Source organism: Stegostoma tigrinum, chromosome 5 (assembly GCF_030684315.1).
Source record: "Stegostoma tigrinum isolate sSteTig4 chromosome 5, sSteTig4.hap1, whole genome shotgun sequence".
Taxonomy (NCBI): domain Eukaryota; kingdom Metazoa; phylum Chordata; class Chondrichthyes; order Orectolobiformes; family Stegostomatidae; genus Stegostoma; species Stegostoma tigrinum.
In genome coordinates, this window is record NC_081358.1 from 46,532,428 (window position 1) to 46,634,472 (window position 102,045).

The window sequence follows — 102,045 nt, forward strand, 5'->3', positions numbered from 1 at the left end:
ATAATTTTCTCTGATATTGCCTGGGTAATTTAGGATTAAATTTGCCCCCACTGATGTTCTTTTATTAATTTTTTTTAAAAAAAAGATAAAAATATCTGGAGAAAAATAAACTGTAGTTTCGAACTGCCAATAAGAAAGAGTGCAAATTAGGAAGAATGGTCTGAATATATAATGGAAAAAAAATCTAACTAGCTATTATCATAAATACATGATTTGAAGAATAATCATTGAGCACAATTTGAATGGTGTTGAATAAATGTGACTAACAGATAAGCAAACCCTTTATTATCAAATTGATAACATCTGTTTGACTGTGGACTGTAGGTGCTCAAAATACAATGTTAACTGTTTTCTTTCTCATCATTATGATCAATTCTTTCTATCTTTATTTTTGCAAAAATTCCACAGTATGCCATTGTAATTAGCTGAACGCTAATAATTTGGTCTTTTCAGAAGTCTGTAGTGGGTCCGAAAATCAACAACATGGATTCCACAGTCACTAGTTTCACAAATCCCAGGAACTCCTTGCTCACCAGGCATTCCTGGTTGTCCTGAAGGCCCAGTATATCCTATTGGCCCACGCGGACCTGGTTCTCCTCCTTCAGCATCACCTGGGTAACCCGGATAGCCTGAAAGACAATGAGAGAGATTGAGAGAGATTTACTTTCATTTCAGTGAGAAAACTAATAAGTTTCAAAGACATGTGAATGCACAAGTAATGAAATTATTCAAATCATTTTTATTTCTGAATACAGAACGTAGGTGTGCAGCATGAAAAAGTGTGCGGTGATCTCACATCAATGACCAAAGTTCACACCCCTCAGCACAAGACACTCAGGCTGTAGCACAAACCTTGTTCTTTATCTACTGCTCAGTCACAGATTCAAGTAACACCCTTTGTATGTTAGAGTTAACCCCTCCTAATTTATTCTTCTCTTTCATCAAACTAAATCGAAGAGAACGACTCCAATTAACTAGAAATTGGGTTTTTCTTCCATTCTTTAAATTGGATTTTAGCAGGCACTGGGGATTATTTCAGTAGTCCCAACACCAACTCCTTCCAGGTATTCTCAGATTTGTGTGGCTAGAGCTGCAGTTTGGATTTTATGAATCAGGTTGAAGTGTTTGGAAAACATAAAAATCTGGACACATGCCTGAAATAGGTTTGCAGGGGAAGAGAAACAACTTCTCATTGACAGAAATATGTCCAATATGTTTTCTAACTTGTCTCAAAGGGACATCAGTTCCCACTTTGTAAAAGTAAATTATTAAAAGGTCACCAAACTTTCTTAGTACATTGTACTGAGAAGGGTCATCACATTATATGAGTGGGTTTCTCATGTAAACAGTAGACACGTTTAATGGCTATTCTCCTTGATATAACAATGTCTTGCATGAAGTCAACAGTAATCATTTCAATCGGATTCTGATTGAGACATGGAGGTAATTTTAGGGGCATTTAAAACAAAAGGAGACAGCCTTCCCATCACGTTGATACCCAGCCTGACTTGTTTCCCTGTATTTAGGAGGTAACTAAGATGTTAGCCAACCTACCCACCTATCCAAACACTGAGTCCTTAATAACTAATTGGTGGTTACTTAAGTACGTCATTCTTTCTCTACACGATACTATGTACAGCCAAGAAATTTTCAATGGACAGGTAAGGGTGAGGGACTTACTCCTTTTGGAATCTCTTGTCTCCATCAGGGACAAACCCCAAAGACATTTTTTCCTCTTTTGTGTCCCTTCCCTCTACTCATGTGAGTTTCTAAAGCCCAACATCATCCTCTTCCTTCATCAAAATCACTAAAATATCTTATTCCAAAATGCCTGGAATTACCTTGAGTCCAGGAGAGATCTTCATTTCTTTTTGGAACGCTACAGTGTCTGCTACTATGTTCTGACACTGCTGGGGTGACAGAGCTGCTAACCTTGCGCAGGTAATGTTTCATGTCCCTGAGGGGTAGATGTTCCACTGTCATCTTATTTATGCCACGCCTAACGTATTATTGTAACAGGGCATCTCATTTTAAAGTCAGTGAAATGTCCGCTGCCTTTTTGGTTAGCATGGGGCACTGGTGAACAAGAAATATGTGCCCTTATAAAATTCAGCCTGTAGACTCCAGCATTTGCTGTTGTCACAATACTTGGCCAAACTAATGGAAAACAGAAATTGCTCAAAGTTCAACAGCTCTAGCAGCATCCGTGAGAGAAATCAGAGTTAACATTTCAGGTCTCGTGATCCTTCCTCAGAACCGGTTCTGAGGAAGGGTCACTGGACCCAAAACATTAACCCTGATTTCTCTCTGCAAATGCTGCCAAACCTGCTGAGCATTTCCAGCAATTGCTATTTTGATTCTGATTTCCAGCATCTGCAGTTCTTTCGGTTTTTAATGTTTCATACTCCCAAACACACGTTACACATCCTTAAAGCACAATGAAGTAAAAAAGAATGAACCTCTTGGTCCTTGTAATCCTTCTGCTCCAGGAAGTCCAACTCCTGGAGCTCCTTTTACACCTTTTTCACCTTTATCTCCTAAAGTACAAAAGAATTGAAGTTAAAGCCAACAATAATTACTACTGAATAGAAAGGGCCCCAAGTGTAGCATCAGTATACAAAAACCTAAAGATTACCTGGGTCTCCAGGAGCACCCCTTAATCCAGCTAATCCTTGTCTACCCCTTGGTCCAGGTTTACCGGGATTTCCAGCATTACCAAATTCACCCTGTAGAAAAATGATTATTTATATTTTGAAGGAGATCTTAAGTCATTCCTTTTAAATGTAACTATTTCTTAAGACTAGCTTTTGAAAAAATCCTGCATGTGTTACAGTCACATATTGAATTTAATTAGTAGATACTGCCAAAAAGATGCAATATTTCAATAAAAGAAAGTTAGGCCTGTATCAGTCCAAAGCATCAACCGTGAAGTCAATTAAGCCAGAAAATAAATGGCACTTCAATTCCTATTCTGCAGAACATGTGTTCTAAGACTGAGGACTAGATTACTAGGTGAGAACAAAAATCAAGAGAAAGCTGTTTTCATTCACTTTCTGAAAACTTCTCATAACGGCAATAACTGAGGCTTAGAGATTACTGACCTTGCACTTGTTGTATGCATTTATACTGAAAGCATCTTCTACATTAGAATAATTAGAACTAGTTGATAGAGGTGATAATCAATCAAGCTTTCAGGCCCTCTGCAATTATAGAAACATTGTTTACTGAGTTCTAAGTCCATTAGCCATTCTTCAAGCTCAGCCAAACAATCATAAGGCAGCTAACTGGTCAGGCTGATACAATTGTCAGATGGCCTGTTATCTTTTAATGATTTATTGTTTCTTGAAGAATGTTTTCAGTGCCTATTGATTTACATAGGATTAAAAGGTCTGAAGGGTATAGAAGCTTTTGACATTAATACTCAGAATGATTAACACTTTTAGGAGGTTAAAAACCAAGCTGTTCTTCAAAGGAACTTTTCAAAGTTTCAGCTTGTTATTTCAGGATTATTTCAGACTTGCCAAACTCGTGAGTATTGGCTCTGTATGGAATAGATCCTGGTAGCGGGGTTGTGGAGAATGCAAGGAGGTACGGAAAGGACATTGGGGTATGGGAGGGCATTTTAGAGCTACAATGGTGGCATGGCAAGGGCACAGCCGGCATGGGAATGCATATGGAGGATCAGTACTAGGTCTATACTGGTGTGGCGTAGTGTGATGGTTTGGGGACCTGACACTTATCATTATAATTGGGTATAACATCCCAGGACGTGGAGGCAGCTGTCTGGCCTATCAATCTTTCCATCCACTTACCTCCATCTCCAGACCATCCCACCTTTTCAGAATGGCAAGGTAATTGGCAGGACTATCCTTAACGGAGACAAGTTTGCAGAGTTGAGACCTTTCTCAACTCCTCCTCTGAACTCAAATCATCTTGCAATGAAGGCCAGTTGACCATTTTGCTTCATAACTATATGCTGCATTTGCCTGTCTACTTTCTGGACACCCAGATCCATTTGTACATCCACACTTCCTAATATGTCACTATTTAAATAGTACATATTCTTCCTTTCTATTTTTTCAAACAAAAGTATATCACTTCATATTTTGCCACATTGTACTACATCTGCCATATGTTTGCCAACTCAGTCAACTCGCTTAAATCACCTTGAAGCGTCCTTTTATTCTGCTCGAAACACACAATCCAGGTTTGTGTTGTCAGCAAACTTAGAAATATCCTATTTGGTTCCATCATCCAGGTCATTTATAAATGATGTGAACTGCTGGGGCCCATTCTCTGATCTTTGTGGTACTCCCTAGTCACTGCCTGCCACTTGAGAAAAAAATCAGTTTATTCCCTGTTTGCCAACCAATTTTTGATCCATGTAATATATTACCCTCACTCCCATATGCTTTAAGTTAACTCTCTAACCTCTTATGAGGGACATTATTAAAGACCTTCTGAAAATCTAAATGCACTACATCTACTGGTTCTCCTTAATCTATTCTACATACTAGATCATCAAAAAATGATTTATCAAGTATGTTTTGTCTGTAATAAATCAATGCTGGATTTGTCAAATCCCATTAATACTTCCCAAAAATTCTGTAATCTTGTCTTTTATAACAGTTTATAGTATTTTCCCCATCATTGATGTTAGACTGACTGGTTTGTAATTTGCTATTCTTTTCTCTCCCTCCCTCTTCAAATAGTGGGGTTACATTTGCCACCCTCCAATTTATAGGAACTACTCCAGTCTGTAGAATTTTGGAAGATGCCCACAAATGCATCCAGTATTTCCAGGACTACTCTATTTAGTACTCTGGGATTATCAGACCCCATGAATTGTCAGCCCTTAACTCTGTTACTTTATCCAGCACTATTTTCTTAGTAATTCTGATTTCTATTCAATTCTATCCTCTTGTGGGACCCTTGGTTTCCTAACAGTTCTGTGAGGTTGTTTGTGCCGTCTTATCTGAAGACAAAACCAAAGCATATGTTTTATCGTTCTTCCAATTCTTTGCTCCTCATCATCATTTCCCTGGTTCCTGACTGTAAGGGATCTACATTTGTCTTTACTAATCTTTTTCTCTTCACAGGTTTATAGTAGCTTTTATGGTGAGTTTGTATTTTCTTCAAAATTTTTCCTCATACTCTATTCTTCCCTGTTGAAAGCTTTTTGTTCTCTTTTACTAAATTCTAAAATGGTCCCAAACCTTAAACTTGTTGCTTTTTGTGGCAATTTTATATGTCTCCTAATTGGATCTAATATTTTCTCTAATTTCTTTTGTAAACCATGATGGATGTACCTTTCCTCTTATTTTTGTGCCAGATAGATATGAACAATTGTTGTAATCCATGTAAACATTCATTAAATGTGAACTATTGCCTATCTAGCATCAAACTCTTTAGTAAGTTTCCCAATCAATGCCTCATACCCTCAACAGTTTGCTTTATTTAAATTCAGAGCCCTAGTTTTAGACTCAAATACTTCACAGTCCAATTTAATGACTAATTCTATAATATTATGGTCGCTCTTTCCCAAAGGACCCCATTCCAGCATGGTTGATAATTAATTCTTTCTCATTGCAAAGTTCCTAGTTTATACTAAGCTGTTCTCCAGTTTTCTCCACAACATGTTGATCTAAAAATAAAATCATGTGTGCACTCCAAGAAATTCTCTTCCACAACATTGCTAGCTTGTTTTGTCTAATCCAAATGTAAACTGAAGTCACCCATGATTACAATCATACCCTTTACTGCATGCATTACTGACTTCTTGTTTAAAGTCTTCTCTTACAAACCGCTAAGAACATTTTCTGCCCCTTGATGTTTCTTACCTCCACCCATACCGATTCCAAGACTTTCCAAGCCAACATCCTTTTTCAGTACTTCATCGATCACTTCTTAACTAACAATGCAAACCCATCTCCTTTCCCGTTTGGTTCGTGTATCCTAACTTATGAAAACTCTGCATGTTCAGTTCATATACTCGATCAAAATCTCTCAAAATTCAAATAAAAAGACTTTCTACATCATTACCCTAAATGGGTAACCACCTATGAATATGATACTGCAGGCATGTTTCTGATATCAAAATTATATTATATCCATTTATATCTATTTGTGTCACTAATTCATCATCTTATTGCACTTGCCCTGAGCATTAAGACATTAAGCCTTGTTTCACCTGACCTTTATGTTGCACTGTGGGTCATTTTGCTTATCGTCTTTGTTTTGTCTGCCTCTTTTTGTTTTCTTTTGTTTCTATCCTTGTTTCTCCCTCCTCTGTCTCCTTACACAGGTTCCCAACTCATGCTATTGTAGTTTAAACCATCCCAAAAGCACTAGCAAATACATTGATATCTGGAAGACATTCATGGTTATCTTAATAAAAAAGACTGAGTCAATTTTCCAGGTCCATTAAAGATAGAAATCTACACAGATACTTTCAGAGAAATGGTCTCTTTTATGCTTAAGCCACATGCTTCTACTCAGAAGGAAATGGCTTTTATAAACTATATGCATAAAAAGGAAAGAAAACTTGAAAAATATATCACCACCTTCTCAAGGGTAACTAAGGGATTAGCAATCAATGTCTGTCTTGCCACAATGTCACATCCAGAGATAACCAATTCTATATTTGTCAAAGTGATTTGAGCCTCCTGAGCAACAAATAGGGCAAAAGCCGTGGGACTCCAATGAATTTGTACACAATTAACACCCAACCATTAAGTTTTTAACTTTGCTTCCAGCATTATTGTTTGGCGAATTCTCATCGACATTACATAATGCAATAATGACCAAACTTGAGAGAGGTTACACACACAGAAAACATACTGAACAAAGTCACATTTCATTTAGTGTTCTATTGAGTAGCAAGTAACTTACTTGTTCTCCTCTTTTCCCTGGTAATCCAGGAGGACCAGGGGGCCCTATCAGTGTTATATTGTTGGTTGGACATGCCCTTGTACATGCCCTTCGGATTGCAGATGCGTAGATTGCTAATTGTTCATTCACAACACTTTTGCACAACTCATAAACTTGTTCCAAGGGCATTCCTGGACCCTAGCAGAAACACAAGTTATTGCAAATAGCTTTTAGGATGGATGTCTACAAACAGACATGTCTGTAAAAGAACAGAGATAATGGGAGCTGCAGATGCTGGAGAATTCCAAGATAATAAAATGTGAGGCTGGATGAACACAGCAGGCCAAGCAGCATCTCAGGAGCACAAAAGCTGATGTTTCGGGCCTAGACCCTTCATCAGAGAGGCAGGGTAACTTCTTCAGGTTAGGCATCCCTGGAAGAGGCTTCGCAGTGAGGTTAAAATAGTATCAGAGATAATGGGAACTGCAGATGCTGGAGAATTCCAAGATAATAAAATGTGAGGCTGGATGAACACAGCAGGCCAAGCAGCATCTCAGGAGCACAAAAGCTGATGTTTCGGGCCTAGACCCGCTCCTCAGAAATATTTGTAATGCTTTTGATTTCAAAATCATATTTGTTATAGGCAACACAATACCAGAAAAGATTACTAATAAGCATGTTGGACCGGACAATAAATATTCAAGTAAGTCTGAACTAGATTGATAGCAATATTTTATCCTGTTTCAATTTTTAAAAAAAATCAAACTTTACCAAATTACCCCCCCCCCCCCCGAAATAAATCTTGGCTTACATGACTCTTAAATATTTGGCATAAACACTGGAGAATTAAAAAGAACTTGTTGAAGAAAAATATTAGTGTAGGGAGATATACTTTCAACTTTAATTATTTAGCCTCATCTGACCCTTTTTGCGTTGATTTTTTTTAAAAAACTGTTTGCATCATCCTCCTTCGAATATTAATATATCACATATAACTGTTAGATGTCAATGGGGTTGTGTTTTGTTTCAGAATAAGATGAAAAATAAGGTGCTTCTCTCTGTGTATCATAAGCAGATTGTCTGTTAATTTTCACAATGATATTGGAAGTGTTTCTCTGCTAACATTTTAGCCTCAACTGTCCATTACAAAAATGTGGGTTTGGTTCATTGAAACCAGTGGGCTTAAGTTCAAAGGATCTTTCTTCTTTGGTAGTTGCTGCAGATAAAGAATGACTTTCTGATGTGATGTGTTCTGAGATGGCTGATAACTCCAGTGTAGACTCTGTAAATTCTCCCACGTGTGACAGGTGGTTGAAGGAGTGAGCATATAGGTTGTCTGAATGTTGCATGCTCCTGTTGATGTCTCAACTTAGGCTCTGCAAATTCCTGATGTAGTCGGTCAATGTGTTGGACACCTTCCCAAAAGACATACAAATAACTGATTTTCACATCAAACACCTCCTCCCCCTGCACACCACACCCCAACCAACACACCCACAAAGTCACAGCTCCTTTACACATAGGAGTGGGAGTATGCTGTTGAACACCATCTGTTCAAAAGCAGACTCATAACTTTGTTAGCTTCCCTCAGTGGCTGATAGCCAGGACGTGGGGAGGGCTGCCATCTTTCTGGCTTTCAGTACCGTGCAGAAACCAACCTTTAAGATTGGTTCTTTTGCACAGAGTGAAATCAAGGGGTAGAATTTAACAATCAAAGCTGGAGTGTAAATGGTAAACCTGACATGGCCATTGCTGAGAGTCCATTAAATCCCAATGAGACAATCCACTGGCAGCCCATTGGGGTTCCCAGTCTGCCATGTCGGAATATCCAGCTGAAGAGAGCTGCTGGACAATTAGAAGCCTGCAGCTTTCTCCAGTACCAGCAGTGCCATTTGAAGTGGTGGCCATTGCAAGGTCCTGCAGTAAACCCCAGAAGAAGGTTTGTAACTAATGCACTGGATCACAGTTCAAGTGCAAGTGAACCACTTGGGACGTTCAGAATCTTTAACAAGGGGTGAAAGGATCTTGGTGTCAAGGGTGAGAGATAAGGTTCTCCATTCTCCAGATATGGCCAGGATGTGACCAGATTTTCCCCTCAGTCTTATAACAGCTATGAAAAGCTATCCAGGATGTTTTAAAAGTATAGGATTCCATTAATTAATTCCCAATACCAACAGAGTCCACTTAACTGAAAGCTGATTACAGTTGCAAGCAGCATTTCTGCACTGAGATTGCATGATGGTACATAATGCTTGTATTCCCCCCACAAGGAAAAACCCAGTAATATTTAGAAATGAATGTACTGGGCGTACTGGAATACTATTCTGAGGTATACAAGTCAGACAAGTATGCAGCATTAGCAAGTTTTACTGTTTTTCCCTTCTACAGTCACAGCCATGTACGTGTACTGTGCCTGTTGCATGTTTTATTGCCCACTAACTTGAGCCTGAGAGCAAACAAATCACAAGTTGAGAGAGAGAGAAAGGAGTTAGCCCAAGAGCTGACTGAAGGTAAGAGACAGTGGCACTTACAGCCTCAATGTCACCAAGATGAAAGCTCCCTCTTTTTTGGATCAAAAGAAAAACTTGCAAAATAAGTAACGTGACTGGAATGAAATCAGAAATATGCTTCTGCCTCCCCCTTTGAAGGGGTTGAATCAGTTTTGGTAAATAAAGGATTAAATTTTCAGTCCTATCATGTAGAAATTGAGAAATACAGATGTGCAAAGACATGCTATGAGCTAACAGGAGATATTCTAATCAACAAGATAGCGCAGGCCTTGGGTGAAATACAGACAATACCTGTGAAAACTGTGGGAAAACAGTAGGTAACCTAAAACACCTAGAAAAGAAACGTGGGAATTTTAATATGTTGTAATGCTTTGCATAAAGCCAGGTGTCTATAACCCACTAGAATTAGTCTTACACCAGACTATGATAAGAGTGGTTCTCTTTGCGTATGCATAAAAATAAATGATTGTGGACCTGATTCCCATTACCAAAGCGTTCAGTTGTCTGATAACAAATTCCCTAATTTTAGACTTAAGGCCAACAATCCATTATTTACCTTTGAGCTTGGATGTTAGCTTCTTGTGATTCACGCATGAATACCTCTAAATATCCAAATATCTTTGTGCTAGACCTTTCTGCAGTTCTTTCCCATTTAAATAATATTCAGCTTCTCTCTTCCTGCAAATGTACATAACCCCAAATTTTCCCATATTATGTTTCATCTGCCAAGTTTCTGTACACTCATTTAATCTGTCTGTATCTCTCTGTAGGTTCTTTGTGTCATTCTTGTTACTTGTCTTCCACTATTTTCTGTCATCTGCAAACTTCAGATGAGTACATTCTCTTCTGCCATCCAATTAGTATATATACAGATATAAATATATATGTTTTAAATAATTGTAGCCCCAGACCTAATCCTTGTTGTTCTCCAATAGTTACAGGTTGAAATTCTGAACATGCTCTCTTTATCCCAACTCTCTTCCTTCTACTAGTTAGCCAATCCTCTTTCCACGCTAACATACAACCCTTGGCATGGATTACCACCTTGCTGTGGCAGAGTAGCTTGAGAATTCTGTTCATCACAAGTGTAATACTGTCAGGAGTTCTTCACTCATAGCAGTGGTCACCCTTGATAGTAAGGTTGGGGGTGAGGGGACGAACCAGATGAAGCACAATCCAAAACAAGACCTCCATGGTGATTCAGATGCAATATAATCATGTGATATCAATAGTTGCAATGGCTGCAGCATCGAGATGGGCTAGAGGACTGGAGTACAATGATGCAGAAGTTATGCCGCAGTTATACAAAATCTTGGTTAGACCTAGTTGGAGTACTATGAACAGATCTGGGCACTACACCTATTGACTTTGGAGGGAGTGCAATGTAGGTTTACTAGAGTGATACCTAGACTTCAGGAGTTATGAGGAGTGATTACACAAATTAGGAATGTTTTCTCTAGAATTTAGAGGGTCACGGGGTGATCTGAGCAAGGACTTCAAGATATTAACAGGAAAAGACAGGGCAGATAAAGATAAACTATTTCCACTGCTCAGTGATTCCAGAACTAGGAGACATAGTCTGAGAATGAGGGCCAGGACATTCAGGAGAGATGTTGGGAAGTACTTCTATACACAAAGGGCGATAGATGTTTGGAACTTTCTTTCACAAATAGCAGTGGATGCAGGATCAGTTGTTAGTTTTAAGTCCAAGATAGATAATTCTTGTTAAACAAAGGTATTAAGGTATATGGGCCAGTCAGGTGTATGGAGTATGGAGATCAGCCATGTTCTCACGAAATCGTGGAACATGCTGAAGGGGCTGAATGCCTACTCTAGTTCTTGGATTCCCAGTCATTGAGGTTTTCATGCCATTGGAACTGGATCTACTTTCTGTCAATGACCATGCAATAGAGTTCCCACATTAAAATATGTTCCTCACAAGTTGTCTGCCTGGTAGAATTTTTTTTGTTTCCTCCTCCCAGAACAGTTAATAAATTTGTCAGGCATGATTTGTCCTTCATGATTGTATTATGCATTTCTAAATGGTCTGCTGTTATGCTCTTAATAATAAACTCTGACATCTTCTCAACAACTACTGAAATAACAGGCCTGTTGTTAGCACCCTCCCTTTTAAATAAGGGCATTATATGGGCAATTTTCCAATTCTCTGGGACATTTCTAGAATTTAAGGATTCTTGGTGGATTATCACTAGTGCATCCACTATTTCCATAGCTACAACCTTTAAAATCCTAAGATGCAACCCATTAGATCCAGGGGGCTTATTGGTCTTAAACACCACTAGTTTTCCTAACACTTTTTTTCTACTTGTAGCCATTGTGCACTAGCTTCGAAATTACATTATCATTTCATAACATCAAACATCTCAAAGTGCTTTATAGCCAATGAAATACTTTTCGAAATACAGTCAATATAATGTCAAAAATGAAGCAATTTTACATATGTTAAATGTGATTAAAGAGGTTTTAACACAATTCGAAATCGAAGATAGAGCTTAAAGCAGTTTGAGCTGTTTTGTTCTGGAAAATGCAAAGATTGCACAGTTTCAGTTTTCTTTCTAAACTTAATTTAAGATGAAACTGAACTTACAAGTGCTCCCACAGGTCCTGGTTCCCCTCTATGCCCTGCTTCACCTCGTTTCCCCACGGGCCCTGGAAAGCCTCGTGGTCCAGGAATTCCAGGGATGCCACGTCTGCCTTCAACTCCAACATGTCCTGGAGGGCCAGGTCGTCCAAACTAAATTAAAAACAAAAATTCAACAAAACAGTTACAATAATTTAACTACTTAAAGCATGCCCACTGGGCATGTGTTCAAGTAGGATGGCTATGCTTATTATTCACTGCTGTAATTAATAAAGGAAGTGCACAGATTTGCAGTTGAAACCTACCCTGAACACATTATTGCGCATCTTTTTGTAATGTGATGTTACCTTTCTCTTCACAGCTATTTCCTAAATCGGGCTGAGTGCCTTTGATCTCAACTAAAATTCTGAGCTGCCCTTACTGTTTGATCATCCCTGTCTGTATGCAGCAATATTTCCAAAAAAAGTCTTAATTTTTATCTTTTCTCCCATTAATGAGGTTTCTTGATTTTGCTCCCAAAGTATATCTGATGGTATTGTTTCAGCTGGGTCCTAAAGAAGGTTTCTATCACATTAGAAACCTTGTATCGCTCCATGAATACCTCTCAGAGAAGTCTTGCTCTGAGTTCAACAAGCCCTATTTTAGCGTTATTGGGATCAGGTTTGCTTCTGTCCTCTGAAACTCCAGCGAGGTCCAAAAGGCTACCTTAGGCTGAAACAATCAGAGCAGTATACAATACCCTAGTAACAATTGACCAAATGAATTTGACAATATATATTATTTTCCTCCATTTGTTGGCTCCACACATGGCTTAAACATGAACAATGGCAAGTCAAATAGGACCCTTTTCAACTTCTCCTATGATGATCTCATCCTTCAAAGGAAATATGAATAGGATAGAATATATATAGTGTGTCCATATTGAATCTAAGTTGCTAATAGTCTGCTCATATAATCATCCCTCTTGAGTCCTCTATGTTAGATCTTAACTGCATCTTCTGAGCATATTTATTGTGAACTCCTACATAGCCCAGGCAAAACCGCTGCTCAACTTCAACCTACAAAAGAAACATACCGCAGGTGATGGAAATTTTAAACAAATTATAAAAATGCCAGATACATTCAGCAAGTCTGGGAGCATCTGTAGACAGAGAAACAAAAATGCTTCTTGCAGTTTCCATTTTTGTTCCAACCCAGTTCTTCTGTAGCACTGCAGCACCATTCATTCTATTTTAAAGTTCACTCGTGGGATATGGGCATCACTGGCCAGCATTTATTGCACATCCCTGGTTGCCCTTGAAAAGATGGTGGTAAGCTGCTTTCTTTAACCACTGCAGTCCTTGTTCTGTAGGTAGATCCACAATGCCCTTAGGAAGGGAATTCCAGGATTTTGGCCCCACGACAGTGAAGGCATGGCAATATATTTCCAAGTCAGAATGGTAAGTCGTTCGGAGGAGAACACCACAGGCAGTGGTGTTCCCATATCTGCTGCCCTTGTCCTTTTAGATGGAAGCAGTTGTGGGTTTGGAAGGCGCCATCTAAGAATCTGGTGAATTTCCACAGTACAACTTGTAGATGGTACACATTGCTGCTACTGACCATTGGTGGGGGTGAGAGTGGATTCTTGTGAAAATGGTTTCTATCATGCGGACTGCTTTGTCTCGGCTGGTGTCAAGCTTTCTGAGTGTTCCTGGAGCTGCATTCATCCAGGCAAGTAGGGAGTATTCCATCACACTCCTGACTTGTGCCTTATAGATGGTGGGCAGGCTTTGGGAAGCACTCTTGTAACCACTGTATTCAGTGTATTCAATTCCAGTTGAGTTTCTGGTCAATGGTTGTTGATAGTTGGGGACTCAGCATTGGTAGTGCCATTGAATGTCAAGGGGCAGTGATTAGATTGCCTGGTGTTTGTATGGCATGAATGTTACTTGTTACTTGTCAGCCCAAGTCTGGATATTGTTCAGATCTTGTTGCGCATGAACATGGACTTTTTCAGTGTCTGAGGAATCGCAAAGGGTGCTGAGCATTGTGCAATCATTGGTGAACATCCCCACTTCTGACCTAATGATGAAGGAAAGGTCATTGATGAAGCAGCTGAAGATGGTTGGGTGAAGGCACTACCCTCAGGAACTCCTGCAGAGAAGTCCTAGAGCTGAGATGTCCAATCTCCAACAACCTTGACCATCTTCCTACTTACTAGGTATGATTCTAATCACTGGAGTGTTTGCCCCCCCGATACCCATTGATGCCAGTTTTGCTAGGGCTCCTTGATGCCACACTCAGTCAAATGCAGCCTTGATATCAAGGGCTGTTACTCTCACCTCACCTCTGGCATTCAGCTCTTTTATCCATGTCCATAAATGACCATTTGGCTTCAAGTAACTGTTCTTTTGGAATTTAAATTTTCAAATTGTGGTCTGTAAGCTACCATGTTAGTTCTGCTGACATATGACATTCCCTTTTCCTGCTGACATCCCACTTCAAGGACTAATACGGCACAAGAACCTATCCTGGGAACTCAGATGAAGGGGCCACGTATAGTCAGACAGGGTCAGCATGGTAACCATTGGAAAGTGCCAACAAAAATAGGACAGTCAAAATATAAGTGATGGCAGATAAAGTTTAATATAAACAAATAGAAAAGTAGTGCATTGAAGTAAAGAAAGGTGCAAGATATATACATTCTACAAATGGTGCTGAAGTAGTAAAGGGTATTGTTAAAAGTGACCCAAATCCTCAGGCCTGATGCTCAGAAACCAATCAACAGAACAGTGCGTAACACAACTAGAATAAAGGAGTCTATATACGTAGGACATAGAAGCAGGAGAAAGTCATTTGATCCTTTGAGCCTGCTATGCCACTCAATGTGATCATGGCTGCTAATCCATCTCATACCCAGTTTCCACTATCTCCACATATCCTTTGTACCTTTAGAATCAAGAACTATATTTAACATCATCTTCAAAACATTCAATGTTGTGGCTTCAACGGCTTTCTGCAGCAGAGAATACCACAGGCTCATCACACTCTGGATGAAAAATGGTCTCATCTCAGTTTTAAATGGCCTACCCTGTATCCTTAGATTGTGACCCTTGGTTTTAGATTCTCCAATCATCAAGAACATCCTTTACCATGTGTAGATTTCTATGACATCCCATGTCATTCTTCCAAATTCCAGGGAATATAGTTCTAACTGGTTCAAACACTCTTCATCCTGCTATTCGAAGAATCAGTCTGGTAAATTTTTATTGCACTCCTTCCCTAACCAGAACATCCTTCCTCAGGTAAAGAGGCCAAAGCTGCACACAGTATGCCAGGTCTGACCTCACCATTCCTGCTCTTGTATTCAGAGCCTCTCGCTATGAAGGTCAACAGATTATTTCCCTTCTTCACCAAGTGCTGCACTTACATGCATACTTTCCTCATCTGAGAGAATACCCCTGCTCCTCACCTTTTCACAATCTATCACCATTCAGATAAAAATGTGCCTTCCTAGTTTTGCCACCAAAGTGGATAGCCTCACATTTGGCCATACTATACTTCATCCACCATGCATCACTCAACCTGTCCAAATCGCACTGAAGCACTTCTGCATTCTCTTTACAGTTCATCCTCCCACCCAACTGTGTGCGCCCTGGCTTAGACCACACTTTGAGCTTTTGGTCAGTATTCATAATCAAGACAAAGGAGAGCACTGAAGCATTGGGGATAGTGCAGAAGAGCCAAAAGACTGATCCCTAAAGTTAGAAGTCAGTGCAGAGAGAAAAGAGTAAAATGTTTAAGCTTCTTGATCTTGAAAGGATCATCTTATAGGAGGTATGCATGATAAACAATATAGAAAAGATAAATTTAGAAAAAATAATTTAAACTAAATTATGAGAGTAAAACAACAAGCCACAGATTCATGGTCATAAATGTTAAATTTAGGACTGATATCATGCCACACTTCATATAAAATAATGAATATTTGGAACAGAATTACTAAGTGGATCCGAAAATCCTTGAAGCAGTCAAGAATCATTGCAATGGCATCATTATAAACGTATGGGCCAAATTTCACCTGTAAATATTTTGTGACGGAAATTAGCAGAGATACAATCAGCATCCCTTCCTAACCTACAGAATAATTGTTTCTCTGTTAGAATTCTTCCAGCTATGATCAGTTTACGATTTAGACCAGCGAGTGAACTCGAGACCATTCAAGTCTGATTAGTTCAATTTTGTCCTGTGCTCTCTATTTACCGATGTGTCACGTTTCCAAAATGCTTAATTCATTATCTGCCCCTGAAAAGATGTCTCATACTTTATCAAATCGATGTTAACTTATTTAAAGCAAATATAATACATATCTCCACACTGCATCATGTAATTGAGATTTAATGGCATCACCGAGACAACAACAAACAGCAGTTCATCAAAGAAAGACCCCAGAGTAAAGTTTTTTTTTTGAAGGAAATTACCCATGGATTTTGTATGACAGAAAGTTATACAAAGATTTATGATATAGCTTTTCCTGGACTCATATTAATGAATGCATATCTCTGCTTGAAAAAGACAAAAAATTCAAACCTGTCCTTTGTCACCCACATCACCTTTCTCGCCCTGTATAGAGAAAGAAGAGGTCAACTATGTTTAAATCCCCAAAATTGTGTCAATTTTGGTTTTGTCAATTGAATGGTCACTGATTATAAAGTACCTTGGGTCCTGGTTTGCCTCGAACTCCAGTTTTTCCAGTTTCACCCTATTAAAAGTTTGAATTGTAAAATTAACATTTCCATATTCAAACAAAAAAAAACCTGAATATTCATGTATACAAAATTGCTGGAATAGAACATCTATTAAAGAGGCATCCAATGATGCAACACACAGCTAACACTGGCGGAATTCAGCTTCGTATCATTGATTCTGTGCATTTCCAGTTCTGGCCATGCTGGAGTGTTAGGCTTACAATAGGTCCGAGTTGTTTATCATCCGAGGGGAATTTTTGCTGGAACATTCACCGGATCTCATTGATTCATGAACACTGCCTACTGTCTATTCACACAGTGGCCTGACCTGAAGTTTGACAGGGACGGGGCTTGCCACCAATAATGGCCAAATGGTATTGTGCAGCATGTGGATTTTAAAAAGCCACAAATATTTGTGTCAACTCAATGTTACTTGGCATTCAACAGTGTATTTTGTGGATCTTCTCATGAGTTTTTAAACAAACAAGAAGAGATGCCTAATGGTTAAGATTGTAGACATTACTGCTGTAGTTCATTGACAAACACTTATTGTTGACAGTCCTGAATCTGATACGTAAAGCACCAACATATTCTTTTACATGGGTTAATGCCTTATAGAAATGTGAACTCAATAGTGTTACTCAATAAACTGAATTTTCACCCCGAGGTGGATGTGGGCATGTTGGGAAAATGGCGACAAGCCGATTTTTTAGCACGCTCCGACCTCACTGAAATGGTACTGACATCAGAGTCCTGACCCAAGAATGAATATTCAGCCCAGTGTGTGAAGCAACTGTCTGCTAATATTATCAGCAACAATCTCTACCATCACTCATACTAAAACTATTTAGACAAGGCTTTACAGGATATTTGTTAAGCTTTTCTGCAATTCTTATGTCTCCCATTCTGGATTTTTACCTTCTGGCCATCAGGCCCTGGTTCACCTTGTGGGCCCTGTGAAGAAAACATGTAATAAATGAGATCCTCCTTGCTTAAGGGATTCTTTTATAACTAATTGCAGCTTCAATGACAGATCTGCTTACCAGGAAGCCTTTTACTCCCTTTGCTCCCAGCTTTCCGGGTATTCCAGATTGCCCAGCATCACCTTTCATCCCCTGTAAGAAAATAGACTCCATAACTGGACATATAATAGGTCATGATAAAGAGCAAGTGCATTCTGTAATCAGTTTGTATTTTCCATTCAGAAATTACACAATTCCCAAGTAGCAGAGAAGTACATTTCTAAAAAGTTGCAATTTAAAACAAATTTATCTTCACACAAACTTAACGTTATGCCTCAAACCGTCCCTTCTCCTCCTTTTCCTCCTTCCCCATACCCACTCTTGAATCACTGGTGTCCACCGGTAATGAATAATAGGGCTCCAGGCCCAAATTTCTAATTCAAATGACATTCAGACAGATGTTTTTGAGGCCAACCATCAAAACTGCACAGAATACAGACAGATATTTAAGATTCACAGAATTTACTATTGTCCTTTTTTTTTTAAACACAAGTCTGCTTATTATTTATTCTCCCCACCTCTCAATATACATTCACTAACAATCTCTCCTGGTCCACCCACATTGAAGTGAATGTCAAGAAAGGACAACAATGCCGCTACTTCCTCAGGATGCCAAGGAAATTCAGCATGTCTATAAAGACACTTACCAATTTTATAGATGCACCATAGAAAGCATTCTATCCAGTCATATCATGGCTCAGTGTGCAACTGCTCTGCCCAGGACTGTAAGGAACTACAGCAAGTTGCGAACACAGCCCAGTCCATCATGCAAGCCAACTTTCCATCCATTAACTTCTCGCTGCCTCAGGAAGGCAGCTAACACAATCAAAGACTGTTCCAATCCCAGTTATAATCTCTTCCAATCTCTTCAATCAGTCAGAAGATACAAAAGCTTAAACACATGTACCAACAGATTCAAGACCAACTTTTACCCTGCTTTTATCAGACTTCTGAATGGGCCTCTCAAATTTTAATTTAGATGTTGATCTCACTCTACCTGCCTTCTCTGCCACCATAACATTGTGTTCTTCACTCTGTTCTATTACCCTAATGGACATAGTAAGGTATGCATGCAAGATGAAACTTGTCATTGTACCTAAGCACTTGACAACAATAAATCAAACCAAATCCCCTCTGGAATTCACGAACAGGTTATTGCTGATTAAGCATTACTTATAACATTGTCATTGATACTTCCCGTCTCTGATGATAGACAATAGACTGGGGTGCTAAATATTCAGGCAGAATTTGACCTGCTTTTTACAGACAGATAAATTTCTACATTGGATGGACATTCATGTTGTAGTTATGCTGAAATGGCTTGCCCTGAGCACAGCCAGCTCTGGATCACAAGTCTTCAGGGCAATTGCTGAATGCTGTCAGGCCCCATATGTCTTTGCTGTATCCAGTGTCTTCAGCTGTTTCTTAATATCAAGTGGAATGAACCAAATAGTTGAAGGCATCTGAGATGCTGTGGACAACAGGAGGAAGTCACTCAACACTTTGGGATGTAGACATTTGCTAATGCTTCAGCTTTGTCTTTTGCACTGAATTTCTGGACCCACCCCACCCACCCCAGCGATTTGAGGAATCAACAGTTAGTTTTCTTAAATTGTCTGGCAGCATTCACGGTGACTGTAACAGGACCGTTGAAGTTAGATCTGATCTTTGTTAGTCATGGTAATAAAATGTGAGGCTGGATGAACACAGCAGGCCAAGCAGCATCTCAGGAGCACAAAAGCTGACGTTTCGGGCCTAGACCCAGGGTCTATCTTGGAATCTCCAGCATCTGCAGTTCCCATTATCTTTGTTAGTCATGGGATCACTTGGCTTTGTCTACCACATGCTGCTTCTGCTATTTGGTGTGTCAGTAGACTTGTGTTGTAGCTTCACCAGATTGACACTTCCTTTTTAGGCATGCCTGGTGATGTATATGTCCTGCCCTCCAGCACTCTTCAGTGTTACAGGGTTGGTGCCAGCATTCGCTTTAATTTTCTTGCTGCCTGTGCAGGCCTCCAAAGCCCATGCGCGGCATCAGAAGTCCATGCTGCAGCCAGCTTGCTAATGCCAATTGCTATGTGTGGAAGATAAGCGCAGCTCATGCACGGCTCAGAGGATAATTGGTTGGTCCCCTAGGCTGATACTAATGGTATGTTTGTTATCTTCAAATTTAGTGGGAGTTTCCCCTGCTCAAGGGAGTTGTGGGCAATTAAAATCAATGCACCAATTATCACAAAAACCACTTCATTTAAGACCCTAGGATAAAATCCCTTAGGCCCAAGGCATTTGTCAGCCCACAGCTTCACCTCCCTAGTAATTATAATTTTCCTGAGCTCTTCCCTTCCCTTTGCTTCCCTGATTTATAGTTGCTTCTGGCATGTCACTTCGATTCTTTTTTAGCGGAGACAATGCAAAGTAAAAATTCAGCTCACCAACCATCTCTTTAGTTTCCATTAATAATTCACCAGAGTCACTTTGTGTGGGACCAAGTTTCCTTTAGTTAACTCTTTATAAAATGTTTATATAAATACAGTATCAGTTTTTTAGATTTTTGACAAGGTATCTTTTGTACTCTAACTTTTTCTTCCTAATTAATTTTTTAATAGATATTTTATATATTCTCATTGAGTTGTAGACAAAGAGGCGATTCAGCTAATCGTGGCTATGCTGATCAACAAAGATCTGACTACACTAATCGCATTTTCCAGCTCTGGCCAAAGCCTTGAAGGTGATGGCAACACAAGTGAAATTCTAAATACTGCTTAAATGGTGTGTGCGTTTTTGACTCTGGGTGAAAAGAATTCTCAACTCCTCACCTCACCTTCTACCTCTTATTTTAAATTTGTACCCCCAATTTATAGATCCACCTACTCACTATGAAAGTGCTTTCCTGTCCACTCTATCAATGCCCCTGAATCTTGTACAACTTGTCAGGACCCCCATCCCCTCAACATTTGCTACTCCAAGGAAAACAACTCAGCCATCCAATTTTTCCTTTCAGCTTAGACCATCCAACCCCCACAGCATCCTGGTAAATCTTCTCTGTACCATGTCTCGAGCAATCACATCCTTCCTATAATGGGGATACTGGAACTGCATGCAGTATTTCAGCATTTTACACATTTGAAACACAGTTTCAGCATGATCTCCCAGCGCTTGTGTTCTATCCAATTGTCTGTTATGCTACCTATTTTTGGACAATTACTTGCTTTTTCTTTAAGTTTGATACTAGTGTTAACATTTCTAGTTGTGATTACAGGTGTACGATTTGCATGTTATGGAAGGTTTTTTTTACAAAGAAGAGTGTCAGAGCTTGGATTTGAAAACTAGTTGCATATGGTCTATTTCGTGATGGAGTTTGATAATTAACTAGGTCAGCCTTTTTAGAACCCCGATTTTAAACTATTTCTTTTCAGAGAGGAAATGCTGAAGACGTCCTTGAGGGCTAATAGAAGTTTGTTTATATTATGGGTTTTTCTGGCAAGTGAAGAAAAAAACATGAGGCCATTAGCTTAGCAGAAGCTACGATGAGTGAGTTTTTAAAATCTAGTTATAAAAGCTTCTAAATTCTGTTTGAAGAAAACCTGACTGGGATCAGATGCAAAAATAATTTATAAGAAAAAAAAGAGAAGTTTGTTGAGAGCAGTTAAGGGAATAAGTTACTTCAGTGTAAGGGTTTCAGTTTGAGAAAATTTCCAAATGCAGAGCGTTTGGTTAGAAATTTGCAGCTGGTTATTCAAAGCTGAGCAAGTCTAAGATCTCTGTTATGAGAGTCAAGGGAAAAAAAACTTCACAATTCATTGGATTGGAATAAAAAAAAAGCAGTTAAGCTTAAGCATAGATTTAATAGGGAAGGAAGATTTCCTTGGACTTTGATTAACTGTGCAATGATTGTTGCCAGGTATTAGAAATAATTTGAACTTTTTTATATGTAGATAATTTTTTTTGTTATTTGTCCACTTTCTGCGCTTTCGTTTTATTGTTAAAACCAAACTGGCAGCTGGGTGTGCTTATGTTTCAGTGAAAGACCAATAATTTTTTTTGAAAGATCTATTGAGCCACCATTAATTCTGGGATTTTACCTATCCAGTAGGAACATTAGTTGGGATAACATAGTTAACCATGGATGTTGGATCCATCCCTTGAAATTTTTCCTACCCATTGGAACGTATCTATTCTGAGTATTCTGATTCCCTGAAATATCCACTTAAGTTCCTGCTGTTACATTTCTATTGAAATATCATTTAACCTATTTACTAATTCATTTTGGTCAGCTTTGCCTTCATACCCTCACAATTGCTCTTAGGTAAGTTTAACAAATTTGCCTTAGACCCACTTACCTGTCTGTCTAACTGAATGTAAAATTCAATTACAATTCTGATTGAGGCGCATAGAATCATAGATTTATACAAAAAATACAACACTGAGGGACGCCATTCTGACAATCGTGTCCATGCTGGTTTTCTGTAAAATAATCAATTCAGTCCAATTCCCTCTGCTCTAGTCTATAACCAGGGTCAGTTTAGTTTCTATATTCAAGTCATTGTTAGGCTTGAACTTACAAACTTCTGAGTTGGAAGCCAGAGTGCTACCATCTACACAAAACAGATTCTTAATTGGCAGTCCTTTCACACATTATCATTCATATTTCAAAACAATTTATACCAACATTGATTGTAAAGAAATCCAACTCCCAAACTATGTATTTTTAATCATTCACAAAGCATGGAATGGTAAAACCAACATTTATTGCCAATCCTTAACTGTCCTTGAAGAGCTGATGACTGCTGCATAGGTCACTGGGCCAGTTACAAGGTAACCATGTTTTTATGCAATTACACAAAGAATTGCAGATGCTGGAAATCTTAAACAGAAACAAAAATCGCTGAGGAAACTCAACAGGTCTGGCAGCATACGTGGAGAGAAAGCAGAGTTAATGTTTTGGGTCCTGAGATCCTTTTTCCGAACTCAAAGATGCTGCCAGACCTTTCACATTTTTGTGGAGTCTGGAGTCACGTTGAGACCAGGTGAAGGCAGCAAATTCCTTCCCTAAAGAACATTAATGAGCTGAATGGATTAGTACAAACTTTGGTAGTTTCTTGATTACATTGACAGATACAAGCTTTTTAAACTCAATATTTAACTACATTTAAGTTCCCCAGCTGTCCTGACGGACCTTCTACACACCTACACCAGATCATTCATCTTAGCTGCTGGTTTATAAGCCCAGTCACACAGCCATTACACCGCCATTTCTCACAGACACACTTGTATTGGATTGAATACGCAGCACATAAAAAGGCCAATTGGCTCAACCAGTCTATGACAGGGTTCATGGCTCTTATGTCTCTTCCTGTCTTCCCCAAGGGATAGTTTGCAGCAGTAAATAACTTGAGAAGGGCTGTAAACATTGTTATACATTTTTTTAAAAAAGTACCTATTAATGAGATAATATACATTTGGGTGCCCCTACGTTGAGCAGAGTTGGGAATGAATGCAGTTTAGAAAATTCAACAAGTAAAATGCTATGAAGTTTCTGTTGTTTTAGAACAATATTTTAAATTGCAAAATAAACAAAACACTTACTGGAAAACCACGTGGGCCTTGTGGTCCTCTTGGACCCAGATCCCCTCTATTGCCCTACATTAAAAACAATAAAAAATGTTCCTCTGTTAATTACCATACCATAAACAGGTAACTGTCATCATGATCCAAATATAATAAGTTTTAACGTATTTAATATACATTGAATTGGATGTGCAAAAGTACCTTTTTTCCTATTTGTCCTATTTCACCTAATATTCCTGGTATTCCCAGAGGACCCTGAAATCAATAAAGATAATTATTTGGAGCATTTTAGTTTTTGGATGTATATATTTTGAAAAGCTCATTTTTAAAATATTGAAGTCAACTTCATCTTACATGACCACCTGGTATGCCATCACTACCAGGTCTTCCTGCCATTCCAACTTCACCCTGAAAGCAAACATATAAAAGCATTGGCTTTATATCCATGACGCGGAAACATTACTCCCTAAGTGCTAAAAATTACAGCATTTACCTTTCTACCTGGAGTTCCAACATGTCCTACTGATCCTGGGTATCCCTAGAAGAGTAGAGTATAAAATAAAATATAAGAACCTCTTCTGGAATACCATGTGCAGTCCTGGTTGCCCTGTTATATATAAAAAAAGAGATTATTAAACTGTAGAGGGTTCAGAAAAGATTTACCAGAATGTGCCTGGGAGTGAAGGGTTTAAGTTATAAAAATAGACTGGAAAGGCTGGGACCTTTTTCATTGGAGCGTAGCAGGTTCAGCGATGTCCTTATTTGGGTTTACAAAATCATAAGTGACATAGATAAGGTGAATAGCAAGGGTCTTTTCCTCGGGGTGAGGGAGTTCAAAGCTAAGGGGCATATTTTGAGAGGAGAAAGGTTCAAAAAGGACAGGAGTGGCAGCTTTTTTTTTACCTAGAGAGAGTGATTCGTGTGTAGAATGAACTTCCAGAGAAAGTGGTAGATGCAGGTACAGTTACAACATTTAAAATACATTGGATAAATTCGTGAATAGGAACGGTTTGGAGGGATTTGGGCCAACACAGGGCAGGTAGGGCTAATTTAGTTTGGGAACATGGTCAGTGTGGACTAGTTGGACTGAAGGATTTGTATCCATGTTGTATGACTATAAGATATTGTTCTTAATGCCAGTAAATTTAATGAAAAGTCACCTTCCAGTCATTAAAAAACGCACTGCGGTCACACACCATGTACGTTTCAAACTTACCGTTATGCATGTATCATATACATTGAACAGGGCAATGTTTGTTATTTGTACAGGAAACAGAAACCCTCTAAAGGGCACTTGTTACTAACATTTACATATGTGGAATACATTAACAGGGATTTGTCTTTCCACAAACCAACAATTTAAATATCAGAATCCATTGGTATTGTAGTATAATATAAACCATTTTAATGTTGTTGTCTGCTTTAAACTGAACAAGTTAAACAGTATACCTACCTCAAATGACAGTACTATGTACTGATTATAGCAGAGGATTGGTGGGAGTTCATAAGAAATAGGTGCTGCCTATGTAGGGCCAGAACCGTTTACAATTTACCAAACTCTCTAAAATAACATGCCTTTAGCAGAGTTTCAAATCAACAATGTAAATTGTGTGTGATTTGTATATTTTTAGGATTATTTTTTGAGTTTGGGACTGAAACTAATGCAATGTGAGTTTTGATCTGTATGTGTTGAGGAGATGTTAACTCATCAGTATTTCTTTTATTTAAACCAATATGAGAGTGTGATAATGGGAACCTATTTGCATTGAAAACACTTTACCATTCGATAGAGTGAACATTGAAAGGCATTTAGAAGAAACATTGAAGTCATCTGATGTTTCAGTTCTGATGGTGTTTGGATAAATGGGATTGTACTTTTCCATGTGCTTATAAATCTTTCATGTTTTATATATGAATAATTTGGTTATTCTATTTTGTTTTCATTTCTTTTGCATAAGTGTCTGCTTTATCATTAAAACCAAATTTGCAGCATTGCGGGCTTGTGTTTCAGTGAAAGAACATCCTGTTAAATAAAAATAAACAAAATTTATTTTAAATCTTAGAATTCTCCTATTTATTTACATTTTTTTTCCAAAATGTAACTTCAACCTTTTATGGTACATACAGTATGCTGACATACAAGGCTTCACGAGAAAATTATGTTTAAACTGCATATTTTAATTTTAAGTAAAGCAGAATGCCCTGGATTTGGAGGGGGGGGTGGGGGGGGTGAAATTACAAAAAAAATCAGCTTCAAAACAGGGCTATGTAATTTGATTGCCATGGACAAACAGCTCAGGCAGGAGTCAAAAGAAATCAGGTGCCAGTTTTTATACCTTAACACAAAAGGTGGCAGATGGTCTTATTAGACATAAGCTCTAAGATCCAGAGAAACCTCAACAGGGAGACTAAAAACACTGCAAGGTAAACATAAAAACTGTGATAGCAAGAACTGTAGATGCTGGAGTCAGAGATAACAAACTATGGAGCTGGAGGAACACAGCAGGCCAGGCAGAATCAGAGGAACAGAAAAGCTGATGGTCCTGACCGAAAACGCCAGCTTTCCTATTCCTCTGATGCTGCCTGGCCTGCTATGTTCCTCCAGCTCCACACTAAATATAACAACTGTTATGTGTTAACAACTGAGCAGGATGCTAATGGGGAATTTTTCTATTGTTCAAAGAGCTGGGGCTTGTGGTTGGAAGTCAGTTTATACACTGAGATGATTAAGTGAAGTACACTGGAAGGCTTGCCTTCAAGTAGCAGACAGCAGAGAGCATTTTGACAATCTGGGAGGACTGTGGGACTTTGTTTACTGACAGCATGGTGTAACATACAAATGAGGTCTGATTTGCTTAGCTAAGTAGTTTTCTGTAGTTTGGTATGTTAGTTGTCTATTAAGTAATATTGAGTCTATGTTCATTTTAGTTTGTTTGTTACAATTAAAGTCTTAACATGTGGCAACTTGTGTGATTTTTTTATATGAGGTGCTAAAAAAATCATAACTCTTTTCACAAGTTAAAGGTTTCAGTGGGGATCATAACAAAATATATGTACATGCAGGTGAAAAGTTTACATATATCTAACCCCTAGTATTGTTTCTGATATTGGTTCAAATAATCCATGCAATGGAACTAATATTTATTCTAGTATCTTGTCCTCAATTTATGCTTTTAGCAAAATGTAAATGCTGTTTAGAAGGAGTACACAGACTGAGCAAATTATTCATGCCATCATGGAATCATGCAGCACAAGACCTTCTGTCCATCATGCAGTCTTAGCTCTTTTCCACAGTCAACTAATTAGTTCCACAACAAAAACAGAAATTGTTGGAAAAGTTCAGCAGGTCTGGCAGCATCTTTGGAGAGAAATCAGAGTTAATGTTTTGGGTCCAGTGACCATTCCTCTGACTGTCAGTGTTCAGACTTCTGAGCAAGGGTCACTGGACCCGAAACGTAAACTCTGATTTCTCTCCAAAGATGCTGCCAGACCTGCTGAGCAGTTTCTAATTTTGTTTCCGATTCCTGGCACCCGCAGTTCTTTTGTTTTTTTAATTAGTTCCACATACCTGCTGTTCCTTCATATCCCCACAAATGTTCTCTAGTAAACTGTGAGAAGTTATTTTAGCCTAATTTTCTCTTTGGTTTATGGTTTTCTATTTCTAAAAGCATATCATATTGCCCTATCATTCTAAGTCTTTCACTGAATTTGCTTTCCTCCTCTGCTCATTATGATTGAGGTATTTAAAACAAGTTTGGTCAATAACTACCTAATAGATTTTGCCAATGAAATAAATTAAAAAGAAAACACAATTTACAATCATAACACTTACGTTTTTTTTGTATACTGTTTTAATTGGTTAGTGTTAGGTGTGTGGCTCTTACTGTGTTTATTTGGAGGGCAGCACCTACTGCACACAGAAATCCACATGGTGAAAGCAGTGACTTTATGTAGATGCCAACCATTGGCAATGGTAAGGGCGCTGATGAGGTAGAACAGGGGAGGGACTGATGGAGAACAAAACAGAAGTTAAAGGGACCCCAATAATTAAGTTACTCTGACTAAAGGGATTGATTCCAATGTATACTGGTGGGTAATAATGGGAGGGATGTGGATGGCAAAAATGGGATAAAGATGGCATGTGAAATTTGGATGAGATTATGGAATTAGTCAAGTGTGGCAATATATCAGGGACAATTATTTAACATCAAAGTAATTTAATACTAACTGTTATTTTCTATGCTAAAAGTAAGGATTCATTTGATTTGAATGAAAATGCTTCGCAAAAGAGGTCAAGTGAATTAGAATACATCAGTTGATTCTATTGATGAACATGATGATGTGTCTATAACTTTCGTTATAACTGTTTCTAAACACGTGAACTCCAGTGGGCTTGCTACTGCACATACACAGACTTTAGGAGGAGCAGTTATAATGTTACTCATCAACTTGAATCCTAAAAAAGGACTCCATTGGGATTGGTAGTTAGGAAACTGTCTCCTTCGACATCAAATGCTGAAAGAATAACCGGTAGATTTCAGTCAAATACAGATATCCTCTGGTTAAAGCATGTTTAACAACACACTTTGGCATAATTTTGGTAAATTAGGTAAGTTCCTCGAAAAAACATGACCGCCATTTTTCTTTTTGCACAGTTTCTATGCTTGACTCTTCACTGTGCAGCTCCCTTATTTCCTCCCCCATTCTTCTTGCTTGTCCCTTCCTTCCCTCAACTTCCTGGTTTGCCACTTCCCTTCCACCAATTCTCCCACTTGCTGCTTCTCTCTTGCTCCACCATTCTCTCTCACAAACCCTCGTTGCTTCTTGCTCGCCACTTCTGTCCTGAGTCCTCACCTTGACTGAGGGCTCAGGACTGAAACACTGAGAGGGAGGGTGCAAAAGGGATAAGGTGGGAAGAGGGTGGAGGGTCAGTAAGAGGCAAGCAAGAGGGTCAGGGAAGTGGTGAGCCAGTGCGTCAGGTGAAGCAGTGGGTGGGAGGATCGGGAGAGGCAGCAAGCAAGCAGTGCCATACAAGAAGATCAGTAGAATGAAGTGGAAGGTGAGACGTGAGTTGTTAAGAGTTAGTAAGATGACCTTTGGGCCACTTAGGTTTATGGTAGCAAGGAAATCATAATGAACCCATAAGGAACAGAAGCTCGATTTGCTCATTCGGCCTCTTGAGTCTATTCTGCCTTTCCTGTAAGATTAGGGTTGACCTGATTATTGTCTTTAACACCATTTCCTTTCCTGACAGCCTTAAATATAATCAATGACACAGCTTCCACTGCCCTCTGCCGAGAAAATTTCAAATAACTAACAATTTCAAAAATCAAATCCGTTCTCATCTTCATCGCAAATCATTTTTTAAACTACGTCTCCTGAATCGAGATTCCCCCAAAAGAAGAAACATCCTCCCAACATTATTCGAATGAGCCCACTGCTCGTTCTTCTAAAACCAAAGGAATATAGATCTAAGCTGCTCAACCGTTCCTCATCAGTCAGCCCTTATATTTCAGGAATCAACTGAGTGAAACTTTGCTGAGCTGCTTACAGAGCAAGTGCATACATATTTTCTTACAGGAAAATTATTTTCATTTTGTATTGTTTTGTATAGCTCACCCCGTCATCAGAACACATTACAAGAACTGAATGAGATGTAGCTACGGGTAACAAGGCGTAGAGCTGGATGAACACAGAAGGCCAAGGAGCATCAGAGGGGAGGGAGGAGAATAACTTCTAAAAGGTACGCATCCTTAGAAGAGGCTTCGCAGTGGGGTTACAATTGTTTCAGAAATAGTAGGAACTGCAGATGCTGGAGAATCTGAGATAACACGATGTAGAGCTGGATGAACACAGGAGGCCAAGCAGCATCAGAGGAGCAGGAAAGCTGACGTTTCGAGCCTAGACCCTTCTTCAGAAATGGGGGAGGGGAGCAGTTTCTTAAACGAATAGGGAGAGAGGGGGAAGCAGATAGAAGACGGATAGAGAAGATAGGTGGAGAGGAGACAGACAAGTTAAAGAGGCAGGGATGGGGCCAGTAAAGGTGAGTGTAGGTAGGGAGGTAGGGAGGAGATTGGTCAGTCCAGGGAGGATGCACAGGTCAAGGGGGCGGAATGAGGTTAGTAGGTAGGAGAGGGAGTGGGGCTTGAGATGGAAGGAGGGGATAGATGGGAGGAAGGACAGGTTAGGGAAGCAGGGACAAGTTGGTGATAATGGGAACTGCAGATGCTGGAGAATCCAAGATAATAAAATGTGAGGCTGGATGAACACAGCAGGCCCAGCAGCATCTCAGGAGCACAAAAGCTGACGTTTTGGGCCTAGACCCTTCATCAGAGAGGGGGATGGGGTGACGGTTCTGGAATAAATAGGGAGAGAGGGGGAGGCGGACCGAAGATCTCTCCGTGACTCCCTTGTTCGCTCCACACTGCCCTCCAACCCCACCACACCCGGCACCTTCCCCTGCAACCGCAGGAAATGCTACACTTGCCCCCACACCTCCTCCCTCACCCCTATCCCAGGCCCCAAGATGACTTTCCATATTAAGCAGAGGTTCACCTGCACATCTGCCAATGTGGTATACTGCATCCACTGTACCCGGTGTGGCTTCCTCTACATTGGGGAAACCAAGCGGAGGCTTGGGGACCGCTTTGCAGAACACCTCCGCTCGGTTCACAATAAACAACTGCACCTCCCAGTCACGAACTATTTCCACTGCCCCTCCCATTCTTTAGATGACATGTCCATCATGGGCCTCCTGCAGTGCCACAACGATGCCACCCGAAGGTTGCAGGAACAGCAACTCATATTCCGCTTGGGAACCCTGCAGCCCAATGGTATCAACGTGGACTTCACCAGCTTCAAAATCTCCCCTTCCCCCACCGCATCCCAAAACCAGCCCAGTTCGTCCCCTCCCCCCACTGCACCACACAACCAGCCCAGCTCTTCCCCTCCACCCACTGCATCCCAAAACCAGTCCAACCTGTCTCTGCCTCCCTAACCTGTTCTTACTCTCACCCATCCCTTCCTCCCACCCCAAGCCGCATCTCCATCTCCTACCTACTAACCTCATTCCACCTCCTTGACCTGTCCGTCTTCCCTGGACTGACCTATCCCCTCCCTACCTCCCCACCTATACTCTCCTCTCTACCTATCTTCTTTTCTCTCCATCTTCGGTCTGCCACCCCCTCTCTCCCTATTTATTCCAGAACCCTCACCCCATCCCCCTCTCTGATGAAGGGTCTAGGCCCGAAATGTCAGCTTTTATGCTCCTGAGATGCTGCTGGGCCTGCTGTGTTCATCCAGCCTCACATTTTATTATCAGGGACAAGTTGGTCTGGGTTTGGAATACGGTTGGGGGAAGGGAGATTTTGAAGCTTGTGAAGTCCACATTGATACCATTGGGCTGCAAGGTTCCCAAGCAGAATATGAGTTGCTGTTCCAGCAACCTTCAGGTAGCATCGTTGCGGCATTGCAAGAGGCCCAGGATGGACATGTCGTCTGAGGAATGGGAGGGGGAGTTGAAATGGCTCGTGACTGGGAGGTACAGTTGTTTAGCGCAATCCAAATGTAGGTGTTTTGCAAAGCGGTCCCCAAGGCTCCGCTTGGTTTCCCGATGTTGAGGAAGCCACATTGGGTACAGCGGATGCAGTATACTACATTAGCAGATGTGCAGGTGAACATCTGCTTGATGTGGAAAGTCTTGGGGCCTGGGATGGGGGTGAGGGGTGAGGTGTCATGGCAGGTGTATCATTTCCTGCGGTTGCAGGGAGAAGTGCCGGGTGTGGTAGGGCTGGAGGGCAGTGTGGAATGGACAAGGGAGTCACGAAGTGAGTGGTCCCTCTGGAAAGCTGATAAGGGTGGTGAGGACAAAATATCTTTGCTGGTGGGGTTGGATTGCAGATGGTGGAAGTGTTGCATGATGATGCGTTGGATCCAGAGGTTGGTGGGGTGGTACGTGAGGACAAGGGGGATTCTGTTTTGGTTTTTATTGCGGGGAGGGGGTGTGAGGGATGAGTTGCGGGAAATGCGGGAGACACGGTCGAGGGAGGGAAGTTGCGGTCCTTGAAAAATGAGGACATCTGAGATATACGGGAATGGAATGCCTCATCCTGGCTACAGAGGTGAAGGAATTGGGAATGGGGGATGGCATTTTTGCAGGAAGGTAAATTGGAGGTATTCTAGGTAGCTGTGGGAGTCGGTTGGCTTGAAATGGATATGGTTTCTAGGTGGTTGCCAGAGATGGAGACAGAGGTGTCCAGGAAGGAGAGAGAGGTATTAAAGATGGTCCAGGTGAACTTAAGGTTGGGGTGCTAAGGGTTGGTGAAGTGGATGAACTGTTCGAGTTCCTCTTAGGAGCACGAGGCGGCGGCAATACAGTCATCAATGTAACAGAGGAAGAAGTGGGGTTTAGGGCCTGTGTAGGTACGGAAGAGGGATTGTTCCATGTAACCTACAAAGAGGCAGGCATAGCTTCACCCCATGCATGTACCCACGGCCACCCACTTTGTCTGTAGGAAGTGGGAGGAATTGAAAGAGAAGTCATTGAGGGCGATGACGCGTTCAGTTAAGCGGATGAGGGTGTCAGTGGACGGGGACTGGTCAGGCCTGTGGGACAGGAAGCAGAGGGCCTTTAGGGAATGCAGGTCTATAAGGACTGGACGTCCATGGTAAAGATGAGGTGTTGGGGACCAGGGAATTGGAAGTTCTGGAGGAGTTGGAGGGCGTGGGTAGTGTCATAGATGTAGGTAGAGTGTTCCCGGGACCAAAGGGGAGAAAATGGAGTCAATTTAGGTGGAGATAAGTTCGGTGGGGCAGGAGCAGGCAGAGACAATGGGTTGACCAGGACAGTCAGATTTGTGGATTTTGGGAAGGAGATAGGAGCAGGCAGTGCGGGGTTGGGGAACAATCAGGTTGAAGACTGTGAGTAGGAGGTCACCTGAGGTGATGAGGTTGTGGAAGGTTTGGGAGATGATGGTTTGGTGCTCAGGGGTGGGGTCATGATCCAGAGAGTGGTAGGAGGTGGTGTCAGAGAGTTGGCACCTGGCCTTGGCGATGTAGAAGTCAGTGCGCCATACTACAACTGCGCCTCCCTTGTCTGCAGTTTTTATGGTGAGGCTGGGATTGGAGTGGAGGGAGCAGAGGGCTGCACATTCTGTGGAGGAGAGGTTGGAGTGGGTGAGAGGGGTGGAGAGGTTGAGGTGATTGATGTGTTGATGGCAGTTGGAGATAAAGAGGTCTAGGAAGGGTAGGAGGCCTTGGGATGATGTCCAGGAGGAGAGGGTGCGTTGGAGGCAGGAGAGGGTGTCAGTGGAGGGAGGGTTATGCTGATGATTAGAGAAGTAAGCACAGAGGCAGAGGAAAAGCTGCTCAATGTCCAAACATGACTGGTATTTGTTGACGTTTGGATGGAGGGGGACAAAGGTGAGACCTTTATTGAGGACCGACCATTCGTCTTCAGTAAGGGGGAGGTCTGGGGGGGATGGTGAAGACCCGGCAGGGCTGGGTTTTGCTGGCTGTGGAGGCGATGGGTGGAGCGACGTTGGTGGTGGGTGGAGTTGCGTCAGCGTCGGGCGCAGCAGTGTCAGTAGGTGCATCCTCGGAAATGGAGGCGGTGACATCAGCAGCGGTGTCGATGGCGTTTGCCATCCCAGAAGTGGTGCACCTGGAGGATATGATGTCATCTGTGGGTGCTCCAATGGTGATCACATGGCCAATGGTGCTGGGTACATTGTGGGGAAGGTCTTGGGTAGGGTTGGGGATTTGGGAGGTGGAGGAAGCCCATTTTGGGTGGTAGGCGCCAGAAAGTTTACTGTACTTAACAGTTTTTAGTGTTCAATAAAGCTGAGTGGAATTGAGAGTTCAGGTTGTGGGTCCTACGAAGAATGAAAAGCAGGAGAGGTCCTTTGCAGGTCTGGGAGAGGGAGGGTCTGAGCTGGGATAGGCTTGATTGTAATGCCAGGAGATGTCAGCACATTGCTGCGAGTGCATGTTTGGGAGTCATGCTTCTGAATGATCTCAATGTTCCAAACGTAGCCATTGTCACGGCTGGGGAAAAATTGGGAAGGCCTGAATGTGGACTGTAATCCATTGGGGATGATCTGGCTTTGTAGGCAGGTACTAAGAAAGATGATGCGGCTGTGGTAGCTGGTTTGCTTCAGGACATAGTCGAGCAGTTTCAAGGCTGAAGAGATTACAAGAGAGTTGCAGTGGGACAGAGCACCACTGCAGTTTTTCTGGAGAGAGGAGGATAACTTCTTCAGGGTAGGCATCATTAGAAGAGGCTTCGCAGTGGGGTTACAATTGTTTCAGAAATAGTAGGAACTGCAGATGCTGGAGAATCTGAGATAACAAGGTGCACAGCTAGATGAACACAGGAGGCCAAGCAGTAGAGGAGCAGGAAGGCTGATGTTTCGGGCCTAGACCCTTCTTCAGAAATGGGGTAAAGAAAGGGGGTTCTGAAAATAAATAGGGACAGAGGGGGATCAGAAATGTCGGAGGGGAAGGGGGTTCTTGTTTCTAGGCCCAAAACATCAGCCTTCCTGTTCCTCTGATGCTGCTTGGCCTGCTGTGTTCATCCAGCTCTACACCTTGTTATCTCAGATTCTCCAGCATCTGCAGTTCCTACTATGTCTGCAGCTGGGGGTGTTTGTTCCTTGAATATTATTGAGCCTCACAAATGAAAAACTGCATTTTCACCTCAGGAATAAACAGATCTCGACTAGCTCTTCTATAGCTATAAACAGTCATAAGGTCAAACTCTTAACAAAGTTTGTAATTATATGCTATTTTTACACATGGACAGTTTTAAGTGACCTTTTCCAGAGTGAGAAGTTCGGATTCTGATAAAGGCTTTGGTAAAAGAATAATAATGTTTAAAGAGGTACAATTGCAGCAAAGAAACTGATTGACCACTAATGACATGTGGGTGTCTGATAATGTTGAAACAATTCACATACTTGAGTAAATTTACACGCAAATATAAAGTGCGGAACTGCAAGAGTTTACCATATCTCCTGGTTCCCCAATATCTCCTGAGAATCCAGGATCACCAGGGAATCCCTGTTATATTCAGAGATACAAAATCATGTTAATAATTCAGAGAACTAGGAAATAGAGAAAAGTCAAGGACTATAAGAGTCATTTGGAACATTGAACTCACTCCATGTCAGGCACAAATTCTCAGTCTATCCAGCAAAAACTATTCTAACTCTTATGCTGTCCAATTGCATAGCATTTTAGCTCGCACAGAATCCTGCTATTTAATATCATAATTCACATACTGTCTAGTAATAAACTACATTAACTTTCATTTTTCCATCTATTTGTTTACCATATTTACCATAATTAACATTTACCATATCTAACCACATAGCATCCCTGATTTTCCATTGTTCCTAGTTACTTAGCAATCTAATTCTAACATATCCAATGATATACTAATTTATTCCCATAGTGTTCCGACAGTCATGCTATCCAAATACCCTAAATGCCCACATATGCAGCAACATGTTAAACATTCCTAATGACATTGGTTCTACTATCTTACCTAGCAAAAAGTACATTTTGCTTTCTAGCATCTATTGCAAAGATATTTGATTTATATAGTTTCCATTTTTTATATATTCATATTTTTGTGATCATGTTCTACCCACATGGCTTACTTTATTTCTAGATCTCATTTCTGTATAAAGTTTACCTTCTGTTTCAGTTCAAAAACAAAAGACAAGAATTTCTTGGAAATCACCTTTAATCCCTTGATACCGGGGGGCCCTGGGGGTCCTGGGTTTCCTGGAGAACCCTTTTGCAAACAATAAATACAATTAAATTAGAAATTAATTCCAGTATCTGTTGAACAATGTAACAAATTGTGATTTGAATGGATACAACGGAGCTGTTAACTTCAAACTCCTGGATCAAGTATTTATTTATGTGAAACTGATTGTCTTTTGGAAAGTACTCACCACCTCTCCAGGGGACCCAGCACTGCCTTCTTCACCAGGTTCTCCAGTATCTCCCTTAAAACACATTGTTAACATTAGTATCCTGTTTATTAAATATTGGTGCTCTCAATCTATAACCATAAATTGATGTTAATAAGAACTGATCAAAATTGACAATTATGAACATTGAAGCACTTACCATTTCACCTTTGGGTCCTGGTTCCCCTTGTGGCCCTGAATATCCAGCATCACCCTACAATGTGCAGTCAGTGAAAGAATCATCTCATTATGTGATACCACCTTTATGCTGTCAATGCAGAGGCGAGAACATATTTTCACAAAACAAACTTGTCCGAAGATCAGAGCATTGGAGGTCATTTTCAAACAATTGCCAAATCTTAAAAGGCAGAGTTGGACCAGTTCTCCATATCATACGTCACAGAAGGAAAATGTCAAGTGGTTTCACAATGAGCATCTCACCCACAAATTGTACTGTCCAAATTTAAAGTATTCTCAAAAAACTTACAGTACTTATTGATTTATTTTTGAAATAAATGAACATACCTGCTCCTAGATAATAAGGTAAGAGTAAAATTACTGTTTTCCTATCAAACCTAATCTCTCATTAGAGAAGAGATATGACTGGTGGTGGTTTAACCTAAGGTTCACAATGAGTCAGGTGAGGGGAGAGATTGAGGAGGACGGTTCTTCATAGTTACATCAGCCAGTGCCAAAATTGAATCCACACTGTTGACATCACTTTATATCAAACGAGCCATGCAGCCAACTAAGCAAAACACTTGAATGTAGGGGGTATATTTAAGAAGAACATGGATGAAATAAAACTTGGCTGTGTGGCTGATAACGAGGAAGAAAGCTCTGGATGCCAGAAGATATCAATTAACTTGTCACGCCAGTGTAGAAGCGACAAATGAGCACTGAGAAGTATTGGGAAATACAAAAATCTCAAGAGTGTTTGTCTACAGCCAGGGTGGCACAGTGGTCAGCACTGCTGCCTCACAATGCTGTGGGCCTACATTCAATTCCAACAGAATGTACAAACGCCACACATTCGCCCATGTCTGCGTGGGTTCCCTTTGGGTGCTCTGGTGTCCTGCCACAGTCCAGAGATGTGCAGGTTAGATTGATTGGCCACAGGAAGTGCAATGTCACAGAAATGGGGTGGGTCCAGTTGGGATGCTCGTTGGAGGGTTTGTGTGGACTAGATGGGCAAAATGGCCTGTTTCCCCACTGTATGGATTCTATGAAATCTGGAAGATAGCAAGACAGGTCGTTAAGAAGATATACGTGATACACTCCATTATTAGACAAGGTACAGAATATAAAAGTGGAAATGTTTAAGCTAGAATTGTACATAACACTAATAGAAAAGGTCAGGTCAGACATGTTCTGTGGCAAAAGAAAATGTTAGCAGTTTAAGTCGATATCTTTCACCAAAAATTTGAAAACAAAAAGCATTATAGGTATTAAGCAAGTGAAAGGAGAAGGGTGGGGTGAAATAACAAAAGGAAATAAACATTTAATAGGGTGGAAGACAAGAAAGATCAAATGGCAAAAGAGTTGGTCAAGGGAATTTCAGTTTTCATTCCACAATTACAACATCTATTTGTTTAAACTATCAGTTTTTGCCATTGCTAGAGTGCTGTGTCCTGCCCAAACAAATCAGAGATAGTTCCTGAGAAGACTTACAAGTATGTGGTCAGGAAAACAGGTTTCATGATGAGTAAAGGTTGGAGAGGTTGTGGTTATTTTCTTGGAACAGAGAAAGCCGAGGGGAGATCCAACTGAGGTGTATAAATTTACGTGTGGTTTCAATAGACCAGAGGTCAATAACCAAAGGACATAGATTTAAAGTAATTGCCAGAACAATTACAGGGGAGTTGAAAAATTGTTCACCTAGAGGGTGTTGTGCATCCAAAATTCACAACCTGAAATGCAGGTAATGGAGAAATCATCATTACATACTTGGACATGTATTTGAAAGGCGGTAACTGCAGAGTTGCAAGCAGACAGCTGGATGTGGAACAAGGAAGGACAGTTCGTTTGCAGCTGACACAGGCACAATGGGCTGAATGGCCTTCTTCAATCTGTAAATATTTCTATGCTTCTGAAGTGAACAAAATAATTGATAAAGCTGTTCACCTAAAAGGCTGGAGAGTGTTTTTAAAAAAAATTGTAAAGTACTTGGCGCATTTTACTCTATTAAAGTGAGAGATTTTAAGTGAAATAAAGGACAAAAGGAAGCTTCTGTGGTAGGGCGGAAGACAGGAATGATCAAATAACAAGAGAATTGGTGGTGAGAATCTCATATCAAACTATGGGGGAAGGACGTTTGTGGGGCATTTAGCACAGGAGGCGGCGGTTGTGGCTGCTGGCGGCTAAGTATCCCTGATCACAGGGGGCCCGGTATTCTGTTAAGTTACTTGTAGGGGTTGGGGGATTTCTCTGGTTGGGTACTGTGAGGAGAGGAGTACAGGGTGTGGGATTGGAAGGAAAGGCAGGGATGAATTTCACTGAAAACAATATTGGCTACTTTGAATCTAGTGAGAACTCACTGTCCAATACTGCGCCAAAGGCCATTCAGTTATGCTTAGCCAAAGCCTTTAATAAGTTGGCGTGCATATCCTATAGTCTTTCTTGTGAAAGATATTTTCTCAGTACCTTTTTCCCTTTTGCACCAAGCACACCTTTCTCTCCTGGGGGTCCAGGAACACCCTATAATGCAAAAACAGTTTAACTTTAAAAGTTTACACAATAAGGAAAACTTCCTTCAAAATTTTTATCATTTTTTTAATAAAGGGATTCGTGGTACCATAGCTCCTGAGTAACCTGGATCTCCATGAGAACCCTCTTCACCTTCTTCACCCTAAAAGACGTAAAATCATAGAATCCAAGTGTAAACAAAGGTCATATCTCAGAACCACATTTTCACCAAAGATGTTGTTTATCCTTTTAACCTGTAAAGACACAACTTAATCATAAGTGACCAAGGTCATTTTCTGGGTTATGCTTAATTCCGCTCTCACTATTGAAATTTCTCCTTTTACTTTTGAAGTTTACAATTTCTTTGATTTAATATTAGAAACTGTAATCTTCACTATCAATATTAACTTATTGATAGGCAAAACTAATTAACTGATCAATCCACCATGCATATTAAGAATTATCCTAATAAAAGCAAAATGGTTGCAAATGATAAGTATGCTTCATGTCCTGCGTGTGTCAGATTGTATGCACTGACTAAAATGCATTTTTGCATCACTCAAAGTTCCTCTAACAAATGTCTCTATTCAGTCTTTGTCTGCAGCAGGTAGAAAATTGCTATTGAACAATTCATGCATAACACTTGATATTGTTATTGTACACTATTTAATAATCATAGTCCATTATTACTTTCAGATTTTATTTGCCGAATCTGTGAGACCGTTCTAATAAAGTCTAATCCAATCACAGTTTGATATCCACATGTGAACATCTTTAGAGCAACAGACAGTGGGACCAGGTTGGTCTTTCAATAACAGTGAAAAATCCATTTGCGGTCATTTCCTCTGAGGTCCAGGGTCTCCAAAACACCATGTCACAGACTTGCAAGATCAACTTAACAGTAGTCAAGTCTGGATTATTTTTGTTTTAATGGCTTCAACAGCACAGTAGATCACTTATTCACTGGGCTACACATATACCCTCTTCAAGAAAAAACTGGATGTTAGGAGAATTTTGCTTTTATTAGGATAATATTCAACATTCACTAAAAGTATAAATTCATCCAGATTACCCATTAATGACAAAGAATGCAAAAAAAAATAATCTCAAGATATAAAGCATAAATTCATACATGTAGGATATGAAATGAATTTATCACATATTACAATTAATGTTTACCCTTGGTCCTGGATCACCTCGTCTTCCCTGGGCCCCTTTAAAACCTCGATAACCCTATAACACACACAAACCATTGAATTTTAACATTTATTGGAAACACGTACAGCTGTTACAACATGTACAGAAGTTTGTACAACTGGTAGGAAAAAATTTGAAAGGATTATTCCTGACCAGTACGACTACCACGAACACTGCACCCCTCCAACCACGCAGCAAACACCCCAGTTACCATCCCTGCACAGACTTTCAGAATTATGTCCCACCATGTGGGCTTCTTAGAAGAGGAACTTACTTTCAACATTCATTATATTCTGAATGTTTTCAAAATTACTTTTAATTATCCTTGTCTGAAAGGAGAATCCAGATGGTGTTTTCATAGAAACTATCACACAGGAATTAATGAGACCATCAATGTGGCAGAGCTTAATATCACTGGAAATACACAGATTAATAAAAGACATCCTAGGGATATGAAGTATGGGATGGAGGTAAAACAACAAAATTATACCAAATTACAGGACAATCCAGAAAGTATGGGACAGCTGATTACCCTCATTATTTGTTCAACACTTGTTCTCTCAGCAATTACCACGATTCATCCTTCAGTTTCAAGCAAATTGACGTGACAATTCAAGGTTTACTGTGTGAGACATGATAGAACAGTGATCCATACTATCACATTGGGCCACATCTGAATACCAGTCCCTCAGTTTTGATGACACCTATGCTAATCTAGTAATCTAACAGCATAAAGAGTATATTTTGAAGCACAAAATAATGCAGATTTAATTCAACCCTTGGTAAGTGGAACTATTTACTATCCCAGTTGAAAGGGCACCAAGCTCTTCAAGTAAGTGGACATTGGTGATACATTTAGATAGGCCAGTTCTGTTTTTAAGAAAAATACTTATGTGGATGTGCAGTCCAAGCACAAAAACTAGTGTAGGCCTTCCCAAAGTGACCTTACATACCTTTCTACCCAGAGATCCAGGAAGTCCAGATCTGCCTTTGTCACCTGGATAGCCCTGTAAAAATGATATTTACAGCACCTTTAAATACATGCAAACCTCTGATTTTTAAAAAAAGCATAAAGTTACTCCCTGGAAATTTTCTTGAAAAAGATGAAAGAATCTTACATTTGGACCATGGAATCCAAAGAATCCAGGTCCTGTAGGTCGGCAGGGACATCCTGTTGAAGAGCCAGCAATACTTTGTCTGTCACACTAGATGGATAGTTTAGAATTAATCAAAAGTTTAAAATCAATACAATGTAGTCAGTTTGAGTTTGCAAATATTCAGAAACAATTGAACCAGTTCTCTTTGAAACAGAAAAGCATAAGATTTAATTGCAGAGAGATATGAAGCACCAATTCGAGACAGAAATTAGAAAACACTTCATGTAAAATGTGATACAAATGTGGAAATCTCTTCCACAAGAAAGCAGTTTATAGTCTCATTTGCCTGCATTTGGCTCAAATCCCTCCAAACCTTTCCTATTCATGTACTTGTCCAAATGTCTTTTAAATGTTATAACTGTACCTACATCTACCACTTCCTCTGGCAATTTATTCCACATAAAAATCACTGTGTGTGAGAAAAAAACTGCCCTTCAGGTACCTTTAAATATTTCTCCTCACATCTTTAAAATATGCCCCCTAGCTATTGAACTTTCCCACCCTTGGGAAAAGGCATATGCTATTCACCTTGTCTATACCCCTCATGCCTTTATAAACCTCTAAGGTTACCTCTCAACCTCCGACATTCCAGTGTAAAAGCCTAAGCAGCCTCTCCTTCTAATTCAAAACCTCCAATGCTGGCAACATCCTGGAAAATCATTTCTGAACATTCTCCAACTTAACAAAATACTTCTTTTTCGTGCTTTGCTGGCTTTATCTTCTTTCTGGCTTCGCACCATTCTTTGCAGAATTGTATATATTTTTTTCAATGTGACATTACCATGAACTTTAGTTCACCACAGAGGGTGTATTCTTCTCTGAGAGGATTTCTTTCTGACTAGAATGTAATGCAGATGAATGTTATGGAATGTTTACTGGATGTCTGCCATTGCAACTCAATGAACCTACCTTAACTTCATTTCCATTTCTGTTGGTACACCCTTGTTATAACAAATTTGAAACATTAGAGCGAGACTTCAGCTTCTCTCCTTCACAGGGAATGGGAAGTTCAAATTTTGTTTTTTTCATTTCCACCAAGTCGCTACATGACGATGAAGTCAATGACTCAGTTGATACAAGATCAATTAACAATTTAAATCCAAGAACTATAGATTTACAGAAATTACTTGAGGTCTGATAGCATCAGTGGAGAGAAAACAGGGTTAACGTTTTGAGTCCAATGACCCTTTTTCATAACTAGAAACAGCTTGGGAAAGGTGGCAACAATGCCAATAATGAGGTTTGGGTGAAGGGGACATTGGGAGGAGGGAATGGAGTAAGTGGAAAGGTGGAGACAGAAATCAGAGAGTGGGGGGGGGGGGGGAAGCAAAACAGTATATAGGCATTCAGGGATTAGTGACAATAAGCCAGAGAAGAAGAGAAACTAGATAGGTGATAATGGGGACTTTGAGTAATTAAAAAATGGGTTGGCTGTGCTGGAAGCAGCCAGTTTCGTGACAGCAGCTGGGGGAGCAAGCTGTGGGTAATGAACATGGGAACAGGTGCTCATGTTCTAAAATTGTTAAACCCAATGTTGAGTCCCAAAAAGAGTAAGATACCCAAGCAGAAGATGAGGTGTTGTTCCGAGGGAGGGTCACCAGACCCGAAACTTTAACTCTGATTTTTCTTCACAGATGCCACAAGACCTGCTGAGCTTTTTCAGCAACTTCTGTTTTTGTTGTAGTTGTTGCTCTGGCTTGCATTGAGTCTCATTAGTGCAATGCAGCAGGCCTGACACACAAATGTTAGCATGGGAACATGGTGGTGTATTTAAGTGGCAGGTAACTGGATTCTCAGGGTCATTTTTATTGACCAAGCATAGAGATATGTAATGTTTATCTGTAATTGGGTTTTTATGGCTGAAATGTTTATCCTTTTAAGTATGTCTTATTTCTAACTTTACTATAAACCTCTGTAAGATAATGCAACTTTTCTTCTTTATTCCTCTTTCTGCATCTAAGATTTGTACCTAGGTATTTTGTACCTAAGGTGCTATGGGAGATAACCTTGTAAACTTTTCACTGTAATCCTGTATTTGAATACACATGACAATGAAGGATATTCTATTTTATATCCTGTAAAATCCAGTCAGTGTTTCATCTCAGCAAATACAGTAGACTAGATTGAAAAAAGTGCAGGGAAATTGCTGCTTCACTGGAAATGCGCCTGGAGCCCTGGATAGTGAAAATTGAAGAGGTAAATGGGCAAATGTTGCACCCTCTGCAATTGCATGGATAAGTGTCAAGGGTTTGTGGGAGGTTTTGGGAATGGACAAGGAGTAGACCAGGTGTCCAAAGGGAATGGTCCTTGTGGAATGCTAACAAGGGAGGGGAGGAGAAGGGAACACGTGTCTGGTGGCAGCATCCCACTGGAGGGGGTGGAAATGGTGGCTTATGATCCTTTGAATGTGGATGTTGGTGGGTAGTGGGTGGTAGGTGAGGACCCAAGGGTCCCTATCATTTTTCTGGAGGGAAGGGATGGGGAGAGGATCTTCAGAATAAATAACACCTCTTCGGAGTTGCTATTATTTCTGAAAAAGGATCACTGGACTTGAAATGTTAATAATATTAACAGGGCTTTCCCTGCACAGATGCTGTCGGAGCTGCTGGGTTTCTCCAGTAATCAGTGTATTTTTTTGTTTCAAATCTCCAGCATCCACAGTTCTTTGTTTTATTTTGGCAATAGATTTTTGCTAGCCACTGTTGTTAAGGGTGGACGAATGGAGTTAGGGAATGCATTAGTTATCATTTTAGTAAATAGTTCAGGATGGATTTTATTAGCAATAATTTCATGTTTTGACTCAAGGGATTAAATGGCTGACTGTTAGATCTACACTGCTAGCACCGGTGCACTGGGCTTGATGGAATGGCCTAGTTGAGCATGTCCATCATGCTGAATTCCTGATCTCATCTGCAAAGAAAAGGGAAAGGCAAACACCAAGCTAGTAAAATAAAGAAAGCCAAGCAGCATCTCAGGAGCACAAAAGCTGACGTTTCGGGCCTAAACCCTTCATCAGAGAGGACCCTCTCTGATGAAGGGTCTAGGCCCGAAACGTCAGCTTTTGTGCTCCTGAGATGCTGCTTGGCCTGCTGTGTTCATCCAGCCTCACAATTTATTATCTTGGCATTCTCCAGCATCTGCAGTTCCCATTATCTCAAAATAAAGAAAGCAGTGTTTTATTTCACTTATCTCCTATATCCGCATCTCTTGAAAGCCGAACAACAGCTGAGTTAACAGTGGTTTGAAAATAAATTTGGCACCTGCTCTCTTGAATGAGAAATACAGATGCAAAGAGTGTAACCATCAGTGAAACAAATTAGGCATAGGACAAACTATATATAAACTGAAATGAAAGTGGCCATTTTTCATCATCGAAAGCAAAGCAATAAAGTATCCATACTTACAATACCAGGCAATTCACAGCAGGTTACCTCACTCGCCTTACTTGGGCTTCTATAGACTGTGAATTGTTGTATGTCCACCTGAGATATAGAAGATGTATGCCAGGTGAATTTAAAGAGACATGTAATAAGAATTCCGTCACTGCAATCTGAACCATCATCTGCTTGATTATTTAGGGCAAGAAAAATTAAAGCCTAAATAGAATCCTTACAGTGCAGAAAGTAGCCAATTGACCGATCAAGTCTACACTAACCCTCCCAACAGCATCCCATCCAGATGCAGCCCCTACCCTATCCCCATAACCCCTCATTTACCACGGTTAATACAGCTAGCCTGCACACTAGATGAATACTACGATGCAACTTAGCGTGGCCAATACAGAAGGGAGATTGCAATACACGTGCCAATTACAACTAAAATCTAAACCTAAAATCTAAACCTAAAATCTAACCTGCACATCCTTGGATTGCGGGAGGAAACTGGGGCACGTAGAGGAAATTCATGCAGATATAGGGGAATATGCAAATGCCACACTACAGTCACCCAAGGCTGGAATCAAACCTAGGTTCCTGGCATTTGTGAAGCAAAAGTGCTAATCACTGAGCCCCTGCACCATCCTAAAAGTACTGTTGAGCCTGACTTTAATTCCTTCAAAACCCTTTTATTTGTGCAGAGTTTGAAAGTGGGCCAGAAGTATCAAATTATAATGATGTATTGCTGAGTTTCTGCACTTTAACAATGCGTAGTTAACAATGTATGTGTGGTCATTGATTAAATAAGCAGTTTTATCTTTTTGGTCCAAATGCATAATACTAATTTAGATTTTGCGGTCAGTGGCAAAGCATTTGTGAATTATAGAATGCTGACCACAATGGTCTTGTAATCTCTTTCCCTGTTCCTAATGTAAGTCTAAGCTGGTGCTAAATCAAGAGAATGTCTTGAGATGCAGCAGTAGTGATGTCAACAAAAAGAAATAGCCACATCAAAATATGCATAAATAACATACAAGGGAGTTAAAAGCATCATTAAACTTCATTTCTAATTAAAACTTTCAGATGTTAAACAAACAATTGTGTCTAGATTATGATATGAGTGAAATCAAAAATAAACACACTTCAAAAATATTATTTTGAAAATGGGCCATTGTTTTATCACAATGGAAAGCATGGGCATTTCATAAATATAGAATTATTCATCCCAGGCAAGAGAGACGGTGTTCAAGAGTATTCATGAAGTGCGTACACCATTAAGAACCTTCTTTAAATAACGTGTAACTTTTTCCAAGTGCTTTTGCAGAGAGACTAATAGGGTCTGAGTGGAAGTCCCCTTAACAATTCAACACCATATCTTCTAGTGGAGTATAGAATCACTGACAGCAACTTTGAAATGTGCATATTATTGTGAGCATGCGCAGATTCCTAGAATTGGTGTCCATTTCAGAGTCATAATACTGGGAAAACTGATGATTTCAGAATCATTACTACTGCAAAGTCCATGCCAAGATTCAACATTATTTGATGCTACAATGAAATAAAAAGCAAAAGGCAACTAATCCTCTTGCAAAAATTAAGCTAATTCGTGATATTAAATTTTATGATAATCTATATATTTTGCAACTTGATGTGGTATTCGCAGCACTGAACTTTATAAATGGTGCCTTGCTTCTGCCTTATTGCCCAATGTATTAAAAGCATTGATATTACCAATCTATATAAATACCTTCACTTGCTTCAAGCCACCTCTCATTATTAAAATGACGAGCTATGAAATTGGGTAAGTGCAATTTACTACAAATTGCTCTCAGTCAAAGAATGTGGAAAATCATAATAATTTAGAAAATAATAATATAGAATGTCTTAGAATATTTAGAATTGCCAAATTATATTTGATTTATAATCATAAAACACTGGAAAATATCAATGCTTTTAAAATTTCACAATTTTATAGGCCTATCAGGTTGTATCAAAAATCCAATCTTGGCTATAGTTAACAGAAAGTCATACTGCACGGAAACAGACTATTCGATCCAACTTCTCCATGCAAACAAAGTTTCACCAACTATCAGAGATAATGGGAACTGCAGATGCTGCTGAATCCAAGGCAACAAGGTGTAGAGCTGGATGAACACAGCAGGCCAAGCAGCAGAGGAGCAGGAAAGCTGACATTTTGGGCCTAGACCCCTGTCCCACTTGCCTGCATTTGGCCCATAGGCCTTGAAACCTTTCCTATTGATGTACCTGTCCAAATGTTTTTTAAATGTTGTAATTGTATGTGCATCCACCACTTCCTCTGGCAGTTCATTCCACATACAAATCATCCTCTGAAAATGTTGCCCCTCAGGTCCCTTTCAAATCATTCTCCTTTCAGATTAAAGTTATAGTTTTGGACTCACCTAACGTGTGGAGACCTAGGCTAGTCACCTTATCTATGCCCCTCATGATTTTAGAAAACTCCACAAGGTCACCCCTCAATCACCTATGCTGCAGTGAAAAAGTATAGTTGTGTGGCTAAGAGGTGAAGTGAACAAATGGATATGAAAGATACTTACTGGAAGTGTAGTATTGCTCCTTGCTCCTGTAGCTAAAATAGTAGCTCCACCTGTGCCAATGAATCCGTGTTGTTGAATGGGAGCTGTGCCAACCTGCTGACAATCAATAAATAGAGTCAGCTGGGTTTTTGTGGCACTAAGTGAGAGCTTGTGCCAGTCCTGGTTAAATAGCTGTCCCACATTCTCAAAAGTGATGACCTCCTCTCCTACTGCTGCCGCATTGTAGAGCTCAACAGCATTGGTCTCACCATACAGTCGGAGTCGGAACTGCTCATTGTCATATCTGTCAGTTATCTCCCACAGATTCCATACCACGTTAGGGGTATTTTCTCTCATTCTAAAGGTTGTGACCACTGAAAATTCTTTGGGGAACCCATACGGATGAACAAATCTGAAACATGTGCAAAACAGAAATCAATCTTCTTCATGCAATTGCAAGCAATATATTTCAAACACAAAATGATGAGAACTTTCTGACTTTTTATTGAAGGAACACTGCTGACCAGTGTCATTCACAATGCTCTATTAATAAACAGCACCTCAGTGAGATAAGCATGAGTTCTTTCAACACAATGGGGGGTATTTTAAACACCAAAAATATTTAGGGTTGGGTCAGCTGGGGTTTAAAAACATTAGAAGTCCGATTTCTGACCCCAACTCTCTCTTAATGCATCCATATTTTTTTTTAAAAAGGTAGGTAACCAAGCACTCCCAGAAGATGGGTTGTATGTTAAAATATTATCATCAGGTAGCTCACCTTAAATGATATTTTTAATTCTAGCTCTCCTTATGGTTGATAGGTCTTGAAAAATTTGGTATCTAAGGGTTGGTGATATCTGGATATGTCCTCCGATATCCAGTTTACTTGCCTCATCCAACCCCATGCAATTCCTTCTCTTATGCCTTCTGGCTGTGATCTTCATTTGACCCTTATTGTGGCTTAATATCTTGTCCCTGAGACAAAATCTACCTTTTTAGGCTTCATTCTGTCAGCGCTCTCATTCCTGATCTCCCTCCTCAAACTTTGGCTTTTCCAATTTCCTTCCTCTCCATTCCCCATCTGTGCCCTTGTGTGGAAAGCTTCAACCAATCAGTCTCCCCATCTACGTAGCTATGGCTGAGAAATCAGAATCAAAACTTTGTGCTTGAATCCTACAGTTAATTTTGACAAGGATGAGAGAAACAAATTATTCTGGGTTTCCCAGTTGGAGAATTGCCCTACACTCCAAGGCTCCCTACTCACATCAAACTAAGATCAGGACCAATGAACTCCAGAATTTGGCTGGAAGGTCCGGGATAAACCAAACAAAGGCTACTTTCTCTCCAGGAAAGAAGAGGCAAAAATGAAATGACTGGTCACCAGTGGTTCCTTTTACACACTCTTATTGTGAAGTGAATATTAGAGCGGAAACTAAAGTTCCTTCTAATTGCGTTTATAATGTGTATATGTTAAAACACAAAATAAAAATCAGCAAATAAAACAAAAAACTGCAGATCCTGGAGATCTGAAACAAAAACAAATTGCTGGTAAAACTGACCAAATCTGAAAGCACCTGTGGAAGAAAGCAGAGATAATGTTTCAAGTCCAGTGTTCTGATGGCGAATCACTGGACTGGAAATGTTAACTCTGCTTTCTTCCAATAGATGCAGTGAAGTCAGCAAAAATGTTGTTTGTGTTCTACTTTGTCTGAACATTTGATGCATGTTACAGAGGCATAAAAACAGTTAATGACACTCAGAGATAAATATGATGTGTTCAAAAATACATCCACAGAATGGGCCTCAGCCTCAAAGCAAGATGTTAGGCTGGTATCCACATTATTGCAGGTTTCTATCCATTTCATGTGGAATAGAAACTCAACATTTGCCTGGACCGGTGGTTTGACACCTTCCTGCTCTAGAATTGAATCAGAAAAGCTGCAGTATTTTCTCAATTTTAATTCGGAATCAGGAGCTTCCATAGGGACAAAAACTTTTGCTTTTAAATATCAAAAACTATTGACCATTACCTTGATAATAATATACTCTCTGATTCATTACTACTAATATTTTGACAGTGGTGCTTGCAATGGATGCTTTAATTATGGAAATATTTTAACCTTGCATCACAACTTAGTGGAAAAGGCAATGGTAATTAATGCAAAACAGTTCTCTTAATATTTGAATCAATTTTACAGTAGTTACTATATCGACATGCCTATTCATTTAGGAATTTGTCCAGAAACAAAGTATCCTAACAAAATAAGCTGATAATGAAATTCAAGAGATGATCTTTCTAAAATATTTTATAGCAAGTGGGAACATTCACCTTGTAAATTGGTTATAAATGTACAGTGAGTTGCACATAGTTAAGAAAGAGCTATTGGAGGGGAGGTTTTTTTAAACAGTGGTCCTTTCATTTAACTGTTTTGACGATGAGTATACACATGTAGCAAGAGGCAATTATAGATATCTGCATATTAATCTTTACATTTATACAGTGCCTATAATTCAGTGAACTTGACTATCTGTAATGCATTTAAGAATGTCTGATGATTTATACGAAGGCAAAGCTGACCTTCTTTGATATTACGTACCTTGATTCTCTCCTAATCTGTACACTTGGCTCTAGGCGATAAGCCTTTAAGTTAATTAGGGATCCTTCCACTTCGTAGACACCAACTATACTTGACAGTCCTAATGCTTCCAACATGTCAGTAACTGGAAGAGGGGAAAATTCAACTAATACCAAGTCCAAAGATAATTATCCAATTTACATAGTAATGCTAAGTGAGCATTATGCATCTTTATACTTGAGCATTGCAGTCTTGGAGCGAAACTAGCTTAGAGCTGATAGGAAGTGATAAAATCCTTTTGGATAATTGCATTGGAGCCTCTTCATTTTGCAAACTTTTAACTGAAAGTTGCAAGATCAGTTTAGCAGGAAGAATTAGAAAACCTTCAATCACCTTTTTTAAAAATGATGGTCTAAGGAACAACATAACAATGATCATTGCACATCACACTGAAAAATACTTTTAAAAATAGCACAGGCAAGTCTGTTGTAGCCTAACTCGAAGTTAAAGGGCAAACCAAGTATTCTGGAGAGCAGCATGGAAAATGTTAGATAGCAAGATTGTTTAAAACATTCAGAAGCTAATGCTAAGCTAGTGGGTACCAAGCATTTATGCTTTATAGTAACATAACACTATATTGATGTCTCACGTTATATTTAAGATACAACTTTAAGAATTCATGAGACATGCCCCAATAGTCCCAAGATATCACTGTAACTGAATCACCATGAACATGAGGTATATTTTGCAACCTGGTGTACGCCAGTAATTAACAAAATGCAAGATCACCTTGGGATCTTTGTAGCCAGCGTGTTTTAGTATATGGATAGTGTTTCAAATGCTTGTTGGCAAAGCTACGAGTATTGATGTTGTTATGAGCTGACAATTAATCATAGAATCCCTACAGTGTGGAAGCAGACTGTTCAGCCCATCGAGTCCACATTGCCCCTCCGATGACCAGCATACCCAGACTCACCTCTCTACCTTATCCTTGTAACCCTACAATTCCCATGGCTTATCCACCTAGCCAGGAATCAAACCTGGGTCCCTGGTGCTGTGAGGCAACAGTGAAAACCACTGAGCCACCGTACCGCCTTAACAATGGAATATGAATGGAAGATGATACAATGCACTGTTCTTTAAAGTGTAATTAAGTTTTTTTTTAAATCCCAGATTTACTCATATCATCCTTTGCCAAGTGTTCTGATCATAAGCTGTTCTATTATGGAGAAGTCCAGATTGGATCTCATATTTGGACAGTTCCGTTCTTGCAGTGCATTTGGGTAAGTTGATATCACCGTTAACTGATAATGTTCTGTGAAAACTAGTACAAATACTATTTCATAAGAAAGCAGTTTTACGAAAATAGAAAATTATATTGAAAAGGCTTTGACTTTGAAATTAAAGACATTTATGCAGTTAAAGGTTTCTAAATGATTGATTTCCATTTGCACAGTTCAAACTTTGTTTTAGAAATTATTTAACTTTAAAACAACAGTATCTTGCTTCCTTACATTTTCTTAATTCATTCTCCATTTAAAAATGTTTCAGCCTTTTTTTTAAGAAAATGTATACATATGTATCATGATTGTGTTCAAAAGCTGTTTGGTATTTGTAATGGGTTGAAAATGTAACAATGAGACACTGCGCAACCATTTAAACTTTTTGTTGTAACTATCTTGAAACATTATAATTTCAAAGGACTCCTCATTAGCCACACCAGATAAAACAGTTCAATTTAAAGTTCAAAGTTCCACTTGCTTTATTATAGTAGGTAGAGTGAGGGAGGGGAAGACTGGTTGGAGGGAGTTGAATGACATTAAACATGTATATTACTAACTGTCAATGAATATGTACGAGAGTTCCATTTCATCAACACCATTGCTGCAGCATGTAACATATTCATTGGGAAGCTATAGTTTCCCAATGAGGAAATACTTAAAATAAAAAAAATTTTTCTCATTATATCCCTTAGGGCAAGATTCAATTGCTGTAAAAGACCCATCAGAAGTTTGCAAAGTTAGAGAAGAGTATTCACATGTAACTTGCAACATTCACCACCATGAAAATTGCACTTGTACAGTAACTTCAAGGTACATAATCATGCCAACGAACTCTCAATAGAGGAAAGAAACAAGTGTACAGTCTTTGTCAGAGATGCAGCAGGGTGTGCAACGGCTTGCACATGAAACTCCAATTTAAGAAAGATCCTAAAAGTGACGAAAGTAGGAAAGAGATGGAATGGATTAAGGGGGGAGTCCAAGTCGGCCTGAGGATACTGACTATTCTGCCACAAAAGGTGCATCGGGGAGGAGAGTACTACACAGTTGGTCTGAGTCAAAGGATACAGGGGGTTACAAAAATAAGGTGGAATGGACTGTTATGAATGAAGACAAGAATTTTAAGTATAATCTGTTATTGAATGGAAAACACACACAAATAATAGAAAATATATATAACATTGGGAGTTCAAACAGGATTAAACAGAATGCAAAAACCGAGTCCACTCTGGACAAAAATCAAGAGGATGGAGCCAAGAGTAGATCTATGGGAAGCTCCTTGAGGGTGTTGGAGGTCCACACAAACTATCTCAAATTTTGAGGGATCTTCAACATATGGCAGAAAGGGAATACTCATGGGTTCCAGAACAGTCAAAAAGCCTGTTGCGGAATGAGCACTCCTGCACTATTTGCAGCTTTCATACGGTTCATGTCAGGAATGTTGTACCTACCCAAACTTTATATGTCATTGGGCTTGACCCTGTGTCGACCATGCCTCTTACCCATGCAGGGCCACTCCCATGGTTCTTACACCAAACTTCATCCCCTCAAGTAAATTATCTCTTAGCAGAGTCTTGCATCCAGCATTGGCATTTCTGATGTTATTTCACCCTCCCCCAGATCAACAAAGATCAGATTTAACCTGGTGTGGAATCTTCTCCCCATTAGCAACTCTGCTGGAGCTAGTTGTATGAGAGATGGTCATATCATCAAATAGGAACTGGGACAGTTTGGTACCTAGTTAGGACTGCTCTTTCCACCAGCCCTCTGGATGATGGATGGTATGGAGCTGTCTTAAGATGTCAAATACCATTTGACTTTAGGAAATACTCAAGTTCCCTACTGGTGAACAGTGGCCTGTTATCCATGACCAACACTTCTGGGAGTTTGTGTATTGCAAAAGATGCAGTTTCTCCATCATCTCCCTGCATTTGACAAATGAACTCTATGCACATTCAGCCTCTTTGAGTGGGTGTCCGCAATGACGGAGATCATTAAGCCTATGAAAGGACTGGCATAGCCAATCTGAAACCGAGTCCAGGGTTTACCCAGCCATTTCCACGAATGTGGAGGAGCTGCTAGCAGTAATTTTTGTCCATGTTGTCACTCTGGACACTGCCCCACCAATGTCTTCATCCAACTCTGGCCACCAGACATAACTTCTCACCAACATCTTCATTTTGGATGAGTCTGGAGTTCAGCCAGTATCTAGTGACGGACTTTGTTTGGGGCAATCACACTTGGCACCCACAATAACATACCAACCACTACTGTGATCTGGCTTCTCTGGGTTCAGAAATGTCTCAATTCTGTTTGTGATGACCCTTTGGATTCCCCCATCACTACCAGCTGTTTCAGTTTTGCCAGGACCGGATCTTTCTGCATCCAAAGTCTGATATTATCAGCCTTTGTATGCCCAGAAAATTTAAAACCATTATGGGCTATTGGTGCACCATCTGTGGTGTACTTGCCAGTTGGAGGCGGCACAACACATTTGCTTCTGCTAATGGACGGTGTAATTATACACACTGAGTATTAGAGCTCACCTCTGATTTTGACCCAAAGCTATGGGTGGCACAGCCTTGTCCTCTAAGTAGACCTAGCAGGGGTTTGTGGTCTGTTATTATTACAGATTTATGTCCATAAAATAACTGGTGGAACTTCCTGACTCAAAGTACGACCGCCAAACCTTCCTGCTATATCAGGGTGTACTTAGGCTCTGCAATTAGCCAAAGTTATGGATGCAAATGCCACTAGGCATTCTTCGCCATTGGGCCACCAATGAGCTAATACTACCTCAATGCCGTACAAAGAAGCATCGCATGTCAATACCAGATCTCACTTGGGATCACAGTGTGCCAACACCTTACAGGATGATAGCTGTTTCTTCCCTTCACTGAAAACTATGGCTTGGCTACCTGCCCATTTCCAAGGCTGACCTTTTTTTTTAAGGAGTTGATGTAAAGGTGCTGGGATGGAGGCCAGGTTCTGTATCGACTTTCTGTAATAATTCATGAACCCAAGGAAAGCTCTGGTACAAACATGGGAGAGAGGGCACCATTAATCACCCTCGCATTATCCAACAGGCGTAACCCAATTTTATCAATTCTGTAGCTCAAGTAGGTCACTTGTGGTGCCTGGGAGACACATTTTTCCCTTCTAACGATGTATGCCCACCTGGGAAAAATGTCTAAGCATTATGTCCAAGTTCTCTAAATGCTCTGTTTGATTTTTGCTGTTATTAACACATCATGCAAATAAATGGTAGCTTGGGGTAGACCTTGCAAAAGGTTCTGTCATCTGCTGAAAAGTTGCACAGGCTGATGATAGCCTAAATGTCAGTCTCGCATACTGGTAAAAACTCTTATGGATATTTATTGTATTGTATTTCTGAGAATCCCCACAAAATCACAATTTTATGTACACATGGCTCATGTCCAGTTTCATGAAAGACAGTCTCCCCCCACCCCCGACTCTGGCCAGATTTGCATATAAATCCTCAATGCAAGCAGGGATTGGGATTTTTCCAGCTGCAAGAAGCAGTTTACCATTTGTTTGAAATTCCCGCAAAGGTGAACCAACCCATCAGGCTTCACAATCAGGATGACTGGTGCTGCCCATTCCTCAAACTGCACTGGTTTAATGATTCTTTCATTTTCTAGCCTCCTGACTTCTGTCACTACTTTTGTCCATAAGGCAAATGACACTGGACAGGCCTTGCAGATTTGTGGTATTGTTACTGGTCAACATGTAGGATGGCCTTGGTTTTTGATGGTCTCCGGACCTTCCTGAAAAACTTGTGGGTATTTAATTGGGACTTCACTCAGGCAGCCATTTTCTAATTGAAAAATATTGATCAATCTGGGTGAACCTTTCTGAACCAATTTTGTCGCACTAATCTTGGGCTCATAGGAGACTGGAACCAAAGTTGTACCCTGAATCTATAAAGGTTCTCAGTCTAGCCAAGGTCTTACACAAACTTAAGGGTTGGAGTCCAGAGCGAGCTTCGCTAAAGATTGGTTCTGCACTCACTAAAACAGTCGCACCAGTATTGACCTCCACTAGAACTAGGTCATTTCTGAAGAAGGGTAAAGACTCGAAACGTTAGCTTTCCTGCTCCTCTGATGCTGCTTGGCCTCTGTGTTCATCCAGTTCTACATCTTGTTACCTCGGATTCTCTAGCAGCGGCAGTTCCTACTATCACCACCATTTAATCAGACGCTTATTTTGATTGGCTCTGCTTTGGATGTCGCTAAATAATTTAACTGTTTCAAACCAGATGTAGGTAGACTGTCTAGGGTATACACCCTCCTGGGTACTATGAGTTCTCACACTCAATTTAGGTCCAGTGGGACTCTTTTGCTATCTCAAGCCCACATACTGGTAGCAACTACAATACCTTGCCAGTCCAGATCCTGAAGAAAATTTTAACTGTTTGGCTGAGACTTGGCTTTGTTTTGGAGTTTTGCTGTGGGCTGACTAAGAATCCCTCTGACCAGGATATGTCCTGTGTGAGGCTATGCAATTGTCTTCACTCAAGCGGTCCTCCCCCAGCTCAGTCAGGGTGTCCACTTCTATCTGAATACGCTGCAATTCATATGCTCCATTTGCCGCATTTTCCAATGATAAAGCCAGTTGTAATATCTGTTGTAGTCCAGTTGAGCTTCAGCTAGTAACCATGCAAATGCATTTACATCATTAATCCCACATACCTCTCAGCATCTCATTAATGGTTAACCCAAAGTCACATGCCTCTGCCAGCACCTCTTAACCTCGTCAAAAATCCCAGTACAGATTTCCTAGTTCTTGAACTGTCCAGTAAAACTGACACTGTCTCAGAATTTGAGGTGGTTTGGGGTTGTAATATTCCATTACTAAATCAGTCAATTCTTGCAATTGGTTTTAGTATCTGGCTCCTCCTGGAAAGTTAGGCTCCTATTAACCATAAAAGCTGCAGCTCTACAAGGTGGCAGGAAAATTATTCTTTGCTTTTCATCTGTCCCAATGTTATTTGGCCAGAAAAAATGGTGCATTCTTTCCACATACTGTGTCCATTCTTTGACAGCAAGATTGGATGAGTCAAGCTTTGTAAGTAATGGCATGACGCCAGAAATGCTTACCCCACCTCAAAGATGACTGTGACAAGCGAATTTCTTCAGGACCATGCTTTTCTCTCAGCGCCACTAAAATAATTACACAGAGGCTGGTATCCCATCACCAAGTCTTCCTCTACTTACACATGGAGAGTCCTTGACACTGATCCAGCTCCCTCAGTCAACTGATGTCTGACACTCCTGTTTTTATCTGTCAGCCAGGGGTCCCTCATTTGTCCAAGTTAATAGCCCCAATAAGAGAACTCATTCTGTGAGGTCCAACTGGCTGATCTCATTACCCTCACTACAAATCCGACAGCCAAGTGTATTTTCTGGCAACCTATTTGCCAATGAGGTTTCCATTCCTTTAAGAGCAGATCCCATTTCTAAGAGACGCCAGTCAGAAGGCCTGCAGTGCATCAGTTCCAATAGCCCTACTGGGAGCAGCAGCCAATGCAGGGAGCTGAAAGATTCATTTATAAATACTGGCCTCACAGCAAGCCAAGAGGGTTTGAGGATCATGGGAAGCAATCAAACATGAAGTAGAGTTGTAATGAGGGGAGACAATGGTTGTTGAAAGTAGTAGCAATGAAGACTAACAAAGGGTCATTGCTAGTGATGGCACAAAGAGACCCTTAATTAGCTTCTGAGAGTGTGCGTGACTGTGAGTGTCTTTTGTCCACATTCCCTGCCACTGGCAAAATACTATGGTAACAGGAAGGAAAAGGCATTCCATAACCCCTTCCTGCACCTTGTTATTTTCTAAAGCCTCTGTAAGGCCCGTATAATCCTGGCAAGTAAATGAATCAAGGCAGTAGCTGTAGGATTTCCATTGACACTAATAAATTACAGTATAGTAATTACACTATAGTAAACTGTAATATTGCACAGCAAAGATGACCCAGAACTGGGGTAGAGGAAAACAAAATAAACTATAATAAACTATCAAGAAGAAATGAAATCAGTCATGTACCAATTTTACTCTTGTCAATACTTTGAAGCTCTTGATTTGGGAACACGTGCTTTAAAAGAAACACAAATAATAAATTGTGAAAACTGTTGAATTGAATATGTGTGATCTATCCTGGAACAGATGAAATTGCAACAGGAAATAGTCCATTTAGCCCTTTCAGCCTGCTCCTCACCATTATTGATCTTTTATTTCAAATCCACCTTCACACAATGTCCCCACATCACTTAATGTCCAAAAATGCATTAAACTATCTCGAATCTACCCAAGAACTGAAAAACTACAGCCCTCTGGAGCAGAGGATTCCAAGGATCCAGAAGCATTTGACTGAAGAAATTTCTCTTTATCTCAGTCCTAAATGGAAAACCCCTTGTTTAAAGTTTTCGAGAAGGGAAACCCTTGTTCTGGTTCTGTGTCCATGATCTTGAACACAAATTATGCAGTAGCTGTCTTCTGTTTCCAATGCATGCATATACATCAACATAAAATCAACCAGGACACGTACCTTCTCCCTCTGAGAGATCCTGAATGGGAAGCGGCTCCATCTCCATAACTGGTGTTCCTTGTTGGTGTGTAAATGGTGTTCTTGTGTGGATAGAAACAGAAATGTTAGCATCTGTCTGGTTGGTGTCATGATAATCTGTGTCTGCAGGCATGGTGGACCCGGGTTCTTCCAGGTCAAGATCTCCAGAAGCTGTGCGGTGTTGATCATCAGGTTCAGGTCTTTCAATTTCTGGATAAAATCCTGATGGAGATTCAGTAATATCACGAGTGTCCGTTGTGACTACACTGCCATCACCAGACAGTTCATTCTCATTGGAAAGGCTTTCTGATGCGTTTCTGTGCAAATCTTCAGCTGTGGAACCTTCAAAGGAATTTTGGACATCATCCCCTGAAGGAAACAATAGTTAACCTCAGTAGCAACGTTACATAATGTTGACTTCTGGATTTACAGAGGTTTTTTCTGCATCTTGAGTAGCTAACAGAAGGATACAGCTAAAGGCAACAGCATGAAGGACTGATGTCACTGGGTGTTGAACCTAATGGTTGCCTTCTGCACCACAAACCCAGAAAATAGAAATTGACAGGCCCAGATCTCTCTATGGCTCCAGCCTTATATCCCAATTATCCTAACTCACGATGGTGCCCTAGTGTGTGTGATGTGTTACATTTCAGTGATACAGTCCAATTGATATTGGGAGATAGGTCAGTGAGCAGAAGGGTTTCTGAAGCTCTGTTACAGGTATTCGGTAAAAGCTTTTTGATCATTGTGGATTGAAGAGACAAAGCTTCAGAATTTCTTGTATTTCCATCCTTCTTATTTGCCCAAGCAAGTTCAGTGCCAGGACAACCAAGGATGAGAAGCAAATGCTGACCTTGCCAGCAACAACTCCGTCTCATACAATTTTTTTTTAAAAAAGATTGCATATTCTATCACTGAATATGTAATTATGATAAGGAGATTTGAGCTAATCACAGGACTGCCAATTTTTTTTCCACTAATTTGCATTTCAATGAACTGTATTAGCCTATAATTCCAAATGTATAATTTTAACAATGTTTAAATTTCCTGGTACTGTCAATAAAAATGCCCCCTTCATAATCTGGGGATCAGAAGCTCAAAATCCATTACTAATTCCCCTAATTATGTATTTGCTCAGAAGGATGTGGCCATTTCACAACACAAACAGAGAAAATGTACCTGCTTCTGGCAATGTGCTTTGGCATTTAAAAAAACTCATCCAAACATAATTTTTCTTTTAGAACAACTATGCCAGGAACCGTTAAACTTCTTTCCAGCCTTTGAATATTGCTCATTTATCTAACGTGAAATTAAATTCCCTGCACAAACAAAGCAGATGGCTTCATTAAGAATCACATCCATCATCAGATGTTCACTCTGCATTGGTTAGTAGTTAATAACATACTCTATCAAAAGCCAGCAATGGTAATTAGCTGCAGAAGAGCTGAATTCAGAAATGATTCTACAAGAGATGTATGCATAATTGCAGCCTCAAAGGAGAATGAAGGCTGACATTTTGAGCCTAAACCCTTCTTCAGAAATCAGCATCTGCAGTTCCTACTATCTCTGTTAAAAAGATAATATGCATAAAACCTTGACAATTTTTGAGTCTTTAACTGGAAGTCTTGTAGAAAATAGATGCTGCCAGGGAAATGATGAACCTCTTCTTCTGGCTTGACTTTGTAGAACAATCTTGGCAGTTTAAAATCTTTGCATTCATTTTGACAGCCAGAAACAATTTAATGGAGCATTAAAGCTGTGAAATGTATAAATTGCACAACTCCAGAAAAGGTCAGAAAAATACGCTATCATGCCCAGGAAAATTTTCTATTAATTCCATTCTATTTCTGAAAGTTGGTACCTAGGGTAAAGAATTAAGTTGCCAAAGTCCTACTGGACTACAGAGTCCTTCTGTCATTGGACAGAGATGACTGGTGATGGTTCAACCTGACAGTCACCAGGCGCAAGGTGAGAGGAGAGTTTAAGTAGGAGAGTTCCTGATAATAATGTCAGTTGGTGTAGGAACTGAACCCATGCAGTTGGCATCATTCTACTCCACAAACCAGCTATTCAACCAACTGAGCTGCCAACCTGTTTTATTATTCTCACCACTCAACAATAAACATAGGTATACGTACAGGACACATTTTGCATGATTTAATAAAAATGGCAAAAGTTATGACAAAAAGTTATCTTGGAGAATATCTGAAAAATGTCAAATTAAACTAAACAAAATAAACAAGCAAATAAATCTAATGAATAAATAAATTCAAGCATGATTCTGAAGGCAAGTTTACATTCAAGACAAATATTTAACATTGACCAACAATAACGTAGTGTGAAGAATGAACCCTTCAAACTCACTGTAAGAACATAGATTATCAAACTGTTTTTCACAGAGTCCCTAAGCAAGCCATTCAGCCTACTGAGTTCACACCAACCCTCCAAAGAGCAAACCATGCAGACCCTGCCACCCTAATCCTGTAACCCTGCATTTCCCATGTCTAATCCACCTAGCCAACACATTCCGAGACACTATGGGCAATTTAGCATGGGGCGAATGTGCAAATGCCACACAGACAGTCACTTGAGAGTGAAATCAAACCTGGCTCCCTGGCGTTGTGAAGCAGCAGTGCTAACCACTGAACAACACTGCCACCCGTAACATGTAAAGGAACCACCAATACAGGTTGTGAGAGAAAATTGGTCTTCATTTTCTATTAATATTTTCCAACAGTCTTCAGATGTTGAAAAGTCACTCTGGTCATGATTTGAAGATTAAGAAACTACTTTTTATTTAAACAGATATGAAAGCCACGTAAGTAAAGGAGTGGTATATAAAGAACATTAGATCAAGGAACTCCAAATCAAACGATAATAAATTGGCTATTCAGATTCTACTCACCAGAAATGGAGTCTAAATATTCCTGGTAACTAACATCAAGTGAATGTAGAAAAATTAGGAAACAAACTACTAGCCACGACACATGTCTCCTCACAGGCTTTGAAGAAATCTGTAATTTGGGATTTAAAACATTATAAATTGATCATTGAAATGTAAAGAAACATTAAATGTTTAATAACCAATATTTTAGAAATCACCATTTCTTATCCAGATGTAATTAGAATGTCCTTGTTAGGAAAGTGCATTGAAAGCAAAGAGAGCCAAAGTAAGAGTTTATTAAGTTAACACTAGGATGAAACACATATTCCCTTTTCTTATTTGAACAAATACGAGTAGTGAACAGAATGACAAAGTTCAATTATCATACAAGTACCATATTTAAACATAGCTTTCTTAAGTGGTGGTGTCTGGAATGTACAACCTTAATAAGTGTGTACCATGCACACAGCAATCCTTCAATATAACAAAATGTGAGGCTGGATGAACACAGCAGGCCAAGCAGCATCTCAGGAGCATAAAAGCTGATGTTTCGGGCCTAGACCCTTCATCAGAGAGCCTCTCTGATGAAGGGTCTAGGCCCGAAACGTCAGCTTTTATGCTCCTGAGATGCTGCTTGGCCTGCTGTGTTCATCCAGCCTCACATTTTGTTGTCTTGGATTCTCCAGCATCTGCAGTTCCCATCATCTCTGAATCCTTCAATATATCTAACTGCCAAGCAAAGATCTGGGGGCAGCAAAACATGTTAGGAAAAAATAGGAGCATATAAAGTAAGGAGGCCATCTGCTTTTGTCGCAAACTGCACTATAGTGATATATTAGTTTAGTGACTAAATTACTGGATTAATAATCTCGAAAATACAGGTTGAAATCCCACTGTGACAATTTAAGAATTTGATTTCAGCTTTAAGAAAAAAAAAATCAGGAAACAAAAGTTTGGTAATAGCAAAAATGGCCCTTGATCTCCTCCAGAAAAGGAAACGTGACATTTTTAAATTTGAATTGCCTATTGTGACTCCAGCCCCTCATTAATATAGTTGACCTGCTACCATGCTCAGAGGCAGTCCAACACAAGAGGGGATTCCACAGAAACACACCAAAGCATGTAAATGAATCATGAATTGATGGTGCTGCGAAGGAAAGGAGTTACACAAATGACTGGAGTCAGATGAGTGGAGAATTCAGAAAATATTGATGGACTGCAGGTATCTTCTCATAGAGCAATGGCTTTTAATCATTAATATGCAAACAAAATAAACACTAAAAACAAACCTTAGCAGGTGAAAAACTATCTCTGGAGTGAATGAGAATGGAAGTTATCTAGAACTCATGACAGATTATAAACCTGAAATTGCGACCCTGTTTCTCTCTCGACAGAATGTTGTCTCATCCACTTACAGTTGATAATTTAGTGCTTCAATTTTTTTCTTACTTTCTTGTAGATCTCTAATATAGCTTCAATTAATCTTTTTTACTTCAGCAAATAATTTGCCAAATCAAAGCTCATAAAATGTAAGTGCGAAGAAAATATTTGTCATCAGCATCCTTTTATCTGTGAAAGGTAGTCACACAGCAAATGCTCCATTTCAGATAGGGGTGTCTTTGTATGGAACATCTTTGCTGATGACTGAAAAGGCCAACTTTTGAGAGGTAGATTCTGCCACAATTACTGCACACGAAGCTACTGAGTGTTGTTTTGGGTTATTGTTAATGGGATTGTCAAATGCCGCTAAATCACTGGCCATGGTAGTGTATGCCATCCTACAGGCATTACTTCCATCTCACTTTTTTAAATTCATTGACAAGGTGAGGGCATTGCTGATCAGGCCAGCATTTAATGCCCACCTCTTTGTCAACCACTTTGCTGTGGGTCTGGAATCACATACAGGCAATTTCCTTCTCTAAAGGGCATTAGTGAACCAGTTGGGGTTTTCTGTCAGTCAGTGGATTCATAGTCTCCAAGGATGTGCTTGCCAGGTGGATTGGCCACGCTAAATTACACGTAGTATTCAGGGATGTGTAGATTAGGTGGGTTACAGTGGGGTGAATCTGGGTGGGATGCTTTGAGGTTTAGTGTGGACTGGTTGGGCCGAAGGGCCTGTTTCCACTCTGTAGGGATTCTATGATTAGACACTTAATTACAGATTTTGTTTATTGAATTCAAATTCTATCATAAAGAGTCTAATGATAATACCACTAAGCCTTTGTATCCCCCAATACCACTACACACACACCCCCAAACAAAAAGACAAGACAAATTCACAAATGTGACAGGATTCTCCCAGGTTTTTTAGCGTTACTTGAAGGCGGTAAACATTAACTTTTATATCTCTAGTCACTAGCTAATAGCTGAGAATAAATGTATTGTTCTGAATATTCTCTCCTGCTGCCCTAAAAGTAGTGTTCTGAAGAAGTCATATTGGACACAAATTGTTAACTGTTTCTCTCTCCATAGATGCTGCCAAATTTGCTGAGTTTGTACAACATTTTTATGTTTTTATTTCAGATTTTCAGCATTTACATCATTTTGCTTATATCTAAAATCAAATGATCATGCCAGGGTGCCTAGCAGCCAATCCTACGTATGAGGTTATTAACATCTGATAACTCAACTGTGGTGCAAGATGTATAATCTTAGATCAACAGATCCTTTCCTCACCTGACATTTCCAAGCATGACCCACCTTGAGATGGAGTATGCCCTTGATAGGGTTCATGAAATTTGATTGATTCTTTCTGATGCCTCGTCTAATTGTGCTAAGGCCAATAGTAACAGGCCTGCCAAAAGTAATAATTCTGACACCTACATGTACATTTCTAGTAAAAGGTAGTAATGAATACAGTGAGATAAACTAACAAGTAGATAGTTAGGAACAATATGCCAGACCCTCAGATAAACTCTTTATATTCTGTCAAAAAATAACATTGACCATTATGTCACTTTGAAATTTGCCAATTCAGTACTAAACAATGAGTATCATAATGCATATGGACCCATGCTATTGAGACTGCCCTAACATATTTCACATAGGCCTATTAAAGCCAGACGACAGAAAAGGCTTTCATTCCAGCTGGATTCCATCTGAGGTCAAAGGTTGGTATGTTAACCGTCTGACAGACTTAACTTTCTCAAAAAAAAACTAAATTCCTTCATAAATCATTGATCACCTAATGCAGAGTTCACACTGGGAACCTGCAAGGGTTAGTAGATTTTTATTTCTGAAGTTAATGTTAAATTTATACAGTGTACTGTGCTTTGAGTTGACTATCAATAATTTGATGACATTAACCTCAAATAATATTAGTATCAACTTATAAATTAATTGGGCTGACAATAAATTACATGCCATCATGTTTGCTGTGATCTTCTCTACCTAAATACATAAAAGAGTAATTATTTGGAGTTCTATTTCTATCACTGGCAATGTTAATAGCTGTAACATTGGTGACAGAACCAAAACAACACAGAACAATAAAATTAGCAGTGGCAGTAAACAACAGAGCCATATGAACTTGCTCCATCAATTTATTGTGGCTAATTGACAACTTCAACCCATATTTCTGTCAAGTCTCCATATCCTATGATTTCATTAGAATTCAAAAATCAATTCATATTCAGCCTTGATTATGCTCCAAGCTGAGATCTGTACTTCCTGGGACACACAATTCTGAAAATTCACAACTGAGTGAACAAATTTCTTCTGATCTGAAACCATAACGCTTGTCCCCTTATTCTAAGGGCTAATGTTCTTGACTATCCAACCAGGGAAAGATGCTCTCTGCAGCTCCTATCAAGTTCTTGAGGAATCTTATATAATTCAGTGACCTCGCTTTTCACTCTTCTAACCTCCAAAGTATAGGTCCATTATATTCAATATTTTCTCATAGATACTGTTGATTAGCCAACCCTCCTGTTTCATGAGCCTTCATTGCACTCACTCTAAAATGAGAAAATCCTTTCACGGGACCCAGCTTTGTATCTGTGCCTATCACATTTATGAAGGTTTTTTTTAAAAAAAAGGCTGATATGTCACTCCTCCAGTTTATTCCTTGTACAAGATTTAGTTATTCATCAAAAAGGCATTAAGTTTAATTTTCATCCTTTGCTTAGTTATCCATGTTTGGCAAAATTTGACGTCTCCTCACTGCTTGGTAAGGAAGATCAGAAGTATTTGAATTCTATTCAGCTCCTGCTGAAACTACACAGTTTGAGAAACATGGGCAAGAACATTTCCTGGAGTTCCTGGAACTGTGCCTTCAAGACTGAAGAGAATTAGAGAGAAAAAGGGTGAAAATTTCAAAATGCGATAATATCCTATTTTGAAGTCAAAAATAACCTTCTTAAATCACTTCCAATCCAAAAAGTGCAAAAAGACTCTAAGTTTTACATGATTCAATTCTACTCATTATCATAACGTTGAAAATTTTACTCCATCAAATTTTAGGCTAAATCCTAAATTTAAAAATCTATATTTAACGTATTGGATTTTACAGGTGGTGATCGCGTCATAAAGTGAATCTTTGTCATCCAACCAGATGAATCAATTATTTCTTGTACAAGACAAACATTCCACATGAAGGGAACAATTCTCATTATCTTCAAAGGCTAAGAAATGATGATCCAGCATCATTCAGTCTGTCTGAATCAATTAGTTAGTTCATTGCAGGATGGTAAATAAACAAAATATTATCCTAGTACCAGTAGAGAAGTGGCCTTTCTCTTAAGCTCTGTGGATCCAGTTTGTATAGTTGCACCTAAAATTATTTCATAACACATGCATAAATATTACCTGCTCAAATTACACCATGAGTATCTGACTTCAAGAAAAATTATAAAGAACTGAAATGATCATAACTTCAAACGATTAGCTTGTGCCTCCAGAAACTGGGTAAGGTAGATGTTATCAGTACTATTTCAGCAGTAGCTACTGGCAGTTAAACATTGCATTCTTTCTTCCTTTGCCTTGTCCCATTTCAAAACTCAATGTTCAGTTTTAAACTTTCTCCTCACATTTTCAGCACCTTTCATTGCATGGTCTGAATTAATAATACTAAAATATTTGCTGCTCTGATGTTGTTCCTTTTTCAGGTAAAATACAACTTACTTTTTTTTAATTTAAAAAAAAGGAGAATTATATGCTTATCTATAATGTTGCTGTAACCTACTTTTAACAATTCCTCGCTATCATCCTTAAATTGGCCAAGTCTCAGGACTGTTAATAATTCAATAACAAACTATAAAGAAGTCTCAACTCAATACTTACCCAATAAGTAGCTATTCAGTTTGAATATTTTTATTGTTACCAATATAATAGATATCATTCTTCAAAAATGAAAAAAAATTATGAAAATGTTGACGTATCACCAAATAGTAGTCTATTTACTTTATTAAAGCAATAAATAATTTTCAGCAATTTCTTCAGGTACCTTCTCAACCCTTCTGTTCCAATAAACGAACTTAATTTATGTTTGGACTTTCTTCATAACCAAATCATCAACCTTGTTGTCATCCTAATTAATCTCTAGCAACTTCTCCATAGCCTGGAGATTCTTCCTAAAGAACTTCAAAATATTGCAGTAAATTGAATTGTCCCTGATTTTCAGCATCTTGGACTGCCTAGGTTCAACACAAAAAGATACCAGCAAAGTATAGAGTGAATCCACTTAATTCCCCAACAATTACCTTCATTCTTCCTTGTAAATTTAAACAGTGCATTAATGCAACGTTTTGTTGTTTCCTTAAAATGAGGAACAGCACATTTAAAAATAATGTTACCAGCTTTACGGAAAAGTTTAAACATGTTAAATAGTTAAGACATATTTATTGGGTCTTTGCATTACCAGTTAGGAACATGACAAAGGTATGTTCAACTAATATAATTTCAAAAAACCTGTTTTTTTTTTAAACTTTAAGTCAGCTGGGATTGAACAAAAAAAAACTTAACTGCCTTTCCAAAATACTGTCAAATATCAAAACATTATCCTGTTAACTTAGTCAACTGTATTTTTTTTTTAAATCATGTAATTAAATTACTCAAGGGTCGAGTAGAGAGTAGACAATTTAATGCTGAACCAGACATTAATAACTACTAACTTAAATGCTAAAATCCAATATGTGATGCCTTTGAGCTCAGTGTATTGATCTTCTATCTCAATAGAGTGCTGATTCTCTTATTTTCTTAGCTGGTTATCATGTTCCTTTTATTTTAAGACTGTACACTTTATTAGTTACTCATTCTCCTGCTGATTTTGCTTTTAACTATGGATGAAGAGAGTTCCATAAAACCAAACCAAGGATATGTGAAATCCTTGTTACAAATAGAGCTGGAATCTGTAGAAATATAGAAATAGTATTTAAGCATCATCATTTGAAAACCAAAATATTTAGAGCTAAGCCTAATGGAACCAAAATATTCTAAGCTCAAATCAAATTACTAAAATTTTTGTTAGGTCATTCCAACAGCATTTTCTTACCTCCACTCTTGGGTCTGCCATTATTTTAGTCTACATAAAAAATCACCCAGATAATTCCAGATAATTTACAGCTCAAATGCTCTGGCTCATACTGAAGCATGGGGCCCGATTTCTCAAATCTCCTTTCTCAGTGCTATCTGGCAGGTAGGTTTCATATGACAGACTTCTTCAATCCAAGTTTCATTTGCCCCTATGCGATTTCACTCAGTCTCATTTCAGAGGACCATCTGCTCAAAGTGTGAAATACTTCAGTTCTTCAACGCAAACATTCTGCAAATTTGCCATCTTAAACTTGCAATTTATAGCCATGATGTGGCATGTCTGCTGTTATGTCACAACATTGTACTTGCAAATGACCTACACCCCAAGAATTCCATAAATACTGGCCCAGCTGAATAGTTCAAGGACTGGTAAAGAAAAAAAACCCCTAATTCATCAGTATTCTTAAAGATTTTATTATGCTATCTTTCCAATTCCAGATTCTAGGCAGTACATTTTTGAAATACTATCCCGCAGCTTTCAGATAAACACAGAAGTGCCAGCTTTAAAAGTTATTTGTGGCTGTTACTCACTTTCTAGTTTTTATATAGTCAAAATTGCTTAAATGATAGTACCCCTTTTAATCCCACATGGACAAGAACTGCAGATTCTGGAGTCAGAGATAACAGTATGAAGTTAGAAAAACTGCTGTGTTCCTCCAGCTCCACACTGTTATCTTTAAAACTTTATGAGCTTGTTTTTGCTTTCTAGTTTAATAATACAATCACTGTTTTAATAAACAAATTTTCTCAAACAAATTATTTAAACATAGTTTTTTTGAAGAGTAAAAGACCATGTTTCTTAAAAATTTTTTTTAAAATGTAGTACACTTGCAATGTTATTTTGTGCAATAGTTATGGAAAATAAAAACTGAACGTGTAAGCCTCCAATTATTTACAGCATTTTAATATCCCCTTTTGGGGATTTGTTTAAAATGGATGACAAGTTAGGGTCTACAAGTCAATATCTCCACAATAACAGTAATTAAAACCAAGTTTCCAATTCCACCAAGTCCAGCAAAATAAATGGGTGGTAGGCTGATGTTCTTACCTGTTCCACAGGAGGCTCTAAAATCTCAAGATTGTTTATCTTTTAATAAGTGCATATGATACAATAGAGTGAGGTTGACTTTTCCCCAAATAACAAGAGGAAGTCACATTGTTTGCAGTGTACGTTCCTGCCTACCGCTGCATGCAACTCAGGTTTAGTTTTAGAAAGTTAGAATTCTAAGACCAGTTAAGAATTGAGTTAAATAACACTAGGTAAAGCCGCTAGAATTGTAACAAAATAAATCTTAAAATGTGCAGTCAGTCATACCAGCTTATTATTTCAGATATGTAGCCCATAGAAAAACAGGCTCCTTTAAAACAAATTGCGAGGTTTCTTTACTTTCTGCAAGAAGTCAGTTGCAGAAAAAGTACACACGCTATTGCAAGGTCAGTGCAGGGCAAATACCACACTGACATTGCAGATATATTGTGCGTAAACATCTTGGGATCTGACCTTGGGCAAGAAATTTAAAGAAATTTTTATGAAAATATTGATTCACCATCCTAAATCAGAATTGACCGGAAATTTATGATTGTTAAACATTGTTGAAATGTTTTTGTAGTCCTCCTATAGACAATATAAACATGACTTCATTCACACTTTTAAGGTTAGAGTCCTGTTCTTACCTTCTGGATAAGACTCTAAACCACCCTCTTAGGTAGATGCAGAGATCCCAGATCATTATTTTGAAGAAAAGTTGGGGAGCTATCCGTGGTGTTCCAATCTATATTTGTCCCTCAATTAGTACCAGGAAACCACATTATCTGGTCATTGTGGTATTGCTGTTTGTGGGAGCTGGCAATGTTCTAACTGGCTGCCTGTGTCTACAGCATGATGAACTTCAGAAAGATTGAAGGCATTTGGCTATGTGTTTTAGAGCCAGTGATCAGTAAAGCTCTAAATAAATCCAAGTCTTTGACTCTATACTGAAGGTAAAATCAAATTATAATATAATCACAGAAACAAAAATCCAAATGTTGGATAAAACAGTGGTTTATTCCTAGAAATTCGAGGAAGCCAGATATATTATTTTAGTGCGAAGCACTGAACAATCTATTCATGGTTGTAAATACAATATTAAGTTTCACTCAGTTGTTAGCACTGTTTCTTCCAGTTGTAAATTCAAACCTCAAGAGCTGAGCAAATAATTTTAACTAATAATTCGCTTGAAGGACAGAAGTTCTGCAGTGTCAGAAGTGCAGTATGTCAGATGAGGTACCCCGTGCTTACTGTAGCTGGACGGGCCACTCAAAAATGGGAGAATCTGATAATTCACCAAGCATGCTGGGAAATCAAGCCAAGTATTGACCAAAGTATCTGTGCAAAGATTCTGAAATAAACAAGCTGCAGACAACACATGAGAATAAGAAACATCAAGCTTTTCCGGAACAAAGGGACATCTCACACTCTTATCTAGTCTACATGACTTACGTGCCTCTTACACTTTCAGAAATAGAGGACCAAAGACTACCCCACTGCCTGTCTGGATCCAGTCAATTAGGGGGATCAATTCCTGATTGATCCATTGGTAAGATTTTGAAGATCCTCCCAAAGGAGTATGGAAGCTTCCAAGGATAACTTTCACCACAACACCCCCCCTTGGGAGCAGTAACTCAAGATCAACCACCATAAAGAGGCATCCCCGGGACCAGAGAGAGGAAGATCGTCACCACGTAGATCAATGCCAAGATCTAGTGTAGTGATGTTTGAACATTCCAAGTTAAGTTAAAGTACAAGATGCTGACTTAGATTTACAGTATTAATTGTCAGATTTATAGTGTTAATTGTTAGTTGTAGCATAGTCATTAATATAGTATTAATTGTGTTATAATAGTAATATAAAATGATATTTATTGATTAAGAGTCAACTCACAGCCTTTTGCCAGATATACAGGGTAAGCAGACTACGTGGCACAACATTACTCAAAAGATCCCACATTAAAAAGGTCAGACGTTTCTCACATTCCACAACTAACACAAATGTAAGGTTTAGTTGTTGTGTCATTTGCCATGTCAGATTTGGCTGTCTGCATGACTGCAGTTCAAAAGTAATCCATTTGTTGTAAAGTAGTTTTCAATATCTTGAAGATGCACCACAGATGGAGGTGTACACAAATGCAAGTTTTTCTGAAGGTCTTTCTTGAAGTAAACTAACAAGGAACTTGTTATCCAGTATGTATTTGTTTCTTTTAAATGCAGACATTTGAATACCTTTCTTAAATGTGTACAAAACTGAAGTTTCACAGTCAGTAATATTACACAGCCCAAGAATTATTCCAATCATTATTTATATGACATGTAGAGGAGATAATTGTCTTAAGTTCATAAAACCGTAATTTCTAATTTAAAAAATGCTGCTCAAAATATGACCAGAGGGAAATTTTATTTCAAACTGAATAAATGTTTTTCTAAACCATTTGAATTCAGTTTATGGTTTAAACATTTAATTAAAAAAGATAATCTTGAACATATGCATAAATTACAGTTGGTAAGCAGGGAACCATATGGAGATGAACTGGTATTCAAGAGTACTGTGCTGTAAACAGTTCTAACAGTTCAGACAATGTCACACACTGAAATGAAATTCAGCAACTCGGAAATATTATTTAAAACTCATGGTATCCAGACTTGTACTAAAATATATAAATTCATTTGCACAATACATTCTGGTGAGAACTATTCTTACACTTTTCACTTCACTACTGCTGACATCAGTTAAGTAATAATGGGGTGACTGCATTCAGATGATGTTCACTGTTATACCAACTGGATGTTCAACAATTTACTCTTTGTCCATGGCTGGATGCACATTCATTTAAGAGTACAGTTTCTTAAAAAGAAGTCAGAGTTTGAACTCAGTACTTATAAATTCCTTTACAAGTCGGATTCCGGGGCTTCACTGTATCTGTACTTCCAGTTCACTTGCGCCGCTTGTAATTTCGATGTCGGTCCTCATCTCGAGGATGATGGTCCCTGAAATCATACATCATAAATGTTACATCTTTATAGATACATACAAGGATTCAGTTATCTGCAAGTGAACTACTTTCCAGAAATAAACCTACTTCTCTCGTCTTTTTCTTGAATCTCTTTCTTTATCCCAATCTGGACTTCTCCGTTCACATGGACTTTGGCTGTGGTTCTTTCTCCTGCTGTCATGTTCTACAGTCTTACTACTTCCAGTAGATTTAGATTCCATTGAAGGAGATCTTTTATCACCAGATCTTCTCCTGTAACAGAAAAACACTCACCCATGTAATAGAACTCTTATTACAAGACTATTCCAGCACATTAGAGAACAATTCATGCAAAAAGAAAGAAGAATGCTGCAATGTTGCCAATGAAGGTCAGTGAAACAATACTGATTCTGCACACTTTTTTTGACTCAGGTACTCTTCCACTGCTCCTGTCTCAAGTGAAGTGTGACCTGCTTCTGGGATTTTGCTCACTATGCTTTGTAATGGCATGGCCATGGTATGGATACTTGACACCTGACTATACAAACAGAATAACACAGTATGGAGCTGGAGGAACACAGCAGGCCAGAGCAGCAGGAAAAGTCAACGTCTCGGATCAGGACCTCTTCAGAAATGGGTGGAGAAAGGGAGCTGGGAAATAAATGCAAGCGGGGTGGGGCTGGGGAAGGTAGATGGGATGGTGTTAGGTGAGTGCAGGTGGGGATTGGTCAGTGGGGTGGGAGGGGCAGACAGGTGGGAAAGATGATGGACTGGTTATGTCAGGTCAACGAGGCAGGGATGAGAGGAGGCTTGGACATGAGATGAGGCCGGGGGTGGGGAGATTTTAAACCTGGTGAATTCCAGGTTCAGGCCATTGGGCTGTAAGCTGCTCAGGCGGGAATATGAGGTATTGCTCTTTCATTTTGCAGGTGGTGACGTTATGACACTAAAGGAGGCCTAGGATGGGCATGTCGCCCAGGGAGGAGGGGGTGAAAATGGTTGGCGATCGGCAGGTATTGTTGTTTGCCTTGTAGACAGCAGATGCTCTAAAAACGATCACCAAGTCTACGCTTGGCCTCACCGATAGAGAACACGTCGGGAGCAACGGAGACAGTTGACCAAAATGACGAATGTGCAGATGAACCAGTCTATGGAAGGTTTGTTTTTTGCCTTGAATGGAGATGATGGGGAAGGTACAGCACTTCCTGCTGTTGCAGGGCGAGGTGCCGGGGGTGGTGGGTTTAGTGGGGAGTGTGAAGCGGACAAGGGAGTTGCTGAGAGAAAGGGATCCCTACGAAAGGCAGATGGGGAGGGAAATACCTTTGGTTCTGGGGTTGGGTTGTAGGTGGTAGAAGTGGCAGAGAATGATACACTGTATGCAGAGGTTGATGGGGCGATATGTGAGGACAAGGAGGTTCTGTCTTTATTTTTGTAGGGGGAGGATGTGAGGGCAGAAGTAGTGCGGGAAATGCAAGAGATGCGGTTGAGGGCATTTTCAATCCCCGGAGCGGGGAAACTTATGGTCACTGAAATAGGAGGACATCTGGGATGTGCAGGAGTGCAACGCCCCATCTTGGAGGCAATGTGGCAGAGGTTGAGGAATTGGGGATCACATTCTTGTAGGAAGGTAGGTGAGAAGAGTAGTCCACGGTATGTGGGAGTTGGTGGGCTTGAAATAGGGGTCAGTTTCGAGGCGGTCACCAGAGATGGAGAGCTCCAGGAAGGAGAGGGAGGCGTCAGAGATGGTCCACATGAATTTCAGGTTGGGGTGAAAGGTGTTAGTAAAGTTGGTGAACCGATCAAGCTTGTCACAGGAGTTTGAGGCAGCATCGATACAACCAAAGTAGAAGAGGAAGAGGTGGGGGATACTGGAACAGTTAAACTGGAAAAAAAATCCACCGTTCCTGAAGTGGCCTCCTCTAAATCAGTGACACAAAACAAACTCAGACAGCTTCATACAGCGTCCATGCTCTGTTTGTAACAAAACACAACAACTTCCAGTTGCCAACCATTTTAACTCACTGCACCCCCCCCCCGGGTGACATGTCCATCCAGGGCCTCCTCCAGTATCACAATGATACCACCCGCAACCTGAAGGAGCAACGTCTCATATTCCGCCTCAGGAGCCTGCAGCCTGATGGCCTAAACATGGAATTCACCAGTTTTAAAATCTCCCGACCCCCTGGTCTCATCCCACATTCAAGCCTCCCTCTCATCCCTGCCTCCTTGCCCAGACATAACCGGTCCATCTTCTCTCCCACCTATCCACCCCTCCAACTTCATTGACCAATCCCCACCACTCGTCACCTGCATGCACCTATCACCATTCCGCCTACCTACCCCAACCCCAACCTCCTTCTATTTATTTCCCAGCTCCCTTTCTCCTCCCCATTTCTGAAGAGGGGTCCTGACCCAGAACAACAACTTTCCTGTTCCTCTGATGCTGCATGGCCTGCTGTGTTTCTCCAGCTCCATATAATGTTATCTCTGACTCCGGCACCTGCAGTTCTTACTATCTCTACACAAGTAGGATGTAGTCTTTATTTTATTGTTTCCTCAACCTTTCCATCTTCCACCCTTCATGAAATTTAGAAACTTTGCACAGAAGTGTCAAATTTTGATATTCCATATTTATATGATAGTTTGAGCTAAGGTCCACTTATACCTAGTAGGTTTATTCAGAGATTATTACAGCTCAAAAAAGCTACAGTATCAATCCCAAATTTGTGCCCCTCAAGAAGTGCAAATAAGTTCTTACATGCAGTTCTGGATTCAAATATAGCATAAATTGGAAAAATGGTTGAAATGAATTCCTACAACCAGTTCTGAGCACATTTTCCACTTATATGGTAAAGGATTCTTTCACATTTCGAAGGCCATACAAGGCTTAGATAACCGATAGCAACAGTGTCCACGAGCTCATCTGACATTGCTAGTCTATTCACCAATGTATCACTCAAGACACCCATAAACATCTGCACTGCAACAATATATCATTACTTTCTATAAACACAGCCATTGTGTAAATCAATATACATTGAACCCAAATGCACAAGTTTCAGAGTTCAGTTTTCATAATAGCGCACATGGTCAAATAGATGGTACTGCCATCTCCACAAGGCTCAACTCTTGCAGACATCTTTGTTAGATTCCACGAAATATATGTTTTTGATGGAACAGCACAGAGCCACCTACACCTTGCATGTTTCTGACATGTAGATGATACGTTTGCCATATTGGAATCTATGGCTGTATATAACAATTTTCTTACACATTTTGCGGGCTCCATCCAGTTCAGTACTTCAAAGTGGATATCTGTACATCTATTTCATTTTAAATGAGTTATATCACTTACTGTTGTAGGAATTTAACATTTAGAAATTTCTACATAGAAAGTAATGTTTGAATTTGTTTGTCAGTTAAATGAAGACTATAGAAACTGATTATTGTTTCAGCACTGGCTCCTACCTTTCACTTAGTCATAATTTCCAAAAAAAATGCAACCAAAATTTTTAGGGAACTTACAGTATTCAAATTTTAAATGATGCTATAACTTGTATAACAGTCATGGATTGCCCTTATCGATTCTCCCTGTTCCAAGTACATAGCTAGATATGTGCTATAAATTGTTCATTTAAAATGCAATTTTAGTGCTTGTATACAAGCTTAAATCGGTTAGATGTGTTTTCAATCTTCTTTGGATGTTTATTGTCTATTATAACAGAACAAGAGTAAAGGTTTATATACTCACTATCACCAATCCACTTCATCAACTATCCTGGTTGAATCAAAACAATTTCAACAAACTATAGACTGCATACCTGCGAGAAACTGAAGAGCTTTTCAAAGATAATGAACAGTTTTGGTCATCATGTTCTTCTGAGCTCCCAGAGTCATTCTGATCTTTCCACTGTCTTGACAATTCTTCCATATGTACACTAATAACATCCTTAATTATCTGTAAATTAATTGGTAAAATAAGGTTACATTTTACATACAATAAACTGACTAGTGTGCAAACAACTTAAAGCATGTTTAAACCCTATGATTTCAGATTTCTGGTGGTATTAAGTGAAATCTCCATTGCTGACCATCTAGAGGGCACCCTCTCCCTACTACTGGTGGATAACAGGCATTTGCAGCTAACAAAAGTGCAAGAATTATCCTTTTAAAAAGTAGGTTCTAAATCCTTCACATTCAAGTTGATATTTAGGTAATATTTCAACAAATGTGGTCAAGGTTAAAAATAGAATACATCAGTTACTTTTAGATGCTGAATTCAGTCTATGATTCAATTTTCAATGCCAATAACTTCAGAACTCTATTTTGCTCAAAATAAGTAACTTACTGAATATACGCAAGCTGATGTAACAGGTTACAATTACCATTTTCTGTAGAAACACTGTCTTCCAAAGAAAAATGCAAGGATTACAATGCTAGATAGTTAACCCTTTGGTGATACCTCTATTATAATTCTTTTCCAAGCATATTGTGCCCTCCATCCTTATTTACTGAAGAGGCACATTAATTAAGCAAGGGAAAGAGTAGGAGTAAAGACAGACAGAAGGGGGAAATACAGAAAGAGCAAAAAATGAATCAATTTAGTATATATCATTAAGGAACACTGCAACATTACCTTACACATACTTACCTCTGTGTAAGATTTCTTTGTTATATGAACATTCTTAGCTCTGTACGATTGACGACGACGTTTATAGTCTCTCATTTCAGCAAGAATTTCAAGATGAGACTTTGGTCCTTTCTGTTCATCATCTAGTATAGATATGGAAGACACTTTTTAAAAAAAACCGATTCTACACATTGAAAAGGGGCTGCATAAACAAAGTTTTACGCTTATACAGGTAATACATAGAAAGCAATCTTCAATGATTATTATCCTATATGCAAACAATACTATAATTCCAAAGTCCCGCACATAATAGTCAGACAGCGTTTGGATCAAACAGTTGTCTTGGAATTATATCTACTACAGACACTTGAGAAATGACCATGAACTCTGAAATATTTCATTTCAAGATGATCAAAAGACTCTACTCGTTACAATCAGATGCAATAAATTTCATCAGTAATTGGTACTAATTGTTCCCAAAAATATGTCACAGCAAAGAATCAATGGGATCACTTCAAGTGAAAACAGAAAAGCGAGACAGGAACAGGTCATGTAGTCCCTTAAGTCTATTTCACATTCAATAAGACTATGCCAGATACATGTGCCAAATAAAGGCTTTGTAGCCTTCAACACTTTGCCTCACAAAAATCCATCAATTCTGAAATTTTCAATTAACCTGGCCTGAATAGCTAGTTTTGGGATACGTTCCAAATTCACACCTCACTATGTGAAAAGTGTTCCCTGATATTTCCACTGAACAGCCTAGATCTAATGTTATGCACACCTTCTCCATCATCCTACCTGTCAATTCTTTTAATCGTTTTTAATACTTCAATTCATCCCCTCAACCCTACATATTCAAGGAAACAAACTTAAAACATGAAACCTGTCGTAACAGTTCAAATACTTAGGTGAATGTACTCCGCACTCCGACTGAAGCATTGCTAAAGTACAGTGCACAGAAAAGACAGTCCAATTAGAGCTTTACATAACTGTAGCATAATTTTTATTTCATTTGACTTCAACCACTTGAGATAAAGGCCAACGTTCGTGAGCTTTTTTTAATCTGTACCTGTCCATAAGTATCTCATGATTTGTGAAATTTTAAACTTTCAGTTCAGTAAATACCTTGATCTAATTATCTTACATCCAATTTGGATGTCCTCATAGCTCCCTACATGGAACTCCATCTATCAAAGTTTTGCTGTGTCACTATTAACCTACCTTTGCCACTTTCTGCACAATTTAGTACACATTCCGAAGTTATAAACTATAACTTACAGCCATTTATTTCATTTGTAGCAACATAATATTTAAACGTTCAAATAAATGATTACAAATAAACAAAGACAGAAATTGCTAGATAATCTCAGCAGGTCTGACAGCATCTGTGAAGAGTTAACATTTTGGATCCAATGACCTTTCTTGTTTTTACGTTATGACCCTGTACGTTCTTATATAGTCAGAAGTCTAAGCACAAAAAAAATCCTTCAGACCACTAACACTGTTCCAATTAAAGCAAGCATTTAACTACACAGCCTTGTGTGCCTTAGCATCACAAGCACACAGCCAAACACATTTTATAATGTATGAGGAATTTTGCCTCTACTGCCCTTAGGCAGTGAGTTCCAGACTCCTTTCTTTACCCCCCACTGCCCCACGCCCCTTCTTGGTGGGGAAAAAAGGTTTCCTCACATCCCCTCAAAATCCTGTCCCTTACCTTAAATCTATGCCCTTGGTCCTGATTCTTACACCAAGAGAAAAAGTTTATTCCTTCCTGTCCCCTCAGCACCTCTGCTGCAAACAAAACAACCATACAGTTTATCCAACCTCTCCTACCCATGCAACATCCTGGTAAATCTCCTGTGCATCCTCTGCAGTGCTGCCTCATTCCTCCTGCAATGTGGATCCTTGAACTACACACAATTCTCTAGCTGTGGCCTGATGAACAAACTCTATGCTTGAACTAATAAAAGCAAGGATCTGAAATGCCTTGTTAACCAGTTTACCTACCTGTTTTGCTACCTTGAGACCAGCGGACATGCACACAAAAGGTTCCTCTGATTGTTACTGCTTCCCATGGTCCTACCATGCATCATGCATTCTCTTCTTATAAAAGCTTCACGTCAAATGAAAACAGGAAACAGATGGGCATTGTATTCTACGCAACACCAGTACTCCAAACTAGATTGTTGGACCAGGTATTGTTTTCTTACAGTATTATATGAATACACTAGACGGGTTAAGCCAAGAGTTAGAAAGAAAAATTAAATACAAACCTCGGCTAAGTTTTGCAGCAAGGTCCACATACAAATCACCATCATTTTCAAAAGATTTAGTTCTTTGCTGACTGGTTTCTTGAACAACATGTTCGTAGATAGCTAGGCGATCAGCAGGAGTTAGATCACAGATGAAACGCTTATGATTCTCAGGAACCTCACAAGGTATTGACGAATAATCACCTATGTACATTAACAGTTTACTCAGTTACTCCTAAACTTTACATAATTTTCCAACAGTGCAAATGTCTAATTCCCAAATGAAAACACTGTGTATTACACAAATGTGAAAGCATATATTTTTACATTTTATACAATCAGAGATCAAAAAAAATCTAGTGATAAGCAATAACTTTTTCAAAATTGTCAAATTTTTAATATAGAAAATAGTTTAACGCTTACAGCAAACCCAGTAGTATTGGCAGTATAAGTAATCGCGATATAATTAGATTTCCAAGCGATGCCAAGCCTGTCATAGCTTCATCAGGCTACTGGGTAGAATGCTTGGAAGTATCAAAACCAGCATAAACAACTGGAACACATTCATCCAAACTCCAAGCTCTGCTTGTTACTCACAGGAAAGCATAAACAGCTTCAAAGACCTTCGATGATTTAACCCCAAGAGACACCGGAGACCTAATGATCTACAGTCAAATGCTCTACCACTGAATATAATCAAAGAACTCTGGCCATCTCACTGAATAAACAGTCAGAGTTATCTGACAATAGGGATCAGCATTCACAAGGATATATGTGTGGAAATTCTCAGCATGAAACCTCTGGCTTCCCCCTCAACGTTCTCCCTACGACAAGCATTAAATCATAGAATTATCCTTTTGGCATTTACCAACTGCAGCGTATCAGCAGTCCAGATTGTTCTACCTTAGCAAATTAAGAAATCTGATGGAAGTAGAAATTGAAACACAGGCAAAAATAGCAGTTTACAAAGCATCCAAAAAAGAAACTCTTCTGTATAATTAATACACAATATTACACAAAGTCAGATTTATTTCCAAAATACAATTCAGCATGGCACTAGTGGCGGAATGCATCAGTCCAAAGACTTCTACACAAGACCCATATTTTCAAACCCAATCAAAATTATATAGTAAAAAGTAGTTAGAAGAACAAGTTAAAACAAAACAAAAACAGAATAACCTCAATTCCAAATTCAAGCCCTGCTTCACAATCTGACAATAACTATTACTGGTATCACAGGTGAAGTGGCAACCATGATTATGTATCAAAAGGAGAAGAGTAAGAAACATTGCAAAAAAAAAAATCACTAGTCTCTACAAAATTAAAATGAACTACACTGTTACATCCAGTTGATAAATCAAGATTAATGCTACAGATTTAAAGCAGGATGTTCTAAATTTTTGTCAAAAATTAACCAACATTGTGAAGAATCTGACAAAGAAACTTGAGAGATCTGGGGAAAAAGTAATGCCTCAGTTTCGGAATTAGGTTAGAGTGTCTTAAGGTCGGTCATTTAATGCAACACACTGAAACCAATAAGATATACATAAAAACATGCAACAGGTTATTGATTCTTAAAACTCTTGTCATGGTATCAAAAAGCCTTTATACTTTGTGAAAAGAACTGCCATTTCAGCAGGGAGGGCAAATAAAACACCAGTTCCAGATAAGCCTGTGCATTTTATCTCAAGTAACATTAAATATACAATAACTTACCCAAAATGCATTTATAAACATTTATGCACCACCCAACGCTCAGTATGTTTACAAAGTGGGTGATTTTCTTACCTTGTAAACTAAATCCATTTATTTTAAAAACTCTGTACATATTTTAACTAGCACAATGGTAAGGAAGTGTTTGCAACCTCAGTATTCTATTTGGCCCAAAGCTTTTGTGACCATAACATCTCCAACTAGACTGCCAACTCCTAACTCTATAACTCACCCCGTTCTGCTGCTGAAATCTTCACCCATGTTATCTCTAGACTCAAGCATTCCCAAGGCATCCAGGCAAGTCTATTGTCTTCCATAACTTAATATCCAAAGCTTTGCAACCTGCATTATAACTTGTTTTGTTCACTTGTGACTCAATGACCAACATGTTCAAAACAAAGTATTGAACACATGCTGCTATATATTAAAAAGTCAACACTTGCAGTAGAAAAAGAGGCAATTCAGATGACCATATTTGTACTTGCGCTCGCAATACAAAACAAATTCTGCTCTAAAATTGTATGCTTATTAATCATGCATTTATTTCAAAACGTGTAGTAGCCAGTTGAGATAGAAGGGGAGAGGTGATGGTATATTGCCACTCGACTAGTAGTCCAGAAACTGAGGTGATGCTCTCGAGACCCAAGTGATGGAATTTAAACATTTTGAAACATGTGGAATTAGGCAGTTTGGCCATGCTAAATTTCCTGTAGTGTTCAGTGATGTGTAGGTTAGTTGGATTAGCCATGGGAAATACTGGGTCACTTGGACAGTGTGGGGTGTGGTATTAATTGGGATGCTCTTCGGAAGGGTGGTGTGGACTTGGTGGGCTAAATGGCGTGTTTCCATACAGTAGAGATTCTCTTCTCTTCTGTTCATTACCTCCCAATCCCTAAACCTTGATTTTAAACATTCTCATCCTCATGTTCAAATTCAGCCAAAGGTTTGTCTCACTATGTCTCTAAGCTATTCCACTCCTACAAACCTTTGAAAGCAGTGTTCCTCCAAACTTGTTTTTTGGACAGGTCCAATTTCTTCAGCTTATATTCAGTAATGTCGCCATTGACCTTCCAGCCACTATTAGAATTCCCTCACTAAGGCTCTTTATTTTTCACTCTTTACCCATTCCTTAAAACTTATATTTTTGACGAAGTGCTTGGCCAACTGATCTAATATTTTTCTCCATTATTTTCCGCACTATTTTTGTCTGATGATTATGAAGCAACTTGGGACATTTTATTATTTCAAAGACTCCACATATAATGCATAAGCTGTTGTCTCTGTTAAAATACTATGTTTTGTGTTTCCTGGTGAGATGGATTCTCCATAATTATTTAAGTAGGATACCAACTTTCTAGTGATTATCATATTTTTTGCTTGTAGCAGTCAATTTGCACGGCAAAAACCAATAACTTAGATTTGAAAAATGTTGATTTATTATTTAAATTCAACATCTTTTGTTGCTTCAGCTAATGAAGTCAGATATAAACACAAACCTGTAAACTAAAGGCCTGCTTAAAAAAAGCAGTATCTTGATTGCATATTTATCCGTAAGGAGGTCTATTTAACAAGCATCAAGTACAGATCAAATTTCTTAACACAATAGTTTAATTTTATTTAACCAATCCATTAAGCTGGAGTTCATATTTAAAGGATATAATAATTTTAAAAGGATACTGTATGACATCAAGTAAAATTCTGTGCAAATCTGTACATGAGGAGAACATTCTTTCATGTTCATCATTCCTGTCAAATATACTCACCCCTGTTACTGAAAGAGAAAAACCAAGAAGTTTAAATTATCATGCTCAAAAAGGATTCCAACTAGTGAAATGTGCATAAACAGAATTACAATAAAAGTAGTTTTCAGCCACTGTAACAACTTTAGCATTATGTTCAAAGCAAAGAGCTGAAGTTTGTCTTTAGCTACAGGAACCAAGATTTAACAACTAGTGTGAAAGAAGCAAAGTTTGCAATTCCACACATTTGATAGGCAAAATCTTTAATATACCTGGGTGGAAGTGCACATATTGTGAAGCTTGTACATATAAATTTCACATGAATTGCTGTTTTAGTCACTTGTATCACCTCCAGCAAACTGCACACCTACTCTCTCTCAGTGCCAAACAAAAATCCTGCATTATCCAGAGGGGAAGAGAAAAGGACACGACAAGCATCCAAATGCCATGAACAAGATTCCTCTCTGGTAGCAACTATTACAAAAGATAGTTAATACAACTGTTTCAAACAAAAGGCAAAAAAAAAGCACCTGCATCTTGCAAGTGTGATACATTATTAAATCAAGACTGAGAACCACAATGAAGATTTAACTACAGCAAGCAAGTCTCCAATTACTAGTAAAGCAAATTACAATACATCTGCGATTGAACTTTATTGCTCAAAGCTATTGGCAAACATTATTTGACATTTTTACTAGAGACAGATAGTTCTTTAAGATAGGTATCAAAATTTAGAAAAGATTTTCTTGATCATCCAAGCTGATGAAAGGTTTATATAAGCTATGATTTTTGGTTTTCTCTTGAAATGCCTTTCTGTACTTGTGAGGGTCTATGAGAAATATAATCAACACAGTAAACACACAAATCCGACCTTCAAAAAAGGTAAAGTTGCCACAGTCTAATCAGACTATAGCACTGCTGGTAGTTTAACTTGAGGGTCAACATGCCTGAAGTAAGGGGCTAAGTTGAGAAAGACAGTCGTCTTCAGCTGGTGCAGCAATTAACCCATGCTGTTGGCGCTATTCTGTATTACAAACCAGCCATACAGCCAACTAAACCAACCTACCCCACTTCCAACCATTAATGCACTTCACCGGCTAGTATACAGAAGATTTTCAAGTCAAGTAGGACGTGAAATCTTTGTATTATAACATGATGACATCTGAAGCCTTGCTGTACAATTTTACTGTGCTATTTTTAAGAAGTATTGACCACACATTAAAGTTGAATGGCTTATGATAAAAACCCAAGTCTGCAGACTTAAGTTAATTATCTAAATGAACTTGCATAATAGAATTTCAGTTACAAACATAACAAAGATTAGCAACAGAAGTTGCGATCAATTGCAATAGATGTTAGTCAGAGGGAATTTAGCACACAGTACAGGATTAAATTGTGATTGAACTGGAATAACTATGACTACTATTAAAATGTAAGGTTATTCAATCCTCTAATACAATTGATAAATGGTTCTGTATATCTCAATAATAAGGAAAGACAAGCAGTACCAGGTTTTAATATAACAAGAATGAAGAACAGGAAGCCGAGAGGTGATATTACTGTGGCATTTAAAACCCTCAAAACAAATAGATTTTAAATTGATTCTCGTTATTAATACAAGGAGAAGACATTTTATATTCACACTCAGGAGGATAAAAATACAGGTTTCACATACAACTACCTTCAAGAAGATGTTTGAATCTTTAAACAAATTTCACACTTTATTCTGCAGACAATGCTACTGAAGGGCCTCAGAAATCGGACTGAAATCTGTGTACTTTGAAATAAGCTAGCAGATAATAGGCTCTGGTTGTCTACAGTGGTCAAGAACATGGGCCTATCTTTGTTTTTAAATTAGTTTATGTCCTGTAGCTTAACTCCCCTCCTTGTTCTGCGATAGCATCATCCAAGGAAAAGTGAACAATTTTAGTCTTGAGAAACGGAAGTGTGTCTAACAATGGGAGAAGGATTAGTATCATTTAATAATGTCTTGAGCAAACATAGTCACTTGAAGTTTAAAAGAAATTTCCCAAGAGTGTGCCCTGAAATTATCGATAATGTTTTTGCCTTCCCTAGAATTTGCATCACTAGCAGTGATGAGCAACATGCAGGAGGTTGCATCATTTAACAGACAGTGTGATTATTAAGAGAATAAGGCACATCTATCAATGTTCATAATAGCAATGACATTTTATTCATTCTGTACAAAATTATATACCTACTGACAGCCAGCAATTTCAAGACAACTGCTTGGTCTTAATATTCAGTTATCACTGATAATAGTTCAGCCAAATGGCTCATTCCAGCTATTTAAAGAAGACTATTTTACAGTGTCACTATCATGTGATTACAGAATGCTAACACCCTACTTAAGTATCAGCTTTTTTATGCTTAAAAAGTTTTTGGAAGGTCTTTGAAATTGTATTCTAAGCTTAGAAGACAAACATGAATACTCTCACCTTGAGAAAACACTTTATCTTCTTTTCCAAGTGGAGCTTTACTTTTTGCTTGTTGAATTATCTGAGCTTGCAAATCTTTATCTAAATAGAACAAAAAAAGGCAATTCTCACAATTCCCTGTTATGCACACTGATGACATTTCATTCATGAACAAATCAAGTAAAATATTCAAAAAGACACACTTAGGTAGTTTGTCTTTGCTCAGAAAGAGTGTATCCTTCACATTTTAACATAGAAAACATAACATTAAGAATATGAATATGTATGCCAAGAGAAAAAGATTCAAGTTTTAAATATACATTAAAAATGTCAAGCCCTTTGCTCCACTTCAGCAATTAAAATAATCTTGTTTTTTTAATGGGGTCTGTTGGCACTCAAAGAAATTGAAGAATTCATTGATAGATAGATCATATTTTGCAGATAGAAAAGCTTTTGATAATACAGGCAATATAAAAACATTGATGCATTAGGGATTTCTACTCTGAGGCAAGGCCTAAAATACAATAAATTTGGCAACCCAATACTGTATGTCAACTCTCTTACGGGGTCACATATCAATTGTTCCAGCCGGATTTCTCTTCATGCCCACTGATCATCATATTCTACAAAGGATACAAAAGTACCGGAAAAGTTGCAAAGAAGATTCACAAGGATGATACTGGAAATGCGTGGATATACAAATCAAGGAAAAAATTGACAGACTGGGTAATTTTTCCCTTGAAAAAGAGGCCAAGGGGAGAAAATTATGGAAGGTTTGGAGAGACAGAATTACAGTAGAAACATTTCCTTTAGTGGGGAAGAGACTGATTAGGGCCATTAATTTAAGATCATCACCAAGAAATCTAGTAGAGTTAAAGGAAAATTCTTCACAAAGAGTGGGGGGGAGGGGGGAGAAAAACAAAACAGACTATCACAACATTAGTAGGTGAATAGTGTCAATGCATTAAAGGAGAACCTGTTGTGCATGTGTGGGAAAAGAAATTACCAAAGTTACAATGATAGATTTAGATAATGAAAAATGGGAGGTGATTCAAGTGCACTGCGAACACTGGTCTAGACTGGTAAAGCCAACTGGTCTGCTTCTGGGCCTTACATTCTATAATTCTTCGTAAAATAGATACCCATCATTTCTATATTTGGAGTGTGTAGACACATTATTATAAGCTGACTAAAATTAAGGAAATAGTTTAATCAAGAAAAATGAAATCTAGAGGTTCCAAATGAATAACCTTGAAATCAATGTTGTTATACTTACCCATTTTAAAAGTAGACACCACAGTTTTCTCATAGGCAAATGAGGGATCATACATTTCAGCCTAAATATTAAAACAATGAAGAAAAAAAAAATCAATATTAAAAACTGAATCTACATACAGAAGAAAGTTTATAGTTGAGCTATGATTGTTAATAAGTAATCAATCACACATTTACCACATTCCCAAGAATACTGGGAAAACCTTTTAATGCTAGAAATATTACCCTTGCATCTAAGACACCAATCAAAATACCATCTAAAACAAAGGATTGTCCTACAAATATATCTTCAAGTAAACCATTTTTAGGTTCTATTAAATCACATTTACCAGGCTTCATATGCTATATACTTCACTACAAACACTAACTTGGGTACAGTGAAGTATTATTAGGGTTGTAGGTCCCTTTATTTCAAAAACAATTTACATTTTAGCTTACATTCTGAAAGGGAAGGGAAGGACAGAGGCAGAAGGGAAATGTATTTCAAAGCAAATAAAATTCAGGGAGATCTTTATGATTGATACAATTTCCACATAACTATTTAAACTGTAATTTACTAAAATCTAACCCTTCTATAACTACCATGCTGCAAATAAAAACTCATGTTATTCCCTCGCTACTAATCCAGATATATAACGGATAACCCACACTATTCCATGGAGCCAGCAATGCGAATTAACTTCAAAAAGGAAATGGATAAAAGAGCTGAAATCCCAGATCAGAAAGATACATCACCTGAAAATCACTTTGGAAAAATACCATGATGTGGCCATCACAGAATAAATGAACCAATTAAACATGAAGAACAAATTGCAAAATTTTGGCATTTCTAATCTGCATCTCTGATGCAAAAATGAACACTTTCTAGAAAAGTGAAAATTAAAGTTATTTGGACAAAAACTGACTCACACCTGGATTACATCATGAACAATTAGTCAAGTGCATTTTGAACACTTGCTTACAGACCTCTTCTTCTGGAGAATATTCCAGTTTCCTCAGTCTACAAGATGCAGTATGTTTTTCCAGTAATGATTTTGGAAGCCTGTGATTTGCATCAAATGGGCAAGTGACAGTGGGATCAGGCTGAAAGGTTGAACAGAAGAAAGGGTTACATCCAGTGTTCCTAAGAAGTACTATACATTGAAAATAATGCTCAATATAAAAATAAAACACTCCACATTCAGAGACCTGGATTTAAAGTTTAATCTCATGAAACGCAATAATTCTTCCTGTTCCCTAAATATAAATTCAGGTTAAACACAGAAGGAAAATAGGTCACGTAACTGAATGCCCCTTTATTTTGCAACAAATATTCTTCCTTTTAATTCAATACATAACCTGATAATTTGGAAGAAAACAAGTTTTTTGAAAAACAAGTCTGGTTCATTGTTTACAAAACAGGGTTTCGTTTTAACCTAAAAACTTTTTTGTTAGTTGTGTCCAACTTCAAATGTGTCTTTAAAAAGATGAAGTATGCATGAAACATCATAAACTTTGTAACATCAGGATGCAATAACCAACTTACACATAGCAATCTCCTACAAACAGCAATGTTATAATCACCGAATAACATATCCTTTCATTGAGATGTTAACCGAGTTGAAAACGGCAAATTATTTTCCATGTTCTTCTTCTAAATAGTATCATGGAATAATCAACCCTCATTCAAGTGGTCAAACAGGAGCTCAGGGTTAACTTGCAACAACCGGATATGCACTTGAGCTTCTGTAACCTTCAAGTTTAATTGACAATAACTGGAAAATGGAATCAGACTGGACGTCTTTTTGGCTTGCACCGTCTGGACATGCTGAGCTGAATGACGACCTTCTATAGAGCATTCTTAGACAGTTTCTTCCAACCCATAACCACTTCCATCACGAAAGACAAGGGCAGCAGATACATGAGAAACCGCCAACTCCCTCTCCAAGCCACCCACCACTGGACTTGGAATCATATCAATGCTCCTTCATTGTAACTGGGTCTGGAATTCCCTGCCTAAGGGCAACATGGATCTATCGAAAGCACACAGACTGCAGCAATTTAAAAAGGCAGATCAGCACACCTTAAAGGCAACTAGGGATAGGAAATAAATGCTAGCCCAGCCAGCAAAGCCCACGTTCCATGAGTCATGCACAACTAGTGTCAACCCTCCCACTTCCTACAGACTAAGGGGGTGGCCATGGGCACCCGCATGGGCCCCAGCTATGCCTGCCTCTTTGTAGGTTACGTGGAACAGTCCCTCTTCCGCACCTACACAGGCCCCAAACCCCACCTCTTCCTCCGGTACATTGATGACTGTATCGGCGCCGCCTCTTGCTCCCCAGAGGAGCTCGAACAGTTCATCCACTTCACCAACACCTTCCACCCCAACCTTCAGTTCACCTGGGCCATCTCCAGCACATCCCTCACCTTCCTGGACCTCTCAGTCTCCATCTCAGGCAACCAGCTTGTAACTGATGTCCATTTCAAGCCCACCGACTCCCACAGCTACCTAGAATACACCTCCTCCCACCCACCCTCTTGCAAAAATTCCATCCCCTATTCCCAATTCCTCCGCCTCCGCCGCATCTGCTCCCACGATAAGACATTCCACTCCCGCACATCCCAGATGTCCAAGTTCTTTAAGGACCGCAACTTTCCCCCGACAGTGATCGAGAACGCCCTTGACCGCGTCTCCCGTATTTCCCGCAACACATCCCTCACACCCCGCCCCCGCCACAACCGCCCTAAGAGGATCCCCCTCGTTCTCACACACCACCCTACCAACCTCCGGATACAACGCATCATCCTCCGACACTTCCGCCATTTACAATCCGACCCCACCACCCAAGACATTTTTCCATCCCCACCCCTGTCTGCTTTCCGGAGAGACCACTCTCTCCGTGACTCCCTTGTTCGCTCCACACTGCCCTCCAACCCCACCACACCCGGCACCTTCCCCTGCAACCGCAGGAAATGCTACACTTGTCCCCACACCTCCTCCCTCACCCCTATCCCAGGCCCCAAGATGACATTCCACATTAAGCAGAGGTTCACCTGCACATCTGCCAATGTGGTATACTGCATCCACTGTACCCGGTGCGGCTTCCTCGACATTGGAGAAACCAAGCGGAGGCTTGGGGACCGCTTTGCAGAACACCTCCGCTCAGTTCGCAACAAACAACTGCACCTCCCAGTCGCAAACCATTTCCACTCCCCCTCCCATTCTCTAGATGACATGTCCATCATGGGCCTCCTGCACTGCCACAATGATGCCACCCGAAGGTTGCAGGAACAGCAACTCATATTCCGCCTGGGAACCCTGCAGCCATATGGTATCAATGTGGACTTCACCAGTTTCAAAATCTCCTCTTCCCCTACTGCATCCCTAAACCAGCCCAGTTCGTCCCCTCCCCCCACTGCACCACACAACCAGCCCAGCTCTTCCCCCCCACCCACTGCATCCCAAAACCAGTCAAACCTGTCTCTGCCTCCCTAACCGGTTCTTCCTCTCACCCATCCCTTCCTCCCACCCCAAGCCGCACCCCCATCTACCTACTAACCTCATCCCACCTCCTTGACCTGTCCGTCTTCCCTGGACTGACCTATCCCCTCCCTACCTCCCCACCTATACTCTCTCCACCTATCTTCTTTACTCTCCATCTTCGGTCCGCCTCCCCCTCTCTCCCTATTTATTCCAGTTCCCTCTCCCCATCCCCCTCTCTGATGAAGGGTCTAGGCCCGAAACGTCAGCTTTTGTGCTCCTGAGATGCTGCTTGGCCTGCTGTGTTCATCCAGCCTCATATTTTATTATCTAGTGTCAACCTAGATTCTGCTATGCTGAGGAGTAAACTTAGAAACAACCTTAGAAATTAGGCAATAAGTGCAACCCACTGACCACAGTTAGGTACTTTTTGTTTAAAGTGTATAAGTAAGATTATTTAAAGTAAAATACATTTTTAATGTTGTACATACACATTCTAAATAATTAAAAGCTGACCTCAAACAACACTTTGGCTAAACCACCACTCCTAGAACACAAGTAAACCTTAAAAAGCCAAATCGTAAGGCCTAAAAAGATTACAGCACAGGAGGCCAGTCAGCCCAAAAACTGACCACTCTAACGCCACCTGACAGTTACCGTTCTTTAACTCGGTAGGTTACGGGACCACAAGTGATGAAGTTTTCTGTTCTATCTTTTCAGGCGAGTTCCAGGCTCTCACCACATTCAAGTGAAAAAAAACTTCTTTCTTATCCTTTTTATTAATTATTTGAAAGCTATGTTTCCTAATCTATAACAATTCTGTAAAGTAAGCGCCTACAGAAACCCTAGAATGGGGCTACATATTATAATTCATCTGGCATTACAGGTTGACTAACTACCGCATGTGCGAATACGTATACAAAGGAATAGTCTATATGCTGAATGCAGATTAGGTTTCACCGAATTACACACGATCAGAATACGATGTTGTGGCGATGCCTGTGTTGGATTGGAATGGGCGAAGTCAGCAGTAAAACGACACCAGATTTTAGTCCAACAGGTTTATTTAAAACAATGACTTCGCCGAACAAAGCAACAACGCAGTGAAAGTTTGTGATCTTAAATAAACCTGTCCGGCTATAACCTCGTGTCGTGTAACTTCTGACCTTAACCAAAGTGCCAGCCAGAGGCCTCATCAATTGTCCCAAGCGATTGCAGGCTAGCCCTCCCATACAAAATAACCCTGGATATACGTTTGTACTGATGTGTACACCCCGTAACTGCAGGCTGGTCCTACTCTCCCTATCCCTATTATGGGGGTGTGTGTGAGAGAGAGAGAGAGATCGTGCTAACACGCCTGTCATACCGGCTGTGTCCCGGCAAGGGGGATGCTGAGGCCTAGGCCCTCTCCACTCCAGCCCAGTTCGGAGAGGATGCCGTTGATGGAGTGGCCGCATTCCCGCGCGAACTCGGCCAGCTCGCTCACGCGCTCCAAACGGCTCTGGAGCCGTTTCGAAAACTCGATGTTGGCCTCGACCGCCGCCATTTTACAGCCACAGCGAGAATTACGGGCTGCGGTGGCGGCGCCTCGAATCCAGTCACAGCCAGTTCCTCGTCCGTCAGATCGACACACACACTCTTCCTTTCACTTCGTAAAACGCACGGAGGAAATACTGGTACAAACCAAATCAAAAGCGCGCCCCGCCTGAGAGAGCGGAACAAGTTACGTTGACGTAGCGCCGCTTGAGAGCCAATGAAAAAAACCGATTGCTTTGCAGGCACCAATATAAAGTACGTTCCTGCAAACAATAATATAATAATATGATCAGCTACTTTGTTGTGTTTGAATATTAGCACACATCTTTGCAGTATCGACTAAAACAGTATTCACTAACGGAAGATAATAACTAGTTTATGTCTATATGAAAAGTGTCACAAGATGGTGCTATCACATTCTTCCTTTCACACAATGTTCAACATTCCTGTTTCCCAGTTATTTACAAATCTTGCTCAGGCACTTGTTAGGTGTTCCTAAAAGGATATTTCCTGTCTTGATTGAAACGTTCAGAGCGCAGGGGGCTATGTACATGTACACATTTTGACACATTTTCTGAGAGCATTTTGTTGGTAGAACATAGAACAGTTTAGCACAGTACAGCTCCTTTGCCCCACGATGTTGTGCTAAACTTTCACCCTAAACCTAAGGTCTATCTAACCCTCTACCCCTACCTTATATTATCATCCAAATACCCAGCTAATAGCCAATTAAATGCCCCTAATGAGGCCAACTCCACTACCCTCTCCAGCAATGCATTCCACACCCTGACCATTCTGTGAAAAGAATCCATTTCTGACATCTCCCCTATATCTACCTCCACTCACTTTAAAACTATGGTAGATTAGATTTCCTACAGTGTGGAAACAGGCCCTTTGGCCCATCAAGTCCACACTGCCCCTTGGAGCATCCCAACCAGACCCATCCCCCTAAAACCCACACACCCCTGAACACTATGGGCAATTTAGCATGGCCAATCCACCTAGCCTGCACATCTTTGGACTGTGGGAGGAAACCAGAGCATCCAGAGGAAACCCATGCAGACACAGGGAGAATGTGCAAACTCCACACAGACAGTTATCCAAGGCTGCAATTGAACCTGGGTCCCTGGTGCTGTGAGGCTGCCGTGCTAACCACTGAGCCACCGTGCCACCCTTTTCAGCAGAGGGAAGCATGCAATAACATTATTGGTCATTTGGTATTACAGTCATATTGGTCTATGAAATAACTGCAGAGAGGCCAACGAGCTCAGAGTCAGTCACCTAAACAGAGAACATTCTATCTCCTAGTTATATTGGTCAGTCAGGGCTCCTGATTCACCTATGTTCACAACCCCAATCAAGGATCTTGTAGTCAACCAGATCCATCTAGTTCCAATCAGTACATCCCTCCCCTGCTCAGTCTGGGGAGGTAGGCCTGGTCTTTCTCTTGTAGCTTTTCTTGCAATGTTTGTTCCCCAGGTCCGGTTCCTCTGACTCAAATGCTGAAGCTGGTGGTGTGCACCGAACCATAGCCCATCTCTTGCGCCCAGAGCTTCTCGGACGAGATTCCTCCTGTTATTCTAACAGAATTGAGGCTATATGCAACTTGGACTCTGAGGTTTACTCAACACTAAATGGACAGGGAGAACCTACGGTTTCTGACAGGCCTTTTGGCTGTTCTGAGGAGACAGGTATGTTTTGCTCCTGTCCCGTTTGTGAGGTAACAGCTTTCAGGTGATCCACGTCTGTTCAGGACTGCCACACCAACTTAAACTTTCTAACTCACAGGAACTGACCTGTGTCAAATTCACCTTGTAGCTATACAGGGCCATTCCCATGGGTCCAGCATCAAACTTCATCCCCTTAATTAAATTGTCTCTCTCACTTAGAGGAGGTATGTGGCTGGCATTGATGTTCCTGCTGCTGTGTCACACCCCGCTCCCCCCCCCCACCAGGGCTAGAAATATCAGGTTTAACCTCGTGCTTAGTCTTCTCCCCACCAGCAACTCTGCTGGAGCTATCGCTGTTGTTACATGAGGGGTGGTCGTGTAATTGAACAGGAACCAGGACAGTGTCATGTGATGCTGTAGGCTGCTTCTTTAAGCCTGCCTTCAACATTTGGACCACTCGTTCTGCTAGACCATTGGACAATGCTTGGTATGGAGCTGTTCTTATGTGCCAAATGACATTCAACTTTAGGAAATACTTGAATTCCCTGCTAGTAAATGATATCACATTCTTCGTGACCAATACTTCCCGGAGTCTGTGTATCACAGATTCTCAATCGTCATCCCTGAGTTTACCAAATGAGCGTAATGCATGTCCAACCACTTTAAATGGTCGTCCACAATGAACAGAAACATTGAATCCATGAAAGGACCAGCATAGTCCACATGCAGCCGAATCCAAGGTTTACCCGGCCATTTCCACAAATGTGGTGTGCTGCTGGCTATAGAATCATACAGCACGGAAACAGCTTCGGTCCAACCGGTCCATGCCAAACATAATCCCAAACTAAACTAGTCCCACTTGCCTGCTCCTGGCCCATATCCTTCCAAACCTATCCTATTCATGTATTTATCCAAATGCCTTTTAAACGTTGTAATTGTACACACATCCACCATTTCCTCAGGAAGTTCACTCCATATGCGAACCACCCTCTATGTAACAACTGTGCCTCTTATGTCTTTTTTAAAAATCTCTCTCCTTTCAGCTTAAAAATGTGCCCGCTTGTCTTGAAATCCCCCATCCAAGGGAAGAGACAACTATCATTAACTCTATCTATACCTCTCATTATTTTATAAACTTCTATCAGGTTGCCTTTCAACCTCCTAATGCTCCAGTGAAAGAACTCCCAGCCTATGCATTTTTGTCCTTTTTGGCCCTGTGGGCACTGCTCACCAACATAGCTATATCGGCATCCAATCCTGGCTACCAGATATAGCTTCTTGCTTGTATTTTCATTTTGAAACCCCTGGTTGACTCTGGTGGAGTTCAGCCAGTATCTAGCAGCAACCTTTACTCAGGACAATTGCTCTTGCCCTCCATAGTAATATGCCATCCTTTTCAGTGACCTGGTCTCACTGCGTCCAGAAAGGTTCAATCCTGGGTGCGATGTCCCTTCTGATTTCCCGATTACCACCAGCTGTTTTAGTTTTGCTAGGACAGGATCTTTTTGCGTCCACAGTCAGATATTGTCAATGGTGGCTGGAAAGGTGTCCAGGAAGCTTAAAACCAAAACGATTCTTCCAGGGCATAGAACGTAGAACGTAGAACATTACAGCTCAGTACAGGCCCTTTGGCCCTCAATGATGTGCCGACCTGGGAAATCAATCTGAAGCCAAACTAACCTACACTATTCCACTATCATCCATATGTTTATTCAATGACCATTTAAATGCCCTTAAAGTTGGTGAGTCTACTACTGTTGCTTACTACTCTCTGTGTAAAGAATCTACCTCTGACATCTGTCCTATATCTATCACCCCTCAATTTAAAACTCCGTACCCTTGTGCTAGCCATCACCATCCGTGGGAAAAGGCTCTCACTGTCCACCCTATCTAATCCTGTGATCATCTTGTATGTCTCTATTAAGTCACCTCTTAACCTTTCTAATGAAAACAACATCAAGTCCCTCAGCCTTTCCTCATACGACCTTCCCTCCATACCAGGCAACATCCTGGTAAATCTCCTCTGCACCCTTTCCGATGCTTCCACATCCTTCCTCTAATGTGGCAACCAGAACTGTACACAATACTCCAAGTGTGGCCGCACCAGAGTTTTGTACAGCTGCAACATGACCTCATGGCCCTGAAATGCAATCCCTCTTCCAATAAAACCTAACACACCGTACGCCTTCTTAACAACCCAATCAACCTCAGTGATAACTTTCAGGGATCTATGCACATGGACACCGAAATCTCTCTGCTCGTCCACACTACCAAGAATATTGCCATTAGTCTAGTACTCTGTATTCCTGTTACTCCTTCCAAAGTGAATCACCTCACACTTTTCTGCATTAAACTCCATTTGCCACCTCTCAGCCCAGCTCTGCAGCTTATCAATGTCCCTGTGTAGCCCCTTCCACACTATCCACAACTCCACCGACTTTATTGTAATCCGCAAATTTACTAACCCATCTTTCTACGCCCTCATCCAAGTCATTTATAAAAATGACAAACAGCAGAGGCCCCAAAACAGATCCTTGTGGTACACCACTAGTAACTGAACTTCAGGATGAACATTTCCCATCAATCACTGCCCTCTGTTGTCTTACAGCTAGCCAATTTCTGATCCATACCGCTAAATCACCCTCAATCCCATGCCTCCATATTTTCTGCAATAGCCTACTGTGGGGAACCTTATCAAATGCTTTATTGAAATCCATAAACACCACGTCAACCGCATTACCCTCATCCACCTGTTTGGTCACCTTCTCAAAGAACTCAATAAGGTTTGTGAGGCACGACCTTCCCTTCACAAAACCGTGCTGACTATCCCTAGTCAAATTATTCCTTTCAAGATGATTATAAATCCTATCTCTTCATATACTTTCCAACACTTTACCCACAACTGAAGTAAGGCTCCCTGCTCTATAATTACCAGGGCTGTCTCTACTCTCCTTCTTGATCAAGGAGACAACATTTGCTATCCTCCAGTTTTCTGGCACTCTTCCTGTAAACAATGACGACATAAAGATCAAAGCCAAAGGCTCTGCAATCTCCTCCCTCACTTCCCAGAGAATCTTAGGATAAATGTCATCTGGCCCAGGGCACTTATCTATTTTCACACTTTCCAGCATTGCTAACACCTCCTCCTTATGAACCTCAATCCTGTCTAGTCTAATAGCCTGTATATCAGTATTCTCCTTGACAACATTCTCTTTTTTTCTATGTGAATACTGATGAAAAATATTCATTTAGGACCTCTGCTATCTCTTTGGACTCCATGTACAACTTCCCACTACTGTCCTTGACTGGCCCAAATCTTATTCTAGTCATTCTTTTATTCCTGACATACCTACAGAAAGCTTTAGGGTTTTCCTTGATCCTACCTGCCAAAGACTTCACATGTCTCCTCCTGGGTCTTCTTGGCTCTCTCTTTAGGTCCTTCTTGGCTAACTTGTAACTCTCAAGCACCCTAACTGAGCCTTCACACCTCATCTTTACGCAAGACTCCTTCTTCCTCTTGACAAGACATTCATCTTCTTTAGTAAACCATGGCTCCCTCGCTTGACCACTTCCTCCCTGCCTGACAGGTACATACTTATCAAGGACATGCAGCAGCTGTTCCTTGAACAAGCTCCACGTTTCAATTGTGCCCAGCCCCTGCAGTTTCCTTCCCCATCCTATGCATCCTAAATTTTGCCTATCACCTCATAATTGCCTTTACCCCAGCTATAACTCTTGCCCTGCGGTATATATCTATCCCTTTCCATCGCTAAAGTAAACATAACCGAATTGTGGTCTCTGTCACCAAAGTGCTCACCTACTTCCAAATCTAGCACCTGGCCTGGTTCATTACCCAGTACCAAATCCAATGTAGACTTGCCTCTTGTCAGCCTATCTAAATATTGTGCCAGGAAACCGTAGTGCACACATTGGACAAAAACTGACCCATCTAAAGTACTCGAACTATAGCTTTTTCAGTCAATATTTGGAAAGTTAAAATCCCCCATAACAACTACCCTGTTACTTCCACTCCTATCCAGAATCATCTTTGCAATCCTTTCCTCTACATCTCTGGAACTTTTCGGAGGCCTATAGAAAACTTCCAACAGGATGACCTCTCCTTTCCTGTTTCTAACCTCAGCCCATATTACCTCAGTAGATGAGTCCTCATCCAACGTCCTTTCTGCCACCATAATACTGTCCTTGACTAACAATGCCACACCTCCCCCTCTTTTACCACCTTCCCTGATCTTGCTGAAACATCTAAACCCTGGAACCTGCAACAACCATTCCTGTCCCTGCTCTATCTATGTCTCCAAAAAGGCCACAACATCAAAGTCCTAGGTACCAACCCATGCTGCAAGTTTACCCACCTAATTCCGGATGCTCCTGGCATTGAAGTAGACACACTTCAAACCACCTTCCTGCCTGCTGGTACACCCCTACGACCTTGAAACCTTATTCATGACCTCACTACTCTCAACCTCCTGTACACTGGAACTACAATTCAGGTTCCCATTCCCCTGCTGAATTAGGTTAAACTCTGTCGAAGAGCATTAGCAAATTTCCCCCCCAGATGTTGGTACCCCTCTAGTTCAGGTGTGAACCATCCCATTTGTAGAGGTCCCACCTACCCCAGAATGAGCCCAATTATCCAGGTATTTGAATCCCTCCCTCCTGCACCATCCCTGTAGCCACGTGTTCAACTACTCTCTCTCCCTATTCCTCTCCTCGCTAGCATGTGGCATGGTTAACAAACCAGAAATAATAACTCTGTATGTTCTTGCTCTAAGCTTCCACCCTTGCTCCTTGAATTTCTGCCTTACATCTCCATCGCTTTTCCGACCTGTGTCGTTGGGTCCTATGTGGACCACAACATGGGGCTGCTCCCCCTCCCCCTTAAGGATCCCAAAAACATGATCCAAGACCTGGTACCTGGGAGGCAACACACCAACCGTGAGTCTCTCTTGTTCCCACAGAATCTCCTATCTGTCCCCCTAACTATGGAGTCCCCAGTGACTAACGCTGTCCTCCTCTCCCTCCTTCCCTTCTGGGCAACAGGACAGACTCTGTGCCAGAGACCTGTACCCCATAGCTTACCCCTGTTAAGTCATCCTCCCCAACAGTATCCAAAACGGTATACTTGCTATTGAGGGGAATGACCACAGGGGATCCCCACACTGTCTACCTGTTCCCTTTCCATCCCATGACTGTAACCCGTCTACCTTTTTCCTGTACCTGAGGTGTGACTGCTCTCCCTGTAACTCCTCTCAATTGGCCCCTCAGCCTCCCAAATGATCCAAAGTTCATCCAGCTCCAGCTCCAGTTCCCTAACACGGTTTCCAAGGAGTGGATTTGGGTGCTGTTCCCACAGATGAAGTTGGTGGGGACACTATTGGTGACCCTTACCTGCCACATTCTACAGGAGGAGTATCCAACTGCCCTAACATCTACTCCCACTGTTCTGAATTCCCAGACTATTGAAAAAGAAAAAAATAGCTAGCAACTGCCCAAATATATTACCTCACTTACTCAGCCATCCTGTGTCCACTCCTGCTCAGCAGTGCTTCACCTATTCACAAGGTAAGTTTTTAAATGATTTACTTACCTTACCAGCAGCCCTGGTCCTCGCTCTCACTGCTCCCGCTGCTGCTGCTTTCTCCCGGACTCCCGCCGCTGAAATAACTGAAAGGCCGCAGTCATGTGAGGTAAGACTTTGATAATCGAAAAGCTTACCTTCCCAGGATGCCCTCGCACTCCTCCCAGACTGCGGCCGCTGAAACAACTGAAAGGCTGTTGTCCTGGCAACATCCTTGTAAATATTTTCTGCCCCTTCTCAGTTTTAACAACATCCATCCTATAGAAGGGCATCCAGAATTGCACACAGTTTTCTAAAAGTGGCCTTGCCAATGTCCTGGACATCCACAACATGACATCCCGACTCCCATAAGCAATGTTCTGACTAAAGAAAGCAAGTCTGTCACATGCCTTCTTCACCACCCTGTTTCCCTGTGACACCTTATAGAACTAACTTATACCGCAGGTGGCATGGTAGCTCAGTGGTCAGCACTACTGCTTCACAGTGCTGTGGAGTTTACACATTCTCCCCATGTCAGTGTGGGTTTCCTCTAGGTGCTCCAATTTCCTTCCATAGTCCAAAGATGTGTAGGTTAGATGGATTGATCATTCTAAATTGTCCTGCAGTGTCCAGTTATGTGTAAGTTAGATGGATTAGCCATGGGGGTAAAACCCCATATAAGGTTAAATGGATATGGTCAGGATGGAACTGGGTGGGATGCTGTCTGGTGGAGGTTGCAGACTTCATGAACCGAATAGGCTCTTTCTGCACTGTAGGGATTCTGTGATTCTAACCCTAATTAAGTAGAATATAATACTTAATCCTACAAAAGGAACTGAGGTTTTAGGGAGGGAATGTCAGAGTATAGGACTGAGGCAGCTCGAAACACCACCAAAAATCAAGGAATGTTTAAAATCAAAGATGTAAAAGATGCCAGAACTGAGATAGTTGTAGAGCTGGAGGATGTTACAGAGACACTAAAGAAGAAAGCTATGGAGTAATTTGAAAAGAAGGAAATTTTTAGAACTGAAATTTTGCTGTAGGATCCATGTAAGTCAGGAAGCTTAGGAATGATAAATGTGTGAGTTAAAGTCTAGACAGAAGAGTTTTGGCAGGTAGAATATGGGTAACCAACCACAACTGTTTTGGAATAGACAGGTTATAGATAAAAGTCAAGCTTAAAGGTTTCAACTGCAGATGGGTTTGAAGAGAGGAGAGTCAGATGTGGAATCTCACCTTGTGATCAGTAGTGTGAGATTCAGCCTCAGAGAGGATTGGAATTAATTACAAACTCAAAAACAGAAATTTCTGGAAAAATTCAGTAGGTATGGTGGCATTTGTGGAGAGAAAAACAAGTGATCCTTTTTTCAGAACAGATTTTAGCTAGGAAAAGGTTGGTATTTATACAGAAGGTGGGGTTCGGTGGATGGGGGAGGAGTAAACAATAGTTGGAGATAGAAAGAGAGAGAAAAACATTTGGACAGATAAAGCAATGAGTAAAGGTCAGTCTGAGAGAATGAAGAGCTGCTAACGGGGTCCATTAGTTGACATTAGGATGTGTGTGATAGCAGCCCATGTGATGATAAAGCCTGGTGTATGGGGGTTGGGGTGAGGACATGGGAGAAGGTGCTCAAGCCCAAAATAGTTGAACTCAATACCGAGTTTGGAAGGTTGCAGAGTTCCCAAGTGGAAAATGAGGCGCTGTTCTTCTGGGTGGTGTTGAACTTCACAGGAGCACTGCAGTATGCCTGAGAAAAGAAATTGTCTAGGAAATATGGTGGTTTGTTGAAGTGGCAGCCACCTGGAAGCTTGGAGTTATTTTTGTGGACAGAACTTAGTTGTTCTACAAAGTGGTCACCCAGTCTGTGCTTCGTTTCCCTAATGTACAGGAGACCACATTGTGAGCAGTGAATGCAGTAGACTAGATTGATTGAAGTGCAGATAAAATACTGCTTCACCTGAAAAGTGTATTTTGTATGTTGAGGTGGAAGACAGTTGTTACAATTTCAGCAATTGTTGCAGAAGATGCAATGGGGCAATAGAGATTTGTTGGGAATGAAGGAAGAGTGGACCCAGGTGTCCAGGAGGCTGACAAGGGAGGGGAAGGGAGTATGTGTCTGGTGGTGGCAACCCACTGGAGATGGTCAAAGTGGCGGATAATGATCTTGGATGTGGATGCTGTTGGAATGGTGGATGAGGACAAGGGGTCCCTGTCACCGTTGCGGGAGGGGAGAAGGGACGACAGCCAGTGTGGGCGATGAGTCAGACATGACTGTCAGCCATGGTGCTGGGGAATCTTTGGTTGTGGAAGTCGGTGGACATTTTGGAGCCCCCTTGTCGAAGTTGGCATAATCAGAGCAGATACAACATAGATGGAGGAACTAGGAGAATGGAATATTCTTTACAGGAAGCCAGGTGTGAGAACGTATAGTCAAGGTAACTGTGGTAGTTGGTGTGTTTGTAATGGATATTGGTGGCCAGCCTATCCTCAAAAATGGAAACAAAGATGTCATAGAGTCATTGTGTTATACAGCATGTTAACAGACCGTTTGGTCCAACCAGTCCATGCAGAACATAATCCCGAACTAAACCAGTATTGCCTACCTGATCGTGGCCCATATTCTCCAAACATTTCCTACTCATGCATCTATCCAAAATCTTTTAAAATGAGACACAATTTTCCTTGCTCAGAACCATGCTGACAATCCCTGATCAATTTTTGCCTCTCTAAATGTCCATAAATTCTATCTTTTATAATCACCTCCAACAATTTACTCACAATCAAAGTCAACTCGTCTATAGTTCCCCAGTTTCTCCTCACAACCTTACCTAAACAAAGGTACAAAATTTGCCACTCTCCAGTTATCAGGCATCTCACCCATAGTTATAGATAATGCATGTATTTCTGCAAGGGGTCTCACAATTTCCTCCCTTACTTCCCAATGTTCTGGGATACATTTCATCAGGTCAGGAAAGGGATAGGAGGATTCAGTGATAGACCAGGTAATATGTGTGTGTGTTTTTTTTTTGGGGGGGGGTAGTGTGCAGGGTGTTGGGAGGGGTGGAAATTGGAAGCAAAGTAGATAAACTTTTAAAATTCCGGGTGAGACAGGGAAGCAGCACCAATGCTATCGTCAATATACCAGAGAAAGATTTGTGAATGGGGGCCCAAGTAGGGCTGGAACAAGGAATGTTCCACATAACCCACTGAGAGAGAGACATAACTGCAGCCCAAATGGGTACCCATGGCCATACCTCTGACCTGAAGAAAGTGAGAGGAGTTGCAAGAGAATTTATTCAGAGTGAAGACAAGCTTGGTCAGGTAAAGGTGGGTGGTGGTGGCTGGGGACAGGATAGAATTAATTGCTAGGCAATCAAATTTGTGACAAAGAATGAAGACAATAGCATTCATCTATTGGAAAAAATGTTTTGCTCACTTGATACTAAATGTTAGTCAATTGTCTAAGCTGTTCAAATTGTTAAGTTGCCAAGGCAGGAGAGATAGAATTGAATGTTATCCCTGTATGTACAGAAGTTAAATTTGTGCTGAAGATGATTTCACTAAGGGTCAGTGACTAGATGAGAAATATTAGCCATGAGATTATAGAGGGGTGGACTGCTTGAAATCCCTTCCACACTGATGAAATGCTGGTGGTGAGCTGGAAGGTCAGAAAGAAGCCTACATTGAAGCCACAATGCATTGCAACAGGCTAAACCATCTAATTATGGAAGTTCCACGTCTCACTGGGAAGAAAATATCACCCTCAGGAATTGCCATCCAATTGGAATGGCCAGCAGTTCCACCAATGCCATGAACTCATTAGTGGACAGCATTGCTGGAACTGCAGGCAGGCCCAGAATGAAAACAGCATGGATCCTGGTGTGAGCTGTTGACTGGCAGGAAATTTGGAAAGCTTGGGCTCAAGAGGGAGATGGGGTGCTTTGAGGTGAGCTTTCCAGTGTCTAAATGTGTGCCCCCTGAAGACAGAACTCCATCTTTCTTCCTGCCATTTTGTAAACCCTTTAAAAAGACTGTCGAAACCAATAGCTTTCAACAAGTTGAAAGTGAGAAGAGGAGCTAGGCTAGATTTTTCTTGCAGCAGTAGTGCATGCAAATCAATTGTGAGCCCACTTCCCTCCAACAAGGAGGATATCTGTGATGGGCTGGGGAATGCAGTTCATGTGGACAGCCTTATCTGTTGGGAGTGGTCTCTTCAGAATTGGTGCCCGAACAAGAGTGACTAGTGCCTGCATGCAGTAAAACTGGTGTCTTAACCTCATGGTGTGAGATCGCACTGCTTCTGATAAAATATTACAGTAGTGGGAAAGGACTCTTAAGTGGCCATATAAAGGCCTCAACCGGCTGTAGGGTAGGCTTACCACTTACCATCTACTCCAATTCTGGGATAAGATTTGGCAGGAGACATTAGTTCCATCCTCCTCCGTGTGGTGCACAACAACATTTTAAAGACCCCTTTGCAAATCCAGCATAGTCTCCATCTTTCGCTGTTCAGTTTCAAAGGATGGTTCAGAGCTGAGACTCAAACATTTAAGTTGTGAGGTTTTGATCTGTTCCTTCTTAAAATGCCCTTATTCCTTCTTTGGCTATCTATAACAGATGGTCCAGGGGAAAACATTCTTGAAAGTGACACAAGAATATTTCCTTGGTATCCTGTTAATCTGTCTGGCTGCTGTGAACTGAAGATAAACTTACCTTTTTAAAAGGATGTATTTAATTTCCTAGTACCTAGCAATTATTGCAGTTTCACATGAGATCTGTGCTGATAATTATGTCAGAGATTTGCAACCTAATCATTAAAAAAAATTTGAACTGTGTGTCTCCATTTACAGTTGAGGACATTTCAGGGCTAGTTTCCTTTTACTGAAATAAATAAAAGTCAACAGAAGCCATTTTATCTCTAACATGAGTCTTCTTCAAAAAAACTTAAGTTATAATCAGTGAATCAATATAATTGATAAAAGTGGAAAGATTGGACTTTTATTTTAAATAAATACAATATAATCTGAAATATTTCTAGAACGAGCAAAGCAGAGACTTTCTATCAAAGGAATTTTCCAACTCTTGATAAGGCACAGAACATTGTCGTGTGTCAGTCTAGCTCCAAAATAAGATTCATTGTTTGCAACCTGATTAAGATTAGCAAGGGGATATTTTCCTCCAAAAACTGTACTTCTGAACCGAAGTATAATTAAAATTCAATTAATTACAGCTAGAATGAATCAGTAAGCTAATAATGATGTCCTGTAAAGGGGAAAAAAATGTCTCTGCCCGACCCGCTGTTCGCAATCTATTGGAAATATGTGAAGAGTCATGATGCGGAACTGAGGGTTATGCTTCTGTGGCCTGATCACCTGGCAGAAGTCATGACAGTTATCATGGTGCATGTTGTCCATTTTGCAACTACAAGGCTGTCTGAATCCTTGATGTGAGTTTATCAATTCCAGCGTTTACTGCACATGAAAGAAAATGTTGACTTTTCTAAGGCTTCATTGAGGTGATCAAATTGAAATGTAATGAATGTGTTTTTATTATTAATATATTTTTCTCACTATAATAAAGTCCAAAATACCCTTACATTATTTACCATATCTTTACTTTGTCTCATCTATTTATGAG

General features: G+C 40.0%; 2 protein-coding genes across 2 annotated transcripts; both read right to left on the reverse strand.

Moving 5' to 3' along the window:
- Nucleotides 1-263: 263 nt before the first annotated feature.
- Nucleotides 264-66,317, reverse strand: LOC125451901 (collagen alpha-2(IX) chain-like). Its single transcript, XM_048529634.2, has 28 exons — nt 66,062-66,317; nt 59,593-59,701; nt 56,670-57,056; nt 48,843-48,966; nt 46,267-46,657; nt 43,721-43,798; nt 40,278-40,364; nt 40,113-40,166; nt 39,142-39,195; nt 38,072-38,125; nt 37,921-37,974; nt 35,438-35,491; nt 35,260-35,313; nt 35,043-35,096; nt 34,304-34,357; nt 23,793-23,837; nt 23,654-23,707; nt 23,501-23,554; nt 23,318-23,371; nt 17,753-17,824; nt 17,628-17,663; nt 16,679-16,723; nt 16,552-16,584; nt 11,989-12,135; nt 6,892-7,068; nt 2,636-2,726; nt 2,460-2,537; nt 264-629 (listed from the first exon to the last, which is right to left on the reverse strand). Exons 1-28 carry the CDS (start codon nt 66,080-66,082, stop codon nt 433-435), a joined length of 2,712 nt encoding a protein of 903 aa, XP_048385591.2. The 5' UTR covers nt 66,083-66,317; the 3' UTR covers nt 264-432.
- A 673-nt stretch (nt 66,318-66,990) lies between these two features.
- snrnp48 (small nuclear ribonucleoprotein 48 (U11/U12)) lies at nt 66,991-89,375 on the reverse strand. The gene is made up of 9 exons (XM_048529635.2): nt 88,990-89,375; nt 85,127-85,243; nt 84,162-84,222; nt 82,907-82,987; nt 77,017-77,199; nt 74,759-74,880; nt 73,929-74,065; nt 70,216-70,380; nt 66,991-70,123 (listed from the first exon to the last, which is right to left on the reverse strand). Exons 1-9 carry the CDS (start codon nt 89,167-89,169, stop codon nt 70,069-70,071), a joined length of 1,101 nt encoding a protein of 366 aa, XP_048385592.2. The 5' UTR covers nt 89,170-89,375; the 3' UTR covers nt 66,991-70,068.
- Nucleotides 89,376-102,045: the final 12,670 nt, after the last annotated feature.

Bases quoted from the DNA above. Each gene is read 5' to 3' on its own strand.
- LOC125451901 (XM_048529634.2), bottom strand. From the start codon at position 66,082: ATGGCAGACCCAAGAGTGGAG. The intron at 35,492-37,920 runs GTACTGAGAAAA...TGCACATTGTAG, and splicing joins TTGGTGCAAAAGGGAAAAAG to GGTGATGCTGGATATTCAGG. The intron at 23,372-23,500 runs GTACTTTTGCAC...TTTTTAATGTAG, and splicing joins TAGGACAAATAGGAAAAAAG to GGCAATAGAGGGGATCTGGG.
- snrnp48 (XM_048529635.2), bottom strand. From the start codon at position 89,169: ATGGCGGCGGTCGAGGCCAACATCGAGTTTTCGAAACGGCTCCAGAGC. The intron at 85,244-88,989 runs GTATGACAGGCG...TCAACCTTTCAG, and splicing joins CCCTTGCCGGGACACAGCCG to CCTGATCCCACTGTCACTTG. The intron at 70,124-70,215 runs GTAGGTTTATTT...GTATGATTTCAG, and splicing joins TCAAGAAAAAGACGAGAGAA to GGACCATCATCCTCGAGATG.